Source organism: Caretta caretta, chromosome 6, assembly GCF_965140235.1.
Source record: "Caretta caretta isolate rCarCar2 chromosome 6, rCarCar1.hap1, whole genome shotgun sequence".
Lineage (NCBI taxonomy): Eukaryota > Metazoa > Chordata > Testudines > Cheloniidae > Caretta > Caretta caretta.
The window spans coordinates 88,375,653-88,477,878 of record NC_134211.1 but is presented as its reverse complement, the minus strand read 5'-3'; the positions used below and the strand labels follow the sequence as shown (position 1 = coordinate 88,477,878).

General features: G+C 49.0%; 2 protein-coding genes across 6 annotated transcripts in view; one reads left to right on the top strand and one right to left on the bottom strand.

The window, feature by feature from the left end:
* Nucleotides 1-9,532: 9,532 nt before the first annotated feature.
* On the top strand, nucleotides 9,533-59,970 carry SYNDIG1L (synapse differentiation inducing 1 like). Of its 5 annotated transcripts, none has more exons than XM_048855160.2 (6): nucleotides 26,354-26,974; nucleotides 44,605-44,759; nucleotides 45,035-45,211; nucleotides 51,031-51,482; nucleotides 54,865-55,002; nucleotides 57,808-59,970. In XM_048855160.2, exons 4-6 carry the CDS (start codon nucleotides 51,072-51,074, stop codon nucleotides 57,964-57,966), a joined length of 708 nt encoding a protein of 235 aa, XP_048711117.1. In that variant the 5' UTR covers nucleotides 26,354-26,974; nucleotides 44,605-44,759; nucleotides 45,035-45,211; nucleotides 51,031-51,071; the 3' UTR covers nucleotides 57,967-59,970. The 5 variants fall into 5 exon arrangements, with proteins under 5 accessions (XP_074985875.1, XP_048711118.1, XP_048711120.1 ...); XM_048855162.2 differs by lacking the exon at nucleotides 26,354-26,974 and adding an exon at nucleotides 43,879-43,925; XM_048855161.2 differs by lacking the exon at nucleotides 45,035-45,211 and having other exon boundaries at nucleotides 26,351-26,974.
* Nucleotides 59,971-90,447: 30,477 nt separating this feature from the next.
* Nucleotides 90,448-102,226, bottom strand: part of VRTN (vertebrae development associated) — a 13,506-nt gene continuing 1,727 nt past the window's right edge. Inside the window, exon 2 of the mRNA XM_048855949.2 lies at nucleotides 90,448-93,829. Coding sequence (XP_048711906.2) covers nucleotides 91,792-93,828 — 2,037 coding nt within the window. The 5' untranslated portion in view covers nucleotide 93,829 and the 3' untranslated portion in view covers nucleotides 90,448-91,791. The remainder of the gene's footprint in view (nucleotides 93,830-102,226) is intronic.

Here is a 102,226-nt window from a genome sequence, read left to right as displayed (position 1 = left end):
GGGCTCATCAGAAAGCTCTCACAGTGAAGGATGTTCAGGGATCCCTTAGACCAGGGGTAGGCAAACTTTTTGGGCCGAGGGCCACATCTGGGTGGGGAAATTGTATGTAGGGCCGGGGCAGGAGGCTTAGGGCAGGGAATTGGGGGGCAGGGTGCAGGAGGGGTTCAGGCTCCGGGGTGGCAGCGGCATGCACCGGGGCCACCTGCCCTAGCCCCACGCGGCGCCGTGGAACCACGTCCCTTCGCGGCCCCTGGGGGAGAGAGAGGGGAGGGGAGGTCACAGAGCTCTACGTGCTGTCCTTGCCATGCCTCCAGGTACCTCCCCCGAAGCTCCCATTGGCCACGGTTCCCTGTTCCTGGCCAATGGGAGCTAGGGGGAGCGGTGCTTGGAGGCAAAGGCAAGGCACGGAGCCCTCTGTGTCCCCCCCACAAGGGCCCCAGGGACGTGCTGCTGGCCGCTTCTGAGAGCGACGCGGACAGGGGGGCCTGCAGCACCACGGGGGGCAATCCCGCGGGCCAGATCCAAAGGCCTGAGGGGCTGGATCCGGCCCACGGGCCATAGTTTGCCCAACCCTGCCTTAGACAAAAGGGACTGCCAGAAACTCCACTTCTCAATGATACCAAGGGACCAGCTTCACAGGGGCCATGGCTCCATGGGAGCCAACAGCTGCGACAGAGCAGAGCACTAACTGGGGGAAGGGGGAGGCCTTCACTCCTCTCTGCTGGGCTTATCCAAGTCTCCCTCTAGCAGCTGCTGGTCCTGAGGTGGGGGAGGAGTCTCAGAGCCTCTTCCCCATGCTCAGTGACAAAGAGCAGCACCACAGGGGAGCAGGATTAGGGGCTTCTCTTCCAGGAACAGCAGAAATTAGGAAGGGTGAAAAGGAAACCCCTAGCCCCTTCCCCCAGTCAGGAGGCATTGGGGGGTGAGCCCCTGAAAGCTCTCCTTCTCCACAGGACCTGCCACAGAAGGGTGAGTGGGAGAGAAAAGAGGAGTCCAGAGCTCCTTCCCCAATCAGGAACCAGCACAGGGCTGGAGAAAGGGGTTTAGGGCTTCCCTGAGCCACCTTCTCAGATCCATAGGGATATATAGAAATATATAGGCTCTAGGGATATATAGGCCCTTCTCTCCCTGCCCCCGGCAGGAGAGATTGCAGCTTGAATTTGAAATTGTCTCGTCTCTTCTGACTGTGGGCATGCAGCTCCCAGCTCTGCTCATTCTGCAACAGGCTATTAGATCCCCCGCTCCCAACCTAACCGGTGCACGGAGGGGCCAGGAGGATGGGGGAGCTGGGAGCTGAGGCACTGTGAAAGCACAGTTCCCATCACTACTCAGACTGCTGCAGAGAGAGAAGAGCTGGTTGTTTCACTCCCTTGGAGGAGCGGGAAGTGGCTAGGGCACTAAACTGGGAGTGTGGTGACCAGAGTTCAATTCCCTGTTCTGCGACAGACTGTGTATGTGTCCCTGGGCAGGTCTCTGTGTCTCCGGGCCCCCTCTGTAAAGGGGATAATTCCACTTCTTTCCTCACCACAGGTGTGAGGATACAGAAAGATTGTGAGGCGCTCAGATACCACAGTGGTGGGGCCCATTGAAATACCTAGGATAGAAAGAGGTCTGCAGCTGGGGGTGCGCAGTAGTTCCAGCTGTCTGAGGAGCTGGCCTGGCTCTCCCTGATATCTGAGCCCCCTCCTGCCATTCTCCTACAGATGTCCCAGCCAGGGGAGAGGAGAGCTTGTGTCTGAGGGTGGAGCAGTCACAGCAGGAGTGGAGCGGGTAGCTACAGCCCTCTGAGGAGCACAGCTAGTAGAGCTGCTCCTGGTGGTTGGTGTGCTCCTTGAGACATTTCTGGGGGTGGGGGAGCCCCAGCAAACGTGGGGAACATACACAGGGGAAGTGGGGAGGGGAGGAGATACAGTACTGGAGGCCCTCCGGGCCAGAGATTGCAGTCCCTTGCAGGATTGCTGACTGAGCTCCTATGGAGTAGAAGTGGGGTGAAATGCGTGGGGAAGACCATGGCTGGGGAGGGGGAAATGGTGATGGGGTATTGCTGGGGGGGGGGGGGGGGGCAGAAAGAGGACTGAGCTGGTGAATGAAGAAGATTTGCTCGCTACCTCACAGTTGCTTTTGGCGTAGTAGAGCTGTTAGCTAATGCTAATATCCCTTTAAGAAAATCTGTGCTGCTGCAGGACATTGGAGCCCTCTATGAAGCCCTCTGTGCTAGTACCAGGGCTCTTAGCCCAGCTGCAGACTGAGGTAGGTTGCCTAGGTGGGAGCACGTCAATTAGAGGCACTCAGGGCAGGTGAGGATGATGGGAGAGATCTTGCAAACTCCCAGCTGGTCTTTAACCATCCTTCGTAAGCCGGCTAATGGGTGAGCTCCAGAAAACCGCTCCAATGCCACCTGCCAGGTACTAGTATCCTGGATCCCTCCCAGTCAGACTTCAGGTCAGGGCATGGTGTTGCTCTGGTAGATGATCTCCTCCTGGCTCTAGAACAGATACGCGCACCACATTCATCCTGCTGGACACCTCGGCATCCTCTGATACCAGTGATCACCAAATACTCCTGCCCCACCTCCAAGAAGCTTCAGGGGTGAATGGCAATGCCCTGGAGTGGCTCAGGTCCTTCTCAGAGCCAGCCTAGAGGGTCGTCATGGACAACTGCCCTCCGCCTTCAAAGCTGTCCTCTCCAGAGCTACGCAAGACTCAATCCAATCTCTGGTATTACTCAATATCTAAATGTAGCCATTGCGGGAGCTGGTCAGACAACATGGGCTGAAGAGCCAGCATGATGCAGACAACACCCCGCTCCACCTCTCCTTTACATCCATTGCAAACAGCACTGTCTCCCAGCTCTCTGTGCCTGCCGGAAACCAGCACCTGGATAAGAGTGGTTGGCTAAGGCTGAGCCCAGGCTAGACTGAGGTGATGCTGGTCTGAAGAGGGAAGAGCTTTGAAGAACTTGCCTCCTGTATCACATCAAAGGCATCTGTGCTCAGATTTCATAGATTCCAAAGGCAAAAGGGACCACTATGATCATCTGGTCTGAGACACCTCCACCCTGCCCCCTGTATAACACAGGCCATAGGACTTCCCCCAGATAATGCCTGTTTGAACTACAGTGTAGTTTTTAGAGAGACACTGGGGAGTCAGTCTGCAGCCTTGAGTCCTTTGGCACTCCTCCCAGCTATTGGAAGCTGTAACAGGGGGGCCTGCTCCTTTGAGGGCTGAGGGACTGAGGCTAGCCACCCATATTCATAATCAGATCGCCTGGGAAAGCCATCAGGCATTCTCTAGAAAGGGCTCAAGAGAGCTCCGTGTAAGGGTCCTGCAGGAGGGAGATGGGTGCCTGCCTCAGGTCCTGAAGCAGGGGGATTGCAGGCAAGGGAATGGTGGGTACTTTCAGTGCTGAGAGAGGCCATGGAAAAAGCCTCTGGGTGTCATAGCCCATGGGTGGGGGAGGCGGAAGAACTGCATTGTTTTGATGTTGTGCCTAAGCTTTACATTTAAAGAATAAAACTAAGCCCTGAGGCAAGGATCTGAAATCTCTGGGCATGGCAGTGAGTCCTTCCTGGGCTGAGGAGACAGGCCAGCAGCCTGTACTGCATCCTTTCAGACACAGACCTGGCCATGGGGATCCATGCATTTGTGATCACTAGGCTCAGTTACTGCAACTCATGAGATCCACAAATGAACCAAGAGACCCTGGCATAGCCCTAGCTGGTACCAAATGCAGCAGCCTATCTGTGTAGGTAGGTCCCCAAGAGCACATCGTCCCAGGCTGCAGCCTGCGCTGGCATCCGATTTAGTCCAGTTTGAAGTCTCTGTCCTGCTAGTTAACCCCCTGATGGAACTAGCCTTAACTCCCTGAGAGATTGATCTCCTCTCCCTCTGGGATCAGGACCTCCAGTGACAGCTCCGTCCCACCAGAACAATGAAATGGGCAACCAATGGGATAGGCTCACAGGATTTGGGTCCAAACTATGGAACCAACTACCACAAGAGATAAGACTGAGCAAGGACCTGGCCGCGTTCAGAATACAAAGTAGAACTCAGCCCCTTAGCTTAGCTTTCCCTCGATAACTTCTGCACACAAAGCACCCAACATTTCCACTCATTCCCTCACACAAACAATAAACAACCCAAAACCCCGTGAACCAACCAGCTATTTCTTGAATGGGCTGAGGAGGAATAAAGAATAAGGTTATTTCTGTTTTTAAATGCTTGGCAGGTATCAGATACGACAGTAATGGTGACCCGGCAGGTACCTAGATAGATTGTTCATATTGCTGTGTGTGGCTTACTGGCTTCTGCTGGGGCATCTTGCCCAGTCTCCCTTCTCCTATGGCAGGATTGTGTGGTTACTCTCACCAAACCCTTGCAGTTGGAGGCCTCTCAGGAGTTCCGGCATCTGTTTCTCCAGCCTCATCCCTCTTCCTTTTAGTCTCTTGGTAATGAACAGCACAAAATGGTTAGACAAGGGCAGCAGTAAAATTAGCGATGTGGTAAAGTTCACAGTTCTGCTCATAAATTTAATTTTAAGTGAGGCGAAGCATGAGACAAGAGGCCATAAAACTGGAGCAGGAAAGCTGGTGTCTGATTGAAGCTGCAGCTTTGTGCAGAATTGCAAGTAGCTTCCATTCAGTGGCCAGTTGCCATGGGGACCTTGCAACAGCAGGTGTAGCAAATCTTTCCGTTCCCAGTTTGTAGAGAGCTTGGGATGAAATGGCACGGCAGGGGGGTGCAGCCATGACTCAGGGCCTGCTAAGACCCTTCCTCATTAGCAGAAACGGAAGCCCAGGAGGTTGTTATTTTATTTATTAATTTCAATTGATATACACACAGGAAAAGTTCCCATCCTGAGCTCATGCTGCCTCAGGCAGCCTGTTCTAAACACAATCAATACAAAAGAATAGATTTAGCTACATTGCCCGGGATACCTTGTTGGGACAGTTGGTAGGAGAAGAAAGATCTTAAATTTCTCACTGAAACATGAAGCTAATTCGTTCATCACCTGCTGGAGGGTTTGACAATGATCCCACTCAGGGCATGTCTACGCTGCAATTAAAAACCCACGGCTGGCCCATGGCAGCTGACTCGGGCTCATGGGCTCGGGTTGTGGGGCTGTTTAATTGCCGTGTAGACGTTCTGGCTTGGGCAGCAGCCCGAGCTCTGGGACCCTCCCCACTTGCACGGTCCTAGAGCCCAGGCCAAGCTGAAGCCTGGATGTCTAAACTGCAATTAAAGAGCCCCACAGCCTGAGCCCTGGGAGCTCGAGTCAGCTGGCAGGAGCCAGCCACGCGGTTTTTAATTGCTATGTACGCATACGCTGAAACTGACACTGTGCTTCCTGGGTGCAAATGTCTCCACTGCCCACCCTGAGCAATGACCACCCCCGCCATCCTGTTATTCCAAAGGACATGGATATTAGTGCTTCCTCCTCCTCCTCTTCATTGTAGGTGTTGGGAGTAAATGGAAAACTTATGCTAAGTGCATCTCTCCCTATGGCTTGGAGTCTGGAGCTTGCCCCTTAGCAAGTGGAGCTTACGCCATGGATCCTAATGCTTGCATGGGACACTGGGTCCATAGGAACACAGAATACAGAGGAGTTGGTTAGGTCTGTTGAATACCAGCCCCATAGCTCTAGGGCATTGATCCTGCGCCTGTGAAGTCGATGGGAGCTTTGCCATTGACTTCAGTGGGTGCAGGATCAGGCTCTAGGGAGCAGAGCTGGGATTCCCCCAGCACTGGGTTGCTGCACCAGTCAATTCTGCTCAGCTAGGGGTGTTTTAGATTTGGACTAAAATTGACAACATGCCTCAGCAGCTGAAATGGAGGCATTTTTCCTGAGCGCGGCCTGTCCCACGGGTATCCTGTGAAACCTTTCCCACATTTGAGAACTTGCCCCCCTGTGAGCCAAGATCAAACAGAATATTAATGAATATCCATTTTGGTATGATTAATTCAAAGGTAACATTCATTTGCAGTGAAATCCTGCCCCTAGTGCAGCTAACAGGAATTTTGTCATCGGTTTCAGTGGAGCCAAGATTTCACCTGATATTGTTAAGACATTTGGGGGGGGGGGGGTTACAGCCCTGCAACAGGTGTAAAAATAAGCTGCCACAAACAGGACCCGCCGACAGCAATTCCGGGCCTCAGGGCAGAACAGTCAGTGGGCCCCCATGCATGCACAAGCTGCACCCGCGCGGACACGGTCCACCTGACATCTGAGCTGTACCGCACCTGCGCTGGCTGGTGCCCAGCTGCTGGGCGTGCTCTTCCAGAATGGCCAGGGCTTCCACATGCCCGCCTGGTAGGGTTGCCAACTGTCTAATCGCACAAACCTGAAGACCCTTGCCCCGCCCCTTCCTTGCCCCTTCCCTGAGACCACGCCCCTTCTCCGAGGCCCCAGCCCTGTATTCACTCCATCCCCCTCCCTCAGTCGCTCCCTCTCTCCCACCCTCACTGACTTTCACCAAGCAGGGGCAAAGGGTTGGGGTGCGGGAGGGAGTGAGGGGTGCAAGGTCTGGGAGGAAGTTTGGGTGCGGGGTTGGGTTCTGGGAGGGAGTTTGGGTGCGGGGTGCAGGCTCTGGGAGGGAGTTTGGGTGTGAGGTTGGGTTCTGGGAGGGAGTTTGGGTGCGGGGTGCAGGCTCTGGGAGGGAGTTTGGGTGTGAGGTTGGGTTCTGGGAGGGAGTTTGGGTGCGGGGTGCAGGCTCTGGGAGAGAGTTTGGGTGCAGGAGGCGGTACGGGGTCGGGCTCTGGGAGGGAGTGCAGACTGTAGGCTGGAGCAGGGGCTTGGGGTGCAGGAGGGGATCAGGGGGTCGGCGCTTACCTCAGGCAGCTCCCAAAAGCAACTGGCACACCCCTCTATCAGTGGCTCCTAGGCGGGGAGTCCAGGGGGTCTCCACGCGTTGCTGCACACAGGCACTGCTCCCCACAGCTCCCATTGGCCTCAGTTCCCGGCCAATGGGAGCTGCGGAGTCGACATTCAGGGCAGGGGCAGTGCACAGAGATCCCCTCCCCAGGGGCTGCAGGGATGGGCCGGCTGCTTCTGAGAGCGGCATGGAGCGAGGGCGGGCAGGAAGCCTGACTTAGCCCCGCTGCGCTGTTGGCAGCGATGGCCAGGGGCCTCTGGGCCCTTTTAAATCACCAGAGCCCCTGGGCAATTGTCCCCTTTGCCCCCCATCAGTGTGCCTGGACACAAATCATCGTCACAGAACCCCCCCAGTGACCTAAATAAAGGGGATTGACTATGGGAAGAGGGGCAAAAATAGGCTGGACATGGGAAGGGGGATGATAAAGAAGTAAAAAATAGACAGTGTTGAAATTAAAAACACAGGTTGGACAAAGATGTTTGAAGGCATCTTTTAGGCACTGGGAGAGAGGAAAAGACACATTTCTGTGGGGAGAAACTTCTGACTGCCAGAGATTTCCACAGCAAATGCACAGTCTAACTTCTGATAGTGGGGTCCCTACATAGTAATGGAGTCTGAGCACTGAGATCAGGTGTTGTCCTCCTTTATTATTTCATGGCTCTGTGACAGGCTGGCCTTCCCCTTTAAGGGGTAAGATGTCTTGGGCTTGTCAGCCCTATTAAATTAGCCTCTCACTGCTTAATACCATTGATCACTAAATACTCTGCATCTCTATCCTTGGCAGCTCATAGCCCCGGCACCTCTGAGCTGGCTGTGGCAGTTATGAAAGTAAAAAAATTGCTTTAGCCCAGCACCCCTTTCATTACAAATTAAGTACTGACTCCTGCCCCACCTCCAAGAAGATGCAGGGGTGAAGGGCAATGCCCTGAAATGGCTCAGGTCCTTCTCAGACCCAGCCTAGAGGGTTGTCATGGGCAACTGCCTTCCACCTCCAAAGCCCTCATCTGCAGAGCTACAATCTTAAGAGGAAGGAAGCCCAGCAGTGAGGAGCCATAGGAGAGCAAAAGATGGGCAGAGGCCTGCGGAAGGCTCCAAGCAGAAGGGCCTTAGAATGGTTGCTTGGAACAGAGCAGGGAATAACCTAAAGGAGCCCCAGACAAGCTGAGGGGAGAGACGGAAAAGAGCCTGGGAGTGAGTGGGAGGATGGTGCTTGAAGTTGGAGGAGAGAAGACAGACCCCTTAGGAAGGAGGGGCTGGGCCTGGAACAGAGGACTGGCCTGGAGACTGGCCTGGAACAGAGTTCATGTTTTGTTTGGTTTAGATTTGGATTCCCTTGAGAGGATGGACTTTTGGTAATAGTTCAGCTGGAGGGCCAAGTCACTGCAGCCAGTCACTGCAACATCTGGAGTAAGCTGAAGATTGTTGAGGGGAAACTGAGGCAGAGTGCTGCAATGGTGGGTCTTGCTATGAGGGAGTGCTCTGAGGTGGTGAGTTGTGTACAGGCACCTATCAGTATGCCAGGTGCTTCTCACATAAGACCAGTCCCTGCCCTAAAGAATGTACAGGATAAGGCCCCAGTCCTGCAAGTTGCACTATGCAGGTAGGAAGTAAGTGGGGCTCTGGAGAAGGCCACTGGTCTGCACTTACTGAACAACTTGCAGGATCAGGACTTAACTGGCAAACTTGACAGACAAGGGGAACATGGACTATCCCAGGAATGAGAGAAGCTGGGAATGTCGTAGGCTATGGAAATATAGTTGTGTCTTCTTTCTCCCTCTCCCACTCTCTGTGGGGCTCCCTCCATACTCTTTCTGAGCAATCTCATCTGCTCACACAACTTTACCAATCTTCTTTACACTCATGAATCACAGATTTACCTTAATCCCCTGTCTCACCCTCCTTTCTGACATCCTCTGGTTGCCTCATGGTCACCTTAGCTTAATGGGGCAAAACTGGGCTCCATGTCTTTCTGCCTAACCCCTTTCCCTTCCCTCCTTTCTTTGTCACTATGGATAGAGCACCACCATCCTCTCTGTAATCCAGGCCAGCAATGTGGGGGTCAGCTTCAATTCCTCCCTGTCTCTTGCCCCATCCATCCAGGGTGTGTCGAAATCCTGACACTCCTTTCTCCAGAGCATCTCTAAGATGAGGCTTTCTCTCTGTGCAAACAACCCAAATGCTTGTCCAGGACCTCAGCATCTCCTGCCTTGATTATTGTAACCTCTGCTCCTGCCTTCCTGACACTCACATTTTCCCCACGTTAGTCCATTGAAAATGCACCGGCTAAGCTCATCTTCCTTGCTTGCCACTCTGACCTTTGTGCCACCTTTATTAATCCCTCCGCTGGCTCTCCCTTGCATCAGGTTTGAGCTTCTTCTCCTTACCTTCAAGGTCCTTCTCAACTTTGCCCCTCCCTCATTCCCTGATAGTCTCTTACTGCATATCCCTACCCCCTCCGATCTGCTAACTATGCCAGCTTTGACCATCTATTTTTCTGCCTCCTCCACAGCTGGCTTTGTGCTTTCTACCACATCAGATGCCTGCCATGAGGTGTTAGACCACTACCTTCTCCTTCTTCCAGTTCACCTGCAGACCCACCTCTGCTGCGATGCCTACAATACACAGGCCACCTTGCTGATCAGAATGGCAGTTGGGGATAGCGGACGTGTATCTGTTAAAAATGGTATGTGTTTTTCTTCCTTCCCCTCATATATCCCTCCTCTTTCTGAGTGTAGGCTCTTCGTGGCTCAGTATATCTGTGGATAGTGCCTAGCACAATGTGGGTGCTACCACATATAAATGAACACCAACTGTGCATCCTAGATTAGTCTTGGTGGCGCCACCTTTCTTTTTACTGTAAAGCACAGACTCAACTGCTTTTTGGTAGGCGCTGCGGCAGGAGTGCGTCTTTAGGAATGATCCGGATGAGGTGAGAGAGGAGGCTCGACAGATATTTTTGGAAGAGGATTCCTGCAAGGAAAAGGCTGAAGGAGCAGGCCTCTAATATACCCATAGCCTGCACTGCTAAGCGCTTTAAGGGATGTCAGGGCTAGGATAGTCAATCCACTGCTTTATTGGCAGCTGACATGAAGATAATCTGATCAATGTAGCTCCAGCCAGCGAGTGAACAGGCTGCTGCTTTCTGAACGTGCTGCAAGGAGCGATGGAGAAGCCCTGCTGAGAGGGAATGACAATAATTGAACCTCATGGCCAGGTGGGCGCGTGTTGCTCTTGCAAGGTGATGACAAGATGTTGTAAATCAGGGCAAAGCCTGTGCAAACTGCACAACTGGGAAAACATAAAACACTCATGGTGCCTGGGGCTGACAGTGTCCTTGCAAACACCCAAAAAGCATGTCCAAAGCCTTGTGTGATAAACGGTGCATTTCCCAGCTCCTGTCAATAATCAGGAGCCTGTGGAGCAGTTTGCACCCTCATATGCCTGCACCAGTGGGAGCAAACAGCATCTGTAGCTTTCTTTTGGAAAAATCCACAACATGGCAAATGATAAGGGAATCCTAGAGATTAGACCTGGAAAAGTCCTGTCCGATCACTTCCTAGTCTGTCCTCTGTGGCCAGTAGCAAGTCTCAAGGGTTGAGTCATTTTCCTCAGGGAAGCCCCTACCACATACTGGGGCACACTAAGTTCTGCAATCCTCACTGGCATCAGCAGGAACAGAGCAGAGGATCTTCGGCCCCAAAGACAGTCATTCCCCTGTTGCTGGAGCTAAAAGTGAATCCTCAGTAGCTTCTGTAGTAGTAGGGCTTATACCTTCCATGGGTCACAGTCAATAGAAGGCTATATGACTTCAGGCACTTGAGCAGGTTTAACATCCTGTCCTGTAAGGGTCCGTAGTGACCCAGGCAGACTAGCCAGTACATTACACACTCTCTTTGCATAAGAATGAGCTCTCCCCTGACATGTAGTGATGCACTGAGGGACAAGACTTCAAGAGCAAATGTATTTGCACAGTTATGCCTACTCTGCCTTGGAGCAGAGCATGATGGAGTTGCTTTGCCAAAATGACCAATTTGGGCTGGTTTTGGGTTATAAATCACTCTAGTATTTGAATGCAGGGGTAATGAAGTGTTGTTATCCTTATTTTATGAGCAAAGGTCAGCAGAACTATGCTTAGCATGCCCTGTTTGATGGGGTTACCCTAAACTGAACCTCACTTGCTAAGCAGGGGGAGTGGTGCCAAATCCCAATTGAGATGACAGTCATCAGATGTTTTGAGGTGTCAGGGGGTGCTGGTGGGGAGGGGAGAGGAGCAAGGGCGCAGCGCTCTTGAGGGAAGGGGGTGGAACTGGGCGGGGAAGAGGTGGGGGCAGGAAGAGGCAAGGCGGGGCGGAGGTGGGGCATTGGGGGAAGGGGTGGAGTTGGGGGTGGGGTCTGGGCGGAGCTGGGGGGAGCGCCTCCCAGCACATTAGAAACTCAGCGCCTATGTCCCGGGCCCTGCACCTCCCTAGGGATGGCCCTGATGGCAGATGTCAGCAGAGAGACGGGGCAGCTGTGAGCCAGCTGCAGTGGTATCAGCAGTAGAGGCATGGATCAACAACCCGTCGCCCCGCCCCCTGGGGTGAGAGATGAACTGCTGCGAACGCACCGCTGAACGCTAGGTCTTCACTAACCAAGGACAGCCAACCGTGAGCAGGGTGCAGCAAAGGGAGTGGGGTGTGGTGTGTTGAGGGACATTCGTTTGTCAGACTTTCACACCACAAGGTGAGAAACAGGCAAAGGACACTGCCCAACGCCCTGTGGGATGGGTGTTTGCCTGTGCTCACATGCTTTTGAATCACAGTTGTGGTGTTCTCCCAAATTAACGTTGGGTCCCCTTTTTAGCTTGTTAATAAAAGTTCTCTTTTGTTAAACACAGATTCAGTGCTTGCGAGTGAGGAAGTATTGCCTCTTAAAGATGCCCAGAGGTGGTGTTAAATTTTCCCAGATTACTGGGTGGGGCGGGGCCCGAGATGGTTCTATTTTGTATTGTAAAGAGGAACCCCTAGATATTGAACCCAGCCCTTGTTGCTGCCAACTCCACTTGCCAGAAGGGTTACATTTGTTTAGACAAAACTCATCCCTGAGCATACAGGAGTCACAGTTTAGACCAGCCATTGGGCACCAATTGTGGCACAGTTGTCCTTTATCCTGCACGCCAGAGCTGCACCTCCCCAATGGAGGCTCCTTGACTGGGATTTCTTTGACTTATTTTATAGCAAGCAGTGGCACTTTCTGCCTCCCTGTCTGCGGATGAATTTATCTGAGCAGCTACACTTGGGCAGCCTATAAACAACCCATGGACTGGCTTTGAGGGGAGGGGGACTCCTGTATAAGATCCTCCAGGGTGAAGGAGTGGGTGACTTAATAAATAGGTCTGTTCCCTCTCTAGCCACTGTGATTCTGTGAACGCATTTCAGTAATGGGGCAGTGAGCAATTCTGCTTTACATTCTGGTACATTCCCAATAATAAAAGCCTGTTTATTCCTTATCTGAACTGATAATGAAAGTAGACGTGACATTAGGCTGAATACTTGATCCTGGACCTCCTAGTATATTGCTTTGTCATCACTTTCCTTTTGAGGCTAAATTTTGTTGTCCCTTTAGGAAAGCACTCCACCATGAGGAAAACAAATACATTTCCCATGTGTGTGCACAGACACTCACCTGGAATACTGGGTTCAACTTTGGTCACCCTCTCTCAAAAAGGATACGGCAGAAATAAAAGGGGTTCAGATTAGAACAGAGGTACCCAAACAGTGGGATGCACCTCCTAGGGGAGGGCATGGAGGAATGTTCGGGGAGGCATGGCTGAGACCCAGGCCAGCTCCCATGGGGGAGCGGGTAGGGAGCGCCATCCAGCTTCACTCCCAGCCTCGGCCCTGGCTTCTGGCCCTGTGCCCAGGGTTCCAATCTCAGCCTCAACCCCATCCCCAGCTGTGGCCCCAGCCTCAGCCCCTGCTGGGAAGCAGGGGCTGAGTTGTGACTGGCTAAGCACTGCCTCTTACTCTGGGCAGATTGCAAGAGATCCGTCTCTCCCTAGATGCTTAAAATAAACTGAGGGCAGGTGTCATAAACATACAGCTAAGGGTAGCATAAAATCCCTCCTTTATCTGTAAAGAGTTAATCAGTTCCATTAACGTAGTTGGCACCTGACCAGAAGGACCAATGGGGAAAGAAGATACTTTCAAATCTGGTGTGGGGAGGTTTGTGTGGTTTTTTATGTGCATGTGTTCTCTCTGGAGACAGAGAGAGAGAGACCAAGTAAATAATCCAGCTCCTACTGAATGATACATCTAAATTTACAGAAATAGTAAGTAATAGCAAGGAAATGCGTTAGAGTATCTTTTGTTTTAGCTTGTGAATTTTCCCTATGCTAAGAGGAAGGTTCATTCCTGTTTTTTTGTAACTTTGAAGTTTTTTGCCTAGAGGGGAATCCTCTGTGTTTTAAATCTTATTACCCTGTAAAATTATCTTCCATCCTGATTTTACAGAAGTGTTTCTTTTACTTTTTCTTTATAATAAAAGTTCTGTTTTTAAGAATCTGATTGGGGTTTTTAGTGTCCTAAAAACCCAAGGGTCTGGTCTGTGGTCACCTTGTTTACTCTCAAGCCTCCCCAGGAAAGAGGGTAAAGGGCTTTGGGAGATATTTTGGGGAAACAGGAACTCCAAGTGGTCCTTTTCCTTAATTTTTGTCTAACTCACTTGTGGTGGCAGTGATACTGTTCCAAGGACAAGGAAGAATTTGTGCCGTGGGGAAGTTTTTAACCTAAACTGGTAGAGATAAGCTTAGGGAGTCTTTCATGCAGGTCCCCACATCTGTACCCTAGAGTTCAGAGTGGGGAGGGAAACTTGACAGCAGGTTAGGTGGTTTCAGGAGAAAAGTGATGCTGTTTGTAATGATGGATTTGATGCCTTGGTTGGCATTAGAAATGCATTCATGGGTTAAGGAGATCTAGATGGGATTATAAAGCATTTTTTACTTTTTTTTAAAAGTACTTTCCAGTTTGCATTTTCTCAGATGGCTCTAAAATAACCTCTTTGGTTGATTGATTCTGGCAAAGTCCATCCAAACTATTACCTTTTGCCCTGCACACTCGAATTTTGGAGAACTGAAATACTTCCCTGTTTGCAAATGACTTTTATTCTGAGGTTGAGCCAGCTATTGATACAGCTACAATCCATAGCCACAAGAATGGGCTGAAAGTTCAAACAGCTGAATAGACTTCATGCATTGCTTGCTGTTGCAGCTGAATATCTAAAGGAAAACAAACTCATTGGCTGACTCTCCTTAGAATAATCCCCCAACAATAGCCTCTGATTAGAAAAGAATTTCTGAGTTGGTCTGAAGGAAGCGTGGTACCACGGGGTAGCAGATGATATTATTGGCATCTGTCTAGCACTATTGTTATCCTGGGGGTTATAGAGAAACCTGAATCCATGTTGTGTCCTTATATGACCCTGGTTCCTTAGTGCGTCCTGTAGTGATTATATTTATATCAGTTTGTCCCCAGGGGATCTTGCCTCCAGTCTTGTAAGAATCCTTCTGTTAATCCAACCCTCTCAAGGTATGTCAGCGGTTGAAGTGAGCAACAAGATTTCCGCTATGGATTTCACGGAGCACATCAGTGCTATTGGCAACAGTACTTGGTCTTTAGCCGGGAGAGGTGCTGTTCTCAATGTGCTACACTTACTGTAGAGATGGCACTTCCATTATAAGCCTCTATTTCCAGTGGCTTATCTCTTTTGGAAAGATTACCCTTCGGGCTGCATTTTTCTCCTGCTTGTTCTCAGCCCAAAAGTGGTGTCTTGTGAAGTTGGATTAAAAATTGGCTTGGGTGGCTTTTGAGTTATTCAAAGAAGAGGAAAGTGTCTTCAGCACCACAGACATTTTCCAGATGCTGCTTTTCCTCCCTGTCCTTGATACAGTAACTCCAGTGAGTTCCTTGCCAGCTCCATTTTCCTCACTGACGCTAAGTGCCTTAGTCCTGTTTGAAGCAATGTGGTTTATAAATAACAGAATAATCTGACAGTAGCACCTGGAGCACGCTCACCATGTTACTGGCCTTTGCAAGGCACGAACCCCAGAGAATGCAGTGCTCTGAGCCTGTGAGAGCTGGGTGGGCTTGCTGAGTCTCCTGCCCCATGCTTGCGGGCGCTCAGTAGTGCTACGAGCATAGTCAGCATTGCTTCGCTCTCCACAGGATCTTCCCCCGCATGGCTCAGGGCCAGAGCCCCTCATGGGGGACTTAATGAAGAGCAGGACTGAGCCCTTAGTGTTGTTCCTTAAGTTCACAATGGCCTTGACAAGCCCTCGTGGAGCACTGCCTGGGGAGAGACTGCAGCCTTCTCTGTGCCCGTGAGTGTGACCTTGTGCCCTGACTGGTACCTTGTTTGTGGCTCCCTTTCCTGAGGGTGCCAAACAGCAACTCACTAAAGAAGGCTCTAAGCCCAGTTGTCTTTGTTTGCAGTGAAGGAATGTACTAGTACCAGTGGTACAGAAATGGGGGGAAATGCTCAAGGACAGGTGAAATCACTCATCCCTTAGCCTACAGGAGTCCTCTGGACAGCACTGTTAGGCTGCCACAGATTTTAGCTACTATTAACCTCCTATGAGGGGAAATAGTCATTTGTCCCTCAGCCTGAAACTGCATATCTGGCCCCCTGACATATCAGCGTGTCCCAGTTATGTGTGCCAGAGAGTGGCTGAACCTCCTTCCACCCTTTTCCCTGGAATTCCCCTCCGCCCCCAAGCCTTTTCCCACAGTGGTTGTTGCCCAACTGTTATTCTCATGCCACTGCTTTTCATCCCTCTTCTATCTAATCTGAGTGCTGAGTCCTTGGAGGGGGTTACTGGTCAGAGCATGTGGCTTCTGGAGCGCTGAGCTCTCTGCATTCCAGCCCCCTAACTGACAGAAAGCAACAGCAGAAAAAGCTGACTGAACTCAGTGGCCCTGATTTTGTCGCTCACACAGTAATTGCTGTGGCTCACATCCAGGCTAATGTTGTACTGTACTTAGAATCACAGGGCTAGAAGGGTCCACAAGGGTTACCTAATCCAACCCCCTGCCAAGATGCAGGATTTGTTGTGTCTAAACCATCCAAGACAGGCTCCTTTTGAAAACCTAAAGGAATGAAGGAAAGTAGGAGACTAAACAAAATCCTACATACTTACCCATGTTCTAGACGGTGCGGTTGATCTAAGCAAAGGATACAGATCTGGGTTGTTTAATCCTTGACTGAATCCTGGCACAGAGAGATGGTAGCCAGGCCTTGGGGTGGGGAAGAGTTAGGGAAGAGCTTGGTGAATGGTTTGAGAGGTGCAAGCTATGGGCTGCAGGGACTCAGTCTGTAACAGAGAAAATCAACGCTATCCCAGCGGGAAGCTACAAATCTACTCTTCTCCTCTCTCCCTGACTTTTTCCTCCTTTTATCCTGCCTTGTCCTCTCTTTTGCCTTCTGTTTTCTTTCTCTCTTCCCTTCCTCCCTTTCTGTCTATTTCTTCTGCTCTCCCAACCTCCTCCACAGGGAGAGAGCTCAGGATAACTTTGATTCACAGGATATCCACCAGGCTGAGCACAGTGGAACAGGTGTGGGGAAACCATGAAGGCCTGATGGGTCACAGGCCGCCAGAGTGAACATGAGACAGAGGCCATAGGCTTGAGGGTTGGGGAAGTTGGACTCTGGACATAGGCTTAGGTATGCTCTAGGAATCATTTTGGGGAAGTTCTCTGGACTTGTTACATAGGAAGTCAGACTCTATGGTTACAGTGGTCCCTTCTGGTCTTGGACTCTGTGGTGTTGGAGGGATTGTGGGTTCATTGGAAAGGAATCCAAGATCTTTCCATAGAGGATCAGGGATGGGGACTGCGATCTTGTCAGAAGAGATTGAGAATGGGATTGCAGAGTCCGGAAAACGGGTGTGGTTTGACACTTGTGGGTTGGGTGCTGGAAGAATGGCCTATCTATGGGTGTCTGGCCTCAGTTTATAGTTTTTGTCCCTCTAAAAGTACAAGTATGCTCTGGGGAAGGCAGCCTCAGAGCCCATGTCATTTGAATTCACTGTCTGATCATCTGTGGATTTGTGTGGCTCTTTTCTGCATTCCCTCCTGTCTGCCGATGATGATTATTGGTTGAGTGCTGCTGATATGTTTGGTGCTGAACAGAACAGAGTTGAGATAGGTCTTGCCCCCAGGGACTTTGTCAAGCCAGGACCAAGATACCGACTTCCACGTATTCACAGGATGCCAGAATTCTGTGCTGAATGGAAAACAATGAGCAGCACTTGTGCCATGAATCGTCCTCCAATGCTAATTGCTGTTACTTCAAACCCAAATACTGCCGGGATCACTTGCCTCCCTGAGATGACTCATGTGGCTCAGATGTGACAGTTCAGCCTTTTCCTAGTTATTCAAGAGAATAATAATGCTTAAAATGTGTGGTGGGGGATGGGGTTCCTATTCATGCTTGCTGAGCTGAATTTCTCTAAACTTTCCCCAAAACATTTCCCTGGGGTCTGACACCAGGCGTGAAATGTTTCCAGTTTTGAAAGTTAGAAGTCACTGGCTACGGGGGTTTGTGATGAGAACGTGGTCTGAGTTTTACCTGTGGCAATGCTGGATGTCAAATCGAGGCTGAGAACTGGGCAGACACGGGACATGTGGGATGACTGTCTTGGGCATTTGCTCTCCTCCAGGGAATGATACTTTCAAAGCCAGAAGAAGAATGCACACCCTTCCTACCTAAAACACAAAGGGCTTTGTACAGAGGCTTGAAGGTGAAACATGCGCCCCTTGTCAAGATGGGGACTTTGTGGGGCAGAATGCGGGCTCTGGGAGCACCCATGTAGCCCCCGTTGCCCTTGCTGTCAGCTGTGAAGTGATCAAGCTGAAGTGGGTAAGATCCCTGTGGAGCTCATGTAGCTGCCACTTGATAGCTTATTCCTCATTCTGCTGCTTGTCTTTCATCTCAGGCTTCACCAGTGTTGTAAAGCTTCATTTCCAGAGACTTGCCTCCTGCCAATAGCTGAGTTAGGAGCTCCCCAGGGCTCTGTCTCTCAGACTCTAAAGAAGATTTATTCAGCTATTAGACAGCGGGGGACCTGCTTTCAGGTAGGTGAGGGCAGATGCAGGTTGTCCCAGTCTCAGGTGGGATCAGACAAATTTGTGCACACAAGGAGCTGGACGGAGAGCACGTGCACAGGGGAGGGGAGTGCCTTTATCAGTGTGGAGAACTATCCCACTCAATAATGCAGGTTAGGCCATGGTGTCCTGGGGCACCTCATGGCCAGGAAAATACCAACAAACTGGAGGGAATGCAGAAAAGAGCTGCACAAATTATTAAGGAATAGAGATACTGCAGAACAGATTACTTGAGGAATTGAAAGGATGCAGGTCACGAGTTCAAAGCCAGCTCAGGTAGACAGAAGCTTCCTCTTAGTCATCTTCTCTCCAAACACAGTAGTTTTTATGTTGTTAATTTCTTCATACTTTCCAGACCTCTAGGGGCCAGTCAGCACAAATTGAAGACTGCAGGGGTGCTGGATCAGGGCCCTCCATCACTTTCATTGCCCTTCTTGGGGCATCAGAAGTGAACAGGTTATTTCAGGTGAGGGCATTCCATTGGTTTATAGTCCCAGACAAAAATGACATAAAATGGAGTGAAGGGGGAGAGTATCTATCTGTAATTTAGGCTCAAATATGTTAAAGGACTGTTGTAATTATCCCAACCCCAGACGTGTTAAACCTGGGAAATTCACAGTTAAGGTTAAACTTAAAAGAAATCTAAACATGTTAAGGTACAGAAATGCACAATGAGGACATCCAACCAATCTTGACTCTCCCTGCTATAGGCTCTTCCAGCTTCTCATATAGTTAAAGCTCACTGCAATCCTCTGCATGGGTACACGGAAATAATTTTTTTTATTTAATGGTCATTTTTTCCCTAGTTATTCTTCATCATTTAAGTTTCTCCTTCAGCAGAAATTTCCACTCTGCCCTGCAGAGATGTCCTGGAAATGCCACATGATTATGATTAAGGCATGTCAGTGTTTGTGGAGCCAGATTAGAACAAACTGATTATTTTTTTAAAATCATATTTGGGTTTAGTTTTGTTTTCCTGGTTTTCCCCCCCTTCATGGAGTCACTACACTTCTGTTTTTTTCCTAATTATATATATATATATATATATATATTTACATAAACACTAAATAAGAAACCCAAAGAGAATGTTGCCATGTAATATTTCTAACCATTTGAAGATATGAAGTACCAACCATGCACCATTTAAAAAATGTTAACTTTATGGCCAGATTCACTTGTGCATTCTGGCTCCTTTACCCCACTTTGGAACAGCAGAAAGCAGCCAGAGAATGCAGGCCAGCTAGAATGGGTTTACTGCTGCTTCTGCTAGAGCAGTGCAAAACAGCCAGCATGTACACTGCGGGTTTCCCCTTCCCTCTTGTCGTCCAAATTCCCCTTGTCTGTTGCACTCCCTACGTTCACACGCCCACTCTGACATTCCCACTACTCCTGGCACTTCCCTACACTTTCCTGTGCGCATATCTATGTGCACATATCCCTGAGTGTGCACATGCGCACACACGCACACCATTTTCCTCTTCCCTTCTGTACGTCCCCTATATTCCCCTTGTCAAGGATCCACAGGATTTGTCCTATGCCCCAGCTTTTAAACAGTCCCTTGGAGGAACCCCTTCAGTGTGCCAGGCTCCTAAGTGGTCCCACTCTCCTTAAGGGTAGGCTATGAGACCTCAACATCTCCAAGACTGAGCCTCTGGGCTCCAGCACTCATGTTTCACACCATGAGTTCTGTTCAGCGAGTTGAATTGAGACAGACTCCTGTTCAGAGACTTGCACCTCAGCAAGTATTTGCAATGACACCAGGCAGCCTTTTTAAAACCGAGTAAGGTATGTTAGTGAACCGGAATACAGCATCTGGAAGTCGTTGGTTAGCATAGAGAAGCAAAGGTGAAGACAGTTCAGACTGGCCAGTTTCCTGGCTCTACCCAGACAAGCTGCCATAGAATCAATTTTGGCTCTGTCTCTCTCTCTTAGTCCCAGGTGAGTGCTCTTGTGTCTCTCCCAAAGACCAGCTCTTCTCCCAGCACCTTTCACCTCTTGGTCCATTGTCTTCCTCCAGCAGACTTATGCCGAGTTCATATGTTTTGCCTGCCGGAGTTTCCCGTGAGTCAGTTGTTCAGTCTTTGGGATTCTCTCTGTCTTTCTGGATCCTCCATTGAGATGGGTAGGTTTCAGCCAATCCCCTCCTGTCTAGATGTGGTGCTATGGGTGGCCTTTGAAAGATATTTAAGATTGATGGTCTTTGTGTGCTGTTGTTGTTTTTCATAATTGAATATTTATCTGCCACAAAGACTTGCTCCTTTTTATCTCCCATTGTTCTTGATGGGACTGAAGCCACAGCAGCCCTCAGGAAGACAGTGGCCTCCTATGCTGTGTGGTAGCAGAGGCACTTTGTCTCATTGACAATGAGAGAGAGCCTTCTCAAAATGGCAGCTGTGGCTTCAGTCCCATAGAACAATGGGAGATAGGGGTGTGTTTTGAAAGGAGGCAGTTCTTTGTGGAATTCTCTGTAGGAAAATATTGAATCCTTCAGCCTCTGCAGGAGGAGACATTTTTCATTATGAAGAATAATTGGGTGAAATGACCATTAATCCCCAAAGAGAAATATTCAGATGTAGCATATATACAAGATTTTAGCGAGTTTTAACTACAGTTAGTTTGAGCAGGCTATGTTGTTGAGAGTATTGGGGGCAAAATAAATTCTGACACTGGGTACTACATGTCAACTCAACCCTCCTACCTACAGAATCATTGCTGATGCCTCCATAAGAATGACAATGTAATATTTTTGCTGCTATTGTCTATCCCTTTCTCAGTACAACCTACCACCATGTTTGCTCTTTTGGCCATTCCTGTGCATTAAACAGATTGGTTTCACTATATTGTCCACAATGACACCCAGGTCTTTTTTCCCCTGAATGGTTACAGTTAATCTAGAATTCACTGGAGTACACAAATAGTTCAGATTATTCCTCCCAGTGTGCATCACCTTGCAATTGTCCATACTGAATTCCATCTCCCATCATACTGCTCAAATAACTGTAATTAGTTCCTCTGATGTTCCCTACAGTCTTCTCTGCACTTGACTAACCCAGTGATTTTTTTTTTTTAATCCGCTTCAAATATTGACTTCAACATTCCTCCACCCACTCCCCAATCTATAATAAATAGATACATAAAATCTGGCCACTTATTTTGATGCCTAAGTAGATGCTGAGCTCTTTAGCAAATCAGGCTCTTTCTGATGTGGTCTGGGCTCAGCTTAATACAGCTGCCTGAGTCTGGACTTTTAGAGATGTTTGTGCTTTTCCCAAAAGCATTTACATCCTCTTGAGTCTGATGTCATTCCTCTTCCTTTTATCTTTTTTCTTTCCTAGCCTAATCAGCTGCCTTGAGGATATGTCCTGCAGCAGAATCCTCATCTGAAAAACCTTCCAGTTATTTTGGACCCTTGTTTGGTGGGGTTTTTGTGTGTGTTTTTTTACTGGCACTAAACCCTTGATCTGAAATAACCACTTGTTACTGTTTGCTGAGAGTTCAGGTTTCTCATTTAATGTGATCAGGTTTTTGGCTGCCAGTAATGAAATGTTAACAGATTTGTCCTGGCATAGTTATTTGTTGCTTTGTCTGTTAGATGAAGAATGCAAAGCACAGGACGTAGTGGCAATGGTGCTTCTAACATCTGACGTACCATTTACCATCTCCTTTCAATGCAGAGTAACCCCAGAACAAAAGCATGACTTTTTATTCATGTAGTTTGTCCATAGTAAGTTTGTTTTTGAACAGAGGCATTGTTTGACTGGTCTAATGGCTACACTGTGATATGTCCACTGGTATATAACAGTGGTTTTCAAACTTCTTTTTTTTTTTTTTCTGGCAACCCAGTTTAAGAAAATTGATGCCCATGACCCAGTGGAGCTGGGGATGAGGGGTTTGGGGGAAGGGGGCTCAGCGCTGGGGCAGATGGTTGGGGTGCCAGGGTGAAGGCTGCAGGGTGGGGCCGGAGCGGGTTAGGGTGCAGGAGTGGGCTTGGTTTGGTGGGGGGCTCAGGGCTGGGGCAGGGGGTTGGGGTGTGGAAGGGGGTCAGGGCTCTGGGGTGGGGTTGGGGATTAGGGGTTTGCGGTGCAGGAGGGGACTCTGGGTTTGGGGGAGCTCAGGGCTGGGGCAGGGGGTTGGGGTGCGGGAGGGGGTCAGGGCTCTGGGCTGGGAGTGAAGGCTCTGGGGTGGGACCTGGATGCCTGGTTTGGGGTGCAGAAGGGGCTCCGGGTTTGGGGGGGCTCAGGACTGGGTCAGGGAGTAGGGTTGCAAGGTTGAGGGGTGCAGGGTTGGGGGGGTGGGATTACCTCAGGTGGCTCCTGGTCAGCAGCGCAGCAGGGGTGTTAAGGCCGGCTTCCTGCCTGTCCTGGCACCGCAGACCGTGCGGCACCTTGGGAGCGGCCAGCAGCAGGTCCAGCTCCTAGGCCCAGAGGCACGCCAATGGGAGTGCCGGTGCTTGGGGCAGGGGCAGCGCTCAGAGCCCCGTGGTGCCCCACCCCCACCTTGGAGCCGGACCTGCTGCTGGCCATTTCCAGGGGGCGCAGCACAGTGTCAGAACACATAGGGACTAGCCTGCCTTAGCCGGGCAGCCCCGCTAATGGGACTTTTAACGGCCCGGTCGGCAGTGCTGACCAGAGCTGCTGCGACCCAGTGCCTTACATTCTGTGACCCAGTACTGGGTTGTGACCCACAGTTTGAAAACTACTGGTATATAATATAATGAGATCTCATTTCCTCTAACTGCATGCGTCCTTGCCAGAGGTCTCCTTGCCACTCAAGCTGAGATCGGGGACCACTTATTCCCTTTTTTTTTTTTTTTTTTTTGCTAATGGGCCCATTTCATTCATCCCATTAGACGTATAAATATTCACAGTGAGGCTCAGCAGAGCAAGAGACTTTGCACATTATTGCTTCAATCCTTTCTGAATTCCTCTTTTGTTCCTTGCATGAAAAATGTTTCTGTATTGTATGTGGTTCCTTCCCCCCCCCCCCGACTTTTATTAGGTCATCCAGTCCTTTTGCATGTAGCCACCTGAGTGACTGGACCACAGGTTTCCATGTGCTTTTCCCCTTTTCTCTTAAAGCTGCACGCTGGCCTGCATTCATAAAAGTTATCAGATCATCATGGTGCTAAGCTGTTTTTACACACCCTCTCACACACACGACTCCAGCAAAGAGACATCCTGGGTCAGAGTCTTTGATTCAGGATGTTAATGTCATCTTCTCGTCATCAAAGCAGGGGACACAGAGCTGCAGCTCTGCTGCTAAGTAGTATCTGTAGAAGTTTGGGAGGGCTAATCCCCCACCCTGTCTGGGTAATTACAGTGCCTGCATTTTAATCCGGTGATTGCGTGTGGCCCATATGAAGGGCAGAGCGGCTCCATTGAATTGACAAAAGCAGCTTGTGGGGATTTTGATGGGGCTGCTGTGGCAGAGACTATTATACTTTGGTAATATTGCTGTTTTGATTACCCATCCATCTAGTCCTTTCCGCGTGCGTTTCAGCAGCTTATCATAATGTAAATTCAAACTGGTTTGACAGGAATTAGCAAACTGTATATCAAGGTATTTCATCTGGCTGGCGACCTTTTCTTTGGGGCTCTCAGGTGATTTCGGCAGTGGGGTTTTGCTGAGACGTACAGTAAGAGCTCACTTTTATGGTAATTTACTGTCAGACCCCAGAGTCCTTTAAACTTCTGTTTTCTGGAAAAGGTTTGCAAGAGCTCTTCCCAAGACCTTGCCATATAAGCCAACGGGTCGTCCTAGTATAACAAGGCTTTGTCCCTTACAAGCCCTCTCTGTTTACCTTTAATCAGCACATGTTGCCTGAATCTTGCTGCAAGTGGCTTGATAACCAAGGCAAACAGGAGTGTGGGCACCCTGTCTCCAGCCATGTGCCAGCTGAAACTGTGCCCATAGATTCTAGCTGCTCCTGGTGACGTGTAGTCAGGATCGTTATCTAGGATTTTCACTGAACTAACGCATTTGGCACCAAACCTCGTTGCTCCTAGGGCTGCAAAAGGAGAGTCCCATCTCCTTCTCCTTGTTTTATTGTTACCCTGCATTTTGGTTCAGCCAACTATAGGTTGGAGGTCTGCCACCAATTCTGAATTTGGATCCAGGTTTGGATTACAAATTTACCCCAAATCCAGGGGTGTCTGTATGCAGGGGTTTGCTTTGAGCCCATCTGAGGTTTGCTCTTAAGAATCCTCTACCGACGCTGCCTGGTGTTGGGTGGGATCTGGCCATGGGGAACCATTCTATTTGGGGGTGTTGCTTTGTTATTAGTAGCAACTCTGGGCTCCGGCGAGATTCCCTAGAAGGTAGCCATGTGCTGCGGGAATGAATGTGCATAAGGCTGGCTCACACCCTTTCTATTGGTGATGGAGGAGATGAGCTATCAGGCCTTAAATGAGCTGACAGTCAGTCAGAGTTGGACTCCTGTGTCAGACGCAGAAATCACAGATGGGGAGTTCAGGGGCTGTGTTGCTCTTGTTATCCAGCTCAATCCAATGGCTCACCTCCATGCTATTCCTGTTAAATGATCTCACTGCTGTGGCTAGAAAGAGAGGGTATGTCTGACTGGGAGAATAAGACAAAGATAGAAACTTTTCTGCTCACACTTTGGAGACTTGTTTCTGGGTATGTCTACACTGCAACTAGACACCTGCAGCTGACCTGCACCAGCTGACTCAGGCTTGTGGGGCTTTGGCTAAGGGGCTGTTTAACTGTGGTGTAGACATTTGGGCTCAGGCTGCAGCCAGAGCTCTAGGACCCTGCGAGGTTTGAGGGTCCTAGAGCCTGGACTGCAGCCAGTGGAGCACGGCCCAGCCGTGGGTGTCTAGTTGCAGAGTAGACATACCCAGAAACAAGCCTCCAAAGTGTGAGCAGAAAAGATTCTATCTCTGTCTCATTCTCCCAGTCAGAACTCAGGTGGCACCTGGGAGCTAGGCCATCAGAAATGTCTATACATTTGCAATAACCTGCCAGCCACTCATGGAGTATGTGGGAAGCAGAAATCACGTGGTGGGAGAGGTTAGTCTAGACCCTCCTCCGAGCATTTACAGGAAACACAAATCCTGCTGAGAAGTCAGAGCTTTAGCCTGGGCAGGGCCATGACATTGGGCGTAGAGGCCTACTGGAGATGTGGGATCAGGGCAGTTTGGCTTTGGGGGTGGCATAGAACCACTGTGAGCATGTGGGGATGCAGCATGGCACTAGGATGCTTTGAACACAGGAATTGCCAGACTGGATCAGAGCCAAGGCCCAGTATCCTATCTCTGACGGCAACCAGTACCAGATGCTTCAGAGGAAGGTGTAAGTAGGCACATGTGGGATAAAATCTCTTCTCCCACACCCTCCCCCCCATGTCCGCTCTCACCCTGATCTCTAACAGCTGGAGATTCGTTGGGGCTTCAGCCAGGTTTAATAGCCTTTCCTAAATGTATGTTAGCACTGCCTGTGATAACTGGATATTCTTGAGCATGTTGGGGTATAGCATCAGGGAGATGGCTTCCGTGGAGGCGGGGGGGAGGTCATGCTATCGAAACCATGAAGGGATGTGGTAGTGGTTTTGGGGGTCCAGGAATGTGGCATGGGAGCGCTGTGAGGATTTGAGGAGAAGTCTTGGGGTAACAGCACTGGAACACTTGGGGCTGTTGGCGGCACAGCCCCATGGGAGGTGAAATGGCAGGGCAGCGACCTAGGGCTGTCAGGGACATGACAACGGAAAGGTGAGAGTGCAGCATGAAAGCTGTTCGGGGATGCTGGAGCATAGTATGGGTGAGGCTTGAGGAGGTTTGAGTGGGTTGTGGTCATAGCAGAGATGCAGTTTGAGAGTGTGAGGGAAGCAGTAGAGGGAAGCTGTTTGGGGAAGCAGTTTAGGGGTATTGGGAGAGGCCTGGGGAGCTGTTGGGGTGAGGGGAGAGAAGTTGTGGTGGGCTTGGGGGAGTGGGGAAGGAGTTGGCAGGTTGGGGCGCTGTATGAGCTCTTTGGAGTGCAGGTTGAGAGTGGATAAGGGTTATGGGAGTAGGTAGGCTATTGAGGCTTGGCTCGGCTCCAATCTCACTTCATGCTGGTGTAGATCAGGATTAACCCAATTGAACTCACACAGGTTTTACCCTGGTGGAAGTCTAGTGAAGGAGATCTGAATCAGGCCCTTTAGTTTTAATTCTATACAAACTCTATGCTTTAAGAAAGAAATCCCACGTAAAGGAGAAGCTCAGCTTTTCCATCCCACAAAAATAAACAGCCAAGCTCTGGCTCCAGGATTCCCAGGTGGACTGAGCCAGCCCTGTCCCACTGGAGCAGAGAGCACACTGGCTGTCCCAGTGAGAGACAGTACCAGAGCTGGGCCTCCTTGACCCTTAGCACCGGCACAGAGCAACCCAGTTTGTCTTTTTCTTGAAATTCTGCTGTGCAGCCCTACCTCTTTTCTTCCCAGGGTGTTTGCGGGATCAGCAGTGCCAAGGGAAAGGCAGCAAAAAGAAAGAGAATGAAAAAGGCAGCATTTCTGAGTCCTTAGCTGAATTAGCAAGACAAACCTTGTGGGAAGGAGCAGTAATCGGGCAACGTGCAGCTCTCCTTCGGGAATGTTTGCAGCTGATCACACCGCAGCTGGAGTGCTAGAGTGAGTGAACGCTGGGCTCTCTTGACACAAATGGGAAGTAGGGTTTTGCTGCAGCTAGAGGGCTGTGCTGATGCACATCTCCAATGCTGTGTCTGGCTATGCTGATGCACATTTCCAGTGCTGTCTCCGGCTGCGCTGAGGCGCGGTCCCCAGTGCTATACCTGGTGCTGTCACTGACCACCTAAGGCTTCCAAGCAAAGCAGCTAAAGGATCCACCCTGAAAGGAGGAGGCTGGAATCATTCCAGATGAAGGGCTGTTCCTAGCCAGCATCATGCCTGGATCAGGTTTACTTCAGCTACCTTCTCTCCAACTTAGTGGGTGAGACACTCTTCATCACTCAGGTAAGGAGCATCCCTGGACTTTTCTTATTCAGGGTACTGTCCTGCTTTGATCAGACAATAGCAGCCAGGCAGGATTAACAGATAGTTGTTTCTGGGAGGGGCAGTGGCTGGTTAGGATTTAGCAAAAGATTTTGACCCCCCAGTATTTCACAGATATTGCAGAGCCACTTCAGGTGGGTCTGAAAATCTGAGGTGGCCACAAAGAGAAGGGCTCTGTGGACTTTCCCTTACAACTCAGCCCTCTGCTAAAGTTTGGGGATCAGTAATTAGACAGTGTGGCTAAAGAGAACGAATAGTCAAACTATGCATGATAGATGCTAGTCATGTCGCTCAAGGCATCACTGGAAGATGCTGAGGTGCCTGGAAGATGTATAAAAAGCTAAATAGAATAGAAGAGGCAATTAGTCAGTTTGGTTAATTGTGCCAATAACAATACCTTCTACTTGTGTGCATGTAACCCCCTTTTCAATCCAGGTTTGCAAAATCCTATTCGCTCTGGGGCAGTGTCTGTGGGAAAGGAGCTGGGTGTTTGCAGTTTCAAAGGGCTAGTGTGGAAGGAAAGTGCCTTTGGTATCTGACCAGTACCTGGCTTGTAATTCATTCTCCTCGGCTGCTCCAGGTTTTAGAAGCCCCTGCTATTCTACACAGCCCCCCTTTACAAAGCTGCTTGCTTAGCTTCCGAAAACTAGATTCCCTCTGAATGAGCGCAGCATCTGCCACCAGAAACTTCTCCCCCAAAGGAACCTGAAGGGAAAGTGATGATGCTATCTAAATAATACAGATAGTAAGTGCAGGCAGGTGTGAGGCTGGCTGAGACTCTCACAGGAAAATCCACTTTGTCTCAAGAGGATAATAGATGGCTACTTCCCAACTCAGCAGCAGGAGGCATTAGCCCATCAAAAAGGGTGTTGATATATTTATCTAGCAAAAGTTCCCAGTGTAATGGAAATAGTTGGCAAATTGCAGCATTTGGAAGCTAAACGCTCTTCATTCTGATTCCCTGCCTCTCCACCAGAGGCAGGGAGTAAACAGGCTACTGGAGAGCAAGTACGTTGCTGCAGCGCCCGTTTGGGATCCTCATTCTGTTCAGCACAGGTCCCTGCTTTGGCCGATAGGAGAGCTCTCTGTGGGGCTGTGTGTGTAGGAGTGTCTTTATGTAAGCACTACAGTGGTGCAGCCACACCAATGCAGCGTTTTAAGTGTAGACCTGCGCTTACTTTGCTATTTTTCTAACCCCAAGTGACAGCTTCTTTTGTGGCTTTTGCATGGGACTAGCAAACAGAAGATACGGATTCAAATTCCATCTCTGCCACTGACTTGCTATGTGATCTTGGGCAAGTCATGAAAAGGTCTCCATGCATCAGTTTCCCCATCTGTAAAATGGGATAATACTGACTCACCTCATAAGGGGGAGGAAGAGTGTGTGAGGATTTTTATTTATTATGTATTGAGGGAGAGGCAGAGAGACCCTGAGCCAGTACAGTATATGCATAACATTAAGGAAGTGGTCCCCAAACTTTTTCACTTGTGCCCCCACTTACCTGGTCCGTGCCTCCCAGGGAGCTTCAGTGGGGAGCAAGAATCAGGAGCGGAGCCATGGCCAGGAACAGGGCCGCGGTGAGGGCCGGGACCAGAGCTGCAGCTGGGGCTGTGACCAGGAATGGGGCCATTGGCCACAGAGCTGGGGGCAGAGTGGGTTTGGGTGGTGCTCCCTCCTTGCCCCCCAGGGGCTGGGCCAGGGCCTGCCATGCCCCCCAAATGTTCCTCCGTGCCCTCTTAGGGGGGTGTACCCCACAGTTTGGGGACCACTGCGTTAAGCACATGAGTAGTATCCATTGATTTATATGGGGCTACTTACATGCTGGGGTTATGCACCTGTTTAAGTGCTTTGCTGGATTCAGGCCCAAGCATCCAAAAGATACTAGATGCTTTACAGAAGTCTGAGACCCAGTCTCCCTGTGCCAAAGCACTTCAGGCATCAGGAGGGGGACAAAGGCATTTCTCCCCAGTTGTTCCTTCAGGGAGTTTGCACCCCCTCCCCCCACCCAAGTCTAGGGGGCTGCACCACAAACCCTGCTTACTCCCCAGGATCTTCACAGATCCCAGAGGATGTTGGTACAGGGGAGCTTGGAGAAGTCTGAAGGGGGGGGGGTTGTGCCTCTGCAGCAGTTCTTTGGTGGTTTTGGCTCCAACAGAGCTACACTACTAGGGCTTCGCCTGGAACTCCCCTTAAAGGGGAATCCCATCATGGGGTGGGATGTTACCTTGGAGCCCTGAGCTCTGCTGGGCTGGGAGGGGGAGGATGCATTTCCCCACCTCCTTGTATGCACCCCTCAACTGTGGAGTGCCCTCTAGTGACCAGAGGAACAGGATGCTGTCATGGAGACAGCTGGGCCCCTTCTACTTGGGAGGGCAAGAGCCAGGCACGGAGGTTCCATCCAGACACAGCTCAAGGGAGCATGATCAAGCCCTTAATTGACTGACGATCATGAATAAGGCAGCAATTCTTTCACAGAGGTCGCGGAAGTCACAGAATCTGTAACTTCTGCAGCAGCTGGTGCAGCTGACTTCAGGGCCACCCCAGCAGCTGGCCTCGGGACCTGCTGCTTGGGGGCTCCGCAGCCGTCCGCACCGGCCGCTGCTGGAGTGACCTGGGCCAGCTGCTCTGGTGGTCCCTGGGGCCAGCCGCACCGGCTGCTGCTTGGGAGGCCCAGGGCCAGGTGGCTTCAGGGAACATCTGAGCAGCCGTCCTGGGAGCCTCCACTCAGGAGCCAGCTGCACCAGCCACTGCTTGGGCGGCTGGCTCCAGGGACCGTGCAAGCAGCAGTCCTGGGGCGGCCCGGGGGAGCATCTGAGCAGTGGTCCTGGGGGCTGCCATGGGGCTAGCTGCACCGACCACTGCTCAGGTGGCCCTGGGCGGCTGGCTTCAGTGACTGCTGGAAGAGCAGCTGATGTGGCTGGCTCTGGGGAGTGCCCGAGCAGCAGCGGTCCCTAGGCAGCTGGAGCAGCAGTCCCACGACACCTGGAGGCCATCTGGAGAGCAGCCCTCGGGAGCAGCGGGGCCTCAGAATTAGAGATTTAGTCAGGGGTCTTTTTGATAAAAGTCACGGACAGATCACGTGCTGTGAATTTTTATTTATTGCCCGTGACCTGTCTGTGGCTTTCACCAAAAATATGCATGACTAAATCATAGCCTTATTCATGAAGCACTAGGTACCTTTAGACTTGTGAGTGCTCAGTAGGATAGATACCCCACTGAAGACAGAGAAGTGTGCTTATGTAGCTCCTCCTTAGTATCATCTGTGAACATCATTAACCTCCCCATTCCAGATCACTAATAAAGATGCTGAATCAGATACTAGCCCTACAGCCCATTTCCACCTTGCTGTTTGTCTTCACCCTTGGCAGGTTCTCAGTCCATGTGGCTGCATCAGACCCAAGCCAGGCTGAACTGTTTTTTTAGGTCAGATTATATGGCACACAGTATAAAATTTCAATGATTGCTTATTTTTAAAGCACCAAAAAGTGTGTAGCACTTCATGAAACATGTACAGGCCCAGCCCCTGCCTCCAAGACCTGCCGATCTAAATCTAGATGGGACATGACAAGGAGGGAAGAGAAACAAACCAACTGGCTGGGTAAATTCTAGCTCCAGTAGACCTAACCATGCTAGCTCAATCAGACCTAGTGTGTGTACATCTCCTTGGGTGGAAATTACCCCCCGCCCATCTCAGAGGCGTTCAGACCTCAAAAGGAGAAGGGAAGGACAAAGACATTGACAACACTGTTCAGCAAGGCACGGTACAGCTTGATGGCTCCCTTAAAAAATCCTTACATACCATCATCTGCCTCCTCACCATCACACCGGCTCTCCCCTGACACACAGCTCCATCGCCGAGTACAATCCCTGCAGCTGCCAGCAAATGCAGGAGGTGAGGGAAAGAGAGGGAGCGCCTTTGGGTGGGATCTTTTTGCCTAGAGTGACCTGTGCCTGGGGCTGGAAATGAACAGGGTCGAGGAAGGGCTTGGGGGAATATTGAATCCCTTTTCCCCTCCCTGGCTGCAGTTGCTCCTGACTTCAGACTGAGTTTGGGAGAATCAGTGCTAAAAGTCTGGGGCGGGGTGTCTATCATCTGGGAATCGTGGCTTTGGTAAGACAGTGCCTCAAGTGTGCCCCCCAGCAACTGAGCTTGGTTTTTAATTTGAATTTACTTCTCTTTTGTTGCTGGGTCCATGACCCCTATGCAGTATTCCCCCCCCCCCCCCCAACACACACACTTTAAGCACTGGGAGGAATGCTGGGCTTTACACAGTCACTCCAGCACTGTGGTTTCTCTGAACAGAGCTGAGTGCCGGTCCAAGCCCAGACACACTGGAGGAGATTTTCAAAGGGGCATTGGATGCACAACGGCTGTCGATGTTCAAGGAGATCTGATGGGCCTTCTGTGACTTTGAAAATCTCCCCCATCATCTTATCTTTAAACAATTCATTGGCCGTGCATTGGGTTTTTATAGACTGGCTCATGTGGCCTTTCTACTAAGGTTAGACATTCTCTGGGTAGGGCTTTCTTCTCCCTCCCAGCCATATGGCAAGAGTCTTTGTGACTATAAGTCGTAAGACGCTACATTGTTGAAGTTCTCATACTTCCCTCTTCCCATGGGTGTTGCAAGGAGAGGAAGAGTAGTTTAAAAGCCTGAAGCAGATGTTATTTCTCCTGTCATTCTTGAAAACATAATAAGTTCCTTCACTCCAGCAGCTCCCTCCAATTTGGAGGCAAACTTTCTTAAAGACAGAGGGCAAATCTCCGTCTGACGAGTCCAGGTGGAAACATCAGACACTAAAAACAAGGCAAAAAAAATCTCAGATTGTAGCTATTAAGCTGGGTAATGAGACAGGCCTCACACTTTGTATCAGACAGGGAATTCTTTACCTGAACTTGAATGGAATAATTCATTTCTTCACTATACCAGCTTATTGCATCTTTGAGAAATACATCTGAGTTTGAAAAACTGAAATAGGAAAGTGCAGCATTCAAAATACAGCTTAGTTTTTTAAAGTGATAGCAGATACTTAGCACTAGAAGTAAAACCTAGTGAGTAAGGGCTTTAAATACATTAGCAGTAGCACCCACAAGCCCACATCAGGATCAGGGCCCCATTGCGCTGAGTACGGAAGGCAAAGATAGTAATAGTCTCTGCCCTGAAGATCTTACCATCTAATTTGAAACAAGACAGGATCATGAGTATAACAAACACTAGGAAGGCAGAAATACCTGCAATGCCTGACAGCCCCACCTTTATGAAGCTGTGACAGGTTCCTCCCAGGGTGCCACCTGGAACTGAGGTACCATTAAACCCTCTGACCTACCAGCCTGGGCTCTCTTTCACACTGTACTGCTGTGACAAGCTGCAAAGCCCTCCAGCCTGCACTTTCACCAGCATTCACACAGGTAGGGACACACCCAGCTGTAGTTACATGAATTATAGAATCATAGAATAACAGAGTTGGAAGGGACCTCTGGAGGCCATCTAATCCAACCCCCTGCCCAGAGCAGGACCAATCCCAACTAAATCATCCCAGCCAGGGCTTTGTCAAGCCTGACCTTAAAAACTTCTAAGGAAGGGGATTTCCTAAGTAACGCATTCCAGTGTTTCACCACCCTCCTAGTGAAAAAGTTTTTCCTAATATCCAACCTAAACCTCCCCCACTGCAACTTGAGACCATTACTCCTTGTCCTATCATCTGCTATCACTGAGAATAGTCTAGATCCATCCTCTTTGGATCCACCTTTCAGGTAGTTAAAAGCAGCTATCAAATCCCCCCTCATTCTTTTCTTCTGTAGACTAAACAATCCCAGTTCCCTCAGCCTCTCCTCATAACTCATGTGTTCCAGTCCCCTAATCATTTTTGTTGCCCTTCGCTGGACTCTCTCCAATTTCTCCGCATCCTTCTTGTAGTGTGGGGCCCAAAACTGGACACAGTACTCCAGATGAGGCCTCACCAATGTCAAATAGAGGGGAACGATCACGTCCCTTGATCTGCTGGCCAAGCCTCTACTTATACACCCCAAAATGCCACTGGCCTTCTTGGCAACAAGGGAACACTGTTGACTCATATCCAGCTTCTCGTCCACTGTCATCCCTAGGTCCTTCTCTGCAGAACTGCTGCCTAGCCATTCGGTCCCTAGTCTGTAGCGGTGCATTGGATTCTTCCGTCCTAAGTGCAGGACTCTGCACTTGTCCTTGTTGAACCTCATCAGATTTCTTTTGGCCCAATCCTCCAATTTGTCTAGGTCCCTCGGTATCCTATCCCTACCCTCCAGCATATCTTCCACTCCTCCCAGTTTAGTGTCATCCGCAAACTGGCTGAGGGTGCAATCCACACCATCCTCCAGATCATTAATGAAGATATTGAACAAAACTGGCCCCAGGACCGACCCTTGGGGCACTCCGCTAGATACCGGCTGCCAACTAGACATGGAGCCATTGATCACTACCCGTTGAGCCCGACAATCTAGCCAACTTTCTATCCACCTTTGGCTCTCTAACCACCAGCTTCCCAGCCTAGGACCTCAGAGCAATACCATCCTGCCCTGGTCAAATCTGGCCAGTATACAGGTTTAATACCTAGTCTGCCTCTCCCTCAATGTGCAGAGAACAATGCACATTTGTGGTAACCAAGCAGAGATTTTCCCCAAACACTCCAGTCAAAGCTCACTGGTTTAGATTTAAAACAAAAACAATTTTATTAACTACAAAAGATAGATTTTAAGTGATAGCAAACAGATCAATGCAGATTACCTAGCAAATAAAGAAAAAATGCAAACTAAACTTAATATACTAAATAAACTGGGTATGAATAACAGATTCTGACCCTAACTGATGGTACAGGGAGACTTGTAGATTCTTCAGGCAGAAGCGGCACTTGCTTTACAGCTTGGATTCCCCAGGTGTTTCATACACAGGCTAGAAATCCCAAGAGCCTGGGTCCAGCACTTCCCCCAGTTCAGTCTTTGTTCCTCAGGTGTTTCCAGGAGTCTTCTTGTGTTGGGAGTGAAGAGCCACAGATGATGTCACTCCCTGCCTTGTATAGCTTTAGCATAGGGCGGGAACCCTTTCTTTCAAAACCTGGTTCCCAGATGGGTATGTGGAAAAATACTGACATCCCAAGATGGAGTCCAGAATCATGTGGCCTGGTCACACGTCTTTGTAGAGTCTTAGCAGCCATTACTTAGTGTTTGTCTGGAGTGTTCTCAGGAAGGACCACCAGGTGGGAGATAAGCTTCTCCTAAGGCCTGTCGTTTTCCCTAATCATAGAATATCAGGGTTGGAAGGGACCTCAGGAGGTCATCTAGTCTAACCCCCTGCTCAAAGCAGGACCAATCCCCAACTAAATCATCCCAGCCAGGGCTTTATCAAGCCTGACCTTAAAAACCTCAAAGGAAGGAGATTCCACCATTTCCCTAGGTAACACATTCCAGTTCTTTACCACCCTCGTAGTGAAAAAAAGTTTTTCCTAATATCCAATCTAAACCTCCTCCACTGCAGCTTGAGACCATTACTCCTTGTTCTGTCATCTGCTACCGCTGAGAACAGTCTAGATCCATCTTCTTTGGAACCCCCTTCAGATAGTTGAAAGCAGTAGTACTCCAGATGAGGCCTCACCAATGTCGAATAGAGGGAAACGATCACATCCCTCGGTCTGCTGGCAATGCCCCTACTTATACAGTCTAAATGCCGTTAGCCGTCTTGGCAACAAGGGCATGCTGTTGACTCATATCCAGCTTCTCATCCACCGTAACCCCTAGGTCCTTTTCTGCAGAACTGCTGCCTAGCCATTTGGTCCCTAGTCTATAGCAATGCATGGAATTCTTCCGTCCTAAGTGCAGGACTCTGCACTTGTCTTTGTTGAACCTCATCAGATTTCTTTTGGCCCAATTCTCTAATTTGTCTAGGTCCCTCTGTATCCCATCCCTACCTTCCAGCATATCTACCACTCCTCCCAGTTTAGTGTCCTCTGAAAAGTTGGTGAAGTCCACACCATCCTCCAGATCATTAATGAAGATAGTGAACGAAACCGGCCCCAGGACTGACCCTTGGGGCATTCCGCTTGATACCGGCTGCCAACTAGACATGGAGCCATTGATCACTACCCGTTAAGCCTGATGATCTAGTCAGCTTTCTAGCCACCTTATAGTCCATTCATCCAGCCCATACTTCTTTAACTTGCTGGCAAGAATACTGTGGGAGGCTGTATCAAAAGCTTTGTCTCATTGCCCTGAATAGGCTCTTCCCAACCAGCCATCTAGACTGAAATCATCTTGTTTAGTGGGGGTTACCCAGGTGTAACTACATTTGAAGTACAGATACATAGTCAGTATTTATAACTTCAGATACAAAAATGATATGTATAGAAATAGGATAATCATATTCAGCAAATCATAACTTTTCCAATGACACCTCACATGACTTATCTTTTACAAAATGCATCATAATTATGCCACAACCATATTATAACATTACTATGACGAATATGGGGTACAGTGTCACATAAGCCATCAATGGTTGGTAGAAATAGATCCTGAGGAGGGAATCTGCAGCGGGTTGCTTTGCAGGTCAGCTCAGGGCGTTCCAGGCATCGGGGGCAGTGTGGAAGAAGGCACAGAGATGTTTGGGAGAGAAGTAGACCAGTGGGTTGGTGAGGCTGGTGTCTAGCCGAAGAGAGAAGAGTGGATAAGGAAGGTGGGGCAGAGTGGTAAAGGTCCTGGAAGGTGAGGATTTGGACTGGAATTGATGTGATGGAAAACAGGGAGCCAGTGGATGAATCCAAAGAGGGAGGTTGCCATAGGGCAGGAAGACTATCTTGGCAGAGATCTTGGCACTCCTAAAGCTCTCCATGAGACCAAATGCATATTGTTGTACAGCAGACATGAACAACTGCAGAAAAGCATGGTGGAGAATTCAGAAACATAACCACTAGCACATGAAATCCGCCATAGGCACATTATAGTGCACAAGTCTGTGCATGTTCAAGCAGCAGCTGATCTCTCTTGTCTCATCCTTAGCATCCAAAGCCTGACAGAACTCCAAGAAAGGCAGAGCTAGTTTTATGGAATGACAAAAATCTGATCGCATTATACTGCTAACCCCAGCCTTGTCCCCTGGGTGGGGAATAGTGGGTGAGGGAGGGAGAGTGCCATCTCATTGTTGGAAAGCATTCATAGCCACTGGATCCCATAAGTCTGTTAAGTTTGGTTCCCAGAAGCTGTACACGCTTGAAATTTCAAGCAGCTTTTCTTGGGGACTAGATGACACTCTCTCTTTCGCCTTCTCTACTGGTGTTTGCCAGCCAGCCAGCCTATATATGGCAACTCTGTCATGATTTTCTTGGTGAGATTCAGAAGTGAGCATGGGGAACTCAAAAGCATGCAGCCTGCACTCCTGTTACTCTGTTTCTGTGCTGTGAAGTCTGAGGATGGCTGCAAGTTGCTGTAGAAGTTACAGTTCCCTTTTTCATGGCCCAGACACTCTGGTCTGGCACTTTATTGCTGAGATGGACTGTCAGAGTCCTGACAGCTAGCACCATGTCAGATACACAAGTGTCTCCCAAACTTCTCTCATAGGTTAATTCCTCAAAGGGCTTGAGAATTTGAATGACAGCCTCCGGCAGACTCTACTGTGCTGAAGTCAATGTCTTGACCTTCACCTCCTCTGAGCAGAGCATTAGCAGCAGCCAGTTGTTCCGCTCCAAATTAAAAAAAAAAAAAAAATCAGTTGCACCTGACATGATTTGCTCTTTATAACCCCCCCCCACGCCTCCGCCAATGTTGCTTACTGCTCACATTGCCCTCTAGGGGGTCGAGACTTTTCTTTCTACTCCTGGTTCCATTATTTGATTAGGGATTGAAGGCAGAGTTATGGGGAGTGAGGCTGCTCTAGTGTAAATCCAGTGTAGCTGCACGAAAGTCAATGGAATTACACTAGTATCACAATCTGAACCATTAAAGCTCTTGACCAGGCCCTCATCATTTGCTGCCTTCATTTCTAGAACCTCTTGCTCTCCAGCCTCCCTGACACCCTCTCGCAGACCTTGGCTCCATTCAGGGTGCTGCTCCTAAGGTCATCTTCTTGGCCTTTGCCCTCTGCTGGCTCTGCTTTCTCCACCACATCATATTCAAGCTTCTTGTCCTCCCCTGTAAGGCCCTGCACAGCTCTGCTTGTCCCTACTTACCTGCATTTGTACCTTGGTGTGCTGCCTTCCCCATCCACTCCGCTCCACCAGTGAAACCAGCTTCCATTGTCCATTTGGCCACTTCTCCCACAAGCACCATTGTGCCTCCTTCCATGTCTCCTCACTGTGCATAGGACACCCTCCCTGAACTGATCCAGAAGGCCACTACTCTCTTCTCCTCAAGCCCCACTCCTACCACCATATCCCCACAGGAAATCACCAGTGGATAATGGCGGGTGTAGAATGTCTTGGTGCCCAGTTTATTTATTTATGTCTTTTTTATAAATTAAGAGACCACACTGACTGGAAACATGCTAATATGCACCTATAGCCTGTGTACCCATGTGTTCCTCTTCCATTGGTACCCTCGTCCTCCCTTGCCCTTCCTTTTGATTGGTTGATACACTAAATTGTTGTCGCTGTTGCATTTTGCCTGAAACTAAACCAGGAGTGGGCAAACTATAGCCCAGGGTCTGCATCCGGCCCTCCAGACATTTTAATCCGGCCCTCAAGCTCACACTGGGGAGTGGGGTCCGGGGCTTGCCCTGCTCCGGTGCTCCAGCTGGGGAGCAGGGTCAGGGACTTGCCCCACTCCGTGTAGCTCCTGGAAGCAGGGGCATGTCCCTCCTCTGGCTCCTACACATAGAGGCAGCCAGGGGGCTCCTCACACTGCACCTGCTCCAAGAGCTGCCCCTGCAGCTCCCATTGGCCAGGAAACACGGCCAATGGAAGTTGTGGGGTGGTGCCTGAGGACAGGGCAGCACGCAGAACCCCCTGGCTGCCCCTATGCATAGGAGCCAGAGAGCGGACATGCCACTGCTTCTGGGAGCCGCTTGAGGTAAGCGCTGCCCAGAGCCTGCACCCCTGATCTCCCATCCCCCAACCCTCTGCTCCCACCCTCTGAACCCCTCAGTCTCAGCCCAGAACACCCTCTTGCACCCCCAACCCCTCATCCCCAGCCCCACCCCAAAGCCCGCACCCCCAGCCAGAGCCCCCCCACACCCCTGCCCCAGTCCGAAGTCCCCTTCTGCACCCTGAACTTCTCATTTCTGGCCCCACCCCAGAGCCCACACCCCCAGACAGAGCCCTCATCCCCTCCCGCACCCCAATCCCCAATTTTGTGAGCATTCATGGCCCGCCATATGTGGCTACTGTAATTTATAATAACTAGTGTGAGCAAGACCAGAATCCATGTAATTGCTGGATTCACACTCCACTTTTTCTGAGGATCAGTCCCACTTTTGTCTTTCTCCAATCTTCTAGGATCTTTTCAGTTTGTACCTTCCTAGTTGGAGGTGGCAATTGTAAGTGTAGCCGAATCATTGGCTAATTGCCATACGAGCCTGCAGTGCATGGCACTCAGATGTGTTGATTTGTAAATAGAATGGACACATACTGCAAAAATAAAGGTAAATTCAAGTGGGTCCATCCCAGAGGTAGATGAAAGGATCCCTGTATGTAGTCTGTATATCAGTTTGTTACATTTGTAAAATGCTTTGTGATCCTTCTAGATGAAAAGCCCTAAAGAAATGTCAGATCATTATGACAAGAAACAACAACAGGATTGAGCACTGGGAACTGTCATTGTTAACAAGGAAGGCAGCCAGCGAGGAAGCACTCATAGTAGCTAGGATGGATTCCCAGTATCCACTGATACCACTGGATCAAGTCGAGAGAGCTAGGAGTCAGAGGTCCCTCTCATTGATTCTCAGCCTTTCCAGACTACCGCTTTCAAGAGTGTGATTTGTCTTGCACACCCCAACTTTCACCTCTCTTAAAAACTATTTGCTTACATCATCAGATCTAAAACTACAAAAGGGTTACAGCACACTAGTACTGAAACACTGCTTACTCTCATTTTGACCATATAATTATAAAATAAATCAGTTGGAATATAAATGTTGTACTGAAATTTCAGTGTGATACTTGAGCCTGTTTTTCACTCGTGAGCCTTGTCTGAAGCCAAAGCCCTGGCTCAAGCATGTTATGTAGCTTCACGGGACCTGGGCAGTTCCCCTGCTTGCCACCCCCTAACGCCAACCCTCCACTTGCAATCCTCTAACCCCATCCCATGACCAATGTTCCCTCTAATTTTTTCCATCCGTGTGTGGAATGAATTTTGTTATGTGCAGCACCAATATAGAGGTAATGCTGAGATCTGGGAGCCATTGTGACTTCATCAGATAATGTGGGAAGTCATGAGAAAACTTCCATGTGAAGAAAGATTAGTACTACACCTCTACCCCGATATAACGCTGTCCTCGGGAGCCAAACAATCTTATCACGTTGTAGGTGAAACCATGTTATATTGAACTTGCTTTGATCCACCGCCGCATGCAGCCCTGCCCCCCCGGAGCACTGCTTTACCATGTTACATCCAAATTCATGTTATATCTGGTCGCGTTATATCGGGGTAGAGGTGTATTTAGATTAGAGAGTGCATAGGTAAGAAAGGATATAATAGAATTGCATAAAATAACGAATGGGATAGAGAAGGTAAATTGGGAGCTCCTGTTTTACCCTTTCTTAATACAAGAACAAGATGGCATTCAATAAAAACGAAAAGCAACACATCTAAAACTGATAAAAGGAAACATTTTAAAATAATGAACAATTGATTTGTGGAACTCATGGCCACTATATAAACAAGGGTTTATAAAAGCATTCATAAAAGGATTACATGTTTAAATGAATAAAAATACCCGTCACCTGAGCAAGCGGTGCTCTAGGGGGAGACCCTGCTGCTACCTATGGCAGGTGGGAGACAAATATAAACAATTACTTTCATTTCTGCAGCTCTCTCCCTCTGCCCTTCCCAGGATTCTAGTGCCCTCTCCTCCCTGTTCCTGTCCTCAGAGCAACTACTGACCAATCCTGCACCTCCCTTTCCCCCTCCCAACTGCAGCACCCTCCCCTTTGTCCCCTTCTCCATCCGAATCCATGATGAGTGGCTGATTGTAACTCGGCTCACTGCCTGGGCTAAGGCTAAACTAAGCACAGTAAACTGAGTGCAGTGCAGACCAGTGCCCTAAGCCTAAAGATCTAGCAAGGAGAAAAGGAAAGGACCTTTCTATAGCAGCCCCTTCTCTCACAGAGACAAGAAATACTCTCTCCCCACCTCCAGCATCAGAAAGACATCCCCAAAAGTGTGAGTAGGTGCCTCTTATAGGCCTGAGAAACAGTGTGTGTGAATGGATATGTGGGTGTGTGGGGAAGTGAGTGTGAACAGATGTGTGGGAGAGAGAATAAGATACACCAAAATATACAGTCAGCAGAAAGGGAAAAAAGGAGGGAAGGAAGTATAAACACAAATGATACATAATAGCTTTATATTAATATTAGTGTAATGTATTTTTATTAATATTGGTTTATTGCTTTGGATTCTGATTAACTAAAGGTTTCATATCCCATTAGTTTCCTGAACCATCCAGTCCACACAACACCCACCCCCCTTCAAAAAACCCCAAACCCAACATAGTTAATGGAGGCGTAATAATAAAACTACTAATAATTTGCACCTCTTCCTTCTGAGGCCATCAGATAAGTTTATACATTTGAATTAATTCAGCCACACAATAACTATTCTGAAGCAAGTAATTATCAGCTCCTTTCTACAAATGGAGAAATTGTACTGATGCTATTATTTCTCTCATAGTAGCTTTATGACAAAGTAGTCTGGTCCCCAAGTGCACAGGGTAAGAGCACAGAGGTCAGGTAACTTTTTCTCAATGAAAGAAACAATGTATTTCTTTAAACATATTAGCTATTTTTAAAAGTTATTTTACATTTCAGTTCAATTGTACAAAAGTAAGAAAAATGTCATTTTTTATTGTCTGGTTGTAGGAGCAGCAGCAGGTCTCAAAGCTGATAAATAATGTAAACTCCAAGATCAGATCAGATTTTAATATAAATTGCAATGTTTAATAATAAATTGTGTACAGTACTGCCGAGGGAGCCCTCTCTCCCCACCACAGCCCTGGGGCTGGGAGAGAGGCATCTTTTCCCCCCATAGCCCTGCACACCCCAACCTCTCCCAAGCCCCCATCACCAACCCTCACCTCATCTCACCGCCCCCACCCACCTTACACATCCTCCACGCTCACCTGTGTGTGCGCCTACAGGGCTGGTGCACGGCCCTTGATGGCCCTCTGTGTGGCCATGCAGGTGTGCACCTTAGAGAGAACATAGCTCATGACCCCCCTGTGGGCCGCAACCACCAGGTTGAGAGACACTCATCTAGATGAGTTGAGTACCCTCTGGAAGACCTCTGAATACCCCAGGGATACGTGTACCTCTGGCTGAGAACCACTCTCAACTATCCATGCCTGGTGCTCAATTGAGAATCAACTCTTTACCTTCTGATAAATGCACTGTCCTCTGTAGAGTGACTGAGACATCTAGTGGCCAGATAGAAAAGTAGCGGGTCCATGGATTTCATAGGAAAATCTATTTTTTGTATGCTGATGCTGCACATTGTATGCTGGGCGCTGCCTACCATTCAAAGAGGCTCCCGGCCCCAAGGAGCTCACATTCCAGGAGTACAGGCAACGTAGAAATGATGGGGAAGAGCAGGAGACAACTGAAATGAGGGCCTCTTTTATATACATTGGTAAACCCACATGTAGCATGTTAACTTACCCAGCATGTTCCAAGCCCCCTTGTCTAAGCGCACCCTAACCCAATCCCTGCGAGAGCCCGTTTGCGTTGGTACGTTTTAATGGAACTGGGAGGGAGGTGTGGGAATGTAAGGAATCCTGATGGAGCTTCCTCCCTGTGATGCTGCTTCTCAGGCAGCTGCCGGACTAGCACCACTGAAGGGAATGGGGGGCTGATGTTCTGGCTCTCACCATCAGGAGCCATGCTTCAGCCTTAAGTAGTGTGACAAAGCTCTGTCCTTGCCTCCATGGGTCCCACGTTTCCTGGCGGATTTCGCTAGCCTCAGAGGCTCACTGTGACCTTCCACGTAACCCTTGTCTCTCTAGAGACAAGGGTCACAGTCTACTGAGCCATTTTCATCATAAGCCAGCAAGGGAGGTGAGGAGAAGTTATCCTTCCTTGCACAGGGCCTCTCTGTTGTCTCCCAGTCTCAGTGATTAATCAGGGGGCAAAGGGGGGGGAGCCTGGGCCCACCCTCTACTCCGGGCTCAAGCCCAGGGACCCTAATAGTATCAGCTATGGTAGCTGACCTTTTAGAAACATGACGTGTACAATTCCCTGGGCTACTTCCCCCACAGCAGCCCTCACTTCCTCAAGCTCCACTTCACCCTTACCTCAGGGCCTTCTTCCTTGTGCCTGATATGGTGTGTACTACTCAGTCTCTCCAACAGCACAACTTCCTCCCACAGCTCCTGACATGCACACCCACCTGACTAACTGAGAGGCTTTTAACTAGTTTCAGCCAGCCCCTGATTGGCTTCAGGTGTCCCAATCAACCTAGCAGTCTCCCTGTCTTCTGGAAAGTTCTTAATTGGCCCCAGGTGTCTTAAATGACCTGGAGCAGCTGCCATTTCACTTATCCTGGTACCAGGGATTTGTTTAGCCTGGAGATAATATATCTATCTCCCGCTACTTTTCTATAGCCATCTGGCCTTGCCCCGTTACAGTAGTTTGGAGGAAATGTTTCTGCAGAGAAACATTTATCTAAGTGAGAATGAAGATTTAATTTGCATCTGGAAATCAACCAATATGACTAGCGAATCCCTGAAAAGCAGCACACAGTATCCCAATTCTCAAAGCAATTTAGTGTCTGTCAGCTCTGGAAGCCCATCACTGAGGCAGCTGACTCTACCCCTATTTGGAGGGCATAACCAACGCCATATTCACTCCTTTCCAGCTCTATCAAACAAGTTGCTTCACAGCTGTGCATTAGCTGCTCTTCATCACAGACACCCTGTATCATGCCCATTAGCCAGGTCCACAATCTGCGTCACCTTCTCCCCCTATATCCTGACGGTCACTAAATCCTTCCCGTATAATAGCTCTAAAATCCCACTTGCTAGAACCCTTGTACACACCTGGCTCAGAGGTTGCTTGGATTCCACTTCCCTCTCCATGCGTCTCCCGCAGACCCCATCCCTTCCATATGCTGCTCTGACCAGTTTTCTCCTTTGCTGCTCTGATGACATCTCCTTCCACCTCATATTCCTTCCCTGGCTTCCTCTCCTTTTGCATCAAGTTCAAGCTTCTCGCTCTCTTCTTCAAGGCCGCACGTAATCTCACCACTGCCTACATCACTGCATTCACTTCTGCCTTCCCCTCCCCCACCAGACCCTACTCTGAGCCTATTGCTCTCACTTTAAGGTTCCTTTTGTCTCTTGCTCACACTTGACCTGGCTCCTTTTCTCATGCTGCCTCCTCCACTTGGGACAGCTTTCCACACACCCATGTGACTGAATGGCTGGTCTCTGCTCCTTCTGATCCCTCCTGTAAACCATTTCTTTTGCTCACCCTTCCAACCATCCCTGGTATCCTCTTCCCCTATTAGCTCCCAGAGGCAGGGATGTCTCCTCCTTGTGTGTCAGGCAGGAGCAGGGCCTCCTCTTATCTCTGGAAAGCATCAAGCACAATTATGATCATGTGTACTTACGGGCTGGAACTCCGTAAGTAACAATAATAACGTCTCTGTTGCCTTCTCTGTGCAGCCATTGCTGTCATGTCAAGTGCTGCACAACATGGTTTGATTTGGAGTCTGTCTATCATTCTGCCTGGAGGCCAAGGCAGGTGAGCCTATTTGTATGCGACTTTCACTGTAACTGGAGCAGGAGCTCCTCTCCCTGCAGCTGCTGTGCTGTGCTGTTTATCTCCTGGCTTCCCTGATTGCTCCTCTCTGGCTGCAGTGCCCGGTACTGCTCTCTGAATGTGCCAGCATGGCTCAGTTGGGAGCGCTCTTGCATGTCAGCCAGAAGGTCCCGTGGCTTAAAGTCTCACATCAGGATGTTCTAACCTCCTCTTGGGGGCATCTGGGGAGATGTAATCCAGACATAATCTAACAGTGAGGCAGGACTGAACGTTTACCTGACAGAACAACTAAATTGTGATTGATTATTGGAAAAGCTACTTATTTTACCATTAACCCAGCTTGTTACACCCAGCATCTGTGCCAAGTGTCAAATTAGAATCAAGGACTGTCCACAGAGAAGAGTATTCAGTGACTGTAACGATATTGCACTGGGGAGGATAAACGTGCCAGTCCAGTCTTGAGAGCTGGGGGCTTTGGAGCTGGGAGACATCAGTCACACTGTGAGCGAGACCCAGATTTATCCTGGGACTACCTAGACCAGAATCTGGCCCTGTTTGTTTTTCTCCTTAGCTCAGTTCATATCCATTGCCTCCAATGCAGCACTTGTTTTGATGATCTCTTGGCGTAAGGCACACTGATCAGTTTTGTGTTCTGCCACAGACTGGAGCAATGGGCAGGAGAGGCTGAGACTGGGGGTGCAGAGGCCTCACCCTCTGGAGTGACTATGAGTGTGCAGCTGTAGGGAGAGAGCAGCCACGTAATTATGGAGAGACAGCATCCATGGGTACCGAGGCGATATCCCAGCCTGACTGCAGGTACGGTCCGTCTCTGTCAATCTGATAGACTCTCTTCTCCAGATGCATCTCTGTGTCTGAGCTCTGTTTGTGTGTATGTATCTTCCCTAACCACCCAATGACACCTGCTGTTATCCGCTCTCAGTATTATGCAGACTAATCCTGTGGGGTGAATAGTGCCACATTCCATCCAAGTGAGTTTATAATGAGGATGGAGTGTGCCTTGCTCTCAGCCAATTTTGTCTGTTCACTGCTTCTTCGCTTTGATCTGCCAGTTTCATTCTTTCTCTCCAAAGTCTGATGATGGCCCCAATTGCATTAAACTCACTGAAGAACCCAAGGAAGTCCAGTCTGGTTTGGAGTTTACTGCATGATTTGCTGGTCTCTGTCTCTTCTGGAGTCGGGGTGGGGGACGACGACTGTATGTCTTTGCCTGTGATTCCCTGCATCATCCACACATTCTCAGGAGCATGGTAGGTGCTGTGAAAACATATATGAAACACAGTCCCTGCCCCAAAGAACTTACTTTGTTCACTGCACACAAGCACGTGTACGCACACACACTCACATGCTATATTTGTGCAGTGCTGTGACCTTGGTGCCTTTAAGAAATTAGAATGATCTCTAACCCTTCAACAACTGTGTCTTTCTCCCCCCCCCTTCCCTGCCCCAGCTGTCTCTGTGATATTAGAGGGCTGTTCAGAGGACATGCTAACCCTGTTGTATTAAAGCAGGAAGCATATTCCTTGCTTGCATTACAATGTAACTGAGCACAGCATCTATAGGGCTCTGACACAATATCCCTCAATGCTCCACTTCCACATAAAGCTACAGCTGCAACCTAATAATGAAACTGTTCCTGTGGCTGCACTTCAGGGTAACTTTGCATATTTATGAGACCTGTGGTGGAAAGGTCTCGCTTCTCATTTCTCTCCTTATCCTGGAGCCCTTGTTATCCAGCTTTCTCCCTAGAGAGGGAGGAATGCAGTTTGCTGGGATTTTTCTGTAGCTGTTCCACAAAAGAGAGATTCCTGACCGTGATCCTCCCTGTGCAGAGTTGGCCATCTCCTTAATACAGCAATTCCCATACTCCTCCCTGCTGCAACCACAGTCTTATGGGATGGCTCAGGGCAGATGTACTTAGGTTTCCTCTGTTGGCCCTTTGATCCCCTACAATCAACACCGCAATATCCTTTTTTCTTCTCTTTATAACACCATCTCTGGGAGCCAAGCCCCTGGGGTGTTGAAGGGCAGCAAGGAAAAGAGTGTTGGGGGTCTTGTATCACAGAGAACATTATAATAGAGGGATCTCTGTAACACAGAGTTACAGAAATTAGCGAGGGAAAAGACCCTGGATGCCTCAAGTCCACCCGCTGTCAATTCAGGATTGTTCTCTATGTAGCTTAGTGCTTTGTCCAGCATAGCTTTAAAAGTCCCAAGTGGCTGGCCTTCATCATTTCCCATGGGAGAGAATTCTGCAACCACTACCGCTTGCTCTTGGGGAGACTTTCTTAGTATTTAACTTACATTTTCCCATCTGTTCCTTGATTACTCCCAATTTTACTCCCTTGAGCCACCTTGAGTAATTCATCGCCCTTCCGGATATTTACACCCTTCAGCTGTTTGCAGACTGTTACCATGTCCCTCTGTGTTGTCCCAGCAAGACAGATTTTGCTCTTGCAGTCTTTCCTTGTAAATCTGTCCATCCAGCCCCATCTTCTCTGAACTTTTTCCAGTTCATCAGTATCTTTTTAGTTATAAGGTTCCCAAACTCACATAATCCAGGTCCACTTGCAGTAGAGTTGTATAAAGTGTAACAATCACCTTTGGGCTTTGTTATTTGATGCCTCACAGTGGCCTGTTTTGCTGCCATATTTCACTGCCGGTCTAACTTGCTGCCCAATATCACCACTAAATCTCTTTTAGCCTTTTTCTTTTAGTTCCATTTCATTTTATCTCATACTTATGTTTTCAATTTCCCCAGGACCCTTTGCATTATTTCTTTACTCACCAATATTCACAATGCTTCCCAGTGTAGTACTGTGTGCAAATTTCATTAATGTGCAGTTCATTCCTTCTTCCAGATCATTTAATGAAGATCTTAAATACGACTGGATGTAACATTGAAACATGCAATATCCACTAAACGCTGCCCTGCAACCCCATACGGGGCCATTTATCAGCACGCTTTGCTCATGGTCCTTCAGGCACTTTTCTGTCCAGTTCAGTGACTATTTCCCACTTTGAATGAACTTTGGCAGAAAAAAATGTAATGAGACAAGTTGTCAAATGTTTTACTAAAAATGCAGGTTTGTCTGCCAAGATCTTTTCTTCACAAACTCCATGGTTGGATCATTATCCTGTAGATGTCTCGTGATTTTTCATATTATTTGTTCCATTATTTTATTAGCAATAGAATTTAAATTTACAGGAAAGTAATTGGCAGGATCACTTTTTTTCCTTTTCCAACCCTCCATTACAAACCCAGTTCTCTGTAACTTCCTTGAATTAACTGTCAGTGCTATAATTTGTTAGATCATTCCCTCAATATTTTTAAAATGCACATCATCCAGATTGTTTCACTTCTCTATTGAAAATTTCCCATATATGCCTGCAACGACCTTTATTAATTTATTTTTACTAAGTCTTCCTTATCTGTTAATGCTTCAAATAGAAATTTGTAGTAGGATGGGAAAATTAAGAATCTGGGGCATGCCATTGGTCTTATTTCGGTTGTTGGGTTTAGTGTGTGGGTGCTGCTGGGTGGCGTTGGTGGGCTATGACATACCGGAGGTTAGACTATGATCTCAATGACTCTCTTGGTGGGGAGAGGCATGAAAGATGTGTGAAGTAAGATGGGTAGGCCTTTAACAACACAAGGTGGTGCTGAAGGATTTGAGGGGGGGGGTAACTTAGAGAGAATTATTTCATTTTTCTGAAGGGGGGTGTCAAGGTTCCTTCCCCACTCTGAACTCTAGGGTACAGATGTGGGGACCTGCATGAAAAACCCCCTAAGCTTATTTTTACCAGCTTAGGTTAAAACTTCCCTAAGGTACAAACTATTTTACCTTTTGTCCCTGGACCTTATTGCTGCCACCACCAAGCATCTAACAAAAATAACAGGGAAAGAGCCCACTTGGAAACGTCTTTCCCCGCAAAATCCCCCCAAGCCCTATACCCCCTTTCCTGGGGAAGGCTTGATAAAAATCCTCACCAATCCTCACCAAACCCTTGGATCTTAAGAACAATGAAAAAGCAATCAGGTTCTTAAAAGAAGAATTTTAATTAAAGTAAAAGAATCCCCTCTGTAAAATCAGGATGGTAAATACCTTACAGGGTAACCAGATTCAAAACGTAGAGAATCCCTCTAGGCAAAACCTTAAGTTACAAAAAGACACAAAAATAGGAATATACATTCCATTCAGCACAACTTATTTTATCAGCCATTTAAACAAAACAGAATCTAACGCATATCTAACTAGATTGCTTATTAACTCTTTACAGGAGTTCTGACCTGCATTCCTGCTCTGGTCCCGGCAAAAGCAACACACAGGCAGAGAGAACCCTTTGTTTCCCCCCCCTCCAGCTTTGAAAGTATCTTGTCTCCTCATTGGTCATTTTGGTTAGGTGCCAGCGAGGTTGTCTTAGTTTCTTAACCCTTTACAGGTGAAAGAGTTTTTCCTCTGGCCAGGAGGGATTTAAAGGTGTTTACCCTTCCCTTTATATGTATGACAGGGGGGCTCAACTTCCAAAAGTTTGGGAAATGCTGCCCTAAGGGAAGGCATGGAAGTTCATTGATAGGGACATTTTGAAGCCGGATACAATACTAGGAATTGTACAGTAGGGGAGAAGCTGGGATTGGCCCTGGGGACAAGCACATAGGAGCTAACTGGGCTTTTGATCCTCAGGAGTCTTTAATTCAACTTCTTTATTTAAATTTTTCTGGAGGACAGATAAAACTAAGGTGATATGCTTTAGATCAGAATGAGTGGCATAACCCAGAGAGCCCTACACCAGGCAGATGACTCTGCCTATAATATATAACATACTGCAGAGAAAGAAATTACTAATATGTCTAAAGAGAAATGACATTTTGGGCTGCAAGGCAGCAGGGTATCCCATTGAGGTCTGTTCAGGAGACAGATGCATGCTAAAGAACTGCTGTAAAAACACAATGTCTAGTGTTAGAATTAGAGGTGGCCAAATAACGGAGTTTGTACCCCAGGGAAAGTCTGATATTCTAACATTTGTTTTCCTGCCAAATCAGGAGGAAAAGTCAAAATATCAGCCATTTTCACAGAACAAAAGGTTCCAAAATATTTTGATTTGAAAATGTTAAAATGGGCGATTGTTAATTAAAATGAAATGATTCATTGTTCCCAAATGAATACATTTTTATTTGAATTGACATTTAAAAAAAAAAGATTCTTTTTATGTCATTTAAGGAAATGTCTGTTCAAAACCAAATGTTTGTTTTGTTTATATTTTGCTGATGGAAAGTCAAACAATTTTGTCAAAATCAAAATCTTCTTATGGCAAATTTTGATTTTGACAATCACATGTTCTGGTGGGAAATTGTTTGGTGCAAAAAAAAACGTCAGCCAGCTCAAGTTAGACTCTCTGGAACTGAGCTCAGTGGTAGGGCTTTTCTATGCCCGGGGTGGTGCTGGTTTGATTAAAGCTGTGATGTTGCACTAGTTTAGAAAAATGGGTTTAGAAAGGAAAGATGGTGCAGTAGTTAGGATGCTATTTGGGGCTGTCGGAGACCCAGGTTCAATTGCTGCTCTGTCACAAACATCCTGCCTGACCCTAGGGAAGTCACTTAGGGCTGTCCTACACTACAGAGTTAGGTCCGTTTAACTACATCTCTCAGGGCCATGTCACACCCTGTGTCGTATAATTAAGCCGACCTAAGCCCCAGTGTAGACACAGCTAGGTCGATGGAAGAATTCTTCCATTAGTCTAACTACCGCCTCTCAGAGAGGTGTATTTACTACACTGATGAAGGAACCCCTTCCATTGCTATAGTAAGTGTCTACACTGCAGTGATGCAGTTGAACCATAGTAGTGTGTCTAATGGAGACATACCCCTAGGCTGGGTAGGTCTACACTTGGAGCTGGGGGTGTGATTCACGGCTCAAGGAGACATACTTGTGCTAGCTCTCATTGAGTCAGCAGCTAAAAATAGAATATAGCCATGGCTGTGGGACAGGCTAGCCACCAAGTACGTACCTCTCTGAGATATTTTGATATTTTGACTCTCTGAGATTCTAGGCAGGGACTCAGGGTAGCCACAGCTGCATTCTGTTCATAACAGGCTAGCTCAATGAGAGTTAGCGTAAGTGTCTCCATGAGATGGGAATCATGCCCCCAGCTCAATATTAGCCATACCCTTTTTTCTCTGTGCCTCAGTTCCCCGTCTGTATAATGGGGACAATAGCACTTCCCCACCCCACAGCGGTGCTGGGAGGACAAATACATTAAAGATTGTGAGATGCTCAGATACTGCAGTGATGGAGACCTTCAATAGATAGATACGTGCAGCTGTGGGTGTAGATCAGGCCTCAGCATCTCAATCCCTCTCTCCCTTACTGTGCTTTGTATAGTGTATGGAGAGGCAGTCCCCCCAAGAGAACACTAAGACGGTACCAGTAATTAAAATATCCTCACAGCAACCTTCCATCTTCCCTGAATTTATACTCAGTCCCTCACCAGCCCAAGCCCAGGCATTAAAAAGCACTATGAAAGCTCAACTATGTTTAGAAACCATTAGCTGCTGAACCTGTAATGCATGAAGGGCTGTAATTTACTGTGTGTCCTGCTAGTTTTGGATGTCAGAAAGGCCCCTCAAGTGGATGCCAGCTGTGCATCTACTGCAATGCCATCTGGTATTCTCTACCGCAATATAAATTATGAGCCACCAGAAAGGATGCAACAGGCATTCCTATCTGACTGTATGGTCCCTTCTGAATGTGCATTGTAGATATAGCAAATCCTCCACTCATTCCGGCCTGATGTTATCAGATCATCTCATCACATTCTTAGCTCACTATCAGCTTGTGACAGATGAACAGCTCCTCAATTATCTGAGACAGTGTTCAAGCCATGGAATAGGGGTCCTAGATTCTTATTCTCTCTAGTGCAGCCAGATAGTGCCATTTTGCACTGGCAAGTGTCCTGCAGTCATCTCTGCTGTGACCAGTAGATGTTACTATGAATGGTTCCCCTGAATCCGCAGCCTTGCCTTGTTGATATTATACACTCACTCCTTCTACTCTCTTTTATTCCTCAGGGTTACCCTCCTGTTAGCTCCTCCAGGCCATTTTCAGCATAATGGAAAGTCTGAGTGAGCTTCAGAACCCACTGCTGGCCAAGAGCAGCAGGCATCTTCACGGTAGCTACTCCTACCATCAGCATCACCCTAATCACTGCTGCCAGGGGAAACTTTACATCTTTCAAAACACTGGCAGTGCCAGGACTCACCAGCTGCTGGATGCCAGTTCTCTGCAGCTGGCTGTTGAAGCATTGTATGGTCCCAACTTCATCCTGGTGAAGGATGAGACCAGTCTCAAGGCCAAGGACAACAAGGGGGAGAGCTGCGAGATGACCTTCATGGAAAACAAAGAGGCCCCCTCTGAGGCTGCAGATGGGCGAGAAAAACAAGCGTCATGCCAGATGGAGAGTGACATCAGAATCCAAACAGTGTCCTATGAGGTGGAGGAGGAAGAATTCCAGGAGTATGAGGTGAGCCACTTCTAGGAGAAACAGCAACAAGCTGCTCCCCGATGAATATGTCCAACTGCCCTTGGGTGTAGATGGTGCACAAATGGCACTGAAGGTGTTAAATTTCTACCATCCCTTGTGTGTCTGAACTCAGCATCACCACAGAGTGTCCCAGTTGCTTCTGTTGGTGTCCAACAGGGTTATTTATGGTGGGATACTTTGAAAATTTAATCTCACACTGAAATCAAAGTGGAGCTGGGATTAAAGCATCCGGGAGGACTCAATCAGTTATTATAATGTGATCTCATTTCAGTTGCATATTTCAGTCCCATTGGTTGAAATGTTATCCTAGTATTGTGAGTTTCTCTTACATTTGCCCTTCCCCACCCACCCCTCTCCTCTCCAGCTCTGGCTTATTACAGAGCGAATGTTACTATTTCTGTCAGCTAAATAGCTGCACAGCAGCAGCACTGCAGTGAAGGCGTTGTTATATTTTTAGGGTTGGAAAGTAATCCGGGGCACCGTGGATTGACCAGAAATTCAGCCAAGAGAATGAGCTGTCTCAGGGGTTGTTTCCTTTGAAATAGGCCTTTTTTTAATGCAATGGCTAAGTGCAGATGAATGATGAGGTCACACTTTGTGTGGCAGCCACATGTGGTGTACATGCTGCTCTATCACAAGGCACGTGGGTATCTTGATTGGCTGCTCAGAGGGGACCTCATTGACCCATGGGGTGAGGAAGCTGCCATTTTATCCCTCTCCATTCCCCTCCCCTATAGCAATCTTGTCTCGTCACCGTCCTTCCAGTCCCATCTTGACACCCTCTGTGCCACACCCAATCTCCTGCCTCCCACACATTCTCCCTACATGCTCCCCACAGTTTCCTGTTGTTGATCCATGCCTCATATTTTCCCTCCCAGTCCTTTGATAGTCTCTTATCATTCAATTCTCCCACTCTGCTACCCACAGTACTCTGCATCCCCAGTCTCTCTCATGCTCTCTGTATTACTCTGCACCTCCTTAATCACCTTCCTGGCACTCCTTAGCGTCTGACTCTGCCCCCACATTCCCCTCAGTCTCCCTCCTGCACCCCACTTTCCCTAGAACTCCCTCAGTTTCCCTTCCTGCTCATCTTTCTCAGTAATCTTCTATACCTCCATGCACCCTACAGCTTCCTGTCTCTTTACTCTCTTCTGTGTGTACCAGCATTTCCCTGTCTCTTCAAAATTTCTGATACAGTTTCCTAGCCTCAGAGCTCAGGAGGTGGCCAATTTTCCTGATATCAGCCTGACTTAGGCTCAGTTGAGAACAATGGGAGATGGTGGCCATCTTCATTAGGGGCAGCCTCACTTTCCAGTGCAAGGCAGTGGTGGCCATCTTGACTATGGCTGTGGCATTACAGAAAATAATGGAAAATTCTGAATAAGGGCAGGTGAGAGGGTACATAGCCCCATACAGATCAATAAGGGGTTAATAAGAGCCTGTGGACTTAATCAGTCCCACCCTGCTATACCCGTAGTAGGTTTCAAAAATAGAGGGAGGGGTTAAAAGGACAAAAGCCCAGCACTGTAGTGGCTGACCAGGGGATGGGATAGACCTCTTGTGCTAGCTCCTTGAAAGAAGGGCTGGCTGGGGCCGGGGCTTGTCCAGAGATTGCCTGAATGATGGCCTGGCTAAGGCCAGGGAATTTTCAGAGACTGTCAGAGACCAAAGCCTCCCTCGGGGCAGAAGGGTCTGGTGTGGGACTCTAATATTTGCTTTGTTGCCTGTGACTAATGCATCTTTTCCTTTAGGACCTGAGAGATGGAGTTTGTTGTCCTGTTTGGTCTTGCTTAAGGTCTTAAGGTCAGAGTACGACCAGGGTAGCCAATGGTCCTTTGTCTCCCACACCCCACCCCTCAAGGGAACAGACACTTCCAGTAAACCTAGGTTGATTTGACCCTACCAGAGTCCATGTAATAATTCGTCATGAAATCTGAAGCAACTCAGTCATAGTTTGATACCAACTTGTGGATAGTTCCACAAGTTTGATACCAACCATCATGAGAAGCTTAAAATATAAATATATCATGAGTCTTGCAATAAAATAATGACTGGCAAATCTGTGCTATGGCTATTTATATTGACGTGTCCTGTGTTCGCTAAGGATTTACCATGCAATATAGAAGCCAAAAACAATACACAAGATTCACAAAGGCAGGACTCTGTTGGAGTGGATTCCACTAACCCTGCTATTGTTGGCATCTGCTGTTTATCTCCAAATCCATTTCTTTGGACCATGGCAATATGCCTCTTCCAGACTGAAACAGGCACTTGCCCATTTCCATGGGTTTAGACCACTAAAACGTGCCCCCTCCAAACTTGGGCCAAAGGGTACCCAAGATAGGGAGAAAAGTATGAGACACTGAGTGGCACGCACATTGAAAAGAGGAACAGGGGTTCTCATGAGATTAGGATAGGCTCAAATCCAAGCCCTTTCCCTTACTTTCAAACCCAGTCTGGCAGTCTCAAACCCACTTAGTCCTAATGAGAATGAGGCACTTTGCTAAAGCCAACACAGCCCATTATGCCAAAGTCCAAGATGTTTAGGTATAAAAATAATTTCCAGGGAAATCCCAAATCTCCACCAAGTTTGCTGAAGACTCAACCTGGGAAGAAAATCAGAATCCATTTCAATCCCCAAATTTTCTCATTACATTTCTTTCTCCTCAAACCAGCTTGAGAGGATACAGTGTTTTAGAAACTCACTCTCTGAATGTTCGGGTCAGAAGAGTTAGAGAATATATGAAAGGGATGGGAAAGAAAAGGAGGTGAGACTGAAATACGGAGAGTGAAGGGGGTGGGGGTGGGAAGCACTGCTTAGATACAAAGAGATAAGTGCCCTAGAAATACCATCGGTGGGCAGACTGGCAGGGGCAACTCTGACTCAGGGAAAGCCCTTAGTAATAGGACACAGAGCATTTTGTGTCAAAAGCTCCGAGTGGCCAGAGGTTGGTAGTGACCAAAAGTTTTTTCCACCGGCGGCTGTGTGGTGGTCTGCAGGCCATGAGATCCTGCATCTCAGCCCCATTCCCATCACACCTTCCCCCACACATAATGGGCCATAATGACTGCACCCCTTTTTTATCTCTGTGGCAGATCCCTCCAGCGCAGGCTGGTGTCAGACTGGTGGGAGGAGGGGAGGAAACCCTTGTGTCAGTGTTTGCAGCCCCCGGCCTGGTTTTAACAGGCTGGCCTCATGACATGTTTCAGGGTCACGTAAGTGTCAGACATGCCAGCATGTCCCTCTGAGGGGTGAATGGGGTGCACTTGCACTGCTCTTCCCAGGCTCTCTCTGCCTGGACTCTCTCCAGGCCTGATGGCCCCGCGCTGATCAGCAGCACTGAACTCCTTTGTTTTCCAGAGTGACTCCTCGAGTGACAGTGAGAGTGAAGATCATTTCCTGATGCTCCCCCCACGAGACCACCTGGGCCTGGCCATTTTTTCAATGCTCTGCTGCTTCTGGCCCCTGGGGATTGCTGCCTTCTACTTCTCCCATAGGGTGAGGAATCCCATCTGCTGATGTCTCCTTTTCTGTGCTGCACATGCTGGGTTAGGTAATGGCTCTAATGCAGGGACCCTGCAAGCCAGAAGAACCCCTTGAGTCAGGGGCCTGGCACCATTCCGGTCAGTGAGACACACATTTCTGTCATTCCCATGGGTCCTGTTTCCAACCCTCACTGACCTGTAGCTCTGTGTGCTGGGGCAAAGCAAGTCATGCTCCAGGGTGTGGAGTGCACTGGGCACCCTTCATCCTCACCCAACAGCAGAATTACTTGGTTCCATTGCATCCAGGGCTCTCCTTGATCATGTGGGGGAACTAGAGGACTTGCCCTTCAGTGCAGAGACTAGATACTATGGGCCAGAGTCTCTGCCCCACCCTTTGTGCCATTCTGGTGGAGCAAAAGGACCTGAAACTGACTATAACTTGCCAAACGAGAATTTCTCCAGCACAGGCGAGTCTTTGGCTGGGGTGGAGCTGTGCTATAGTCAGTTCCTACATTGCCCTGCTCTGTGCTTCAACAATCCCCGGAGGGTGGATGGTCTCCTGGGTGACTTTTACCATCTGGTGTAGCTTGGAGCTGCCCCCAGGCTACTCCAAACTGTTCCAGAGTCAGCAATGGATCTGCTTGAGAATCCAGCTGCCTTGGAGACTGGGCAGAGCAGAGACTCTGCCCTCTGTTTCTCATTACAGGGGTCCCTCCATTCATTATGTTTGTAGTAATGGCCTCTGATGTTGTCAAATAAAGCCAGTTTCCCCTCTATACAACAGGGATAATAACACCTCCCCTTGCCGACCGGCTGGTTAAACCTTGAGTCAATATTACTCTCCTGTTTAAAGCTGGGGAAGGATTGACAGCTCTCCCCATTAAAACAAGAGTCCATTGTGATCTTCCCAGATCACACAAGGGGCTTGATTCTCCTCACACTTGTGTGTAAATCAGGTGTAACTCGGCAGTGTAAAGCTGACACAAATAGGAAGAGAATCTAGGCCTTGGCCTGTATTAGCTCATACTGGTTGCTGCTCTAGTCAGGGCATGGGCCAGATTCTGTTCTCAGTTACATGGATGTAGATCCAGAGTAATTCACTCGGAGTCGATGGAGTTGTGCTCGATTTATACTGGATGATACCAAGATCCAAGTTTTTCTCACAGTCTTAAGAAGTTAAATGGAGACAGCAGAAATAATAATAAAATAAGTTATAGGGCACCTAGCTGAGTGTAATATGAAAGGAACAACCTAGCACAGCATCTGTGAAGCAAAGTGGGTTCTTTAACCTGCTGGAGCTCTTTGAAGAGGAGCTCTTGTGGTTGTTTGTTTATCTAATGTAATTGCTGTACATGGTGCTTGGTTATTACTTGGATTGTTTGTTAGTTCTTCAGGGCAGGGACTGTCTCTGTGTTTGTTTAACAACTGAGAACACGCACAGGAAGCAGAGCGGGGTGTCACTGTAAGCAACCCTGAATCTGTGCAGTGGTGGCCCAGAGAGCAAATGAGATGCCTGGATATTGAAAGGGGAATAGAGAAGAATGTAACAATGCCATAGCATAGAGTGGTGTGCGTCCTCACCTTGAATACTGCATTCAGTACAGGGCACTTCATCTTAAAGAGGAGGTGTAATAGGAGAAACAGGAAAAAGTAACAGCAATTAAAAAATGACTAGGAACACAGGTACTGCCAGATCAATGGTCCAGGCTGTCTGCTGCTGTTTCCCTGCCTGTACCCAGAACCAGATGCCAAGGTGTAAATTCCCATAACAATCAATTATGGAATAATCTGCCTCTGGGGGAAGATTCTTCCTCACTCCTATCAGTCAGTGATTGGTTTATCCTAGCTAATGTATCTGCAGTATTCTTGTTGTTCATATACATGTTGACTCCACTATGTCCTAATAACATGTGGCAGTGAGTTCCATAGGTTATTTATCCATTGTGGAAAAAATGTATTTCCTTTTAAATGTGTTGCCTTTTAATTTCAGTAAATGTCCCTGTGCTCTGGGATTATGAGAAAGTGTAAAGGGCAGCGCACCATTTACACCCTTTATCCTATTCACTATTTTGTGAATATTTTCATTTTATGAAAATGATTAGAGGCCTGGAAAGACCCTTTTAACCTCTCCCCCATGAAAGTATTTCTAGGCCTCTGATCATTTTCATCTCTCCCCTTCAAACTCTTTCTATAACTGCCATATTCTTTTTGAAATGATGTGGCCAGAATAAAACACCAGAGGAAGGCAACCCGCCAATATATGTAATGACATTATACTGTTTCAGTATTCTTTATCCCTTTTTTAGTACAATGTAACCAGAAATAATTTACAGATTCCTGATTAGTCAACATACTGAAGACTATTAGTACAATATAGCTAGTGTCCCTGCATGTGCAATCACGATGTCATGCCAGAAGGAAGTTCTATTGCACTTACATTTCGAGACCACAAGTGCACGAAGTGACATATTCAGAAGTCCAAACACAACCAGTTCAAAGACTGATCCATCTACAAATGTATGGCTATCTGTAGCTACTCACCAAGAAATATTGTGCTGGGAAGAGCTGGTGCAATTATCCCTGTACTATGAGAGTGGAGTTTAAGAATATCAGCTGCACACATGGACTTCAAACTTCTTAAGCCCGCAAACCTACCTTTTAAAGGAAAGCTGTATCAAAGTAAAGTTGCACAGAAGGGAAGAGGGGGATAAAGTTTGGGAGTCAGTGCTGTTCCCTGGAGTAAGTGAACAGTCAATCCTCTTCCCCAGAGGGGTTAGATGATGTTAATAGTCACTTACACATTGTCTTCTCTTTCCAGACCAGTAAGGCTGTCTCCAAGGGGGACTTCCATATGGCAAGTTCGGCCTCCCGGAGGGCCCTCTTCTTTGCTGCGCTCTCCATCACCATCGGCACAGGGGTCTACATTGGTGTGATTGTAGCACTGATTGCTTATCTATCCAAAAGCGGCCATGTATAGCAGAGACCTTGATGCCAAAGCTCAGCACTCTACACCCAAAGGCCAGTGCTAGTGGAATTCACGCTTTTGTGTGGAGCATAGGACAGAACGCTTGCAAGGGCCACTGAGCAGCTCCATGAGTGGAGGGATCCAGGCTTGGATGCGCTGTACAGGCTGTTTCCCTTTTACATGAACAATAGACTCCATTCTCCTTTACACCTTGGAAAACCGGCTAACAACATCCCACTAGTAAAGAATTCAGCACAGGCTGAAAGTCCTGGATTCTGAGGCTAGGAGGAGCATGTTTCACTTAAGGAAGAATGTGGAAGAGATATTTTTAGTTCATCTGCAAGGCCTGGTGCAGCCACTTATAGTTTTCAAAACAACATGTTCACATTCTAGTCCTGCACTGTGAATCCCACCACCTAGTGTATCACAGCCCTAGTCTGATATTGAGGCATATGGGGAAGAGGGCAGTGGGCAATTAATTCATTGGCTGCTCTTCCTTTTAGGAGAGAGGGCTCCTAGGCTGATTGCAAGAGAGATTGCTCAGGGGTCCTGTTGTGGGGAGAACACTTCAGTTTTAGGGCCATAGGCTGGCAACTGCCCCTTTAATTGCCATAAACTAGGAGGACACAGTGCAGCCCTGAATAAAGAGAGAGCTCTGGGACTCAGTCTTCAGAACCTCAGCTAACAGCTCTACCACCAGGCTTTACCCTAGTCTCATTTACCAATCCGTGGCTCAGCCCTTGGTGATTCGACCTAGCTCTTGAGTCATACATCCATTCTGAACAAGACAATGGAAGGTCATTTGGGTTGGTAATTGTGTGTCATCATTTCATGTGTAGAAGCTGGTTGGGAAAAGCCTCACAATTCTTGGGCATTACCATCGTCACAGTAGCACCTAGTGGCCCAACTGAGATGGGGATGCTGTTGTGCTAGGTTCTGTAAAGACACAGTGTAAGAGCTCCGGCTCCAAAGAACTTAGTCTCAGGAGACAAAACAGACAAAGGCTGTGTGTGAAACGGAGGCACTGAGCGCTGACATGATTTACCCAAGGTCACTGAGGTCAGGGGCCTCAGGGGCCATAGAACCCTAGGCCGGAGTGCTAGCCCCTAGGTTAGGTACCTCACCTTTAGCTTTATCAGTGAGCAATGAAACACTCCAGGTACTGCCATTTAGGGCAACGCCCAGAAGAAAAGATCTTGTTCTGCCCCAATGCATCTACTTCCAGGTAAATAACAACCCGCTCGACAGAATTGGCCTGATCCCATTCATGCTGGTCACAGACAAATAAGGAGGTAAACAAAAAACCCTCTTAACTCAGCTTTGTGTATAACCTCCAGCCAAAAATACTGTTTGTTACTGAACAGAAGCTAGAGAATGAGAAAATATATGTTCCAGGTTTGGAGACTAAATGACAAGCAGTGAAGCCAAAACCCCAGGTGGAGGGTGGGAAGAGGTGTCTGTGCAGGGCTCGGTGCTGGACGGGACCCACCTTGGAAATGCCAGTGCCCCTTAGCCCTGCTTACAGCCTATTGCTTATGTGTATAGTGCCAACAACACGCTAGGTGCTTCACAGATGGATGTGGAGGCAAGGTCTTTTCCCCAAAGAGCTTACCGTAAAGAGACACTTTCTGCTTCAACCTGAGCTCCACTCCGGGCTTCAGATGCCACATCTTAAACCCTCCTCACCTTGGGCAGTCCTCCCCACACTTCCTTCCTTGCCTCCCCACGCCTCACCCTGATGGGGCCTAGGCAGGCTCCCAACTCACAACCTCCCCTCCATGGGTTTCTGTACACACTATAGCATGTTTTGTAAGAGACTCAGCATGTTCCTTGATCCATGTATTGTTCATATGTACATTACATTCTAAAGCAGCATGTTAATATCTGAGATTTCTATTGTACTTGAGCCATAAAAGAAGGAAACATACAAGAGAAGAGACCTGTTCAGAAGCTTCTCTGAAGGTCCCATTATATTTTATAACATGAAAGAGTTAATAAAAGATTCGGAAACAGGAATGTATCCTTGATGAGTTGGATGTGGACAGAATGGGGGGGTCGCACTGTGCAAATGGCACAATGCTATTTAGATCAGTAAAACCCCAGGATGCTCGTGAGGGAGTCTGGAGGATGTAATCCAGGGAGTGGCTGGGCAACACAATGGAAGATTATAATTAATTTAGATCACTGCAAAGAAATACACTTTGGGGAAAAGAACCTAAACTTAGAGCCTCTGAATTCATAGTAGCTTCTTAGGGGAAAGATTCAGGAGTCCCCATGGAGTTCAGTTTGCCCAGTGCCCAGTAGATATTTAAAAAGCAAAGATGCTCAAAAGAGAGAGAAAAAAATATAATGATCTTGAATAACAGTGAACCTTTCAGTGGAGTTACTAACAGGTCCCCTGGAGAGGCTGGAAAAGGTCAGAGAAGCCAACAAAAATGATTCAAGGCCTGGCAGGACTTGAATAAAAGAGATGAGAGTTAGAGCAGTTCCAAGGTTTTCGGTTCCTTTTTTACCATTAGGTAAAATCTTACCAGTTTGACCTATTCATAACTCAAGGAGTAGGGTCACTTGAATCATAGTGAAAGAAAGTAAATGGGAAACAAAAAGAGGGAAATGGGCATCTAGTTAACGTGGGGGAGTCAGTGCCCCATGGGTCATCATGCCAGAAATCATGGCTGGATTTAAAGAGAGGATAATTTGATGGCCGATAATCACTTCTGAAGCTGTGCAAACTAAAAGAAGTATAATGAAATCTCAGCCCATCAACTAGCCCCCAGGGAGGTAATAAGGACTCCCCCTCCCAGCCATAGCAAGGCACAAGTGACCAGCAGCATTATGGGTGGGAGGGTCCCATCAGCTACAGTCTGGTAGATAGAAGCAATAGTCTAAGGGTCTGATGTGTTACATTATTTGTACTGCATTGGTGCCTAGAGGCCTCACCAGAGATTGGGACCTTACCTTGTGTACCAGCATATAGTACAAGACAGTCCCTGGCCCAAAGAGCTTACCATCTAAATAGGCCCAGGGAACACACTTCCATGCATCCCTTACAGCAGGAGCTGGAATACTGGGCACAGGATTGACCAGTGGCCTGATCCAGGACATCAGGAGCCAGGATCCTAGGGTACATGATACTGCAAATCTGATGTGGTTGCAGCATAGGGGGGCAGTATCTGGATGAAAATCTGGGGAAGTGTCTGCTGGTCAAAGGGTGAGGACAAGAAGGTAGAATTTGATGAAGTAGAAAATGGGGAGCCAGTAGAGAGATTCAAGGGCAACATTTACCTTCCTGACTGAGGCATCATAAAGCTTAATTAAAAGGTATGTTTCTCACATGCTTTGACACTGTTGGCTGGCGTGAAGTGCAATGCTTTCCGACTTGCCCACGAGCAATCCCAGAAGATTGAATAGCGTTACACCCAGGAAATGTAAAGCAGCACCAGCTATCTCTGCATGCTCAGGGCCATGTCTCCCAGTCCCATGACATTCTTTCATCACAACAAGTGAAAAGTGACCAACCAGATCCTTGCTGTTTTCTCCAAAAACTCTCTGAAAGCTGAGTCTGGAAGCAGATACAACCTGGCCTCATCTTAATCAGGGTTATCCAAGATTAAATTAACCAACTAATGTCTTCACCTGGAGACACAGCCTTGCATAACTGCTGCCTCTCTCAAGCTGGGGGTTTCTTTTCAATTGATGTTCTTGGTTGGGTTATATTGGTCTCCGGTGTTGAGTCCCCCTGAGTTACCATGCCTTGGATTCACACTTTCTACTAATGACTGCTCCAATGGCCACAACATCTATTAGTCACAACTACAGGGCTAGTCGCTTGCAGAATGCAATCACATTCAGGGGAGTCTGTTCCCAGACTGCTATGAAATACACAGCTAACGCTGCTCCCTGCCCGCACTCTCCTCTCACACAACAGTCTGCATGTGCCGAGATGCTGCCTGCAGGTTGGCAATGCTAAGTGTGTACCCTTCTGTCTGAGCCACCGGGCTCCCCTCTTGGGCTCGCTCACAGGCTGCTCTTGTGTAGGAGTGACTGTGGTGCAGCACAAAGGAACGAAAGCTGGGAATCTTTGGCCAGAGGAAGACCCCGCGCTGCGGCTGGTGTCATTGTTAATTGATGTGACTGACACCCTGCGTGCCTGCGGCTCTCTGCAGACACAGCTAAACCCTGGCTTTGAGGCACTGGCATTACTGCCCCTGGACATCCCAAACCGCAGGTACCAGATGTTGCTTCACTCTGTCTTGTTTAAGCAAATCTGCATTTTATACTATCAGCTTCCCAAGGCCCCACATGAGCCCCTGTCTCAGTGATGCCTACTGTAAGGGGACTTTTGGCCCATTACTAAAACGTAGTGGAGTTTTTTTGGTTGGCCCACTCCCAGTACCAAAAGAAAGGGGAAGGGCTGATGAGAAATCAAGATCCTGAGACAGACAATTCCTGGGACCAATGGAGAGAGGACAGTGATCCCCAGGTCAGTCTGACTGACAGGGCAGGCACGCCAATGAGTGAGTCAGGAGTCCGGGATCCCATCCTCCCTGTGAGCTGGAGCTGCCTGATCCAGAGTAAGGCAGAGCTAAGGAGAAAGCGGCAGTAGCCAGAACCAGAGGGCCAGAGAAGCAGCCCAGAGGGCAGAGTGGAGCTGCAGCTAGAGCAGCCCAGAGCCGGGAGCTGGAGCCACGCCGACAGTGGGGAGCTACAGTGGGGAGCTGCGGGCCCAGTGCTGGGGAGCAGACGCCCGCTGTGCCCTGAGCGACATGCGAGCAAAGTGCGGTGAGCAGCTGCGGAGAGCGAGGGAAGGGGGGCTCTCGAGGTTAGGCAGGCCTCTGGGTAAAGGGAGTGGGAGCGAGGACTCAGATCCTTTCGCTAGTAATTTCACCGGGGTAGTGCATAAGCCAGGAAAGTTCCCCACAATAGCAGGACCATCCCCCGACTTACACTAGGAAACCCGCTATGCTCCGGGTGGCTGGCAGCTGGGATTGGCTAATTCCCAGGTCGCTGGGGAGGCGAATGTGGTGAGAAGGTGGGACAGTGTGTGGCCACTGAGAGGAGCATTTGGCTAGGGTCCTGCAGTCTCCCCCATGATAGGAGCCCTCTGCCACCCTGGCCTTCCTTGCCACCATGCCTCCTCTCCCCTGGTGGGCTGCCACTCACACATCTCACTCTGACACTGCATGGGGCGGGCAGCAGCAGCAATGGCTCCCTGGGGAGGTGGAGTTCTCTGCCCGCTAGGGACCCTCTTCTGTATCTCCTGGGAGGGAAGGGGTTGGGGTGACTGTCTACTAAGGAGGCTTGGGAGGGAGAGGGTCTCAGCCTGTGTGTCTGCCCTGAGTATCTCGGTGCAGAACACTGAGAACAAGAGCCAGAGTTTTCTCAGCTTCTTGAGGTGCCTTCCAGCCCTGCATCTTCTAGGATTTTATGAGAGTCCCAATGAAAATTCACTTCTGCTTACTAAAAAAATCACTGGTTCTCAGGTTCCTGAGTCCCTTAGGTGAGTTTTGAAAATGCTACCCAATATCTGTCCTCAGGAGCCTATTGGTCAGCCTGAGGGGCCTGACTGGAATAGTCCGGCTTTCCACACCCTCCACTCCCCTGAGCTGTGAGCGATAGGTCAGCCTTGCTATCAAGAGCCCCTGCGGCTTCTGCTCCACACCTCCCTGCACTTGGAAATTGCTCTTCAGGCTCCTGCTTGTTCAGGGAGCATCTCCTCACATGCTCAGTCTCACCAAGCTTCCTATGATTTAGCCCTTCAGCTCCCTACAGACTGGCTCCAAGTTCCTTCTGCTCCTCAGCTGTACTTGGTGGCACCTCCTGGAGTGATGCACTGGGATACCTCAGCCTGCGTCCCTGCATTGCCAGTCACGGGGATGAGCGTCAAACGCAGAACTTAGGTTACTATCCGTTGAACTAGAAATAAGATCCGGTTGGGCTCCACCAGAACTGCAAGGGCCCACCTCAAACTCACTTGCACAGGCTCTTTAATGACTAGCACTTACTGGGGAATATGTGACACACTGGGGAATATGTGACACACTGTGTAACAGAACATAGTAAATTGAAACTCATCTCTTTGTCTTTTTAATTTAAGCTATAAGGAGAAGAACTTGATCTGAAAGGGGCTGACAAAATTAAAAAGTGTTTTCTGCTCATAAGTGGGGTCTCTGGTGATACCATAAGGGGTAGGTGGTGCGAGAACATCCCCTGGCTGGGATGTTACGGAAAGGAAGCTATTAATTAGAAGTAGCCTAAAGGGAAACTTGGGAGAATTGAAATCCATAGAATCAGCATGGCGGCTGCCTCAGAGTAATTTATTATAGACTCACAGTCTGCTGCATGCCTGGGAGCAAAGGGAAGGGACGCAAAAAGCCAAGAAATCAACAGGCTGGTTAAAAAGCAGCTCCAGGAGTTTTTACAAACTACAAAATACTTTAAAATTAAATTTCTGTTCGAGGCTCTAAAAGAAAAGGATCATCACCAGCCAACCCTGCCCTCATCCCCTCTGCTCTTTCCTCCCACTCCCCTCACTGCCCATCCCCTCCACTCTGCTCCTTCCTGCCACCCCTTCACCTCTGCTCCCTGCCTAGCCATAAGGATCTCTTTTCCTTACCTCCACTGGGGACTGAGAAGGGGGCTGGTGGTGGCCTGCTCTGGGCCCAGATTCAGAGGGGAACAGAAAGTCTCTCTCTTCCCATCCCACCTACATTGTTAGGAGGAGAATCAACTCCCCCCTGCTGTTAGTCATTGTAGGCTTTTACGTTATTTAAAGTGAATTTTGTAATGTGGTATTATACCACTGTGGGTTCGGCTCTGAGGGCTACAGTTTCAAGCTTAACAGAGTGGAAGTCACCTCTGCCACTTGCTTCAGATTTAGAGTTTCTAGGAGCCCATAAAGACCAAGGGTAGTGACCACACAGACATTCACAAGTACAAGGCCTAAACTGTTTTACAAGTTTTATTAAAGTTACAATTAAAGTTCTGATTACCCCAGCATATAGAAATTCTATACAGACAAGTTACAAATATAGTTGTACTCACACCCTTAACGATAGTGTTAGGCTCTGGTGGGACTCTCATGGATTGATCATCACTAGAGGAATGGTTCCTGCTGGAGTTTCCCATAGTGAGCTCAATTCCCCCTGCGCCTTTTTATAATGTAATTCTGACGATACCTCATGAGCATTTATACACACAGTGCACTCTGTGATGAGGGCATATGTTAGAATCATAGAATATCAGGGTTGGAAGGGACCTCAGGAGGTCATCTAGTCCAACCCCCTGCTCAAAGCAGGACCAATCCCCAATTAAATCATTCCAGCCAGGGCTTTGTCAAGCCTGACCTTAAAAACTTCTAAGGAAGAAGATTCTACCACTTCCCTAGGTAACGCATTCCAGTGTTTCACCCCCCTCCTAGTGAAAAAGTTTTTCCTAATATCCAACCTAAACCTCCCCCACTGCAACTTGAGACCATTACTCTTTGTCCTGTCCTCTTCTACCACTGAGAATAGTCTAGAACCATCCTCTCTGGAACCACCTCTCAGGTAGTTGAAAGCAGCTATCAAATCCCCCCTCAATCTTCTCTTCTGCAGACTAAACAATCCCAGTTCCCTCAGCCTCTCCTCATAAGTCATGTGTTCCAGACCCCTAATCATTTTTGTTGCCCTTTGCTGGACTCTCTCCAATTTATCCACATCCTTCTTGTAATGTGGGGCCCAAAACTGGACACAGTACTCCAGATGAGGCCTCACCAATGTCGAATAGAGGGGGACGATCATGTCCCTCGATCTGCTCGCTATGCCCCTACTAATGCAGTCCAATGTGCCGTTAGCCTTCTCGGCAACAAGGGCACACTGCTGACTCATATCCAGCTTCTCGTCCACTGTCACCCCTAGGTCCTTTTCCGCAGAACTGCTGCCTAGCCATTCGGTCCCTAGTCTGTAGCTGTGCATTGGGTTCTTCCGTCCTAAGTGCAGGACCCTGCACTTATCCTTATTGAACCTCATCAGATTTCTTTTGGCCCAATCCTCCAATTTGTCTAGGTCCCTCTGTATCCTATCCCTGCCCTCCAGCGTATCTACCACTCCTCCCAGTTTAGTATCATCCGCAAATTTGCTGAGAGTGCAATCCACACCATCCTCCAGATCATTTATGAAGATATTGAACAAAACCGGCCCCAGGACCGACCCCTGGGGCACTCCACTTGACACCGGCTGCCAACTAGACATGGAGCCATTGATCACTACCCATTGAGCCCGACAATCTAGCAAACTTTCTACCCACCTTATAGTGCTTAGAAAAATGTGACTACTAGGCATCTTGTAAGCAAAAATTTACTTTTACTGTTCGTTTTTTGCAATATCACCCTTGGGTACCATCTTTTCCTGTAATCTTGTGGCATAGGGTCATTCTTTGGTCCCTTACTTAAGTCAAGCATTTCTTACCTCCAGGGCCTAAAATAGCTATGCTAAAATCTTTGCAGGCCTCAGCCTACAGGCCTTGTGTTTCAGCCCCACTTACTTAGCTGCCTAACTCATAATTATCCCTTCTAACTCCTAATCAAGCTTATACTTCTGCAATCCTACAATTTAACTCTATTTAGTATATATGACATAACATGTTAGTTAATCATAACCACACAGTAAATGAACAATAAAGTAAAATCATTGGCTACATCACAAACCCCCTCTGACCCAGGCCTAGTGTTACTACAGCTCTTTGACCAAGCAAACCCGCTCTTCAATGATGCTTATGCACTCTAGTCCTCCCTGTGCTGAACTGGTCACCCCATTAAAACCTACACCAGCCTTCCCCCCAATTTATCCAAAGCTACTTTGGGGGGGAGGGCCAGGCCTAGTGTTACTACAGCTCTTTGACCAAGCAAACCCGCTCTTCAATGATGCTTATGCACTCTAGTCCTCCCTGTGCTGAACTGGTCACCTCATTAAAACCTACACCATCCTTCCCCCCAATTTATCCAAAGCTACTTTGGGGGGAGGGGGGCACAGTGTATTTCAAAGGCCTGTAATTTGAGTCACATTCCTTCTCCTCTCTGTCACTGGGTTTTGGCTACTCCAGTCCTGAGCGCTGTGGGGCAGAGGCTGTATCCTCAGAGGTAGCTTGCATGTGGCTGGCCCGGTATAAATAAATGATTGATTTCTATCAGACAAGTTGAATCCGGGCTCTGTCAGTAGTGGCTCCAAAGTGTACAGTGACGGCATTAATCCCATAGGTGCTGATTAGGGTTTGTTTTATGGAGCGAGGCAGAAGGCCTAATAGATCCAGGGCCTCCTGTTCAGAGGTGCTGAGCACCTGCAGCTCCTATTGACCACAATTTGCTTTTGGGTGCTGAGCACGTCTGAAAATCAGACCCTTGATATTCCCAAGTCCTTGGGCAGAGTAGGGAGCAGTGTGATCAGTGCTCCACTAACACCCTCTGGCATTAACCAGCCAACAGAGCACTCACTGACCAGTGTATGCAGCAACATCTGTGCTTTGCTAGAACCAGGATGTTGTCAGGCGCTGCCCTGGGATCATGGTTACTCCACAGAAGTGGGATTTCCTGCACCAGTAAGCACATACCATCTTTCGCTTACTGGCTGGGTTTTTCCATTTAGGATCCCAGTTTCTCAACAGTTGCCTACACTGCGCTAACTCATCAATCTGCTCATATTCGGGGGAAGAATCCTGCTTCTGTCACCACAGCTGATCTCCTGACACCCCTTTGCTAAGATAGCTAACGCACTCTTGGACAAGAGCCCCACTGGCCTTTCACCATGCATGGATGATCTGCACCACCAGGAAACTGAAAACTACATCCTTACAGAGTAGACGCATCAGTTTGGAAAGAGCGTCTAACACACAAAGCCTCTGTCTGCATTGCCCTGCAGTTCAGACTCTGGGGCTGTGAACTGCAGGGATGTAATCCTGTCTGACGTGGACTATGTTGCTGTGCACTAGGAACCTTTCAGTTCGTGCCCACAGCATCCACGCAGGGGAGTTACAGCGCAGCACTTTGGTACGCTCTGCTAGTCACACGCACCTCCACAGTCCAAAAGACAAGCCCTAAGTAAATTCAGGAGCCTATTGCTGCACCTTCATCTTTGTCCACTTGAGTGTAGTTCCTAGACTAGGCTCAGCAGGCTATTCTCTGGCTCATCCAGAGTTGCCACAACTATGCCCCAGCTTGGCCTGACTTCCTCCCCATGCTGTGACTGTGGGGGCAGCATTGCAGACTAACTAGTGGTGGAGGAGTGCCCAACCTTCCATCCGGAGGGAGTTTTCCACCACCTAGCCTCCCTGGATACAGAGACCATCCTCTGGTTACAAAGCTGGACGTTGAGCTCTGACATCTACACATGAGAGAGAACAGTAGCAGGAGACTCACACCATGAACGCCTCTATAAACAACAAGCCAATGGAAACAGGCCAGGTTTAACTCAAACAAAGTAAAGCCCATTAAAAATGTAGGCAATAAGAAAAAGTGAGAGAACGTGAGGGTTAAAATTAAGAAACACTAAAAGGGGCAGTTGGGATCTAAAATTTTGTAAAAGGCTTCAAAGATCCCTTTTTCCCCTCCCCTCTTTGTTGGTAAGTCATTGAGTTAGACTGGAAGTTCTCTGGGGCAGGGATCTATCAGACAGATCACATGTCTGAAGCTCTCATATTAATAAGCTATCTACGTTAGCAGCCCAAGGATGTAACCCCCCAGGGTCACACGCACTGTGCAGTCTGGCAGGGAAGAAGCCTAAGAAGAGAGCTAGCATGATGAAAGGGACGTGGGTATCTAACCTAGACAGATGTACTTGCTTCCTGACCCTTATCTGACAGTGCTGTCACTACATCCATGAGGTTGGGAGTAAAAAGCAATCCCTGGCTTTTGCCCCCTGTTAGGCAGAAATAGGACCAGCTGCCTGTTCTCTCCTCAGGAAGCTCAGATCTGGTGGGCAGTTATAAAATGTGCATAGATTTAAGAGGACAATTCTCCTTGTTGGGCCTGAAAGTCTCCCTGGGGCTCAGACCTTCCATCAGCTCCTTGCTCCCATAACCCGGGGCCCATCAGTCTGGTGCTTCTTGTCGCTAGCTGCATTGAAGTTTCTTTTGTTTGTCCTTTTTTGCTCAAAGTGAAAAATATGCCGTCTCCCCACTTTTATTTCCCTTCATCTCACTTTGTAATTTCAAGTCAAACTCATCCTGGCAGGTTTTAATCTTAGGAAGTGCTTCCCTCCTGAGACAGTCCTGGCTGATGGAGCGCTCTTTTATCAGAGCCGGGCTACACTTTGTACCCTGCTGCCTATTAGGATGCAGTGAAACAGAACGTTATAAAAGGAAAATGCACTGGTTTGTCCAACACAGATCTAAATTACTGACACATCTGAGCCAAGTCTGTCAACACATGCTTCCTTTTTTCCTTTCTTCATGCGCCTTTCCCCCTTGGCGAATGATTTGAGATGGAGAGAAGCAGAAGCTGCCTCTGGATGCTGGGCTTTGTAGTAGTTACAAAGGGTGCAGGGGCTGGTTCTGCGCTTGATCTATTTCAGTTCTCCTTCCCGTTCTCTGAAGCGCATCGGGAGGAGGAAGCAGGGAGCACAAGGAGAGGGGCTAGTGCAGAATATTCAGGACAGAATACACTGGCTTCTACCAAATGAACCTTAATGAATGGGATTCCTGGAAACTGAAGATCTCTATCCCCAAACCAGGAACATTGGGGGCAGCAGCAGTGTGTTCTTCCCTGTTCACACCACCTTGGCTCAAGTGCCTCCCCGCTGTCCTGCAGAGACCTCTTCTAGGGCGGGGAGCAGGAGTGTGGACTCCAGAGGTCCACTATCCTTTGGCCTCTCAGCTGAGAGCCAGCAAACTGGCAAGTCGGTGACAACTATGATGAAGCCATCTGCCACTAGAACCTCACACCCATTACCCATAACCACTGAACAGTGGCCAGATGATTAGGAATTTGAATCACTACAGACCTGGGCCATATTCAGAGTGGTGACCTATCAGGTTCTGTAGCAAGGGGAATCCACGTGGTTTAGTGATTAACACAGGGGACTGGGAGGGAGGAGGCTGGGTTTTATTCCCAGCACTGTCATTGACTTACTGTGCAGCCTAGGGCAAGTCAGCTACCAACAACCAAAAGTTCAGAAGTGGTGACTGATTTTGGGTGTCCAGTATGAGACACCTGGGGCCTGATTTTTCACAGGCACTGAGCACCAGCAGCCCCCGTTGGCTTCAGTTGGATTGTGGGGGCACAGCACTTAAAAAAAAACCCGTTTCAAGATGTCTGAAATAGGGCACTCAAAATCAGGGGCCATTTTTCACAATGTTGGCCTTACCCACTCGATCTGTCAGGGATGTCATGGACAATAATGGGAACACGAACACTGCCCCAGGCACGTAAAGTGCTTGGAGAAAAAGTGTTATCTAAAAGCAGGGTATTCATGATTTGTTACTGTCTTATTCCCAGTCCCCTAAATCATCCAGGCCCCTGATGGATGAGAAATTGTCACCTAAAAGTGAAAAACTCTGTCTCCTACTCCCTGTACCAGTCTGGCCCCCCGACCTGTGGCTGGATTGGCACCACTGCCCTTGAGCTGAAAGACGCTAGCTCACCCTTCCCTGAGTCACTCTCGACCCTCAGCAAACATGCTTTCCTCATTTCAGAAGGAGTGACACAGAAATAGAACAGGAACGATGCTTTCTCCTCCCTTGATGGCACAATCAATATTTTCCTTTCACAGCAATTCAGAGAGGAACTGTCTAATTATCTGAGGCAGAGTGAATTTTCTATTCCTGCAGCAAAAAAAGGATCTCAGAAATATACTCACCTGCCCCCTTCCATTCTGGTTCCTCCCCCCCTCGCCCACAGCCTGCAGCTGGGAGAGACTGTGAAGGCCATCTCTCTAGGGGCTGGAGGAAAGGGATTTACTCACAGAGAAGCCAATTAAGGGCCATCATTCAGGCATCAGCTGCTGTAAAACCAGGATACTCATTACTGCTCCTCTCCCTTGTGACACCTGCCATGATCTCCCCGTATAAAGATCTCCAGCAGCAGCATACACCAGAGCACAACAGTTAGGGCTGCCCAAACAGACACGAGCTCAGCCAGCTCCACTGGGCAAGGCAGAAAGAGGCCATGCAGCAACACCTCCCACAGGAGAGTCCCACCAGCCTCTCACCAGGCGAGTAATAGACTGCACCTGTGTCCAGGGGGTGATGCAAGCAGGCAGAGAAGAGCTGCCCAGCTAGCTTAGCCAGCAGCGGGAGGAACCCCAGGGCACCGCTGTCCATCCCTCAGAGACCACATGGGGCAGGAGCTGCCCCTTCCAGCGGTGGAAGTCAGGCCCCAGCAGCTGAGAGTGAACTTGCAACCAGCAAGGCAGCTGCTCCTATGCCCCTTGGCTTTAGAAAATGTCTGCTGCCTGGAGGAGCTAAGCAGGGAGAAGTGGCGGTGAGCCCTGGGACGAGAGCACTGCCAGGAACTGCCCTGCCCTGGGACAAATGGGCCAGCTGTGATGCTTGTGGATCAGGTCCTCAGATGCCAACTCTGGTGACTCTATTGCAGCTCGTGATATGTAGTGTCTGTCGTAACACCCCCGCTCCCGGAATCAGAGATGTACAAGGAAACCTCAGCTTTCCTTTGAGAAGTAGATTTCTAGCCATTGCGGTTGTGGAGAAGAGCTTGGAAATGTGACCCGAGGGCAGCCAAAAGGCTCTGAACTCAGACAGTGAATAAACAGACCCCAAAACGTATAATTTTTCAAAAATCTCATGGTCTGGCTGGGGGCCTGACTAACCATTTCTGAACACTGGGGAATGGCAGTGCTGGGCCCATGTTCCTGCTACCTTGCAGAGATGCAGCAAGTCCCATCAGGGCTTCTGCCAACTTAGAGAAAAGAAGGTAAAGCCCTGAAAGAGACAGAAAGATCAGTGTGACTCCAGGCACTTAAAGAGAGTGGGCAAAGGCTGTCGGGGATTGTTGGGGGCTGCCTACTCCCACAGAGCCAGGGGCATGGAGGAGCTTTGCCGCCAGCTCGAGACTCCTTAGCCTTGATTAAATGGTTTGGCTGTTCCTGTCTCCTCTTTCTGAGACCAGCGTCTGTTTCGTAGCCTCCTCCTCAGCGCTGCACAGCGTGCTCAGGACATCCCCGTTTGCTGTAGAGAGCTCTCTGGAGCAGAGCGGGCCTGTGGCTGGAACACTCTGCTCCTTGCTGTGCTCGCCTGAACCTGCAGTTAGTTCCCGCAGCCCCATGGAGAAGTAAAGGCTCGGGCTACTTGCCATGTTGTGGAACTCCTTACCCTTTAGAAACCACACCTGCACCAGCATGGAGCCCGCGGGGAACACGGAGAGCAAAAGCACATTCAGCTTCATCTCCCCTCTCCTCGCCTCTGCCCTCCCTGCCGAGGGCCGCTGCGGAGACTGGGCCGAGGAGGGGGAAGTGGTGAGGGCTGAACGCTAATCTAAGCTGACGTCTGTCACAGACTGCTCGCCGCAATGGAGAATTAGTGTGCAAGGAGGTGCCCGTTGCCCCACACTCCATTGGATACTCCTGCCAAAAGGAATCAGGCTGGAGAAGATACTCGGTGCATAATTCAGTTTTATTTATTTGCTGTGTGTCGGAAATAATAAAAAGAAGGGAAATTGCACAGAACGAAGCAATCTTAATGCTCCAGCCCATGAATAGCAGCCCCACTAAAAGGCACAACAACCTCTGAATCCAGCTCTCCATCCCCCCCATTCACATCCTAAACAGCCTGGAGCCTTAGCTCTCAGCATAAATAACAGCAAACTGAACTCCAATCCTAATGAGAAAAGCAGATACATACACCAGCACCTGCTATAGAGTTCCTCCTGATTTTTCCCCACCAGCATATGTACCTGTATTGTTTTCCTTTACTCCCGCACGCATAACCATTTTGGCCACGCTTTCTATGACATTCCATTTGTAAATAGTTAATAAAGGGTTAATGAATGGTTAATAAATGGTTATAGATTCACATGGGTCAATAGATTGCTAGACCCTACTCTAGCTGATGTGTTTAGAATCCACTGTTACATATACTGTTCCTCTGTGTGACATGCTTAAAAACCTTATTAATTGTTTATTAACCCTTAACAAGCCATGTATAAAAGGCACCTTAAAATCAAGGGTGACCCTACTATCTTCAGCGACACCTCAGTCTCACCCCTGAGAGCCGTTAGCAGAGTCAGTAACACAGCTGAAGTGAGGTAACCTAGGGTATGTCTCCCTTGCAATTAGACACCCGGGGCTGGCCCGTGCCAGCTGACTCAGGCTCGGGCTGAGTGGCTGGTTAAGCTCAGTATAGACAGTCAGGCTGGGGCTGCAGTCTGAGCTCTGGGACCCTTGCTCCTTGCAGGAGTCTAGAGTCTGGGCTCCAGCCAGAGCCTGTAAGTCTACACAGCAATTCAACAGTTCCGCCGCCTGAGCCCTGCAAACCTGAGTCAGCTGGCATGGGTCAGCTGCAGGTTTTTAATTGCAGGGCAGACCTACTCCTAGAACACCCAGGAGAGGAATTCACACATCCTGCCAACTGGGATGCCACCTACCATTTCCCTGGTGGCTTTCCAGACCTTCCCACTGTGGGAAGCCCCATCCGTTCAGTACTCACACAAGAATCCTGAGATCAGGGGTGTGCGAGATTGAACAATTCACCCTCACTTCCTCCTGAACGTTCCCAGCACCTTTAATCTATAAAGCAAACACAGCCACATTCAGGGGCTCAGGCATAAGCTCCACTATGGATTCCTCCAACTGCTGAAGTTCCTCCATCCCAAGAGCCAGCATGGGCAGAGGGTGGAATGGGACGGGCGGGGAATGAGGTCAGCTAAAAGGAGAAGGAACCCCCCTCCTCTCCCTGGCTTGTGGGTGCAGCATATCCCAGGAACTCCCCTCCTCCTTGATGGTGTAGCAAGAGCTTCCTCCCGCCTCATTTCAGTCTAATTTGACCGTTGAGCATAGGTACATTCTCAGGCTGGCTGACTGTATCAGACTGTTCCAGCTTGTGTCGTGCATGGATTTCCCCAGTAATTAATTTGTTGAGTACACCTGGCTCTACTCACATGTCCATCTGTCTCAACAGGGTAAAATTCCAGTGAATGACCCACATGCTCCCTGGAATATATCCAGATAGATCAGGACATCTTGGAAGATAATGGGTTTCTGGGGCCAGTTCAGCCATTTGACAGCCTTCTGCAGCCATGAGCAAGCGCAGGAAACTCTGGACAGCACAGGAGAAAGGTGATGGTCTGTGCATAATGTGACTGGCCATTTGCTGACTCAGAGACAGATGGTTTTGGGTGTTCAAAGGGACCATTGCCAGAATGCGAGGCTGGGGTTAACCTAGAATCAAAAGCTGATGAAGTGAGCTGTAGCTCATGAAAGCTTATGCTCAAATAAATTGATTAGTCTCTAAGGTGCCACAAGTACTCCTTTTCTTTTTGCGAATACAGACTAACACGGCTGCTACTCTGAAACCTATAATAAAGGTGTGATACACAAGGGTGCTAGGAAGAGTCTGGTCTTTATTGTCAGGCTGAAGCATCTGACATAGGCAAGGGTCAAAGGGCTCTGCCCCATCACATGACGGGTCAGTACCCACCTCCAGTGGCTACTGCTAAGTTCCCCACCCCCTTTTGGGGAGGGAAATTAGATGCAAATAAATCATAATATCAGCCAAAATACAACCACAGATTAACACTGCTAGTCAATAAAGCACACAATGGAGATACCTAGGATGGAGGGTGGGCTCAGATGACCTGAGCCCCTGGCAGATGAGACAACTATTCTCACTCTATTGGACACCTGTCATTATCTCAGAACCCAAATGGCTTTCTGATCACACAGCCATATCTTGTTTATCAAACTGCTCCTGCAGTGGCCTGTAGGGTTGCCAACTTTCTACTAAAAAACAGAAAGCCTTTGCCCTGTCCCCTGCCCTGCCTCTCCTCTGAGGCCCTGCCCCCTGTTCACTCCATCTTCCCTCCCTCTGTCGCTTGCTCTCTCCACCCTCACTCACTCGCTCATTTTCACTGGGACGGCTCAAAGGGTTGGGGTGCGGGAGGGGGTGAGGGCACCGGCTGGGGGTGTGGGCTCTGTGGTGGGCCGGGGATGAGAGGTTTGAGATGCAGAAGGGGGCTCCAGGCTGGGGGATGGATCTGAGGTGTTTGGAGTATGGGAGGGGGCTCCGGGCTGAGGGAGGGGACTGGGGTGTGGGAGGGGGTATGGGCTCTGGGCTGGGGGTGCAGGTTCCAGGGTGGGGCCAGAAATGAGGGGTTCAGGGTGCAGGAGGGGACTCTGGGCTGGAACAGGGCATTAGGGTGCGAGGGGGAGGAGGAGGGCTCCAGCTGAAGTTGCGGGCTCTGGTGTGGGGCCAGAGATGAGGGATTTGGGGTGCAGGAGGGGGCTCCAGGCTGGGGGTTGGGGTGGTGGGGGTGAGGGCTCCAGCTGGGCGTGCAGGCTCTGAGATGGGGCTGGAGATGAGGGGTTTGGGGCGTAGGAGGGTGCTCCGGGCTGGGACCAAGGGGTTTGGAGGGCAGGAGCGGGATCAGGGCTGGGACAGGGAGTTGTGGCGTGGGGGTGGTGTGAGGGCTCTAGCTGGGAGTGCGGGCTCTGGGGTAGACCTGGGGATGAGGAATTTGGGGTGCAGGAGAGTGCTCTGGGCTGGGATCAAGGGGTTTGGAGAGGGGGGGGGCGTGGGATCAGGGCTGTGGGAAGGGGTCAAGGATTCTGGGTCCGGGTGGCACTTACCTCAGGCAGCTCCCAGAAGCAGCGGCATGTCCCTCCTCTGGCTCCTACACGGTGGCTCGGCCAGGCGGCTCTGCGCACTGACCCAACCACAGGCACTGCCCCTGCAGCTCTCATTGGCCATGGTTCCTGGCAATTGGGAGCTACTGAGCTGGCGCTTGGGGCAGGGGCAATGCGCGGAACCCCCTGGCTGCCCCTAAATGTAGGAGCCAGAGGTGGGACATGCTGCTGCTTCCAGGAGCCGTGCGGAGCCATGGCAGAAAGGGAGCCTGCCTTAGCCTGCTGTGCTGCCAACCGGACTTTTAACAGCCCGGTCAGTACCGTAAACTGGACACCTGGCAACCCTGGTGGCCTGTTGAGCCCTGAAGTGGAGCTGTGACCTGGGGCCTTGGTTTGCTACTGTTTTCCGCTGTCAGTGACTGGGCGGGCATGAGCTACTTCGCAGGCAGCACATGAGCACTCTCGGTCATTTGGGATTCCTGAAGAAACAGAGATTCAACGCCCTCGTTGGTTTTATTTAGCTGTCTCCTGTTCCTACTGAAGAACTGTGTCTCAGAGAGGGAGGTGTGAGCGATGGGGAGTACGCCCCAATGGCTCTGAAAAAGTTCACTGGAGAACTCAATTAGGACACCTGGCTGCACGTGGAGAGGGGACCATGCCCAATGAAAGATAAGTCCCAGCTGGGTAAGGAGCTGGGTGCTTACTGTATAGAGAGGAAGCCTAGAGCAGAAGGAAGGTAGCATGGATGGAGAGAAAGAACACTGTAGCTTCTCTCTGGGCAGGTGAGAGACCTTCAGGGCCAGGATGAACATTAGGGCAGTGGAGGGAAGAGGAAGCCTAGGAGAAGAGTTGGCCTTGGGATTCTCCCCTGACTAGAGAACTCTGGCAAGAGGTAGGGAGAGACATGGAACAGGTGCTGTGGTGCAGAAAGCTCTGGCCTTGTTAGAAGGGAAGGATCTGGTCTTCCAGGGAGGAAAACCCTGGGGGGCTTTCAAGTGAGGAACACAGGAAATCTAAGAGGGATGAAAATTCAAGTCTGAGGAGGGCAGAGTGGTTTGTTTGTATTTTTATTTGGGATTTGTTGAGAGATTGTAGGGGAAGCCCTGAAAGAAGCATGAACCAAGAGAGGCTACAAAGCCTGAGAAAAATACGGGTAGGAACTATGGAAAAGACCTGTGGACAGGCTGAGGTAGGAGGAAGCCCAGTAAGGTAGCGGAAGTAGGTCTGAATACACAGACCTTGCCTGCTTGTTACAGGGTCATAGAATTATAGAATATCAGGGTTGGAAGGGACCTCAGGAGGTCATCTAGTCCAACCCCCTGCTCAAAACAGGACCAATCCCCAACTAAATCATCCCAGCCAGGGCTTTGTCAATCCTGACCTTAAAAACTTCTAAGGAAGAAGATTCCACCACCTCCCTAGGTAACGCATTCCAGTGTTTCACCACCATCCTAGTGAAAAAGTTTTTCCTAATATCCAACCTAAACCTCCCCCACTGCAACTTGAGACCATTACTCCTTGTTCTGTCATCTGCTACCACTGAGAACAGTCTAGATCCACCCTCTTTGGAACCCCCTTTCAGGTAGTTGAAAGCAGCTATCAAATCCCCCCTCATTCTACTCTTCTGCAGACTAAACAATCCCAGTTCCCTCAGCCTCTCCTCGTAAATCATGTGTTCCAGCCCCCTAATCATTTTTGTTGCCCTCCGCTGGACGTTTTCCAGTTTTTCCACATCCTTCTTGTAGTGTGGGGCCCAAAACTGGACACAGTACTCCAGATGAGGCCTCACCAATGTCGAATAGAGGGGAATGATCTGTCCCTCGATCTGCTGGCAATGCCCCGACTTATACATTCCAAAATGCCATTGGCCTTCTTGGCAACAAGGCACTTTTGCGGACAAAATACTTCCACCCCCTACAAGCCGACAGTGAGCCATTTACACTGCCACTTGCTGTGGCAAAACTTTTGTCTTTCCGGGAGTGGGATAGGTGCTTAAAAAAAAGTTTTGTCCTTCAATTGGCAGTGTAGACAAGCCCTCAGTGGGTGTTTTTATCCCCCACTCATGGTTTCAGCACTAGTGGGCCTGAGCCATGCCAAGAGTATGCCTGTTCTCAGCTGCTCACCACAGTCTCTATACTGTGTGCCTGGTGCCTGCTCCGAGCATGCCTGTTCTCAGTTCTCAACTATGATCTCAGCGCTGTGCACTGTGCCGTGAATTGATCATGCCTATTCCTAGCTCCTCACTGTGGCATTGGCATTGTATGCCTGTGCCATGCACTGAACGTGCTCATTCCCAGCTCCTCAGCTTGGCTGGTCACAGCAAGGTGAGGGGCATGTTTTGCAGGCGGGACAGAAATGGAGCATATGGATATTGATAGGTTTGTGGGGCACAGCTAAAGCCTCCCTACTTCCTCATTGCACAACTCTGACCCCCTCCTTTCCTTCCCACTCTTCTGTACTGCTCTGACCTCCCCTTTCCTCCTAGAAGCAGCAGCAGCAGCAGCATTGTGGGGAAGCGTGAGCATGGAGACCGTTCCCTCTGCTGGAGGCAGCATGGAGAAGGAGGGGAGTTCTGGACTCCACCCCTGACCAGGGGGTAGTGGAGGGAAGGGGAGCCCCTGAGTCCTCGCCCTGGGCCTGATGGAGCAACATAGGGAGGAATTATGGGAAATGGGGGGTGGGGGTTGTGGGGGAGGGCATAGATGGCTCCACTTCCCTTCCCCTACCAAATATGTTACTGGAGGTGAAAATGCTCAACTTTCCCCCTTTTGGTTCTGCTCTCAGGGGAACTGAGCTCCCAGAAACCAAAGGTCCTTTTGAGGATGACCCTTATTTGTTGAGGGATCATAGAAAAACTACCCTTTTGGAAACCCAGTTCTTCATCAAAACTTTAGTCATCAAACTGGTTTTTCAAAAGCAATGGTTGAGTGACCCTTAACACTAATACAAGATGTTGTCCAGCGCTGTGCTGGCCCCTAACAATCTGTGCCAGAGCACAGACCTAAAGGGGTGAAGATTGGCAAAGGGACAGAGTCTCCTCCCTTGTATTGGCTCAACTCACCCACCCATGCACTGTTCCAACCCCCCTCACTGCTCTGACCCTTCATATTCCTTAGGTCTGCACTAAAAAAGTTATAAGAATCTGCAAATGTTACAAGAAGCTCTTGTTAGGGGGGAACTTAGTATTAGGAAACCCTTGATCAAATAACTCAAGGACTTGCTTGCCTTTGATCACACTCAGTTCCATTATTCAAGAAATTCAGGAATTACATGACCTTAACTGCTTACTAGAGTCTTTCATCTTCCCTCTGTTAAATGCTAATTTCTTTGACAATACATCTAAAGTAAAATCAGAGTCTGAATGTGGATTTTAGAGCACTTTAAAATATCATTCTTAAACTAGACATTTGGGTTTAGGGCAAAACTTTCAAAAGGAGCCCCTGAAGAATGCAGGGAACGTGCCCAAGGCACATTCTCTGAAAACTGCCGAGGGTAGGGCTTAGACTCTCAAGTCTGGTCTACACTACAGAGTTAGGTTGACGCAAAGCAGCTTATGTCCACCTAACTCTGGACGTGTCTACGCTTAAATTTCACTCCCGCCAACGTAACTGCTCCACTTCCTTGAGTGGTGTAGAGTCAAGGTTGATGTAGATAGGTCGAAGAGTGTCAGTGTGGACGCTGCATTGCTTATGTCGACTATTACTGGCTTTCAGGAGCCATACCACAATGCCTCACACCAAAAATGCAATCGATACAAGTTTCTCCCGGTGAGGATACAAACTGTAGATACGCCCAAGTGATGTAATTACTGCAGCGGCTGTATGCCAATGTAAGTTAGATCAACTTAATTTTGTGGCATAGACATGGCCTCAGTGCATGGGTGCTGCTCAGGTTTAAGGACCCCAGCATGAGCCTGAGCTATCCAGTTACTGTAACAAGCTGCCTGCAAACCCTAGTCTTGCTGCATGTGCTCATTTCACTCTTTTAAATGTGTCAGTTTAGCTCCTGCAGATCTAGAATGTGAAATTTGTCCTTAATACATTTTTCAGTATTGCTTCCTGTGATGGGATGTATAGACCTCACCTTGTGGCAGCCAGGAAGGGCTTAATAGATGAGTCAGTTCCCTCTCAAGCTGTGACTAATTGGCCAATTAATCACAGCTGGGATAAAAGGCTGCAGAGTGGGGCTGCTAGAGGGGCTAGGAGCTAACCAACTGGAGAAAGTGCCTTAGCAACAAAAAGAAAAGGAGTACTTGTGGCACCTTAGCTAAATCACAAGCAGCTGAGATCAGTTTAGGGGGGATTTGGAGCAATAGGTTGAGCCCCCCAGGAGTGGACAAAAAACCTCCAAAACATTGGATTTTGTAAACAGCTGATTTTTTAGCGGGATTATATTTCAGGAACCTCTTGCTCAAAGGATCCCAAATTTGGGCTACTAACCCTATCCCCCATATCCTTATGAGGCACAGCAAATATCAAGACTATCCAAGTCCCCCATTGGCCAGTTGCCTCTTAAGAGCCCTTAAAATTCTCATCTTTTAAACAACAAGTGATTCAAATTTAGAGCTGCTGCTCTGCTATAATGCAAATAGCCAAAATGAGCTATTTGTGGGTTGCAGGCCCTTAATGGTTAACTCATTTGGAGTCTTCTGGTGAACAAACTGACTTATGAGGCTTAGTACGCTGCTAGGGGTATGTTGTGTTCAGCACCTCAAGTGGTGTTTTGTTTTGTTTTTTTAAATTAACAGTAGTCCACTTAACTCATTTGGTTTTATTACAGTGTTAACTCGGTCTGCTGGTATCTGTATTTGCTCAATAACATTTAATTTTACCATCTGGTCAAATTTTGCTTTTACCTTCCCTCTCTGCTAAATGAAATGTTAGGTGTCGATATATTGTGGTTGGCACCCACTGGGATTATTATGGATTTGATGAATCCCAGTTCATTACATGGTCGCACTACATGCTGTTGCAGCCTTTGTGCTGGACACAGTGTATTGCAAGGACTTCCACACTTATTGCAAACAAATTGGTCCCTGACATTTGTTTACCCTTGTACTGTGTCTTTCTGCTTTCGTGTGCATGCTTCACTGGATTCACTTTAGTCCTTTCACTGCTTATTAACGTTTTCATTGAGAAGCACAGCTCTCACTAGCCCCACAAATAACTAATGTTCTTTGCAAAGTCAAGTCCGCCTCTCACAATATCCTTGCTTTGACCTGTTCATCTGTTATACCACTCCGATTAGTTCATCGGTTAACCAGTCAGGTTTTCATGGCTTAGCTGAGCTTTATTAGGTAAGTTTGTACCAAAAGGCTCAATTATTTCATCTGGCTATTGGGTTTTTTGCTTAAAAACAAAAAAGTGTCTATGCCAAGTGATCTCCTTCTGTGGGTCACAGTATTGTGGATGGTTTCAGAGTAGCAGCTGTGTTAGTCTGTATCTGCAAAAATAACGGGAGTACTAGTGGCACCTTGGGGACTAACCAATTTATTTGAGCATAAGCTTTCGTGCGCTACAGCTCACTTCATCGGATGCATAATATTGTGGATATGTTTGAATTATTTTTGTCTGGCAGTCTGCAGTCTCCTCCATGCTCCCACTGGACTGGATTGCAAGTCCTCAAAGCGTTTAGGCTTGCCCCACGCACCATTGTGTTTCTCTCGCTCAGATTTCTGAGCAATATCACTTGCTTCCAAGAAATTCTGGAAGTTCTCCCGCAGTTCTCTGCCAGCTTCCCTCCCCGGCTGGGGAATTAAAGTGGCTTTAGTTAATTCATATTTCTTTTTTTTTCTAAAAATGCTCTCCTCTTCAGACACAGGGTGATTAGAGGCGGTTGGGAACCTGAATTTCTATTTGGCAAGAAATTCCAATATTTTTGAAACCAAATTAGTTCCAAATCGGTATGAGAAGCTGCAGTGTCCCACAAAACACCTTCCAAAACCTTGGTTATTTGGAACCATTAAAACGTTTCATGTTCATTTTATTATACTGACCATTAAGTCAATTTTAATATAGTCAAAACTAATCAAAATGATACAGTTGAAACAAGGTCTTGAACGGAAAAAGTTAAACCATTTGTCAAAATAGACATATTCCCACAAAATGTTTAGTCAAAACTACCTTTTTCTGGCAGAAAACTATTCCATCAAATTTGCTGACCGGTTCTACCTTGTGATAAAGGTACAAAATGCAGGTGTAGTGGAAAGAGCATGAGCTCTATTTTGTGGCCCCAATCGCACAACGTGAGGTAGGGTTCCAAAAAGTTGAAGGCCCTGCTGCTGACTCAAAGGGCTACTGCCACAGATGTGGTTCAGAAACAAGCGAATGGCTTTGAAAAGACTGAAACAGACCCAGAGCGTGAGACCACAACCCCACTGCCTTGATTAATGGGGGAAAGTTCTAATTACAGCTTGCAAATAACAACAAAGTAAGTCCAGATGAGAGGCTTTTGAGTGTCAGGACTAGCGGAAGGAACAGGACCTCTCCCACAGTCTGTGGTAGTATCCCAGCTCCTGTATTTGGATTTGAGAGTGACCCGAATTAAGCAGAATGATACTTTAGGGCTGTCTCTAGAGTGACTTCTAATGTTCACTAAGGAGAACATAGGCTTTGCATTTTTCACCAGCAGATGCTGGAGACAAAGACCGTATCATGGCCAGGCTTTGACAAGTGGGAAGTTCCCTGCATCACCCAGTTTCCCAATCAGCTGCTCATCAACTGCTCTGATGAGAGGTGGGGTTGGGGCAAAGGCAACCCTGCTCTTGCCAGCACGAAGACAGGAGCAACTGTAGCACATATCTCAAAAAGGTTCTCCTGCCCTCCCATAGCCATCTCTTAGGTCTTCCAATCACCCTCATCAATTGAGTCCCCCCACCAGCCTCTGTTTGCTGATCTTCTTTGAGCTCCTCTGCTGATCTGTCTGAAAACATCAATTCGACTATCAAGAGGAGACCTGAACAGTGCAGTGTGCTCCATGTTTGGGGACCTTGATGCGAGCTGTGGGTACTCAACACTTCTGATAATCACTTCACTTATTTACATGTCTAAATAGGCATGTAGATGCCTAATGGCAGCGGTCACACGGAAAATGTTGGCCCAGTCATTGACCCCTGCTAGAGGCAGGATCCAGCACTGGATAGGCTAGTGCTCTGACAAATCTTGTGTTCTGCGAGCCTCTCCTCCTGGAGTGGGGCGAGCCCAGTGCCATGTGCTGCATAGACCGCTCTTATCTCTCAGTCCCTGCACTGAGTCTGGCTGGTTTTTGAGTAGCATGACAAACATGGATGAATGTGAATTAGGTGCGTCAGTGTTTGAGAACAGCCCCTAAATCAGACACCGGCAGGAGGGCTCCTCTGTATGGGTTTTACAGTCCCCCAGCTTCTGCATTTTAATCTCCTTTTACTGTTTTCATTTCCTGCTTTGCTGGGGTTTGTGTTTTTAAGTACCAGGCTGTGAGGGATTTCAGGTGACACTTGAACTAAATCTTACCCCACACATGTGAAGGGAGAGATTTATTGTCCCAGGGTTGACAGCAAAGTGAGGAGCAGCTGGGCATGTTTGAAATTCATCTCTCTCCTGTCAGCTCAATGAAAGTTCAGTGTGGCAGGGATACATTGCAAGTTATGTTTTTCCCCCCAGTTAGACTCCACTCAGCCACAAACTACCTCAGTAAATAAAAAGTGCCCACAACTGATCATTAATGCCAGGAGTACTCCTCTGTCCATGTCCCTCCAGGCTGGCTGGGCAATAAAACACCATCTCGTTACAGCAGACCAAGGAAGAAGACAAACTGGGCCTGAGCTGGCAGGAGGAAAATGCAGGCTTGTCACATTGAAACCAACATGGAGAGTCTGACATTGGGCTGGGGACTGGAAACAATGACCAGAGATGAGGATGGGAATTGGAAACCAGCCCCAGAGGCCATACAGTGGGATGTGAACTGGGAACAAAAACTGACACTGGAGACTGGAATTTAGGATGGGAAATGGAAACCAAAACAAACTCCAGAGAGTGGAAAAGGAAACGAGGCCTAGGAAGCAGACACCGAAGAAAGAGGAGTCCTGGAGACTTGAGATTCTGTATCTGGAGGATTCATGCTTTATGGTGGTATGCAGCAAACCCCAGACAGCGTCCTCTCCAGCAATGGGAGGATGCGCATAAAGAGCTGCATAGTCCTCAGTAGCCTTGAATAGCAAGCTGATAAGGCTGGCTGGGAAAAGCAGAGGGTATGGGCCTGTTGCTACTGCTGGAGCCCTCGCCCAACCTTCAGACTCCAACCTTGGCTCCAGAGTTGTAGGTTCACCAAGTGTTAATCCTCGGATCCAGGCCAAATTCCAACCTGGGCTAATTCCATTCTGCTCCCTCAACTCACCCTACAGTTTCTACTGAATACACAATTCCTCTTCACTTCCTGTCCTCAGATGTCCTGCAGTGTTGCTGCAGGGATGCCAGACAGCTGGTGTGTTCCACAACCCAGGAAGACAAGCCCTTTGTCAATTATGCACAAAGTCTGCAAAGCACTTTGCGATCCCTCTTGGAAATAAGTAAGATGAATTGAAAGTGATACTTGTCGCTGTCACCATCCTTTAGTACCTCGTGGGAGTAACTGAAATCTGGTGCTATAAATCCCATAAATGGGCTATTAATATTGATAGGAAAAAACCTCTACAGGGAGAGAGGAAAAGTAGAAGAGGTAGAGAGAAGGCCCTGTATGTTAAAGCCAATGAGTCATAATGTTATAATGCAGGGGGATTGGAGGCAAAGATCCAAGGAACATACAGTAAAGGACGAGCGACCTTGGGCGTCTGCTTCACACCTCTCCATTCCCATGAGTGAGAGAGCTTCCTGGATCAACTTTCAAGCAGCTCCATACTGCAGGGAACAATACTCCCATGGGAGGCTTTTAACAGTCCAGGCATCTGGATGGATGACAGATACAAATCAACAAAGATCAACAAAGTTGTTCTTGTGGCGAGACCAGTCCTATGATCCAGAACACAGACTCCAGGAAAAGGAAAAGTCTTTCTGGATCTGCTCCTTGCCAAAATGGAGGGATCGGGTGAGAATAGGGAACCAGTGACCAGCAGATCCAGAGACCATGTGCTACTTGAGTTTGGCATGTGGAAAGGACTGGTCATTGCATACAGCAGTACAACTGCATTAGATTCCAGGAAGAATCTGGTGAGTAACGTCCAAAAGGAGGTCCTTACAATCACCAGTGTGGGAGAAGGTGGCTGTGGAATCCTAACTGTAGGTCCTCTGGAAAAGAGGAATGGGAGGAACCAGGAGCAGCCAATGTGGCTGGGCTAGGGTTGGCTCAAGGATCCAGAACCAGTACTGGCAACAGAGAAGGTGAGCTGTCACTCACATGGGAACTCTCCAAATCAGGGAAAGCTGCAGAGAAAAGATCAGGAAAAGCAGAAGGAGTTAATGTTGTCAGAGGGGCCCAGGGTGTATGATGGATTTGTAAAAATCCGTGGGGGTGGGGGAGATACTTAAGTTAGGGGGAATAAAGACCACGGGAGGTGGGTGTTTTAACAGGGACTCAAACAGGGCATCTCACCCATTCTTTAACAAGAGAAATAAAGTGAGGGAGGGAGATTGTAACATAGCTACTGATGAAGAGCAGGGGAGGGAACTGCTGTGTGAGCAGATTTTCTAGGGGCTTATGAGATGCCTTCTTATGGGAGGGGCTGCCTTAGAGGGCTGTAAAGAGAAGAGGTTTGTGCATGATTCCAGGAAGAGGGTCCTGCTGCAATTGGGCTTAAGCCCAGAGCGTGGTGAGCTAACGCATATGCCTGATGTATAGGTAGAGGCAGAGCCTTTTGGAAGCCTTGTCCCAGGTGATGGCTGTCTCTCGAGCACAGGCCAGACCAGGCTGCCTTACATCTGTCAGTGGATAACCCTTACCCCTGTGCAGTTCCATCCAGGAGGCACTCTGAGGGTCCGGTGAGCAACTATTCATCACCATTGTCTGACATCCTCCCTCAATACTGCAAACCTGGGCCTGTTTGCAAGTGCATGCAACCAGACCTGCACTATATCACCACCACCAGTAGCCACAGCAGTTGATAAATCTACTGTTCTCCCTCTGAAGAGCTCTTCTATCCAGTGCCAAAGTCATCTGTCAGGTACAGCAGTGTGAGCCCCATGCCTGACCCCAAGGTGAAAGTTACTAACAATTGCTGTTCTATTCAGAGGCCCTTAGAGCCACTCCGGTAGTGCCTTCCCCAAAACGGGATGCTCTCAGGACTGTTGAAGTGGGTCGCTCTAGAATGTCAAGCAGTGGTTTCCTGAGCAAAGCCTGAAGCTCAACACCATTCTGCGGGGCTAGCATCATCGTCTTCAAAGGAGGGACTGACTGTAGAGCCCACCTGCTAGGCTACCATCTGGGCTTTCAAATGGCACAGACACCAAGGATCTACCTGTGAGAGTTGGGTCCATGCCATAAAGACCTTCTGCCTATCGAACCGAGTAGGAGAGGGCATGTTCTTGTGCCCACTTGCTTTGACCGGCTTTCTCCTGTAGGGGATACTGGTGCTGCTCCTCTGTGCTGGTTTATGATGCTCTGATGTCACAAAAGCACTGGGTTGTAGGTGGAATTGGCCCACAGGGCCTGCCCCAAAACATGGCTGTTCTACTCTGTGCTTAGAGCTGGCACAACAGCTGTAGGCTGGCCCCGCACAGCCTTCAGTGTTGGTGTAGGCAGGGCTGGGGGGAGGGCTAGCTAGTGTGCACTGTACTCCAGCCATTCTCAGCTGTCAATAGCCCAAATATTTCTTTGTCTGTCCTATACCCCCACCCCACCCAGAGACACCTGGCCCACAGCCAGGCTCAGTGCAGATCTGTCATTCTTGATTGCAGTGCCTGGAACCTCCGCCCTGACCCTGCGTACCCTGCAATCTCACGCCCTCCTTCAAAATACACAGTGTGGGTTAAACTCCCAGCCTCTGCCTTGGTCACTTCCCTCCCAGGGCCAGTCTTGCCTTGCCCCCACCCCCCACTTGGCACCAACCTACACACTGCGCTACCCCTTGGCTCTGACCTCCAACTTGGCTGCTCTTATGGTCTTGACCTCCTCCCAAGCTGGGGCCAGGCACTTAAGAAATCAAATCTTTCTGCAGACTGACATTTTTCCTTAAAGAAGTCAGCTATTAAATCTTGAGTGCAAAATTAATGGACCTTCAAGGGCTCCCTTGTGTGACCACGCTGTATGATGGCAGTGGAGGAGTGAACCTCAGTGAGGTTCAGGAGTAGCAGGAAGGTTTTGTACTTTCCTTAAGATGTGCTGAGGCGGGGGGGGGGGGGGAGTTTAAAATTAGCATCTCACAGACCCACTCATCTGGCACACAGTCCCCAGGGCGCTTCAGGGTGCGTCCCCTGAAAGGTGAGGAGAGAGCAGTCCAGCGATGGCACCAATTCCAGTCTCTCGGCTGTGTGAGACACGGGCCAAGGCAGACTCCCCAATTCCATTTCATCCTGCTCTAGAGGGAGCTCAGCAGGAGCTTGCAGTGAAGGAAAGTTGTACAAGCTGAAAATTGAATCTGCAACGATTCAGCATGGAAAAGAAATCTGTGTTTACACATTACAAACTAGAACTCTCCTGCTCTTAAGTTGTGGGCCCCATTGCCTTCTGGCCCCTTTACACAAGGCTATGCTAGAGGAACTGGCTACCAGTAGCTCTCCAGCCTCCCCCATGACCAGGTCGGTGCCAGGCTGTGGGGAGAGAGAAGGGTGGGTGACAAATATAAAACTGATGAAAGAGAGAATTTAGTTAACACAACTCATGATTAATCTGTGGGACTCACCGCTGCAAGGGCATAGTGAGACCAAGAACTTAGCAGGATTCCCAAAGGACCAGGTGAACACCATGAAGCCACCTGCAACTATATCTGATAGGATAACTATGTGTATGGCATATAGACCTCCTGCTTCAGGGATAAACCAACCACTGCCTGATGGGAGTTAAAAAGAAACTTCCCCTCTGGGCAGGGAGTTGCAGAATTGTCCATCATGGGAGTTTCTTGTACCTTCCCCAGAAGCATCTGGTTGCTCTCAGGGTCTGATTATAAAAGCCGATGGAGCACCACCAGCTCATCTACTCAGGCAATGTGTTGTACATGCTATGCTCCTGATCTCGGGTGCATGTATTTCTGAGCCTTGGCCCTGATGCGGAGTCGGCTTGGCCACTGGTGCCTAGAGTCTGAACCTGTGCTTTCATAGGCTCAGTGTCAGCCAATCCACCCTCTATCGCTCCCTTCCTTTGTCTAGCTGAGGGAAAATACCACTTAGTCTTGATTTCAATTTCACAGCTGCTGCTGCCACTGCTGCTGAGGGGAAACAGCTGATCTCTGGGCACACGTTACAGACATGGATAATCATTCTGGAGTAATTACCAGCTCACTACCTCAGAGGAATTCACCGGTGAGAAGTCCCTGGGAGCTAATTATGCTGTGTGTGTGTGTGTGTCTGTCTGTGTGTGTCTCTCTCTCTCTCACTCACACCCCCCGCCCCTCCCAGTGATCAGAGCAAATGCAGCACTTTCTGCAATAGCTTCGCCCATTCCCCTGTCATGGGGGAGTGCTCTCCCATCCCTGGATCGGGGCTGCTCACCTTTCCTACTGGCAACTGCTCTGGACCCAAAATTGCAGCCCTGCTGCTTTACCTATCCAGTAGGTAGGGTTTTTGACATCTATCAGTGCCCTGACTGGACAGTAAAACAAACTCTACAGGCCTACTAACACCTGTTGCTCCTCACGGACCAACCTGGTAGAATGAACCCCAGGGCTACTTGCACCAGCCCCCCACCTGAGTTAGACTGACTCAGTGCAGGCTCAGCAGTGCCAGGGATGGGAGCAGGGAAGAGAGAGAAGATGTTGCAGGGCCAGGGTTAAGGGGAGTTGGGACAAATGCTGCAGTGCAAGAAGTAGGAAGAAGGCCTTGCCCTACAACCACAGCTACCTCCATGGGTGTCTTCTTCTCAGGTTGGAGGAGCCGTACCAGAATAAGTGTCCCTAGGGCTTAATGCCAACTGGAGTCAGATCTTAGGTGGGCAGGCCCTTTCTACCAGTGGGATTTGGGGCAAGGGCTAAAGTACATTGAAACAGGATGTGGAGGAAGGGTTTGTACCCCACCAGCCGGGGAGCTGAGGGGGAACACTGCTCCTCCATGGCAGGGAAAGGAGGGGACTTTTAGCACAGGAGTGGGAGGCTGAGTTGGACCTCCACCACATCTCTTATTTTCACCCCTGACTCAGGGCCCATTTCAGTCCCACTTGGGATAGCCCTGAGGGGTCCATGTTCGGCCTACTGGAGGCAACCTCTCAGGGCTAAGTCCTAACAGGGATCAGACTGAACTGCCTAGCCACAGGCTCTCTGGGCCCACAGGAACCAGAACCCCAGACTGCCAGGGTTGCCAGCCACTCTTCCATAGACCTGAGATCCCTCTCTTTGCATACACAGAAGGACCTGGTGGCAGAGTGAAGTAGGGGTAACAGGAAGCATGGGGCTCTGAGGGGAGGAAGGCTTCTCTGTTCCCCCCCTGTAGATAGGCAGAGCTAAGGCACAGCTTTCCTAGCAGGCAGTGCAGAGGACTGTCCTATAGGCAGGGGCCGCTGAGTGGGGAACTGTGCATTTTAAACACTGTCTGCACTTCCAGTCTCCCTTTATCAGAGCACCACCTGCTGGCTGGGATCCCCTTTCACCACCACTTTTTCTACAGCGACGGGGAGTGAGCCGATTTATCACCCCATTCACAGCATATTAAGTAATTTATTTTTGAAAAAAATCAGCTCTCTTTCAGACACTTGCTATGATGATTTGTGTGTCCCTTGGATTGTGAACTTGTCAGTGCAAGGGCTGTCTCTTTACCTCTGTTTGCCTGCACACTAGATGCCTGAGGCCACTAATAATAAATGTACAAGCAGCCTCCAGATCCTCCATCTGGGGTTATTTCTAACAGGCAGTAGCTTCCCTTCCCTTCGTCAGCAGCTGGGGAGTGCGTGCTGCTGCATGCCACAGACTGCAGGATAGTCACTGCAGGCCTGTATTGCGGTGTCTCTCTACCCTGCCACCTCTATAAACATATCCATGTGGGACAGGCCCCTGTGGGTAGGAAACCACCCCTGTATCAGCCAGAGGTGCAACTCCCAGCTCATTTTCTAACATTATTAGAAGGGGACAGCCTGCCTGTAGCATTCAGTTGTATGAGCCTGATGAGGCTTCCATTCAAGTCAATATAGAGACCCCCATTGTTCTGAATAGGGACTGGATCGGTTCCTAGGTCACTGGTTTGGATCTGGCCCAGCTCAGCAGTAACCCATAGGTGTTAGCCCTTGCCCTAAGCTGTAGGGAGCTGCCCCCGCTGGTAGGGAGAAGGGCTAGATAATCTTCCCTCTCTCTGTCCTCCCATCCCTGCTAGCTGTTCAGTGAGATGAGCTGGTGGATGCTCAAAGCAACAAAACTGCCCTCCCTGCTAGCCAGTTGCAGCAGAAGGGAAGAGAGCCTAAAGTCCCATCTCCTCCCTAGAGGTGATGCCACAGGCTCAGGGCAGATGGTGCATGCAGGAAAATTGTACAGCTGCTGTCTGCACGGGGCCCTAGAGACAGAGAAACTATCACCCTGTTAGGGGCCCAGCTTTCCTCTAAAAACAAACAGGAGGGCAACAACCCTCACTAAGGCATTTCAATCAGACAAGGGGGGTGAGATGAGAGAGACACCACACAGGGCTGGGAGTGGAAGGGTCTTTATTGCTTTAAATTTCTACAGGTCACACATGCACATCCAGCCCTGTCTCAGCATAGGGCTCAGCTATGGGTCATCCTCCCCCCTCTCTTACAGTTCCTTTTAGATAGTGAAAGCAGAACCCCACCCTCAGCTCATCGTGCTGTCTCTCTACCCCCTGCAGTGGACAGCAGGTTGGGGTGTCCTACCAGACTCCTGTGAAATAGACGCTCCTGGAGAACAGGAACATAAAGGCACACGCTGACTGGGATTGCAGAGGGGCACAGGAGTGAGGTCATTTGCTACTAGGGCAGAGGACTCAGGGAAGTTATCTTTCTCCAGAGCCTGCAAAGGACTGCAAGACACAGGCTTGAATGGGACAAGGCCAACAGGCCCCTGCTTAGCTGAAGATCTACATGTGATCATTCCCAGAGGGGGAAGGGCAGACCGAATGAAACAGGAACACAATCCACTCGCCAACCAAGGAATGCCAGGAAGTCTTGTCTCCTGTGACTATAGACAGGGCAATGAGTGATCAGGGAAGCCACAGAGTCACATGGCCTCTAGAATTAGTACAATCACAAAACCCCAGATCATGTCACTGCTGTGCCTGAGCTAAACCGCTCCTCAGCTCCCAGCCCCTGCTCCTAAGCCAACAAGGAATACACCAAAGCAGAGAGGCTGCTCCCCAACAGTCAGTGCAGCCTCCAGGGTGCCCTCACCCAAGGCTGGGCTGTTAGGAATTCTTCCTAAGGACACCATGCCTGGGACAGTCTCAGCACCACTTCTTGGGGCCTGGGCAAGAATGAGCTTGTTGACCTCTGTGCCAGGCACCATATGGCTCACCTCATTCCCAAGAAAATCTTGACATTAACAAGATCGATTTTGGGTTGGACAGTGACCTGGGGCAGATGAGCCCGCAAATCTTGCACGCAGCATTTAGAATGGAGGCCTGCAGCTTGTTGGCCCATGAATTAAGGGCATTTATACCCATGGCACCTACAGGAACATTTCAGAGTCACATATCCCTCCCTCTCCCCCATTCCACCACCCTATATCCCAGCCTAAGCACCGGGAGAAGGCAAGCTCCATTTTGCCTTTTTCTTTTGGGGCATCTTGGCAGCCCAGAAATTAACCCAACACAAACCAGAGCTCTCACTCCACTCCCCCCACCTCCAGGGACTGGCAATGTGCAGACCTGGTCCCTGTACCCCAAGACCAGATCTAGCCAAAACAGAAGGGAAAACAAAATAAGAGAAAAAACAAAGATAGCTAGAGCTGAATCATAGCTCACAAACACTGCCCTCCCGCCTGGAGGGCAGAGAGCAGGTTCCAGCAGGCAGCCCACCCTCAGGCATCCACTAGTGTCAGTCCATCGTGCAGCGCACGCTTCCACATGTAGTAGGTGGAGCGTGCCGTGAGGGGGAAGTGGGCACTGAACTCTTTGTAGGTCGGGAAGGTTTTCGATTCAAAGCGCTGCTGCAGGAACAGTTTGGCCTGAGCTTTGAACTGGGCAGTGGCAATCACATCCATCACGAACATCCGGCTGTTGGCTCTTTCCGACATGGCATAGCCCGAGATTGTGGCATTGTAGGGGGTGACTGATGCTTGCTTGTCTAGATGCCTGGGAGCCACTTCCATTTGTGACTGTGGCTTTATCGCAGGCTCTGCTTTTCCAGGAGCCTCTGAGATGACCTGACTCAGCTGTTGGGATGAGCTGGTCCAGAGAGGATGCTTGTTCATCTGCTGGCTGCTTCTCTTCCAGAACCAATAGGCTGTGGAGGAGAAGCCCGGGTATCGCAGGCGGAACTTGCAGAATGGCAGCCGCCACTGCTGGACATGCCTCTTGGCCACGTCTCGAAGCTGCTTTCTCCAGTTATAGAGAGAGGGTTTGAGCTGGAGGAGACTTCTGGGCTCTGGTCGGTGTCCATTCAGCCTTTTCTTACCAGGCAGATTTCCAGGCTTGAATGGCAGGTATGCCTTCCCTTTCACTAGGGGCTTCTGGCTGACTGAGGGAGGCTGAGGGGGTTTGAAGTTGGGGTTCCCCTTAATGGCTTTTCTCCGCCAGTTGTAGTAGGTGGACCTGGAGATACCAGGGAAGCTGCGCTTGAAGCACCTGTAGGGCACCAGAGTGTTCATGGAGATGCATTTCTCTAGGTATGACTTGGCTCCTTGCATGAAGATGCCTGCTTGGTTGGGCTCCAGGGAAGGGATCTTTGGCCTTAGGTCCCCCTCTGACTTTGCTGCATCATCCCTGTCTGGGTGGGGCTTTTTTTGATGGTCTCCATGAGGCTCCTGTGACACCACAGCCTCAGCTGGAGCAGAGGTATCGCCACCATTGACCATGCTCTGCATCTCATGCTTCCAAGCATAGTAAGTGGAGCGGGAGATTTCTGGGAACATTTGTCGGAAGTGCTGAAGAGGAATCACATTGCCCTCTTGGAAGCAAGACTGCAGGAAGTGTTTGGCTGCAAACCTGGTGGCTGCTTTCTGCCTGTGCTCCCGGGACTGGCGCTTCCAGCGGTAGAAGGTGCTCTTGGTGATGCTGTAGCGGTCACACAGATTAAAGTAGGTCAGCCGGGGGTCACTCTTCAGCAGCTCCAGAGTCTGGACTGGCTGGACTGGAGGCTCTGGAGGAGGGCTTGTGGGTTCCAGTTCTTCCAGGCCTACCACAGCCACGAAGTACTGTGCTTTGAAAACCTGTGAGGAGAGCTGCTGCCCTGACCACATGATGTGGAGCGTGGAGGTCTGTGGGCCACACTTCCTGGGCCGGATGAGGCGGTTGAAGTATGGCCGGATCTTCAAGTTGCTCATGGGGTAGATGGAGTAGATGTTACACTGCAGCACCGAGGCCAGGGCATAGACATGCCACATGTTGGCAAAGGTGCCAGGGAAACAAGTGGCCTTGATGTCAGCATCAAAAATGGCCTCAAGGATGGCCAGAGGGAGGCTGGTCATCTCGGGGGACTCCTCGGTGCAGAGGGAGTAGCGGGCAGCCTGCAGCATCACCTTGGAGTCAATCATGCCGTTCAGGTAGTAATGCTTGTGCAGCAACATCTCCACAACTGTGCGCACCTGCAGCTCCAGACTCAGGCTGGGGTTCCCCCACAGCAGCACACTGGCTGCCTCAAACAGGTGGTTCCCCTCCCCCTTGCAGACCAGAGGCAGCATGTTGCTGGGGGCGTCCTCCGGATACAGGCTTCTTGCCACCCGGTCAACTTCCAACTCTTCCTGGAACTGCCTCCCGCAGTAGCTGGGTAGGGAGAATGAGGACAAGGTCCTCTCAGCCTCCAGGGCTGCACTGGTCAGTCCCTCTAGCCCAAAGCATTCAGTGGCCTCCTGCAGCTCCTGCAGTACAGACTGCACTAGCTGGTGCCGCTGGATCATCCTGCAAGACACAAGAATTCAAACGATGTGAGCTCCAGCAGAGACCATGCTTACCAACCCCCCACCCTCAAGGGGGCCGCTCTTGCTCTCAGTCCTCCAGATTCAAAGGAGGAATCCTGGGTCCTCACACACAAACATGGGCAAGGGATAAATCTTGTGTTGCTCTCAAGCGACCTCTTCTGGCCAATGTATAAAATGGCACTGATGGCCTCCAGAGAGGACAGGCTGGCCGGAGCGATTTGAAGCAAGGTGTAGGAGAGTATAGCTTGAGGGTGGGAGGCAAGGCTGGAAGAACAGGGGGTGCTGCAGGCCAGGAGTGTGGTGCCTGGGCAGAGCTGTGAAGAGGGGAAGCTTACACCTTGTCTGTTCTGTGCCTGGCTTTGTGCTCAGGCCCACATTGAGCCCAACATTTACCCCAAATGGTAAAACCTGGGAATCTCAAAAGGGAAAAAAAGTGTATTCATTTCATTATTCAACAACAGCACTGGGAGAGGGGAACGGCCACTCCCTTCAGTCATCAGCTTTCCTGTGAGAATTAGACACAGAGCCCGTTCTCAATCAAGCTTTCAGCCTGCCAAATAAATGGGACAGTCTAAGAGCGCCCTCTGCCTGGTCAGGTGAAGGAGTGAAGCCTTTTCACAGCTGGGATCATTGTGTGAGAACAACAAAGCTCTCAATACCCATCCTGGGGAGTCTGTAACCTGACAGTACAATACACATCTTCCAACTTCTGCAATAAATGGCGATTGTAGTTCCCTTTAAGCCACCAGATTTCAGAGTAGCAGCCGTGTTAGTCTGTATTCGCAAAAAGAAAAAGGAGTACTTGTGGCACCTTAGAGACTAACAAATTTATTTGAGCATAAGCTTTCTTTGAGCTACAGCTCACTGCATCCGATGAAGTGAGCTGTAGCTCATGAAAGCTTATGCTCAAATAAATTTGTTAGTCTCTAAGGTGCCACAAGTACTCCTTTTTCTTTTTAAGCCACCAGGTGGCGCATGCCACTCACTGTAGAAGCATGAAGAAGGGCTAAGTGTATAAAGCAAGAGTGATTTCAGAAATCCTTGCCCTTTGGCACTGGAATAAGGGCCCTCCTGATGAATACTGCCAGCACAAAGGGCCTCTGCAATCCCTCGGCGGGGACATTCCAGGATGGGATGAGCAGGAAGCATCCCCACAGTCTAGTTATTCCCTGCTGTCGCAATGCCCACAGACACTATTACAGCGGGAGGAGGCAGGAAAAGGGTGCAGCTGAGGGTTAGCCTCTGCCAAGGGCTGAGGCGGCAGCCCCAGGGTCAGGGGAGTACCAGCTGCCTCCCCTCAGTGCTGGCACAGGGATGGATCTGGCTGTAGACCTTAGTCATTGTGGAAACTGGGGAACATGAGATCGAAGCTGCCTCCATCTCTCTACGTCCAGGCCATGTTGTTGGGTTTAGTGTGTGGGTGGTGGCCTGTGATATACAGGAAGTCAGACTAAATGATCTAGTGGTCCCTTCTGGCCTTAAACTCTACATCCAAATCATAGAATCATAGAATATCAGGGTTGGAAGGGACCTCAGGAGGTCATCTAGTCCAACCCCCTGCTCAAAAGCAGGACCCATCCCCAATTAAATCATCCCAGCCAGGGCTTTGTCAAGCCTGACCTTAAAAACTTCTAAGGAAGGAGATTCCACCACCTCCCTAGGCAACGCATTCCAGTGTTTCACCACCCTCCTAGTGAAAAAGTTTTTCCTCATATCCAACCTAAACCTCCCCCACTGCAACTTGAGACCATTACTCCTTGTCCTGTCCTCTTCCACCACTGAGAATAGTCTAGAACCATCCTCTCTGGAACCACCTCTCAGGTAGTTGAAAGCAGCTATCAAATCCCCCCTCATTCTTCTCTTCTGCAGACTAAACAATCCCAGTTCCCTCAGCCTCTCCTCATAAGTCATGTGTTCCAAACCCCTAATCATTTTTGTTGCCCTTTGCTGGACTCTTTCCAATTTATCCACATTGTTCTTGTAGTGTGGGGCCCAAAACTGGACACAGTACTCCAGATGAGGCCTCACCAATGTCGAATAGAGGGGGACAATCACGTCCCTCGATCTGCTGGCAATGCCCCTACTTATACATCCCAAAATGCCATTGGCCTTCTTGGCAACAAGGGCACACTGCTGACTCATATCCAGCTTCTCGTCCACTGTCACCCCTAGGTCCTTTTCCACAGAACTGCTCCCTAGTCTGTAGCTGTGCATTGGGTTCTTCCGTCCTAAGTGCAGGACCCTGCACTTATCCTTATTGAACCTCATCAGATTTCTTTTGGCCCAATCCTCCAATTTGTCTAGGTCCCTCTGTATCCTATCTCTGCCCTCCAGCGTATCTACCACTCCTCCCAGTTTAGTATCATCCGCAAATTTGCTGAGAGTGCAATCCACACCATCCTCCAGATCATTTATGAAGATATTGAACAAAACTGGCCCCAGGACCGACCCCTGGGGCACTCCACTTGACACCGGCTGCTAACTAGACATGGAGCCATTGATCACTACCCGTTGAGCCCGACAATCTAGCCAACTTTCTACCCACCTTATAGTGCATTCATCCAGCGCATACTTCTTTAACTTGCTGACAAGAATACTGTGGGAGACCGTGTCAAAAGCTTTGCTAAAGTCAAGAAACAATACATCCACTGCTTTCCCTTCATCCACAGAACCAGTAATCTCATCATAGAAGGCGATTACATTAAATCCTGTCCCTCCTTGCTCTGTACCAGCTCCGAGAGCCAGCTGTTTCTCTAATCACAAGCCAAAAACTCCAGTCCAGTTCCTTATTTCCCCTCTTGGTTACTGTACACTCTTTCCTGACACCCACATAGCCACCCCTGCGCACAGTCCATTAAAGCTGTATTCTGTGCTCCATGATCTCACAACATCCCTCCCTCTTTGTATCCCTCCACTGGCTCCTCTTTTCCACCATATCAAATTCAAGCTTCTTATCATTCCTTCAAGGCCCTGCCTAGTCCTGTGCATCCTTATTTATCTGCCCAACACTCTGACAGTCACCCGCTCCCCTCCACGCCCCTAAATGATGCAGCCTCAACAGTCCATTTCTCTGTTTCTCCTACAAGCATGGCTGTGCCTTCTTCCATGTCACCTGCTCTGCATGGCACATCCTTTCTTAGCTGGTCCAAAGGTCCCCATCCTCTCCGCATTCAGATCCTGGCTGAAGACTCACCTCTATCGTGATGCCTGCAAGGAACCATTATTATTTGTCTAACAGTAATGCCTAGGGGCTCCAGCCAAAACTGGGCCCTATTGTGCTAGGCATTGTGAAATCTCAGAAAGAGAGAGAGTCCCCTTTCCCCAAGAGCTTACAGTATCAACAGACCTGACAGACAGAAGGGAGAAGGGGGGACAGACACCTCAGAGGTGAGATCCAAACCAGGACTAGGACTCAACTCTTCTGACTGCTAGTCAGGTGCTCTGTCCATAGACCACACTGACACCCTGAGGCAGAGAGGTCTAGTTGTGAGGCAAACATTACCTAGACAAAACAAAGGCCACAGTGCTATTATTAACCCTTTGTTTTGTTAGCCTAGGGCCAAGTCACCTCAGTACTGGTTTCCCTTTTCCAGGGGTAAAGGGTGAGGTGGCAAAATTTGCCGACAATTCAAAATTACTCAAGATAGTGAAGTCCAAAGCAGACTGAAGTTACAAAGAGGTCTCACAAAACTGAGTGACTGGGTAACAAAATGGCAGATGAAATTCAATGCTGATAAATGCAAAGTAATGTACATTGAAAAACATAATCCCAACTATACGTACAAAATGATGGGGTCTAAATTAGCTGTTACCACTCAAGAGAGAGATCTTGGAGTCGTTGTGGCTAGTTCTCTGAAAACATCTGCTCAATGTGCAGCGGCGGTCAAAAAAGCAAACAGTACGTTGGGAACCATTAGGAAAGGGAAAGATAAGACAGAAAATATCATAATGCCTCTGTATAAAGCCATGCTACGCCCACATCTTGAATACTGTGGATCTGGATGCCACATCTCAAAAAAAGATATATTAGAATTGGAAAAGGTAAGAGAAGGGCAACTGAAATGATTAGGGGTATAGAACAGCTTCCGTATGAGGAGAGATGGAAAGAACTGGGCCTTTTCATCTTGGAAAAGAGATGACTAAGGGGGGGGGGGGATATGATAGAGCACTTTAAAATTCTTGACTGGTATGGAGAAAATGAATAAGGAGTTATTTACTCCTTCACATAATACAAGAACTAGGGGTCACACAATGAAATTAATAGGCTGCAGGTTTAAAAAAATCCAAAACAAAATAAAGTAGTTCTTCCCACAATGCACTGTCAACCTGTGGAACTCTTTGCCGGGGATGTTGTGAAGGTCAGAACTATAAGAGGGTTTAAAAAAAAAAAAAAGAAAGAAAGAAAAAGAAAGAAAAAACTAGATAAGTTCCTGGAGGATAGATCCATTGCTATTAGCCAGGATGGGCAGGGATGCAACACCATGCTCTGAATGTTCCTAGCCTCTGTCACCAGAAGATAGGAGTGGACAACAGGATGATCACTTGATTGCCTGTTCTGTTCATTCCCTCTGAAGCACCTGGTACTGGCCGCTGTCGGACGACAGGATACTGGGCTAGATGGACCACTGGTCTGACCCAGTATGGCTGTTCTTATGTTCCAGGTCCCTCTGGCTGGTCTCAGATTGTGGGCTGTTCAGGGCACAGCCTTCTTTTATGACTGGAAAGCACCTAGCACATTACAGGCAGGATTGAAAGTCAATATCATCACAGGGGAAAGCATGCAGTGGGTTTGATGCAGAGATGGGCCAAAGCCCCACAGCTGGGAGCCAGACTTGCCCTAAAGTCCTGGTACAGTTGCATCTGGGTTTGCCATTTGGGCACAGGGCTACATTTTTATTCTCACTGAGGCTGCAAGAGAGATACTTTGTGAAGCAGTGTTCAGACAGGCCACACGTCTTGGTCACCTGTTTTCATAGGCACCAACTCTGTGGGTGCGCCAGGGCTGGGGCAGAGCAGGCGTTGAGCATCCCTGGGGCAAGGAGGAAGCAGACACCTGTGCATGTTTTAGCCACTCCATCACCTTTGCTCCTTAGGTTTTCTGGTTTGTTAGGAGAGCAAGACTTGCCCCTCACTCAGGAGGTCTTGCAGAGTATGTGTCAGTGAATCCCTTTTGCAAGGGCTGACAGCCCAGCCCACAGGACTTGACTTGCCACGTCCTGCCTCTGCATCCTCCACTCTCAGCCCAGAGAGTGAGGTGGTCATTCCCCATCAGGTTTAATATGCTACCCCCACACCACTCCCAGTCCAGGGAGTAAGAGATCAAGTAAGATGCTCTCAGTGGGTTGTCGACCTTGACCAGGTCCTGCAAGAGAGCACCCCCTGCACGCCGGGCCCTCCGGACCTTTTTATCAGGCCCCTGTGCCATGGCCCCCCCAGCCATCCCACCCCTTCACTGTGAGCCAGCTGCACGAATTGCAGCCATCTCGCTTCTGGACCATGACAAGGAAACATCTGTACACGCTCGTGCTCCACACCCTTCACATCCTCACCCTTGCATCCTGCCCTGACACAAAGTGTCGGGGACCTCCTACCGGCTCTGGAGGTTGAGGCACCCCAGTGGGCCAGCCTACACTCCACCCTGGTCCCAAGGCCCGCCGGGGATGTCAGTTGGCAGCTCCTTCACGGGGCCGTGAGCACAGGGGTGTCCTTGGCACGGTTCACCTCCATCCTGGACACCTGCCCCTTCTGCGGCGTGAAGGAGACCCTGGCGCACATGTACCTGGAGTGCTCCAGGTTGCAGCTCCTATTCCAGCTCCTCCAGAACCTCCTGCTGAGGTTCTGGCTGCACTTCTCCTCACACTTGTTCATCTTCGCACACCCTATCTGTGGCCTCACTAAGTCACGAGACCTCCTTGTCAAGCTCCTCCTGGCACTAGCCAAAGTAGCCATTTACGCTACCAGGAAGAGGTTGGTAGACAAGCGGGTGCTCTGTAGCTGTGAGGCCTACTTCCGCTCCTCCCTGGTCTCACGCATCCGGGCAGAGTTCCTCTGGGCAGCGTCCGCTGACTCCCTTGATGCCTTCAAGGAGCAGTGGGTGCTGTCCGGGGTTCTCTGCTTGGTGTCCCTGTCTGGTTCCCTTCATTTAGCCCTGTGACCTCACTCCCGTCCCTGTTATATCTTTAGTTGTCCCCCATACTTAATTGAGATCCCGGACCATGTGGATCCTCCGCTTAGGCTGGGGGGAGGTCCTTTAGTAGTGGGATCCATCTCCAAGATCCCAACAGACTGTGGGTTGTCAATCTGGGGGTCATGAACAGCCTCTCTTCCTTTATGATGAGATGGAAGGGGCTTCCCAAACCTTTTTCTATAGTAACAGGAGGTCACGGTATGGAGAAGGGGGAGAACCACCGCTTTAACCCTACTCCTCAGGGCTAAGCTTGCTGCCCCCACACCACGTCCAACTCCTGCTGCAGACAGCCTGAGCCAAGGGCTGCTGCATGGATCCCAAATGCAGACCCCTTGCTTCAGGCAGCATAGGAATCTGGCAGGGCTTGGCTAGGGTGGTGGAAGAGTGGGGCCTGGAGCTGCCACAAGGTGCTGGATTGCCAGCTTTGAAACAACGGGCTTGGTTTCATCCCCAAAGCAGCTCTAGCAAAGCAAGCTCCCAGCACCCTCCATCTCCTTCTATATGTGGCCAGCCCTCCTCCATGGAGCCTAGTCCACAAGGTCCAACTCCTTGGCCCCTTTGCTGAGGCTACCAACAAGGAGGCCACTTGTGATTTAGGTACCTCTCCTCTAGGCACCGCACTTCAGTCACAAGCTTATTATGCACAGTGCCAGCTGGCTTGGTAGCCCAGGGATATACCACCACTGCCCAACATCGCATTTGAACCTATGACCTAGAGGTGAAGCTTCACAGCCCATTCCTCAAATCCTGAAGCCAGACACTTAATACCAGAGGCTGACACAAAAGCCTGTGATGTGGCCAGCAGGGAGGTCCAGGGGCATGGTGAGAAGCCCTGCCCCCAGTTGCTGGGATGGAAGAACATGCAGGAATTCCCACTAGGGTGCTATCCCCGAACCCTGGTCAGGGGCTGTAGTTTTCATATTAGTCTCTGGCTAGTAGGCATCTCATGAACTTGAAACCACTGCCCACTCCTTTGCAGCAGGAAGAGGAGAAGCAGCTCTCTCTTCTCCCGCCCTACCCAGAGCCATTAGGGGAAGGGTCGAATATTCCACCCTTCCCTAAAGCCTCCTGGATGCTGGGGGAGAAAGGAGGAGTGGAGGGGGGAGTCTTGCTGTTCTACTGAGAGCTGGATTAAAGGCACAGACACAATAAGCATGTGCCTAGATTCTAGTCCGTGGGAGTCACATGACCACAACAGATTCTCAGCTTTCATTTCAAGGGCAAAAATAACGTTGCCATCCCTTATGATTATAGAGAGAAGCTTGAAAACATGTGTACAGGGCTTGTCTACACTAGACAGCTTTGTTGCTTTAAGGATAGCAGGATAGTTAAAGCAGGAAACAAACAAAACAATCCCCTTCTTGTGGATACAGTTATACCGGTATAAAGGTACTTATACTTGTGCAGCTTATTCCAATTTGAAAAGGAGTACTAGTGGCACCTTAGAGACTAACCAATTTATTTGAGCATAAGCTTTCGTGAGCTCATTTCATTGGAGCTGTAGCTCACGAAAGCTTATGCTCAAATAAATTGGTTAGTCTCTAAGGTGCCACTAGTTCTGTTCTTTTTGCGAATACAGACTAACACGGCTGCTACTCTGAAACCTGTCATTATTCCAATTTGCGAGGGGAAATATGCTTTACAGATATAAGGAACCTTATACCAGCATAACAGCATTCACACTAGGGCTAGAACTATAATAGATATAAAAGTCACACCCCCTAACCACAACACTGTTATACTGGTAGAAAATTTTCTAGTGTAGACTAAGCTTAATAGTTATGTCCGACTCAGACCTGGTTTGGGGGTGGGAGCAGGGGGTGGGTGTGGAGGCTTTAACTATCCCAGTAAAGTGGCAAAACTTTCTAGTGTAGACAAGACCTGAGTCCTCCAGCAGCATGACACAACAGCTTTACGAGGTGTGAGCTGCCCCATTCATCTTAACACACCCATAAACACTTCCAGTTCCTCAAACAGCAACCATGTGAAGCTGACCCAATACTAGTGAGTGCATTTTTCCATTTGTGTTAGCTTAACTGAGATAGTGGAAAGCCCTTTACACGTGTTACCCTGTGTCAATGCCATGTTTGTAGTCTAGGCGTCAGGGCTGCCCACGGCTGCAGTGAAGCTGAACAGAGTCTTGTGAACTTCCCTTTATGGATGCTTGGCTAAGCTCTAAGCAGCAGTGGC

What these genes read in the sequence shown, in the direction of transcription:
- SYNDIG1L (XM_075129774.1), top strand. Translation starts at nt 51,072, where the DNA reads ATGGAAAGTCTGAGTGAGCTTCAGAACCCACTGCTGGCCAAGAGCAGC. An exon ending in AAGAATTCCAGGAGTATGAG is followed by an intron (nt 51,483 to 54,864) that starts GTGAGCCACTTC and finishes TTTGTTTTCCAG; the next exon opens with AGTGACTCCTCGAGTGACAG. An exon ending in CCTTCTACTTCTCCCATAGG is followed by an intron (nt 55,003 to 57,807) that starts GTGAGGAATCCC and finishes TTCTCTTTCCAG; the next exon opens with ACCAGTAAGGCTGTCTCCAA.